This window comes from Leptidea sinapis, chromosome 6, assembly GCF_905404315.1.
Source record: "Leptidea sinapis chromosome 6, ilLepSina1.1, whole genome shotgun sequence".
In the NCBI taxonomy this organism is placed as follows: Eukaryota; Metazoa; Arthropoda; class Insecta; order Lepidoptera; family Pieridae; genus Leptidea; species Leptidea sinapis.
This window is the reverse complement of record NC_066270.1, coordinates 11,253,930-11,370,980: the sequence shown is the minus strand read 5'-3', so window position 1 is coordinate 11,370,980 and position 117,051 is coordinate 11,253,930. Positions and strand designations below refer to the sequence as shown.

Genomic DNA, 117,051 nt, shown 5'->3' with positions numbered 1-117,051 from the left:
AAATGTTTCACTAAAAGATGGCTCTGTCGTATATCCACAGCTGAATGTCTAAGTGATCCGACAGCCTAGAACTAGATTATGACTATTTTATAGCAATAGCAATGACAATTAAGATATTGTATGTTTGATTAAAAAGAGCGCAAAAAAATGAATGCTGGGACTGTTTCTTGCGCCGCTTCTACTCTCTCAGAGCGCTATTAGTTTCTGAAGCGGTAGTAGTATCTAGTATAATAGAAATGACATTAAAAAGAATTCTAAGAATTCTAAAAGACATCTGAATTATTAAAAAAAACACTCTCTGTGTGTGTGTGTGTTGTTATAATAACAACACACACACACACACATGATATTATGCGTACATTTTTTCCTTGCTCGCTTTGCTATATTTGTTTTATCTCGAGTAGATTATTTATTAATTCATGATTATTTTTAGTACTTGCCTATATAATATAAAATCACTGTTGGCCAATGATCTGTACTTTTTTACCTAGCTAATAAGAGATGTAATGTGCTGTAGATTTTATGAAATAAATAAATAAAAATAAAACAAATAAATATGTTTTGCTTTCTTTGTTTCTCCATTTTATAATATCGGTCGGACCAGTGATGCAGGTGACAGTAAAGCTCTCGCGTGCGTCACTGATCGTGAGTCCTTACTGGATAGCCTCTCTGTAGAGGCCGCTGCAAATACTTACGATTTCGATGCCTCCGGGAAGTCCCACCAAAATATACGGCAACTCTCTCCTAATTTTAAGAGGCTCCTTTGCACAGGATGCCGGCAAGAAGATGCCGCAACGGCGCCAATTTCTGCCGTGAAGCAGGTAATGTACGTTATACAGTAATGATTACATTACGGTCTGAACGGAGCCTTTGCTAGTGAAATTACTGGGCAAATGAGACTTAACATCTTACGTCTCGAGACCAGTGTTATTTTTAGTTAGTTTTTTTATTATTTACGAGTGGGAGGCTCCTTTTCAAAGGATGCCGCCTAGATTATGGGTACCACAACGGCGCCCTTTCTGCCAATTATTATGTTTCGGTCTAAAGGGCACCATAGCTAGTGAAATTACTGGGCAAATGAGACTTAACATCTTAGGTATGTCTCAAGGTGATGAGCGCAGTTGTAGTGCCGCTCAGAATGTTTATTTCGTCTCGTCCCTTATTGTCATACGAAAAAAAACATTGTTTGGTATAATCTGGCGTTGCGTTGGTTTTCAAACCCGCAATCATGCTGAGTTGGTACTATTTTTTTTAATCGTATTTATTTCTTTTAATTTTTAAGGCTTTTTGTTTTTTGCTTATTTATCAATCTTAAGTTTATTTTTATTTTATATCTTTTGAAATTGTACATACTACTTATACGTTTCAAAATATATTTTTTTTCTTTTCTTTCTTCTTTATTGTATTATCGTACTCCTGTGATTTAAGTAAAGGATCAAGTTCGACCTGGGCTCGCCCACGAAGGGTTCAGTCCTATTCCATACCATGGTACAAGATATAAAAAAAACACCGGAAAAGTACGACTCGGTCTTGCCCCCAGGGTTCAGTACATACTATTATATACTAACCTATACTTATAAAAGAAAAGGTTTTTATTCGTCGTCATAAATCGAAAACTGAAAATGATAAAAATAATGAAAAATCGGTTTCAACAATTTGTTATTTTAAAGAGATTCCTTCACTTCTGGGATTAATTATATTAAATTTGTAAACAAAACGATGATACATACGATACGATGAACATATGAACGATGCGGGAATCGAACGCTTGGCTCAGTGGGAGAGCGCTCAGACGGGACGAGAGGTCGCGGCTCGAGTGCCGCATCGTTCATAAATTTTGTTTTAATTTTTTTATTTAAATCTAAAAAAAAATTAAACCTAAAAAGTCTCCCTTTGTCGTATCCCCTCCATTCGAGATCACTCCTCTAACTGCCACAGCCTGTATACTTGGTGTCTATTTATCGAACGACGTTCAGTTCCGTGGTCACTTGAAGTAGAAGGGCAAACTGGCCTTAAAAACTTAGTGGACTCAGTAAGGCGAAATAGTACTTCACTATAAGCCACCGCCTGCAAATATATGAGGCGCAAATTCGGCTTCATAATATGGAGTACTGTTCTCACCTCTGGGCGGGCGCTCCCCAGTACCAGCTTCCTCCATTTGACCGCATACAACGACGAGCGGCTCGAATCCTAGACGATCAAGTTATCTCCGATCGGCTTGATTCTTTGGCGTTGCGTAGAGATGTGGGTTCTCTCTGCATCTTCTACCGAATTGATCACGGGGAGTGCTAAGAGGAGCTGTTCGGTTTGATTCCAGGCCGAATTCCATCAATACAAATAACAGCAGCGTTTCCCCACAATAAGAAACCGTGTGACATAAAGCTATGGAAGTACGCAACATTGACCAAACGAGCTGTATTCACATGATATTGAAAAAGAGAAAAAAGTTGTTTAATTACGTGATGTTTTAAATTAATGACAATTCTATTCGTATTTGTACGAACAAATAAACAAATTGATTAGTTCATAACAATGCTTTATTCGAATACAAGTGTGCTGTGTGAAATTAATTATCAGTTTCGTATGAAATATTAGATTATAATAAATAGATGGGGTGTACTTAGAATCCCGCATTACCTTGTACTAAGAGTAGTAGCACTATATTGGACCAAAGCTCTATGAACTACAATTTATAAAAAATCCTTACGTTAGGTTCTCTTAGAACAGTTAAAACCACGCACGAGCAGAGCGTAGCGTGCCGCGGCAACGGCCGGCGAGTGTTAGAAACGAATTGAAAGCGTTTCCTTTTTATTCCTCCCCATAAAATTGTCCCAACACTTAAAAAATGTCATAAATTGAGTTTAGGTTATAATGCTTTTTCTCTGGAACCGTGCAATACCTTGTAATAAGAGTGGTAGCATTATAATAGTGTACTAAAGTCCATTTACCTCATAATTTATGCTACGGGATACTAAGTTTAAACCAAATTGATTATTAGATTAGCATGAACCTCCGTACGGCTTGGCACAGTTGCCGACTGCGCAGGTTAGTTTATTGCTGGGAGACCCCTTTTCATAAGGAGTCTCTCCTATGTAGTTGCCCCTGAAAAATAAAAGGAATGATTGACGCACTTCACTTATAATAGCCGAGACATGTGCAATGTAATATAAAAATATTAGAATAAACAAGATCACTTTTTTGTTAATTATTAAGACAAAATGTTCTTGGCTTGTGTTCGCTTCTGTTCAGCGCGTGAAGTAGTATTACTACTTCTAATGAGCGTATACATTAAATAGACTTTGAACATTACTGCCACGAAATAAGGTGTTAATTTGAATGAATGTTTTAATGTTATTTGTATAAGTTAATGTATACGAATATACAACGCCGCTCGGATATTAATGACGACTTTTTAATAGGTGATTGGGAGCCTAGTTGTTAATTATACGTCGATGGTTTTGACAGAATATTATTAAAAATATCTGTGATTGCATTGAACTAAGCGCGTCTCTGAAACACTTACCTAAGGAAAATTACGAAACTTAACGAAATACTAAAACGAATCGACCAACAAAAGTGGAGATGGGCTGGGCACCTTATGCGAGATAAAGTGGGGGAAATGGAGCAAAACAGTTACAGAATGCTACCTAAGAGATGGCAAAAGAAACCGAGGAAAACAACATGCAAGGTGGGAAGATGAAAAAAAATTGACAACAGGAGAAGAGTTGCCCAAAACAAAAAAGAGTGGAAATCGATGGAGGTGGCGGCCTTTGCCAATCGACACGCCGAACTAAGAGATATTTTAAATATTATAGCTTGACATTCTTGATTTTTCAAATGTTAATTGTTTTTTGTATGGAATAAAAGGGCTTCATTTTTATTATTGTTATTAAGCGCGTCTCTAGAACATTCACTTGAACACCTGGCGCGGCAGGAGGTAAACCCAAACCGATTTGGACAAATAATCGATTTTAGAAGTGAGACTAATCCAGGGTTAAAGAATCTATTTGATTCTTTAGCGTGTGTGATTTTGACTGAATTTTATTATTTATTATTATAGGTTAAGATTTCAATACATTTATTTATTCACAGGGGCGTGCATATCACATAGAAAATTAGGCAGTGTCTACACGTTATGAACCTAAACAATATATCACTAAAGTTAATTTATTTTAATTTGATTCCGTTATTTTATAACCAAACTTCTAATGAAAATCCACTCATATTTTTTTCCTAACGCTAGGTACTAAACAGTAAGCAATCTTTGCATATTCCATAGATCAACTACGACTAATTAGATCCAGCCTACCTTGCTAGAAAACCATTGCACGCCCTTGTGTATTCAAGATTTTAAGCAAATTTCAAGTTTATTACAACTTTTCACACATGATTTTATTTAAATGTGTTTATTATATAAAATAAGGAGAAACAAGATCCAAGAAATATACTTACACCGGCCCATAATAGCATACAACATAATAACGTAGAAGTCCATCTTTCGTGACGCTAGAAATACCACATCCAAGGTATACTGAATCAGACCACACCATCTGAAAATTAAAAAATAATATCACCATCTCAAAATTAAAAATAAATTATACATTAAAAAAACTAAAAAACACGCTTTATATAAAATTCAACTAAAAAATAGAAAATAAATTTTAATAAATTTAAATTGGAAAATACAGATATCACAGGGTGCTAGGTCGAGGCTATGTGCAGCATGGGGGACGAGTTATACTTTTTCGGAAGCTAAAAATGACTAAGTTTTGTTGGCCGTGTGTGAAGAAGCGTTTTCATATTGTAGGAGAAAACGGATTTCTTGTTATCTCTCTCGAACTTATTTTAACATTCTGGGTAAGCAAATGGTAGAATACCACTCGGCATTAACACTCTTTTGATCTTCAAGTGGAATTGTGCAGATGGGACCCGTAGCTGAGAAAAAAAATACGATCATTTTTTTTACCAACATTTCTTGCCTGCCTCACTGTTTTTTATCCTGTTCTCATTTTCAAACACTCATTCACAAGATTGCTGTTTTTTTTTCGGGTTCAAAACAATAAATCCACGTTTCGTCTCCTGTGACAATGTCATAAACAGACTCGAGACTGGCTCGAGTACGCCCACTTGGGCGTAGTATTATTTGCCGCACTTTGAATACTATAAATAACATATACTTCAATTGGATAGATGACTTATGATGGCGTGATATATTATAACTAAAACAAATATAAAATACTACAAAAAAACATGTTATGCTATTTTAAAAAAATATAAAAATTAAAAATACGCATAAGAAGTTCCTAAATACTTAAAACATAAAAAATTAAATGAAAATCTGCAATTGGAATTTTGTATGTGCTAATACATACTTTCGATGCATTTTTCTGGACGGCATTCCGACTAAAATGAGCTATCGATCAAATTAGCTTTGTCAGGAATTAACATGTTTTTGGACCTGTTGACTAGTTTGTAGGAATACGAGATTTGGTCTTTTGCATACAATTTTAAGAATTGACATGTGTTTTATTTGTTTGTTGAACTTAAATAAATAATTATTCACTTATATTTAAGAAACAAGTATCACCTGTGTGTATTCTCCAATCATTTTAGATCGAAAGTCCTTTCGTCGCAGAGGTCCATATGTGTAGTTCTTGTTTTCATTGAACCAGTAATCCAATGCAGTTTTAGGGTCTAGTTTGTAGGTCTTGTCTTTTGTAGAAAATGTGTAAATATTCTCGCCGATAAAAAATCTATTTAATCCTAAAATTAATTATTCAAAATATTTATTATGTATATACAGTTTAATATTTTATAATTCATGACTATCTGAAACTATTTCGTATTGGCATTATTTTAGGTATCATGACTACATATTATAAAACAAAGTCCTCTGCCGCCTGTCTGTCTGTTCGCGATAAACTCAAAGACGGCGCCTATTTCTACGATGAAGCAGTAACGTGCATTACTATGCATTACTGTGTTTAGGTCTGTAGGGCGCCGTATCTAGTTAAATTACTGGGCAAATGACACTTCACATCTTATGTCGCAAAGTGACTTTTGGGTTTTTCAGTAATCCTGATCTGCACTGCATTGTAATGGGCAGCGCGTATCAATTACCAAAAGATGAACGTACTGTTCGTCTCGTCCCTGAATTTCATAAAAAAAAGACTACTGTACCGATTATCATGCAGTTTTCACAGTTTTAAGGAAGGTATATATGTAATTTGTTAAGTTTAAGTTTTTTGTATACATTAACGATATTTGTTGGAGGTGTCCGAAAAAAAGGCGTCTGGGAGATTTCAACGAAAATGCTGTCTAAACCCCTTGAGATGTAACAAAGTGCGTATAATGTATAGTGGAATTGTGTATCTTACATAGTTCTACGGAAAAGTTAGCGATGGCATGTGTCTGTCTCTTAAGAATAACTTTTTTGACTTTCGACTTGATTCAATTATTATAATTAAAAACAAACGTGATTTACATATTATTCTAAATTAGCACGCGCTATTTATATTTATTTAAATAAATTGATCAAATCTTGTTTTGTTATTGTACACGGACTTAGTTTACCTGGCCTCGCTCAAATATACGCCGCAGCGAAGCGGTATGACGAGCGACTGCGGCATCCTAGTATTCACAAAGTCTATTAATTGTAGAATTTTACGTTTATTAAAATGCTACAGGCACGGTACTTGAACGGTGAGCAAAATTAATGCACATATGAAATAACACCTAATATGGAAAGTCACAACTTACCGTCAGTTCTGTTTGGATTATGACCGGATTCATGCTCAGAAGCCCAATTCTGCGCTTTGGCAGCCAATGCCTCATCCCAAATCTAAAAGTAGATTGCTTTTCAACAAATGTATAATAGTGATACTATGTGTACCTAAAGTTACATCTCTTCTCAATCTTATGACAATTCTTAAAACACTTTTTAAGGATTAAAACGAGTGTGATTCTAACTGTTTTTACATCAGATTTTTGCGTAAGACAAATATTTTATTTTATTCTTATGTAGCGCCATTTATCGCCTCGGAGGTGGTATTTGCTCAAGACAGATGGTTTTTGGCCAGTCTTGGGAGAAATCTATTCTCTTTTACCAAAACTTTAGGTTGGTCGAACCGGATGGTACTTGAAGCTATTGAAATTAAAAAACACCCAAATTTTAATAGAGAAGACGGTCTAAAACTCTCACATACCAAAAAAGAAGAGGACACTGTTAGTACATTTTGCCAAAAACCAATATGCCTACAGCAAATACCACCTACGAGGCAATAAATTTCACTAATCTTCATAATGACAACTATGACAAATACTATCTTTGACTCACTTCATCTGCAGTCCCCCTGAAAACGAGATCTGGAAAGGTCTTGAAACGTCGGGCTTACTAAAATAAAAATGTAACTTTTACGCAAAAATCTAATGTAAGAACAGTTACAACTTACAGTCCTTTATAAGTGTTTTATTCAAATGTGTATATCAATTTATACATAATATATAACTAGGTACCCCTGCAAAAAATTTTAACACCAAATTGTTGTGTTTTTGGATAATTTCATCCTAAATTGAAATCCGTTTAAATATTGTTCCTCATTTAATGAGGAACAATATTTGGAAGGGATGCGAGTCCGCGATTCCCATGTTTGTGTTACACGTACAATAAAAATAATTTTGCATCAGGATTTATACATATATTTTAAATATAAGATAAAAGTTACAATTTTGGCGATTTTCAATGGGCTATTTGTATTCTTTGTTATTATATGTGAATTGTGTATTATTTATGTAGAACTACTTAGTATTGCATACTTCCTAAATTTTTTATCAAATCAAGGCAATAAGATTTTAACATAATTAAGCGTAACATATTTATATTTCTAATTATAAAGCCGACAGTTGTTTTATTTTCATTAATTTAAATTACTTTACATTTATTTTAAACTAGCTGACGCAGGAAACGTTGTATTGCCATCACAGTATTATCATCAACTGTAGTTAATCTATCAACTATAGATAGCTAAAATTAAGTTTGTTTTTTAACTCCTGAGAAAGTTAGACAGATACAAGGATTCTAATTAGTTATTAATTTTAAACTATTCTTTCAATTTGATTTCCGAACGACGAAATTGTTGTTTTTTTTTTTTTTAAATTCCGAACATGTTCATATTTATTCACCTTTTAAACCTTCTCTGGACTTCCGCAAATAATTCAAGACCATAAGTAGCCAAATCGGTCCAGCCGTTCTCGAGTTTTATCGAGACTAACGAACATCAATTCATTTTTATATATATAGATTTATTAGTAGCTAATAATTATCTGAAATACGACTGAATCAAAAGAAAAAACCAGATGGTACTACTATAAATTACTGTCACAATTAATTACATACTGTTTCAGCATTGAAGGTGAATATTTGTTAAACTTTGTGTTCCTATATCAATACAGATTACGATGAAAACAGAATTATATGAATTAAATTTTGTTTAGCCTACAGATTAGTTCCACTCACCACTGAGTTCATAAGTGCAGCCGCTGGTTGCTTTGGCACTTCGCCTTTAGCGAGCTGCAGTCTTCGATCGTTATGTCCATCAACAAAATCTTTTATTTCATCACAAGATTGCCCACCTACAACAGAAAACCAAATAATATTGATAGGTAAATTAATGCTGTTTATAAAACTTTATTCGAATTCGAGAGTTACTACATACCCTGGCATTTCACAAGGCTGCACAAAGTTAGAAGTATTAAAACACGGAAATTCATTGTTATAATGTATGCTACCAATACAAACCAGAGACTGAACTTGCTTTGAGCGTTTGACCTAAAATATACGTTACTTATATAGTCTTAATAAGACAAGAATTCTGTGACTATTCTGGTAAATTCGTCACGTCGTTTGTGTCATGACATCAGAAACTGCTGAAGAAATTTTAAATTATTCAGATGATTTACATGGTACATTTAAATTAACATTGGCCTTCATTATTTCGATACGATATCGACATCTTCGTCTATTCCATTTCCTGAAAAGGCCTCCATATGCTTCCATTATTTTCGGTCACTGGCAAATCTAGTCCAGGTTGTTCCCGATGTATCTCGTCCTCCCATCTTTTGAATTGCCTTCCTATTTTCTTTTTGTTTTGTATAGCAATATATAAATGCTTTGCTTTACTTGACTTTCCCTCTTATTGTATGTCAAGTCCACCTCTATTTGGTTTTGTTTAATCGCTTCCGTGGACTAATCATCATAATCACCATCAGCCGGAAGACGTCCACTGCTGGACAAAGGCCTCCCCCAAAGATTTCCACGACGATAGGTCCTGCGCTGCCCTCATCCAGCGTGTTCGGGCGATCTTGACCAGATCGTCGGCCATCTTGTGGGGCCTATCAACAATGCGTCTTCGGTCGTCGACGGTACGTGGTAGCCATTCGAGGATTTTACTGCCCCAACGGCCATCTGTCCGTCGAACTGTGAGCCCTACCCACTACCACTTCAGTTTCGCAATCATTTGGACTATGTCGGTAACTTTGGTTCTCCTACGGATCTCCTCATTTCTGATTCGATCTCGCAGGGAATCTCCGAGCTCTCCATTGCTCTCTGAGCGACCATGGGCTTTCTCATGAGGCCCTTAGTTAGCGACCACGTCTGCGTACCGTAAGTCATCACTGGCAACACACACTGGTTGTAAACCTTCGTCTTCAGACACTGTGATGTTTGGGACAAGAAGATTTTACGGAGTTTCCCGAACGTGGAATTCCTTATTTTATTATTTCGTATTTTCGTGGAATAAACTAAATATAATATAATAAAGAAACTTGAAGAATAAACCCGAGGAAGACCAAGCACTAAGGTAAATTATGATGAAGTGAATGAGATAGGGGAAGTCGATTTGCATGAAAACTTGGAAATGGTGGACAAAAGAGCATATTATATGTGGGTCACCAGCTGATGGTATGTGACTCTTGCAACAAATATTTGTTACATTTGTGCGTGGTGGGGAGGATCGAACCCGGGACTCCGTGGTGAGAGTCAACTGCTCTACCTAATGCACTACGAACGCTTAGAATTGTTTTGATGTTATAGTGGCAAATTTACATCAATCGGAAAAGAAAGTTTGGAAAATGGGTGCTCCATGATTGATCTGACCTACAGAGAGGCACGCGTTGAATCTTGCCCTACCATAAACCTGCTTGAACCAGCGCAAAAGTGAAGATTTTTTTTGGGATGAAGCGACGCGTGTTGAAAAATTTTGTCTAAGTGATAGGCTTCACTGGGCGCAGCATACAGGTCGTTTTCGACGGATATTGCTCGAACCCGAAGCCCGTGAATGCTGGAGTGCCCCAAGGCTGTGTGCTGTTTCTTCTGCATATCAATGATATGTTGGACACCTCCAACATACATTGCTATGCAAGTCTCTGTCGGAAAATCGTCGAACAGTGCCGGGAGAAACTTGTGTCTTCTATCGAGTCCTCTCTTGAGAAGGTCGCGAAATGGGGTAAATAGAACCTTGTCCAATTTAACCCCCAGAAAACTCAAATTTGCGCGACAACACTTCCCTTAAAGCCTCGCCTAGTATCGGAATACTGGGTCTTGAAATCTCGAGCGATTGCCAATTTCGTGGCCATTTACAGGGCAAAGCCAAATTGGCTTCGAAGAAACTGGGCGTCATTAATAGAGCACGGCAATACTTCAAGCCGGCTCACATTCTAGCGGTCTACAAAGCGCAGGTCCAGCCACACATGGAGTATTGCTGTCATCTCTGGTCTGGCGCACCCCAGTATCAGCTCGATCCATTTGACCGCGTGCAACGCAGAGCAGCTCGAATTGTCGGCTGGATCACTTGGCGTTGCGAAGAGATGTCGCTTCATTGTGTGTCTTCTGCCGCATTTATCACGGGGAGTGTTCCGAAGAGCTGTTTTACCTGATTCCTGCCGCCGAATTCCACCTACGCACGACACGCCAGAAGTTAGGATATCATCCCCACCATCTGGATGTGTGGCGGTCCTCCACTGTGCGGTTTTCAAGGAGATTTTTTCCACGTACTACAAAGCTGTAGAATGAACTTTCTTGTGCGGTGTTTCCGGGACGATACGACATGGATACCTTCAAAAAAAGCGCGTACACCTTCCTTAAAGGCCGGCAACGCTCATGTGATTCCTCTGGTATTGGAAGAGATTGTGGGCGGCGGTGATCACTTAACAACAGGTGACCCGTACGCCCGTTTGTCCTCCTATTCCATAAAAAAAAACAAAACCTGTACAATTTAGAAACCTTTTGAACTAGCCAGACCTGCTCCATGTACCTTATTATTACATTACATTATTTGTAAAATTATTATTGCTAAAAGAATTTAAACCGAAGAAGATTGCTTCTTAGGCATTTTATATTGATATAATGCCTTCACAAAGTTTTTGAATCCAGATGTCCAGAATTCTAACGCATAGCATGAATGACATTTCCGTGAGATGGCAGACATGTCGCAGGAAATATAATAGATAACTAGTTAGGTAGAAATGTATAGATAATTACTTCGATAAAATAAATATATTTGACCTTACAAAATAAACGTAATTGCATTTTGTATAAAAAATTCAATTTGCATGCATTATTTTATTTCAGTTCGAAGGCCGCCGGATCTAGTAAAATTATTAGGATAACTAGCTGATGCCCGTGACGTCCTCCGCGTGGAAACTATGAAGCAGCAAAAATACTATGCCCACATCGAGCCTATATGTTGTCTCGACCTTTTATAAATATTCATGGAAAATTTTAATTAACTATTCTTAATAATAGCATCTTCATTATGTATGTATCAATCTGTACGTACGTATGTACGCAAATTGAATCGCATGTGTTGGAGGCACGGGTATATCACACCTTGTGGTCGGTGCAAATGTTAATAGCACACGGATGTGAATAATAGTGCAGGTCCAGATATAATTCTTCTTAAAGGAGCTTAGTCTGCACTATGCAAAGCTCTCACTACCTATACTTTTCAGAAAAAGTTTCTCCGAAGGATACGTCCTGCTTGTATGTAAAACCGCGAAAATTATTCGAATCTTTAATATATATAGAGCAATTTATACATTGTAAGATTTTATGAGAAACTAATTCATAATAAACTATATCTTTTAAAATACTTTACGGCAATAGGTTGAATTTATAGACTTCCGAAAGGCGTTTGATAAGGTTAATCATTGAATTTTACTTAAAATTTTTTTATAATGGAGCTCAGAACTACTTTCTTCGATGGTGCTCCTCCAACTTAGAATGCAGGCAACAATCAGTTGTTCTCAGTAGCTACTCATCTACTACCTGCATTGCAATATCAGGCGTCCCTCAAGGTACCATCTTAGATCCTTTCCTTTTCATTATGTTTTATATTGTCCTCATTTATATCCAAAAAAGCTTTAAGCATAATGATATACTGCTCTATGTTGGCGACTAAATTTTCAAACGGATAAAGAACCAAAATGATTGCCTCCTGTTACAAGAAGACATTAACATCGTTAACTTATATTGTTCCAATAATAGCACGCTAACACTTGCAAAGTTATAACATTTTCTTAAAGAATAATATAATTTATTAAAGAATAGCATAATCTTGTCCTTGGCAGAGTTTCTAGTTAGTATAAGAGACACATTCAGAGTCACATTCGGCTCAAATTTTATTTTTGATCTTCACTAAGATTCAATAAATTTTCTTTGATCTTCATATTCAGACTATTACTAACAAAGGTTAGGTACCCACTTTTAGGGTTCGTTCAGGGCTACAAAAAAAAATAATTGCAGTCAAACATGAGACTGTACCAAGCAGTTGTTGGGTCGCAACGAGTATGCATCGGCCATTTGAATTTCATTCAATAATATAGGAGTAACTTAGAAGCTGTTCAACGTTAATTTACAAAAATGTCTATTTATCGATTAAAACACAGCAAAAATAATCGTCAAGGTCAAATAATAGTCACAATTCTATTTCACTCTTTTTACAAGAATAATAAATAAACCTGTGCGTGTGCGACGGAATAGCGCGATCGAAAGATAGCGGTGTCCCGTTTTCGCATAGAGATATGAATCGGCCTTGACTGGTTGAATGCGTTCCTTTTTTTATGAAAATAAGGGACAAGACGATCAGCTGATGGTAATCGATATGCCCTGCCCATTACTATGCAGTGCCGCTCAGGATTCTTGAAAAACCCCAAAAATTCTGAGCGGCACTACAACTGCGCTCGTCACCTTGAGACATAAGATGTTACGTCTCATTTGCCCAGAAATTTCACGAGCTACGGCGCCCTTCAGACCGTAACACAGTAATGCTTACACATTACTGCTTCACGGTAGAAATAGGCGCCGTTGTAGTACCTACCCATAATCTAGCCGGCATCCTGTGCAAAGGAGTCTCTCACTGATCCCGATCTAAGTATGCTTTGTGTATGTACCTACATAAGTTTTTCTATTATTAACTTTATTTATCATTACGAACTCAACTCGTGTTAGAAATCGGACTAATCTTTGCGATTTTCAGTTTGCTGTTATATTAATGTCAATTTGAATCGTTTTAAATAAATATATTTGAAAAAAAAAATAGAAGAAATTTTTTGGACATCATGACATAGGAGTTCATTATCCAACGCATTTCTGAGTTGGATAGTCCCGATCTTCTGTCGCCGATAAACTTACGGGTTTTGCGTTTAACGTCTAGATATAGTCTAAATTTAGATTCTGACAACTTATAGAACCAATGCATGTCAGAGAGCCTCGTATAGGTTGTGCAAAGATTTTATTGAGCTAGATTTCTTAAACATGAGCGAGGGAGTCGATTAAGCGCCAACTTTAACGTCATTTTCAACTCTGTTTAACCATGTCACGTTTCCTATACACACATACTCACGCCTTGTTTCCGTCGGGGTAGGCAGAGTCAATAAAATGCATCTTGCTTCTATCATTACAAACACACGCTTCCTCTACATTCATTACTCTTTTCATACACGCCCGCAAGTTCCGGATTCTTCGGACATTTCCTTTTCTCAAAATATCCTCAATTTGATCGACGAATGTTCTACGAGGACTCCCGCGACCGACTTGCCCACACACACATGCTACTAAAGTAGGTATGTATTTTAGGTTTTCGAATTCCTATCTACATTTTTCTATTTCTCTTAAAGGTCGGTAATGCTCCTGTGGTTCCTCTGGTGTTACAAGAGAGTATCGGCTGCGGTAATCATTTACCATCAGGTCATCCATATAGTAGACCATTTTTAGGTAACCTTCTTTTCCTTAAACAGCTAATATGGCCAGAACAGATATATCAAAAAAAAACAGACCTATCAGCAGACCGCATAATAAAGAATAGAGAACAAATAAACAGTATAATTTGAAGTTTTAAGACTTGACTTGACGTCACATATTTTAATGGGAGTTTAGCGCATGGGGTGTGAATATAACGTTACTGAAATAATTTGGGTACAGTACCTTAGAAAACTCACTGGTACGGACCCTAGTCTTCTCAATATTTTCGTACGGCGCTGAGACTTGGACACTGAAAGCTGCAGACCGCAAACGCATTGACGCCTTTGAGATGTGGTGCTGGAGAAAGATGCTCCGTATCCCCTGGACAGCATTTCGATCTAATCTCTCCATACTGCGTGAACTCAGGATCTCCTCGCGATTGTCTTCCGAATGTCTGCGCAGAGTTTTAGAATACTTCCGTCACATCGCAAGGAAGGACGATGGAAACCTTGAGAGGCTCATTGTGGTCGGCAAAATAGATGGGAAGAGGCCTCGTGGACGCAGTCCAACACGATGGTCCGATCAGATCCGCTCCGCCCTCGACTCTACGGTTCACAATGCCTTTCACACCGCCAGAGACAGGAATAGATGGAGAGCGATCATACGTGAGAAAGTGATACAGAGGGGTGGTCACGACCCTCAGTACGTAGTAGATTACGACGCAGGGAGGACCTTAGAAAAACACTAACGCTTTTTCACTATTTATAATACGCTATTTTAAGAAGGAGTACATAATACATAAAAAACTTACACAAACACTGATACTATATAATACATTAAATAATTGAATAAGATTATTAATTAAAAGAAATTACAATTATTCGATGCGTGAGCTTATACCTTCAATGGAATAAATTGAATGACATTCGAGTATTTAGTTCAGATCATGTGACCAGAAATATTTTTGTCTACCCGCATATTTAGTCGCGTCATAAATAACAAATATTATAATTATTTTGTATGAGTGTAATGAATATCTAAATTTTTTGTGTTTTAGTGTAATGCCTGATTGTCTTATGTTTTAATAGATATATAAATATGAAATAAAATATTTAAATACTTGTTTGTGTACTATATACATATTATGATAAAATACATATACTAAAATAATGTGTGGTAGCCACAGGACCGCAGGCTGTATTTTGATGTTAATAATTTCAACTTGTTTGTTTCACACTTTTCTGGGTAAATAAAATCTTGACAATTGGACATACATATTACCACAACCTTACGGGTTACTTTAACTTTTTTTTACAATGACGAGCGCCTAAAACTGTACTATAAATTAAGTACTTAGTAGCGTTTTTGTAGTAGGTAATTTTCAATAGCTATCTCTAAGTACCTTTCTAAAAGAAAAGATTCTTTATATTAGGCTTTGTTCTTATACAACGAACAACGGCTTACGAAAGGGATTCCTCTCTTTCACTCGCCGCTCCACACGTACTCTCACTCTTTCACTTCATATCTTATTTTTTACCGAATTTTACATTTGGACCCGGCCTAATCCGAAGTTGTACGAAAGTTGACCTTATATATAGAAGAATACTTTCATCATGGTCTCGTTGTGCCTGTCACTGATGAGTGTTGATACATAGATAAATAATGTACCTATTTACTTTTTTTTTCAGTGTACATAAAAAACAGGACAAAGTTCTCACGTTCTTTCTCTCATTCACGTCTCCACTCAAATTGATCATGAATCCTGAGCCAGGAGACTCTTTCTACTACAATAGGAAATATCTTTTCGCATATTATCATTTCCAAAAAACAGGCACCCAAAACTTTTCTATACAACTAAGGAAATCTTGAAATAGGTTTTATAATATGCATTCAATTATTTAGAAAACTTTTACTGTCTATTGTATTAAAATGTACTGGCAAGAAAAATGTTCAAACTTTAAAAATTACAAAGTAACTTAAAAATTTACTATTCGATTCGAGCGTTTCCTCGCAATTTGTTTTAAGATAATGTGCTATAAATAAAAAAGAGTTTTTTGTAATCTTTAATGAATTGCTGTTTATGTAAAATTGGTTTTTCGTGACAAATTCTTTACCATAGTATGGCAAATAAGACATTTATCGCTGGTAATATAGTGACTCTTCTTCAAGAACGTACTCAAAGTTATGTGTTGGAACGGTTTGGTGTCATTCGTTCCACTGTTCAATCCCGGTGTTTCCGGGACTGTACGACATGGGTACCTTCAAATAAAGCGCGTACACCTTCCTTAAAGGCCAGCAACGTACTTGTGATCCCTCTGGTGTTGACACTTGACACCAGGTGAACTATACGCTCGTTGGTTCTCCTTTTCCATAACAAAAAATGCTTATGTATCTTGGTAGCATAGATGACAGATTGAAGTTATCAAGAGCAGCTTTTGATGACGCCCAGTACATGCGTATTCCAGGCGTGTAACTTGAAAGCTGCTCGCCGAGTTTGACGGCGTGCTTCGATTTAGCAGGAGTGATTTGCCGCTCAAAGAATCTGGAGGCTTGGTGGTATTTCCTTTTTTGCCCAGCACGTTTTTGCAGTCAGCAGCTTCTTTAACTGACGCATTGAACCAGGGCTGTGATCTACCACCGATTGGTACTAGAGACGTTGCTATGAAAATGTCCATGGCCTGCAACGGCACAGGCACTGTGATCATCCAAAGAGAAAGAAACCTTGCCCCAAGGGTAGGATGCAAAAAATATATATGTCTATCTGCTGACTTCTAATACCAAACGCGGCGGGTCGCTGGTGATCTACACGCGGCTGTTGAATAGGCACTATACTTGTGACCAGGCAATGGTCGGACGTTCTGAGAGGGTCGTCGACAGAAACCTGGTAACTATCCGGATGAATAGTTAGCAGAAGATCTAATACGGACAGCATATGGCTATCCACATCTCGGAGCCGCGTTGGCGACTCAACCAATTGGAACAGACCATAATCCAATCCGAGGTTTCTGGTCCTCGACACTCACCTATGCGAAACATAGCGGCATTGGACCGCTACTCAATGTAACTTAATCTGCACGAGTCTGGTCCGTTCATGCTGAGGTTATAACACTGCAGCGAGTCTCGCCAACTTCTAAAAGCCCTGAATTTTAGGAATTTATAAGGAATTGAATAAAACCCGAGACTATTTTATATACATTTTAATAACTAAATATCACGACACAGTGGAATAGATCCAGGATTGATATCCTAAATTGTTTGTAAACTTGTTGATTTATTATAAAGAAATAAATTCGTATTAAATGAACGTAAATTACGTCAGTTTATTTCAGATTAGGACGCCACCATAGACAATACAAAAAGAACAATAATAAGAAATCGATTCTAACAATGATTGCGATAAAAGAAAAAGCATTACACAAAAATATAAATGGTCCAAAGTATTCGAACAACAGCAATTTAACATTCATTTTCATAATACACATTAACAATGGCAGTTTTAAGCGATTTTCAAAGATTTTGTGGTGATAAAATCTCGTGGCGCAGGCTGTAGATATTATGCATTCGTTCACCCATACATTTTAGGGACGCACTGTGACTTATATATTAAAAAAGATTAGTAAATAAAAATCAGTTGCTATTACACAGCTAATTTTAAGAAAGGGCCAATCCAATTATAGCACTAGAGATAAGGGATTGCTTGTAACTAATTCTAGTAGGCTTCATAAGATGGTAGCTTTAAGGGTAAATGGTAATGTACTTTTATAAAAAGTCCCAGCCACTGTTCAGGCATTATCTATAAATAAATTTAAATGTTTTACTAAAAAATTACTTTGTCGTAAATCCTACTACTCCACAGCTGAATATCTAAGTGATCGGACAGCTTGGGACTAGATTATGATTATTTTATAGCAATAGTAATGACAGTACAATATTGTATATTTTTATTAAAAAAAAAGCGCAAAAAAAGAATGCTGGGAGAGTTTCTTGCGCAGCTTCGTCTCTCTCAGAGCGCCATTTGTTTCCGAAGTGGTAGTAGTATCTAGTATATTAGAAATGACATCAAAAAGTATTCTAAAGAAATGATATTATTCTTATGCCTTCATCCGATCACATTGATATATCTCGGAACCAGGGGCGTGCAATGGTTTTCTAGCAAGGTAGTAAGGTGGTGGCACAGTGGATGTAAGTAGTCGTAGTAGAGCTTTGGAATAAGCAAAGACTGCTTACTACAGTGGGTATTTAGTATCTAGCGTAAGAAAAAACTTTATGAGTGGGTGTTCAATAGAAGTCTGGTAATATCTAATATCTTTAAATGAGCAATTCTTGTATATATATATATATAATCTCGGAAACGGCTCCCACGATGTTAATAAAATTTAGTATACAGGTAGTTTCGGGGGCGAGAATTCGACCAAGCTAGGTTTCAATATTAAAAAATGTAATTTATCCGTGTTTTATATATATATATATATATATTATATACACAAGACTGTAATAGCTCAGATGGGACATTGGGTGATCTGGAAAGCAGAAGACCCTGGTTCGAATCCAGATGTCCTATAGTATTTTTTTTTCAAGTTTTGTACATTCTTAAAAATCCGAGCAAGGCTCGGTCGTCCAGATATCTTATATCTTTAAACGAGCAATTCTTGTATATATATAATCTGAATCTCGGAAACGGCTCGAACGATTTTCATAAAATTAAGTATGCAGAGGATTTCGGGGATGATAAATCGATCTAGCTAGGTTTCAATTTAAAAAAAATGGTTTTATCCATGTTTGAATGAGAAACAGCTACAATAACATTAGAATACAAAGGTTAATTTCGCCACTATATACAAGACTATTATAGCTCAGATGGGACATTGGGTGATCCGGAAAGCAGAAGACCCCGGTTCGAATCCAGATGTCCTATTATTTTTTTTTTGTTCAAGTTTTGTACATTCTTAAAAATCCGAGCAAGGCTCGGTCGTCCGGATATTAATATTAAAGAAACCAATTTAAACGATATAACGAGGTAGGCACTGCTTAATTGCCTATATGATATGCAAGCCCCTGCTCGGAACACAGATCTCTAAAAATATTTTAGCTCGTAGTCGTTATGGCCATAATGAAGAAGATAAAAAGCTATCGATTTACCACGGACAAGTAAAATAAGAAGGACTCCGCGCGTTGATATTAGCAAGTTTATGCTAGTGTGTGTGCGGTTACGGGGGATACTAGTTACACAATTTTTTCTCCCTTAAATAATCATATATCCACGAATACTTTTATATTATTGTTTTTACACTTTTTCACAACGCATGACGACATTTTTAAAATATTTTATTGCAACGCAAACTGATCTGTCACAGTCGCTGGCAAATCTCATAATGTCTGCCGATCGGCTTGTACTAGTGTAAGTGTATGTGTGGAGCTATGTATTTACATGTTTATCGGCTTGATTTGGTGCCTCACTGTTATGTAAAGCGACACAGAGTCCTTATTTTTTTACTCGTCCGTGCGACTTACGTGTATTTTGAATAAATAACAATTCTATTCTTCTCACAACAAATAAACAAAGCAATTAATTCTTAACAATCCTTTATTTGAAACCAAGCGTGAATTTCATAAGTAATTATCAGATTATAAATTATTAGCATGAATCTCCGTACGGTCTGCTACAGTCGCTGGTTCCGCAGATTACTTTCTTGCTGGGATATCCTTCGACGTACGGTGGTTGTCCTAAATAGTTGCCCCTAAAATATAATAGGAATGATTAACGCACTTCATAATATATCCTAGACATGTGTAATGCTATATACAAACATATACATTTACATAATCAAACAAACAAGATCTTTCATTGAGTACTCTGCTCAATATTGTTAAAATTGTAGGTTATAAATATAAGTTTATGGCGTAAACACATGGTCGAATTTGGTCCGACCGGAAAATCGGACACAGTCCGGTACGGGACAATATTCGATGGTATGTCAGATTACTCATTGCAAAAAATCTGGTAATAATAATAATTTTTGCAATGGACAATACGACATACCATCGAATATGGTCCGCAACCGAACTGTGTCCGATGGTCCGGCCCGACCAAGTCCGATCACGTATCTATAATTTCATAAGCGTTTATGGGCTCATATAGGTTCGTATTTATAGCCTTTTTTTAATGAAAATAAGGGACGAAACGTTCAGCTGACGGTAATTGATACGCCCTGCTCATTACAATGCAGCGCCGATCAAGATTCTTGAAACACCCAAAAATTGTAAGCGGTACTACATTGCGCTTTGATTATTGAATATTATTATGATCACCTTGAGACATAATATTTTAAGTCTCATTTAGCCATTGTGTATTTCATGTACCAATGTTTACACATTACTGCTTCATGGCAGAAATGGGCACCGCGCCGTTGTGGTACCCATAATCTAGGCGGCATTCTGTGCAAAGGAGCCTCCCACTGGTAAACAACCCACGATGCGGCCTCGTAGCGGACTATATTCGATGGTATGTCACATTGTCTATCGCACAAAATTATTATTATTACCGTCCGGACCGTACCGAGGACGACGCCGGACCAATTGGTGCGAGGCGCCCACGGGACCTTCCGATGGTCCGGCCTTAACAAATCCGACCATGTGTTTAGGTTATTACAGTGTGAATGGATTGATGTGATTCACCTGATTTTAACTTAATAGCCTACACCCGTGTAAACTGTATTCATACATTATAGTTGTAGAAAATTGATTGAATTAGGCGTTACTTTGCGGAAATCCATAATTATACAAATGATTTAAGTTTTCTTTAATGTTAATTCCGCCAATATTTGTTTTTAAAAACAATTCGACACGTGTTATCTAAAGCAGGGTCCAAAGAGAAATTCAAACACAAAGGAAAAAAAGAGAAGTTGTGCTGTTTTGTGAGACAGACAATATAAAAAGATCCGCACAAAAATATCTGAAATTAGATTAGACTGCGAAAAATTATCAAATTTATAGATGCGGGACCAAAGAATCACGGCACAAGTAGTGGGACTAATCCAGATCCAGGAGGACTGAGTGGTAGTGCCATGGATCCTAACGGACACAACCGAAACGCCCGGAGAAATACCACTATCCCACTTGAAAGCGGCGTGAAATAGCGGCTTTGCCGCTGTGTTTCATCGGGTGAGTTGGGAATCCGGAGCACTGTGCCGATCACGCGCCTCACACGGCCCCGCCTCTTAGGCTGTCGCCGCGTGTGGCACTATAGGTCCGCTGACCTATAGTGCCACACTCTGCTGAGTGGGATAAGATGCGGTTTTTTTTTGCATCCTAGCCATGGACGCAGATCTGGTTTTCACTGGATGATCCAGATGCCGCTGCTGACGCTGTTGCTGATGTGGTACTGCAAGGCATGGAACTCTTCATTCTATCCTCTTGCCTTCGGTGCCTATCGGTTGCAGGTCACAACTATGGTTTGACCGCTCCTGCAAAATGGTCTCTTTCGAAAGCAGGAGTGCTATCAAGCTTGGGTCAATGCGGTAGTATATAAGGATGTGAATTCCAGCGAACTTAAAAAAACTACAATCATGCCTCCACGTCCCTCAAAAGAGTTATTGCTGACGCGAAGTCCAATCACATTGGCAGAATCGGCGAGGGAACTCGTGCGTACCGCCACTGCACAGGGACGATGACTCGTAGGCCAATGACGCCAAAGATAAGCTGATCTCCTGGGCTCCCTTTTTGCGTCCGACTTGGCCCTGGATGACCAAGGTGCACCACCACCGCATATTCCGCGGTGCAGAGATACATGCCGGAGGTAAAAATCCGGTATGGCTCCGTTCTTAAGGTACTTTTCACCTTGGACATTCATAAATCGAGCGGGCCCGATGGCATACCCCCGATAGTGCTGCGGACATGTGCTCCGGAACTGGCGCCAGTCCATTCCCTTTTCTTTTTCGGCTCTCCTACTCATCAGGAGTAGTCCCAAAATTATGGAAGGCAGCTTTAGTGCACTCGATCCTTAAGAAAGGTGTAGGTTAAGATCCGTCCAACTACCGCCCCATCGCCATTACCTCCATTTTCTCAAAAATTATGGAGTTGATCATCAACTGCCAGTTCTCGGGATACCTAGAGGAGCACCAGCTGATCAGCGACTGCCAGTACGGTTTCCATCAGGATCGCTCAGATGGTAATATTCTTGCATACCTCATCCATAAATGGGCGCAAGCGGTTGAGTCGAAGAGAGAGGCGTTGGCGGTGAGTTTGAACATAGCGAAGGCCTTCGATCGGGTGTGGCATAAAGCGCTTATAGCAAAATTGTCATCCTACGGGCTTCCCGAGAGGTTGTGCAAATGCGTCACTAGCTTTTGGCCGATCGAAGCATCAAGGTGCATGCTCCGACTTAAAATCCATAAACGCTGTTGTCACTCAAGGCTGTGTGTTACTGCCTACACTGTTTCTTCTGCATATCAATGATATGCTGCAAATCAGCAGTATTCATTCCAATGCACACGACAGCACAGGGTATACGCATACCCTACACCGGCCGTGCCAACATGTCCCGGGAAAGCGTCGATTAATCCAATTCAACCCCAAGAAGACACAAGTTTGTGCGTTGACCGCAAAAAAGTCTCCCTATGTCGTATCCCCTCGATTCGAAATCACTCCTCTAACTGCCACAGTCTGTATTGGCATACTTGGTGTCGATATATCGAGCAACGTTCAGTTCCGTTGTCACTTGGAAGAGAAGGCCAAACTGGGCTAATAAGCTTAGTGTACTCAGTAAGGCAAGATAGCACTATATAAGGCGCAAATTCGGCCTCACATGGAGTAGTACTTACTGTTCTCACTTCTGGGCATTTATTTTCCTGTGTAATATTTATTTTATTTGAATGTGTTTTAATAAAAAATAACATACAAGAAAATATACTCACGCCGGCCCATAATTGCATACAACATAATAATTTAGAAATCCATTTTTTTCGATCTTAGAGATACCACATCCAATGTATACTGAGTCAGACCACACCATCTGGAAATTAAAAAATCAATTAATAAAAAAAACACTTAAACATTTAATTTTAAATTGAACGGAACTGCACTTCCTAAAGCATGGAAATCAATATACAAACATCGCAAATGTTGTTTAATTCACTTCAAAAAGAAGGTTTCCATTCGTTTCAAAAATTTAAATTCTGTTTATGCGTATACGCGACGTCGTCCGCGTGGACACTTTAATGCAGTAAAAATATATATATGCCTGCATGGCATGACAATATGTAGCCTTTATGATGTCTTGATCTCGTGTTAAAATTGTAAATTTGAATTAAATTTCAGTAGTTCGCCCCCGCCGCCGGACCACACCATAGTATCGCGCACTCGGTTGCGCATAGTCATATTAACTTGTTTTTCAAATTTGTAAATTTTTAAAATATACAAATTTGAAAAACAACAAAATTTTATGAACGATGCGGGACTCGAACCCACGACCTCCCGTTCCGTGCCAGTGCTCTAACCAAGGTAACCGTTCGAGTGTCGTATCGGTACAAAATCCTGTATGCTTTGTTCAACTCTCAGGTTGTGGCTTCATCTACACTCTACAGGATCTACCTTACAGTTGATAACCTGCTCAACCCCAATATTTGCATATTAAGAAATTGACTTGAGATGTCGCTCTTGTAAATCTAAACAATTTGTTATGTTTTTAAAGTGATAACCCTCACTTCTAGGATTAATACACAAATAAAATTTGAAAAACAACAAAATTTTATGAACGATGCGGGACTCGAACCCACGACCTCCGGCGTTTCGTGCCGGTGCTCTAACCAACTGAGCTTACAGTTCGAGTGTCGTATCGCTATAAAATCCTGTATGCTTTGTTCAACTCTCAGGTTGTCAGGTGTCACGGAACGCCGGAGGTCGTGGGTTCGAGTCCCACATCGTTCATTAAAATTTTGTTGTTTTTCAAATTTTATTTGTGTATTCATCCTAGAAGTGAGGGTTATCACTTTAAATACATAACAAATTGCTTAAAAAATTTTTTATAATATGTTTTTGTCCAAATGATGTTGCGTGAAAGGCAATGTCTTCCCCAATTAATAATCGATTTTAATTATTATTTTTCTAGGGAGAACTGTATATTTTATGACAGCAATTCAATCATATTTTGAATATTTTTTTATGAATATGGACATCCTCGATTGTGAACAAACTAACTTTGTCTATATTTGTTGCTAAACTAAATTTTAAGGCGAATTCTTGTGAACTCCTCCGGTCCTCGACACTAACCTATGCGAAAAATAGCGCACAAGGCCGCTATCACAGTAGACATATGTAGTAAAATAATCATAATCTAGTCCCAGGCGGTCCGATCACTTAGATATTCAGTTGTGGAGTAGTAGGATTTACGACAGAGCCATTTTTTAATAAAATATAAAAAATATATTTATAGATAATGCCTGAACAGTGGCTCGGACTTTATTATAAAAGTGTATACATTTACCCTAAAAGCTATTATGTATCTTATGAAGCCTACTAGATTAGTTACAAGCAATCCCTTATGTCTAGTGTTATAATAATGAAAATCACTTAAGAGCAAAAAGGTGACGATTTTTGTGAACGTATACTAAGGAGGATGGCGAGAATGCATGTATTTTGGGACCCACTGAAAGAAGTGGCGTACATACATCATGGAAACTTATTAATAATTGTATAATGTAACAAAACTAAGAAAAAGCAAATTTAATATAACGTAAGTAAGTCTAAAACTGTGGGAGAAAAAAGATATACCTAAAAGTAAAATACAACCTAAAATTATTAATCAATATCTTTTGTTCAATCAATAATTTGTATCTTATCTATCTATGACTAATTACTGTCTGCTAAAAGATAATATAATATATTTGTGGAAGGTTGGCCAGCAGCTAATAATTGAGGATTCACAATTCATTCTTTATTCAAGAAGGTATCGAATCTTTTAAATACACTTACACCTACTTAAATCTTATTTTGAATTACTACTGAATTACTGATTTTGTAGGTATAGATAATTTGATGGTGTTGGAACATCTGTATAAAAAATGACTGTCATGTCAAAAAAATTTAGATGACAATTGCGCAAAACGTTCCGTTAGTGCAAGATGTCTTATTTTGACTCCCACATCTAAGCGCCTCAATAATTTTGATGTGAAACATCTAAAGCCGCACGTGAAACCGATTTCTGGCGTGGCGACGCATGCCGTGGCGACGCGTCGCCTTGTCACAGTAATACCGTCCTCAGAGGCAACATCGAATATAACTATTACCGAAGTCACTGATTAAACGAATTAAGTAGTCACGATTCGAAATAAATTCGTAAATTTTTGTATTTAATGAAAATAAATGTTTATTCAATAAATAGTCATCGTTATCTGGAAAAAAATCGTAATATTTTATTTTATCATTATGACATATTTAGTTCCTATCACAATATGTTCTTTTCTGCATATTACTTTTACAAAATAATGTCGATGTTTCACATCTGCCAGACGTCCTGTGACGGCCCACATTTTTTTTGTATAAAGATCGTATAAATTATATATATATATATTATGTAGGATTCTCGCCATCTTCCTTTTCATAAAATGAAGTATTGCATATATACCTGCGTGTAATGTCCAATCATCTTTTTGGATTGAAAGTCACTTATCTCCAGAGGTCTATATTTGTAGTCCTTGTATTCATTGAACCAGCTTTCCATTGCAGAGTTAGGATCTAGTATGAAGGTCTTGTCTGTTGAAGCAGACCAGTAAATATTCTCTCCAGTAAAAAATCTCTTCGATCCTTAAATTAAAATACCCAATACTTATCAGCTATATATTCAAAATACAATATATTAATATTTTCCCTAGGTCCTAAAGAATCATTGATAGCAAAATTTACAGAAATTAACATCTAGCTGTTGCTTCTCAGTATATTCTTGATAATGTAAAGTATGTACATAGGCATATAAGTGAATTTGCTAGAAACTGTCATAACCATAATGTTAACACCAGGAACAGACTGACATAAATTTATAATGCCTACTACTTGGCCTAGTCGAGTTAGTAAGTCTTTTGTTGTTTAAATGCTTTTACAACAAGATCACAGAAATTGTTCAAAACAAAAGTATTGCGAAATTCAAAAGAATTGTAAAAACGTTTGTGTGGTAAAGGTTACTATATCATTAATGACTTTCTTAATGATAACACAGTTTGGGAATGGACCGACCGCCCTGAGGCTATTAAATAATAAGTTCCATCGTGAGAAATTACATTGTAACCATATTTTTATGAAAAGAAAAGAAGCCCGCTGAGTTTGTTGCGCCCGTTCTTCTCAGGTCTGAGACGAGCAATGAATGGGTGGAAGTTTTTTACTTTCACTAAGTGATATTATACCCTACTTTGAATAAAAATATTTGAATTTGAATTTCCCAGTGGGAGGCCTCTTTGCAGAGGCTGGTGAGTAGGCTACTTTTTTGTCACAAATGGTCTCCGAGATAAATTAAATGAAAGTTTTATGAAATAAAGTGAAAATATCAATTCTAAAATTGAGTGCAGATAGCTATTTGATGCCTTTTGAACAAAATTTAAAAAATATAGATTGTATCCTGACAGTATCCTTATGGCGATAGTCGAAAAGTTGTGAATTGATTTTCTTGTTATGTTATTCAAAATTGGATATTAACACATGTTAAACTAATTTTTCACTTATTTTATTTCAGAAACTACCACAAATTTCAAATTGTACGCCTCAAACCTTAGAAAACTGGCGCAAGAAACTTAGCAAGCTTAAATAAGAGTGCCCATGAAAATGTGCTCTGTAAACAGGTCACGAAACATCGGGTTAACTAAAATAATAATAATAAAAAAACTACGTTTAAAAAAACCGACTTCAAAAACTGAAAAGTATCAAATAACTAAAAATTTAATTAATTATAATCAACCTGAACGAAAACTCCTAAAAAAGCCGTACACTAAAAACAATTATAATATCATCGAGGTAAACAAAATTTTTCATAAAATGAAAACTACTGGGCCAAACTATGTAAAATTTTTATGGGACCAAATGGCATCTATTCTGCATCGAACTAAAAAATTATGTAAATCGGATCATAAATCTCAGAGTAATCGGTGTACATACATAAAAAAAATACTGATCGAATTGATAACCTCCTCCTTTTTTAAGTCGGTTAAAAAAGTAACTTTACAAAACTTAAACTTTTAAAAACAAAGTTACAATTTTATAATTTTTATAGACGTGTTTTAATCCTATAGAAAGTGTTTTATTTAAAATTGTAAAACTCGCGTCAATCAAAGAAAATACTACTTAGCAAGCTACCTACTATGTTTTCATTTCGTTACAGTAAAAAATTAGTAAAATCAGTATTAAGTGAAGAAGATTTATTTTTTACGTTTTAATCCATCATCATCATCATCGACCGGAACACGTCCACTGCTGGACAAAAGCCTCCCCCAAAGTTCTCCATGACGATCGGTCCTGCGCTACCCTCATCCAAGGTATTCCGACGATCTTGACCAGATCGTCGGTCCATATTGTCTTGCCACTTGCCTACCAACACTGCGTCTTTGTGTACGTGGTCGCCATTTGAGGACTTTCGTGCCCCACTGGCCATCTGTCCATCGAACTATGTGCCCTGCCCACTGCCACTCCAGTTTCGCAATCATTTTATTTAGGTACCTATATTCATGTTTGAAGTCGTTTTGTTTGGAATAAGTCGAATTTATTTTCGATTAATTTAAAAAAAATACTAAAATATAGGTAATTGTTGTAATTGAAGCTTGGAGATTTTAAAATTCAAAATTATCAGATTCTTAATAACATACCAAACTTACGTATGCTATGCACATATGAAATAAAACCACAATATGAAAAGTCACAACTTACCAACGGTTCTGTTTGGATTATGAGAGAATTTATGATTAGAAGCCCATTTCTGTGCTTTGGCAGCCAATTCTGCATCCCAAACCTGAAAGTAGATAAATAAATAAATAAGTAAGCCTTTATTTCTGATTAAATTTACTATAGATTATTGTTATCACCACCAACTTATATTTGATATGCAATGCCACTTTATTGCTATTTGGACTTACACTGATCAGTCGCTCTATAAGGCTTTTTTTGCATTCTCATGCAAATTATCAACAAAATTACCGGTAGTAGTATACCAATAAAACCAAAGCTTACATTATACTACACCTTATCAGAAAGTGGCTACGTAACGCGATTCGCGCCATCTATATTTCATACAAATCTCTCACTGTTGTTCCCTCATGACTGAGGATCGTGGTCACCATCGTCTGAGGATGCTGGTCCTGTGATACAAGTTAAGATGTGCCTCCATTGGTGCCTTTCTATTGCCTCTCTGACAACCGAGCAGACCTTTTGAGGGTGGGCCTTTATTTATGAAAATAAAGGACAAGACGAGCAGGACGTTCAGTTGATGGTAATTCATACGCACTGCCCATTACAATGCAGTGCCGCTCAGGATTCTTGAAAAACCCAATAATTCTGAGCGGCACTACATTTGCGTTCATCACCTTGAGATATAAGATGTTGAGTCTCGCCCTTCAGACTGAAAGACAGTTATGTTTATGCATTACTGCTTCACGGCAGAAATAGGCACCGTTGTGGTACCCATAACCTAGACGGCATCCTGTGCCAAGGAGACTCCCACTGGTCCCCTGAGTCTTCCACTTGATCGCTCAATATGGTAGGCAATCGTCCGCGGGCTCTTTTGCCCTCAGCGTTCCCAACTACGATCAGTTTTTCAAGGCTCTCATTTACCCTTCTCGCTATGTGACTGTAATAGGTAAGAATTCTCTGCTAACAGATTGTAGAGAGGCGGATTCGGACACGAAGCTACGAAAGAAATGGTGCCTTGGCTATCCAGGGTATTACGGACATGCGCCTCCAGCATCACATCTCAATTGCATTTATATTTAGCCTTTCTCGAGCTCGTATCGTCCACGTTTCCACCCCATGTAGGAATATTAGGAATTTATGAGATTTATACAAATACTATGCGGGCCGAAAAAATATGTAAATTTATTTTTAAGGCTCTGTGCACACATAAACTATTTTATATTATTATGTAATATTAATAATATTACAGGAGAACACATCATTCGCTATGTAATATTAAAATAGTAATTTGAAATGCTTAGCAATACTACTAAAATACACAAGGTAGTATTTACACTAAAGTACATCAGATATTTATGTAGATAAACTACTTAGTACTGCCTACTTCCTAATTTTTTAAATCAAATCAAGGTAATAAGATTTTAAAATAATTAAGCGTAACAAAATTATGTTTTAATTACCAAGCCGACAATTGCGTTATTTTCAAGTAGAATATTAGTTTATTACTAGCTAGTGATAATCTGAAATACGACTAAATGAATTGAAAAAACTAGAAGGTACTCAAAAATACTGTTATAATTAATTGTATACTGTATCAGCGTTGAAGGTAAATATTTGCTTAATTTAAGATATCTTGTTATATCAATACTATCTGTAATGATATACTGAGATATATACAATGTAAACACAATAATATGAATTAAAATTTCATTAATTACATATTGTATAGTTGTAATAAATTCCCACTCACCACTGACTTCATAAGTGCAGCCGCTGGCTGGTTTGGCACTTCGCCCCTAGCGAGCTGCAGTCTTCGTTCATTATGTCCATCAACAAAAGCTTTTATTTGTTCACAAGATAATCCATCTACAACACAAAACCAAATAATATTGATATGTGAATAAATGCTTATTACAAAACTGTATTCGAATTTGAGTGTTACTACATACTGAGGCATTTCACAAGGCTGCACAAAGTTAGAAGAATTAAAACACGGAAATTCATTGTTATAATGTAATGCTACCAATGCAAACTAGAGACTGAGGTTTGCTTTGCGTATGGCGTAAAATATACGTTACTTATATAGTGTTAACAAACAAGCATTGTGAATAACCATTCTGTGACTGTTTTTGATTCGTAACGTGGTTTGTGGCTGCATCAATGGCTTGCTGATAAAATTGGTTAAACACTTTACTTACTATTAAGCCATTTATTAATATTGATTTTAATGAAAATTAGGAGGAGCTTTCTTCCAAGTACTACAACTGTGGGATGAGCTTCCTTGTGCGGTGTTTCCAGGACGATATTATAACCCCTTGTCATTAAAACAGTTTTTGCATATTATTATGTCTTGAACGTTTTGTCAGGCAATTTTATTATGGTCGTGGGGTTTATGATAGAATTTCCCAAAAATGACTTATTTGCCTTACTAGTTACTAAAACTGGGGACCTATGGCAATTATATGTTTATGTCTTAGATAATTTATACATCTAGAAAAAGTCTGTTGCTGTTAGACAACCGATAAAAACAGGCCAGTAATATTAGTTTAGTGTGCGTGACAAGCTACGTCTTACACTCGCGATTTATATGACACTTTGTTGGTGTTAGTGTGCGTAAATTGCTTAAATAGAACCCCAACAGGGGCAGAAGGCCTTACAAATAAACTTGGTATAAAGTTATAACTAAACATAAACAAAGAATATGCAAAATGTTTACAATATCGTTGTCAACACTGTCAATACAATGATAATTCTGAAGTTTTCGAATTACAAGCAGCCTTGCAAATAAACGCGGGAAATGTTATGACGTAATATATAACATTATACGTAAGTATAACATTTCCCGCGTAAGCAAAATGTCTATTTGGAAACATTTTGCATTTTCTTGGTTTCTGATTAGTTATAACTTTATGCCAATTTTATTTGTAAGGCCGCTATTATATAAGTTCTTTAGTCTATTTTTATAGTCAATCAAGACTTATAAATGATCTAAGCATTCAGCTTTAAACGTTAAGGTGGACACATTGAAAATTAGTATGACTTTTAAATACGAGTTCCGACATAGAACAAACGTAGAAGAATCAGCTGCAATATCAGGGTTGTCTTGGGAGAGGCTTGGATACAGCTTCAATGTCTGTCATTACACACCTTGTGTTTTTGGCTAGCACTTCCGTAGAAGAAACTTCGACTTGAATAAACCAAAAGAAGACCAATCAGTAAGGCAAATAATGAATTTAAAGCAATAGTAGAACACGATTGATATTAAGCTTATGGAAGAGGAATTATTTTTGTATGGTCACCTGGTGTTAAGTGATCACCGCCGCCCACATTCTCTTGCAACACCAGAGAAATCACAGGAGCGTTGAATATGGGACAGGAGAACAAAATATCATATATACAACCCACCTAGTAATTATTATGTGACCACCGCGGCCCATGTCGTAATACCAGAGGAATCAGCGTTGGAGACCTTATAAATCATTCATTATACGTACATAATATGAATTATTTGATTTGATTACTATACTTTATTTACGATACGATATATGTTGTAATAACTGTAAATGAAAATTATTATATACTTAGTCTGGCCATAAATACTGTTACAATAAAAAATAAACAAAAATATTACATTTGAATTTGGAATCTGTCATTTTTATATGATTGTTCATTGAGATTTCTCATTTTGGCGCCAATACATTATACAATATTTTACGATATTAAAATGGTGTGGGGTGATAAAGAGAACAGAATCGCTGTGATTGCATTACACAAAGTAGGTATGGAGCCAAATGTAATTTTAAAACTCTCCATACGCTTGGTATTAGTAAAATGGGATATTAATATGGACAATGAGACCTCCTCTGTTTGTGACAGAAAAAGATTTGGCCGTCCACGTAGTGTTCGTACGAAAATGGCGGTCAAAGCAGTAAGGGAAGGAATTCGAAGAAATCCTGTGCGAAAGCAAAATATTTTAGAAGATAGCACCTAGAACCATATCGCGTATTTTAAAAGATGACTTAGGACTTGCAGCCTATAGGAGACGTACTGGTCAATTCTTAACTGATAATTTAAAAAAGAATAGGGTGGTAAAATCGAAACAGCTACTGAAGATGTACGCAAAGCGAGGTCACAGAAAAAATTTGTTTACGGATGAGATTTTTTTTACAATTGAGCAACATTTTAAAAACAAAATGACCGTCTTTATGCTCAAAGCTCTAAGGAAGCTTCCCAATTAGTCGACAGAATGCAACGTGGGCACTATCCGATTTCAGTGATGGTTTGGTCGGGTATTAGCTATGAAGGAGTTACTCATCACTGAGCCATATTTTTGTGTAAAAGGTATCAAAACATCGGCACAAGTGTATCAGATACCATTCTTGAGAAGGTAATGAAGCCCCGTTAACAAAACCATGTTCAATAACCAAGAAAAATCCCTCCAGCAAGACTCGGCGCCGGTTCATAAAGCTCGGTCTACGCAGTCTTTGTTGGAAACGAACGTTTCGGACTTCATCAGAGCTGAAGACTGGCCCTCGTCTAGTTCCGATCTTAATCCGCTGGATTATAATCTATGGTGAGTTTTAGAGAGTCCCTCAAACAATCCATTCGATTGTCAGTGAAGAATTTTCCCATGGAAAGAGTGCTTGCTTCAATTGATAACTGGCCTCAACGTTTAAAGGACTGTATTGCAGCCAATGGAGACGATTTCGAATAAGCTTTTTGTATTTATGTATTAAACTATTTATATTATAGTTATGTGCATTAGAATGTTTTTTCTATGTTTCAGTAGTTATCTATGGCTAGACTATTTATAAAAAGACTGAATATTAATAAATATCTGGCCTAAGTACAGATCCCATTTCAATGGAGTTTCCAATTCCAACTTGCCTGCGGTTAGTAAGTATCGGTCGGTATTGTATCGTACGACTTACAAACGCATACTGATAATTATTTGAAATAACATTAGTCATGTTTACAGTTTAATGCACTGGGATTACACGCTTTGCTGTGCGTTGAATCATAAACAATGAATGTTCTTTCTTTTACCTTTGTAAAGTTCAAAAATATGTACCTACAGAATAGCTGATGTCCTCGACTTCATCCACTTGGATAAAGGGTTTTTAAAAATAATAAAACAGTTTGGAATTGAGGATTATCTCATGTCCTATTCAGTTCCGGTTCCCGTTTTCGCTCCCGTTCCCAACACATTATATGAATCTTATTTCGAGGATGATTGCTATGGCAAACAAAACCTACTATTTGTATAGTTACAGCTCATTGACGTAATATTCGGTTTTTAACAAATCCCGCGGGAACCATGGATTTTAACGGGATAAAATGTCCCTTCCCATGCTCTAATCTGTCGCTGTACCAAATTTCAACAAAATCTGTTCAGTAGCTCCGGCGTAAAAACGTAAAAATGAAACTTACATTCATTCACATTTATAATATTTATTATTATATTACAGTCATAATATTAATATGGTTATTTTTCATTGTCTACAAATTGGTTATTTGAAAACTTTACAACTTAATAAGAATTCTCGAACAGCTATTAAATTATTTCTATGTTAAAACAGAATATGAAACGTAATTATGCGTTTCTAATAATTTGCCCGAAATCTGCGTTTTTCAGGAAATTTCAGGTAAAGTGAAATGTGAGAGTGAGATTCATAAAAAATTAAATATGACGGCGGTCGCTCAAAAAGTGAAATGTTATAGTAACCTTTACCACACAAACGTTTTTTAACAATTCTTTTGAATTTCGTAATACTTAGGCACTCACTCGACTTAGCCGGGTAGTAGGCATTATAAGTTTATATTCCTGGTGTTAACATTATGGTTATGACAGTTTCTAGGAAATTCACTTGCTTGTATAGGTAACCGGTAATAATAATAATGTAAGGTTGAACCAAACATATCATTGTTATTGGAAAGCCGTCGTTTAATTGTTTTGGGAAAAGGTGACGATGTCAAAAGATATGACCAATGCCCTAATTCCATCGGATGAGTAAAACGGAAACACGAAATACTTACTCATTGCGGTTCCATTATAAACAATTTGTACCAGGCACCTAGCTGATAAATAATCAACTGTAATCTCGAAATTGTTGACGAGTACGTCTACCTTGGACAAACAAGGCAGGTTCAACTTCGCGAAAGAGGTCACTCGTCGATTCCAACTCGAATGGGAAGCGGTCCGTAAAATCTTCTCGTCCCAAATACATCGTCTAAAGACCGAAGGTTTTTAACCAGTGTGTGTTGCCAGTGATGACTTACGGTACACAGACGTGGTCCCTAACTATGGGCCTGATGAGAAAGCTTATGATCGCCAGAGAGCAATTAAATGCTCGGAGTTTCCCTGCGAGATCGAACTAGAAATGAGGAGATCCATAGGAGAACCAAAGCCACCTACATAGCCTAAATGACTGCGAAACTGATGTGGCAGAGGGGAAACAAAGTCCTCGATTGGCTACCCCGTAACGGAAGACGTGGTGTTGATAGGACTGAGAGCTGATTAGTCTGATTTTTGCGCCACAAATACACTGGCCTGCAAAAGTAAGTATCACACTTTTCAAATTAATTTTTTTTCTTAACTATAGAAGGTAGAGATTTAAGATTAAAAACGTTTTGTTGCAAATTTTATAGGCTTTAATTCTTAGAAACAAAAATTATACATTAGTAACATTTTTAACTTAAAAAAGATAAAACAATGAAAATAGACATTTTTAGTTTAGTGTAAAAAAATTCAACTTAAATGTATTACATGTTATTTAATTTTTAATAACTGGTATTGCCTACTCGAGCTCTGATTACAGCTTCGAGCTGGTTTGGCATACTGAACACTAGGTTTCGGAGCCGATGTTGGGGAATATTCTCCCATTCTTCTACCAGGGCCTGCTTTAGTGCCCTGAGGGTAGTAGGTGGTGGTCTGCGATTTCTGACTAGCCTCCCAAGCTCATCCCAGGCGTGTTCGATCGGGTTGAGATCAGGACTTCTTGATGGCCACGCCATCACGCTGATACCGACCTCCTGAATATACTCTTGTACGATATGAGCCGTGTGTGGCCGGGCATTATCATGCATCAGCATCGATCCATCACCCGTATTTGCTAAATACGGCCCTGCATTCTCATTGAGAATCTCTTGAGCATATCTTTGCCCAGTGAGGGTGCCATTTTCTATGGCTTCTAGCTCTGTGCGACCTTCTGAAGATATGCCAGCCCATACATGTACACTGCCTCCACCGTATTGGACTCTTTTTGAGATGTAGGCTTGAAGGTATCGCTCACCAGGTTGCCTGTTCGCCTTCCATCAGAAGTGTAAAGGGAGAAGCGAGACTCACCTGCAAACAAAATTCTTGACCAATCTTCTTCATCCCACTGCATGTGTTCACGGGCGTATCGCAGTCTCGCTACTCGATGCTGTCTCTCGAGTTTTGGGCCACTCGCTGGTCTTCGGGGTTTAAAATTTTCTTTAGCAAGTCTTCTTCTCACTGTACTGTCACTAATGTAGTCCCTCCGGGTCTGAAGTAGCTGGTGCTGGACTTCAACTGCATTCGGGTGGCGATTTCTTAACACAGTGGAAATAATATAACGATCTTCTCGTGCACTGGTACACCTGGGTCTGCCATTACAAGTTCTCCTCAGATGGTGTCCAGTCTCTTCGTATCTTCGCTTTACCTTCTGGACCGTTCGTACCGTCACACCCACCATTCTTGCAGTGCGACGCATACTGATGCATTGTTCCAGAAAAGCCATGATCCGAGCACATTCTTCAACTGAAAGAGGCATGATAAATAAATGTTTTGTGCTTTTTAGCACAAATTTTTAAAACAAGACCCATCGATCTTAAAAACAATTTAAAACAGAAAGAAAAATGTAAATGGTCAAATTGTAATTCGGAAACGTCCACTTTGAAAAAGGAATGGTTTTGTTTTTGAAGTTTTTTTTCAGCCAATTCTTAAAAGAAGGTTACCGGCTATAAAGTTTTTATGTACAAAATTAAATTCTCTTTGGAGTCCTTTTTATTTCGAAAGTATATCTTGTGAACTTAAAACGTTATCCCAATTTTAAAAGTGTGATACTTACTTTTGAAGGTCAGTGTATTAGTATACGCCTAGATTTATCATATAGTGCAGTTTAAAGGAAACCTCTTCCTCATACTCGTAATTATGCATACCTCTCATAAAATTTTATATATTATGTAGACCTACAAAAAACCTTTGGATGGTAAAAGTTAGGAACGGCAAGAACTGCAGGAGGAGAAAAGGGTCTACTGCATCACCAAAGGAATCACAAAAGCCCTACTGGCGTTTTACAATGGTTGTTTTAAAATGGATACCACCTAGGCCATTCCTGGGCACTTTGGTGGAAATAAAAATAATTTTTTCTTACGCAGGAGGCATTTTTCTTCCGCATGGATTGTAGGCAGATTCTGACTTAGTGATTTCAAAAATCGAACATTGAACTTTAATTTAAATTTGATAATAATTCACAATTTTGACACCAGATAACTAATTGCCAACCTGATAACTACTCTTGTTGATCTGATAATAATAGTGTCTCTTTCTATCTATAATAATAATCTCGGTAAAACCACATCGATAAATTATAATTTCAACAATATAGATATCGTATCCGAGGTTCTCGAGGGTGCAGAGAACGAATTTGGGATCTTTTTTTTATTACTGTATTGTGACATAAATAATAATAAATTATTCTGAAAATAAAAAGACTTATTTCTATGTATTTGGATTTTTTTTTCTTAAGAATCTACCGAATTTCTTTGAAGCTGTAATTAGTAGAAAAAATATATTTTAAAAGTTTCACTTCTCACCTGTGTACTCTGATACACAGAAATATTTTTTTATATATATATATATCAGAGGGGGCAAACTGGCAAGAGGGTGACGCAACGGGGCGGTTGCCTCACCCTCACATGGGCATGGACATCCGCAACATCAGGTGTCAAGAGATGCGTTGCCGGCCTTTAAGATGGGAGTATGCTCTTTTCTTGAATGTCTCTGAAGTTGTATGGGTTCGGGAAAACCGCAGCCGGTACTTGATTCCACAATGTGGTTTGCGAGGCAAGAAATTTCTTGCAAAACGCGCGGTTGTGGAATGCCAGACGTCAACGTGATGCGGGTGGTGTTTTGCATTTTGACGTAATTTCCGGTGGTGGAATTCGGCCGCTGGAATCAAACCAAACAGCTCCTCGGAGCACTCCTCGTGATAAATGCGGAAGAAGATGCAGAGAGAACCTACTTACACTAAGACCTTTCCATAGTCAATGAGTGTTAAGCACAACACTTCTTCCAACTAGTTTAAGTGTTCAAAAGCATGAGCCGTAGATGAAAGGTTGAGCGACATTTTAGTAGTCCAAAAATTTCATTGAAAATCACCAAATTGTGTTATAGTGATAATATTATGTGTTATCGTATCATATCAAACGACCTTAGAAATAATTATTTACACTAAAGTAGCTCAAATGCGTCAACATTTTGTAAGATCACTAATTGTTCGATGATGGACAAGCATAATTAATTCGTTATTCCAAGTAGCATACAAAACCAATGTTATGGTTGGAACGTGCGAAAACCGTGTTTTGTAACATGCTTTTATTTTAATTATTTGTCTGAACAGATAAAGGCAAGTAAATAGCGTGTTTACCTACCGACGTAATTCTATTACGCATTTACAAGAAATACTTAAATGTATTTATGACTTTAGGTACGTAATATAATAATTTATCTACACCTATGCTTTAAATCCTCTATTAAAGATTCTGAAACAGTTAGCTTATTGCCAACATTAAAACACCCAATGTTCTAATAACCATTACATCATCCAAAAGAGTGTTGTACTGAATTTCATAACAACACTCCTATTTATTTTTCATTCCCTTCATGCTCAAAGAGTTTTAACAGACAGCCACATTCTTATTGCTCGATGCGTGGCATCTGTATGAATTTCAAAAAAAGAACATTGTTTTTACGCGCGTTCCACACCACCAGAACGTCGCGCGCCGTAAAAAAAAGTAGGTTATTCGAATCCCCGCCATTTTACTTCGATATTGTTATTGTTTTGTTTACCAAAAAATGAGCGATTAATTTCCAAAAGAACATAATATTCAAGTGAATTTTAATTATTGCACTATACAAAATGTAAATTACTACTAAAATAAATATTTTTTTTTCATTAATACTTAGTTTATTTGTATATAATCAGTAATAGATGATATTAGGTTACTACTAGGACTGGCTGTTTTAATGTTAGCACTAAGCTAACTGTTTCAGAATCTTTTAGAGGATTCATATTTTGGGTGTAGATAAAGTCTTGTATGCAACTGTTGATAATTAGGTATTAAAACACTCGTGTGATACTATTATCACACTCGGCTTCGCCTCTTGAGATAAATCCACATTCGTGTTTTAATAACCCTTATTACACAACAGTTGCATAAATAACTATTAACACACGCCAACTATCCATACTATTATGAAATACAACTAGGTATTTTTTATTTACCCGTGGGAGGCTCCTTTGCACTGGATCCGGATAGATTATGGGTACCACAACGGCGCCTATTTCTCCCGTGAAGCAGTAATGTGTCAGCATTGCTGAGTTTCGGTGGGAAGGGCGCCGTAGCTAGGCTAATTACTGGGCAAATGACACTTAACATCTTATGTCTCAAGGTGACGAGCGTTATTGTAGTGCCGCTCAGAATCTTTGGGTTTTTCAAGAGAAAGAGCGTCACTGCATTGTTATGGGCAGGGCGTATCAATTACCATCAGCCGAACGTCCTGCTCGTCTCGTCCCTTACTGTTATAAAAAAATTCTAAGTATATTCATAAAGTATTAAAATTTAATATAATTGGTTTATAATTATTGATATATTAATTATATATATGTAATTATAGATATATAGTTGGATATAAATTTCTCTTGGAAATTATGCCGAGTTGACGGGGGATGGTGGGGTGAGACGGGAACTTTAAAGTATTGCATGAATAAAACCCGCCACTTCTAATTGCACAATTTAGGGACTTACATTAAGAAAATAGTCAGTTTTCCTTCTTTTAATTTTAATTCATCAAAGCATAAAAATATAATTCTTCTTATAGAAATATCAACTTTAAAAAATCACAAAATCTCCCCATCTTAACCCCCCATTGGTAAGAATATTAAAACGTCGCCTATACAAACCGGGAAAATATGGACAGCTTCGACATTGTTATCTTCCTCCTCCTGCATCTATACATTCAGCCCTTGAGTTCGGTGCAGCTTGATTCATACGGCATTTTCTGGGATATATATAAACATATAACGAAAGTTTGTCCCTGCAGCGTTGAAACAAATTTCAATCATTATAGTTGTACCTCGTTCGGCCGATGTCAAAGCTCTCACTTGGTTTTAACCCGTTTTTGCGATCACTTTTGACCGTGATTTTGGAACCACCGAAACATCTGTCACAGTCATAAGGGCCGAAACACATAACCGTCTTGCGGCACCGCCGATTTTAGCCGCAACCAGGCTCAAATTCCAACGTTATGATGTCATACTTGTTGACGATGATTCAGTTTGTTTCTCTCACTCTTGCAAACAGCACACGTAACCCGGAAGCATTTTTAGTCAAGCCCAGCATTTCCAAAGCAATAACAGGTTCCTTCCTGTCATATTATAGCGCTTATAGCTCTTCAAGTGATAGCCTTGATTCATAGCCTTATTAAATGGATGTACCTATCCAGTATCTTCTGTATCGTATATTTAAAACAGAGTAATGTCTTCTTAATAACAAATAAGTTTCTTACGACGATCTATGCCAGAGACACGTCCATTCACAATAAAAAATCACGAAGAATTGGTTACCCTACCATACGATAGTAAAATGCTCTTTTTCGAGACGGCACAACGCCGAAGGCAAACTGCCGATATCAGTGGCGCGTGTTTCGGCCCATTGTCTAGTCCCTAGAGTAAAAGGGTTATCAACAAGTGTTTTCAGACGATTTAGAAATCCACACAACCAGTCCTTACCAGCTATTTCCTTGAGATCATTAAATTTATTTTGTTTTTTGTTACTAACGGCTAACGTTTCGTTATAAGGAATTGAATAAAACATGTAATATTTTCATTATATTTTAATAACTAAATATCACGACACAGTGGAATAGATCCAGAATTGATATCGGAAAGTGTTTGTAAACTTGTTGATTTATTACAAAGAAATAAATTCGTATTAAATGAACGTAAAATACGTCAGTTAATTACAGATTAGGACGCCACCATAGACAATACAAAAAGAACAATAAAAATAAGAAATCGATTCTAACAATGATTGTGATTAAAAAACAATATAAAAAATAGAAATGGTCTAGTTTCCCGACAGCTGCAATAAATTCATTTTCATACTACACATTAACATTGGCAGTTTTAATCGATTTTTAAAGTTTTAACCATAGATTAAGGATTGGTCTCCGCTGCGCTCCAACTAGATACCGTACTACCTAAGAACAATAGCTTCTTTTTGCAGCAATTTTTATATTGTAGTGTGTATTGACTACTTGTAAAGATGCTTGTGTGCGCGGCTATTTGACACTCAATGGCATCTTTCAAATTGTATAACTTATATGCGCTTCGTGTTATTTTACATTGAAGTTAATAAAATACAAAATACTTACTGATGATATTATGTGATCCCAGTGTCTTTCTTATTTCTTGTAGTATTGTTTTTACAAAGTTTTACAACGCAACCAATACCTATACCTAATTGCCGCACTTTACGACTATGCCTGCGCTATCTAGTTTGAGCGCAGCGGAGACCAATCATTAATCTAAACTTTTAACCATAAACCATAACCTTAATATCGCGTGGCGCAGTTTGTAGATATTTTGCAGTGTGCACTCCCCTCAAACCTCCAGTAGACAAACTAAAATCCGCTATACAATATTATTGTTATACATTTTAAAGAATATTTCTAGATCGAATGTTTTATCAACATTGCTACATAAAACAAGACAAGTAAATTTATTGAACGTTACACGAAAGTTACAATAATCTCTAATTATAAAAGTCGTCAAAAAATATTCCTGTAAAACGACTTTTGAGAATACACGCAAGTCAGAGCGCGAGGTGCACAGTTACCGCACGGAATTTATATTTTATTCTTTTATAACTTGCTCCACGTTTGAAATAAAACATAATATTATGTGCATCCAGTACCTCAGCATGTAAATAAATTGATAACATAAGCGACTGAAATTACAGTGTAAACTCTTTCTTGTAAAAAACTATATTTTTAACACAATGATCATTTTCTATTCAATTGGATATCTTTTAACCGAGTTCAATAAAGGAAGAAGTTTTGGAATTACTATAGTAATCACTACTATCTAATATTATAAATGTGAATGTAAGTTTGTTTGTTACGCTTTTCGCCAGAGCTATTGAACCGATTTTGATCAAATTTACAGCGATAGACGAGAGCTTGGGAAGGACATAGGCTACATTTTATCCCGGAAAAATCCATGGCTCCCACGGGATATGTGAAAAACTAAAACTCACATCGATGAGCTATAACTATACCAATAGTAGGTTAGTTTGCAATCCCTCGGAATAAGATTAATATAATATGTTGGGAACGGGATCAAAAACGGGAACCGGAACTGGAATAGGACATGAGATAATCTTCAATTCCAAACTTGCTTATTATTTTTAAAAACCCTTTATCTACGCGGACAACGTCGCGGGTATCAGCTAGTATATTGGTAGGTTTTTTGTAGGCAATGTGTATGCTTTTATAACATGATCCTAGTAAAAGGAACAAAACAAATGTACTGTTATGATATACATGAGAATTGTTAAAAAATGTTTGTGTGTTAAAGGTTACTATAACATAAATGACTTTACCACAGATTGGGAATGGAGCGACCGCCCTCGGGATATTTAATTTATAAATTTTATTGTTACGAAAAATTTGCATAATAAAAATCTACTGACTTTCTTGTGCCTGTTCTGCTCAATCTAAATTGCAATACGTATGTTTGCCATCCAGTAAGTGATTTAATATCCTATTTTGAATAAAAAAAATATATAAATTTGAATTCGCGTATATTTTTTCCTGATGGACACATGGAACAGAAAAAAAGAGTGGAAACTCTTCTTACAAAAGCTTCAGTAAGAGATATCATGTCGCCACACTCACACATTAATTATCTATTATATCTATACATATAAATAAAATTGGAGAGTCTCTTTTTACTACATGTATATGAATATATATTTAGTCTGTCTGTTTGTTTCGGCTAATCTCTGAAACCTCGCTGGACCGATTTTAGTAGTTGATGTTATAAGGAGTAACTTAAGCTACGTTTATTTTAGAAAAATAAAGTAATGCTGCATGTCCAAGGAACGGACTAACTCTAAAAATAATTTATATGGCAAAACAATGTTTGCCGGGATAGCTAGTATTATATAAACACAAAAACTATTGTACCTGCGTTATGATAGGCCTAAATTCACAACCACGACAAGACGTCATTACTAGGAATCGTTTTCTAAACAAAAAGTTGGAATGGAAATTAGATAGTCTATTTAATTTTACTTATAATCAGTTTTTTTTATGGAATAGGAGGACAAACGAGCGTACGGGTCACCTGGTGTTAAGTGATCACCGCCGCCCACTTTCTCTTGCAACACCAGAGGAATCACAAGAGCGTTGCCGGCCTTTAAGGAAGGTGTACGCGCTTTTGAAGGTACCCATGTCGTATCGTCCCGGAAACACCGCACAAGGAAGCTCATTCTACAGCTTTGTAGTACGTGGAAGAAAGCTCCTTGAAAACCGCACTGTGGAGGAGCGGCACACATCCAGGTGGTGGGGATGATATCCTAACTTGTGGCGTGTCGTGCAAAGGTAGAATATGATCAGTTAGTTAGATATTATTATATCGTATAATTGGACGTAGTTCCTGTAAAACGTTCCAAGCAAAAAACATCACTTTTTAAAGAATTTGTGTTTAAAGTTTAAAAAATATTAATGTATTCCATACATGTGGGTTGGGCTACTAAGTCATGATGTCATTTAAAGAGTGTCACTCTTTAAGGCAGGGCTGCCATTTTTTGTCAGTCCGTTAATATGAATCACATGACTAGTTTTGTGTTAACTCAATTTCGACATGATTGTGGTTTGGAACGTTTTTCTGGAATTACGTCCAATTAATGTTGATTTGAGATTGGAAGTTTTTGAGCTACACATAAAAATTATTCCAACTTAGGATATAATTTTTAAGGTCCAATATAGCACAATATATTTTTACACATTGCTTGACTGTCTCTCGAACCTGTACGTTGGTACACATTAGTGGCCACAGGACCAGGCCTGTCTCACTCCCCGTGTAGGTATCAAAATAGTAAGTACGCGTGGCGGCCTCTACAGAGTAGACCAGCCAGTAGGGACTCACGAGCGCGTTTTGTTCACGTAATTCACCGGTCCGACCGATCTTTTGAAAATGGAGAAACATAAAAAAAGCAAAGTATGTTAAGGACCATTGCGAGCCATATTGATTGGATCAAAATTTAATACACCATCTTCGAAATTTCTGTACACACTGAAATTTGTTAATAATCTTTAAATTGTCTAATCAATAATCATGATTTCAATTAGACAACGCGGCTTTTCTACCGTAACCGTAAATTTAAAGAGTCGATAACATAGAGCGAAATACTGTAACACCCAATCTTAGCTTTTGTAATAATACCACGAATTAATTAGCAACCCTAACTATCCTAATCTTTGGTCGACACAATACCAACATAGTATTCTCATTCATTTTATAATATATAAAAACTATTCACGGTTCAGTCTGTTATAATTCAGCTAGTGTCACAATAATTATAGAGAAGTATAATATTTTTGTAACTCGATTGTATTTTAATTAATTTTAGTATCGGTGGGTTCAAAATAATTAATTATCGAGTCACACTCGTTTCATCCTAGATCCCCGTTTAGAAGTTTATAATATTTGTAACTTGATTGTATTTAAATATTTTTTTAGTATAGTTTGGATCAAAATGATTAATTTACGAGTCAGACTCGTTTCATTGTAGATCTCCGTTAAGAATCCATTAAGATCTCTGTTAGTATCACAATATTATATATTGTTAACTGAAATTTATTTACTGTCTGTGGGATCCAAATGATTAATTAACGAGTCCGACTCGTTTCACTCAAAATCTCCGTTTAACTTTTACTAGATTAATCTCTCCGCCAAAATATATTTGAAGTCGGTTTTAAACATTTTAGCTTTTTGTTCATATGTCATAGAGTTTACACTGTAATATTTTAGCACAATTACCCTCATTTTGTGATAATTTAAAATAAACATTTTGATCATTAGACATGACAATCAATAGATAAAAAACACAATTGATGACTTTTGTTCAGGCATAACAATTTCTTATGTATCTATATAAGTATTACATTTGAGTCCTAAATGTACACAGAACACATATCTGTCGAAGACATTCATAATATTAACCTATAATATGATTTCACACCTTGATATAACTGATTCATAACTTTCCTCTCAATCATTCGGAAGCAGCTAATTTGAAAACAACAAACCCTCTTTATAGCGATTTCGTTATATGACAACATTAAATAGGAGCTATTCTTGTTGGTTCAATACGTGGCCATCTTTTTGTTTGTCATCAACTCTTCTTTTTCGTAAGAAACAATGTAATTACGCTACGCGAAAAAATTAATTACGAACACTTGAAGAATTCCTATAGAACATTATTTAGGAAGTTATGAAAATGCCGCTGACAGGAATAAGTGAACATAGGCAACAAAACAGGGATTGATTAATGATTTATTGATTCATTCGGTGTATCAGCTACCGCCATAATGAAAGCAAACACGAGTACTGAACACATCACATACATTCGACTTAAAAAAACGATCAGATTGATACCTACTTATACTTATAAATACTACAAATGAAACCATCTGTAGAGTAAAAAAATAAGAGGAAAAATACTTTCCAGAGTTTAATACAAATATTACTAGTATCGCATTACTGCGACAAGTATGGAAATATAACTACAATGAAAATCTCTAAAATAGCTACTGTAATGCCCGATATTAAGATTAATTTTAAAATGTACTCATCACCGCGGTGGACTAATAACGCATTGGTAATTTACCTCACGCACACAATCTTCTACTCATATAACCAGCGGTAGGTTTAATCGTTAATATTACTTAAAAAACTTGTTGCATAAGCTGTTAATTATTATAACGCAGTTAAAAATTAAATGTAATTCATTATTGAATATTACTGCTTACTTATATTATGTCAAAATATGTTAATTTTACAGTAAATCAACTACTAGCCCCGTATGTTTCTTGCATAGGTGTAACGTGTGGAAAATTAAAGAATGAAATTTGAATTGGTGATACATGATATAGTGATCACTTACGGTACGCAGACGTGGTCGCTAACCGTGGGCCTTATGAGAAAGCTCATGGTCGCTCAGAGGGCAATGGAGAGGGCTATGCTCGGAGTTTCCCTACGAGATCGAATCAGAAATGAGGAGATCCGTAGGGGAACCAAAGTTACCGACGTAGTCCAAATAATTGCGAAATTGAAATGGCTGTGGGCAGGGCAGATAGTTCGACGGACAGATGGCCGTTGGGGCAGTAAAGTCCTCGAATGGCGACCACGTACCGAAAGACGCAGTGTTGGTAGGCCCCCCACAAGATCGACCGATGATCTGTTCAAGATCGCTGGAATACGTTGGTCCTTCGTGGAAATCCGTGGGGGAGGCCTTTGTCAAGTAGTGGACGTCTTCCGGTTGGTGATGATGAAACATATTATGATTGGTGTTAGCTGTACGTTCAAAATATGCGTGATTTAACCGCGTGGGTAATCTCTATCACATCATGCCTGGTAAAGAGAGAAAACAAGTGCGCGACTTACCCTGATGAAAGCTTCCTATATCAAATCATATTTGCCAGTTACAAAGGAAGGTAAACGATAGGAAATTAAACGCCGCTTACTTGTGGGAATATTTAAAAACTATTTCATCTTAAGACTGGACGCTAAGGTATAAAAACGCATTGATCCAAATACCTGTAACTATTGTAAGGTTTTTAAATAAACCCATGAAATCTATTGAATATTTTATGCCCTCTTGTTTTATTTTGTTATTTTAGGGGGGTTAAATTAAATACAATATTACCTGCGTTTCCCGGCCGTTGGGGCGAGATAAAATTGGATTACTTTTATAATGGCTCTTGTACAAACAACGGTGGAGCGAACGCTAGTTCAAATATAAAAGGATATATTAAGTAATAATATTTAGATTTTACATTTATGTAATATTTTAGGGTGGTAAAATTAAATAGAATACTACCTACGTGTCGCGGCCGTTCGAGCGAGAAAAATGGATTATTGGCCCTTGTACAAGAAACGATTAAAAAATAAAAACCCATGATAAGTCCATGCTGACAATGGAACGGGCCAGTAAGTCCAAATATAAAAAAGGGCATATTAAATTATATTTATATTTACGGTTTATGCTTTTGTAAAACCAGTATATTTCCATACACATCGCAGTCGCAATATAAAATAAAAAAAAAGAAAACTAAAAACAAATAGATTGTTCTAATTGGTACTCGGGCTGTCTGTACCACTACCACTATTCTCTGTATTCGCTAGAGCAGATTTGGTATTTTTATTATTTTTCCTAGCAGTTTTACTGAGCGTGGCGACTTCTTTCAGTAAATTTTGTATCTTTGTATTCATTAGATTAAATTTGTTCTCGTTGAGTCGTTCCTTGTTCTTCATTTCTGTACGGAGGTCTGTCGTATCGTTGTGGTGCTGGGCCTTCAGTTCTGTGATCTGGAATATAATAATAACAAATTATCACTCTACGTTTTATACAGGATGAAAAAATAGGCTGGTTACAAAGAGAGATCCTCTTACTAAATACTATGGAATAAGTGACGGGACTGCCTAAGTAAAAATTGTAATTTAGTTTACTATGAAACGTGCAGTCATAAGTATTAAATAGCAGTAATTACAGTATAATCCGGCAAAGTTTAAAAGCGAACAGTTGCTTGAAATTAAAATTTCAACTGTCTCCTTTTTGACAAGATCATAGCCGTCATCTGTCAATCTGTCACGGTTCATACAATCGAGTTAATCGTTTTTTTCTTAGAGAGTTTCGCCAGGCTGACTGATTAAACATTAACAATTAAAACTTATTCACGAATTAATTATCACTGTGGTAACCCTGTCCTAAAGTTCGCTCACCGCAGCAGGTTGTCTGAATTGTTATTTTTATGGAAGAGAGAACCCGGTGTTAAGTGATCACCGCCGCCCACATTTTCATGCAACACCAGAGGAATCACAGGACCGTTGCCGGCCCTTCATTTACAATCGTTCCAAAACTTTTTATGTAAAATAACCACCGAACAAGGAAGCTCATTCCAAAGCTTGCCCCCTCTTATATAAAGAAATGGTAATATTTTTTTATGATGCTCTTAAATACTTCCTGTACAATTCATATATTTTATTCGTTAACTTTCTGAGTAATATTTAAAAAAAAAGCCTATTCCTATTGAAATTCTTTAAAATCTTACATCACAATGATATTATATAGAACGAAGCAGTTATGTTAATATCGTCCTGATTGGGACGCAGCATTTTGACAGCAACAGTAATAGATAATAAGGAAGTAACATACCCTAATCACGTTATCCTTTTTTATATCATTTCATTTCATTTTATACAAATCAAATTTGTAACCAAAATTTATGAACGCTGCGGAACTCACACCCGCGAGACCTCTCGGGTTCCGTCGGGGCGCGCTTACCACTGAGCCAACCGTTCGAGTGACACATGGTTCGTAAATGTTAGTATGTCTTGTATAACTCTCAGGTTGTGGAACCCGAGAGATCGCGGGTTCGGGACCCGCATCGTTCATAAATTTTGTTACAAATTTAATTTGTACAATTAATCCCAGAAGTAAGAGATATCACTTAAAAAATAACAAATTAATTACATTTATATTTATTTTTTAATTAATAGAACTTATAACGTTGCATAAAATTTAGCTCACCAATTTGTCCTTGGAAAGTAGTTCCATATCTTTCTGTTGTACTTTTTTCTGTAGACTGGCAATGGTTTCCCTGAGCTGCGTCATGGCCACCACGTGGTCCGAACTGTTGGGGTCCAACTCCGCTGCTCAAGCCAATGTATATTACATTATATTCATTTATTCTACTGTATCAAAACAGCTACAAACAATGTACATACATTTTTTATTTTAAATTAACACGTTCTCTTACACTCTAGAGTGGTGATACTGTGAACCTTTTATGTACAATAGAAGAATAATCGAACCTGGTTTCTTGGACATTATGAGCGGATGGTTAAGAATTGCCGTCGAATGAAATCATGTACGAATTAAAGAACGAACGAAAGAATTGAGGGTCAAAAAACCGTGCCTTGGCAATATTTATATTTTTACCATTTCGCATTGAAAAAGGTATTTGTTTTTTTTTTACGACACCAAGGGTTAAGTCTCATTTTCAGTTATTTCCCAGTAATTTCACTAATTACGGCGCCCTTCACAGACCGAAACACAATAATGCTTACACATTATTGCTTCACGGCAGAAAAATGCGCCGTTGTGGTACCCATAATCTAGCCGGCATCCTGTGCAAAGGAGCTTGGTTGTTAAATATGTAAAACGAAAACAATATACAATAGGTGAGACACTAACGACATTCGAGGAGGCGAGTAGTACGTGAAATTTGGCGATCATAAAATATCGAGAAAAAATAACATTAAAAATAATTATTAATTCACAACTCAGTAAATTTAATCCTTAGTTAATGGTAATCGCAGGGACGCGCGGAAACGCTAATCGCGGAAGTAGGAAGCGGGAGGTGAACGCGGACCTGTCGGCGCTTGCGCACTACTAACGAACGAATGACGCATTTACAGGCGAAGAGCGGTGGTGTTAGTGTAATATGTATGTGGAAAATTTGTTTAATAATTAAGTACCTAATTTTATTTCACAATTAGAACAAGAATCGAGTCCAATGAAGTGTCTCACCATTCATACTTAATCAGTAAATAATGGTTACCTTACTAGACATCGCAAATAAATAATAATCAACAAACAGAAAATAACTTAAGATCATATTATTCACATAAAAAAAAACAATCAACCAAAAAATGAAAAGCAATATTACCTGGGTACAAACCTTGCAGCGGATTCAGTTTTGATTTCTTCTCGTGCGGCATATCATTAAGTGAATCATTTGCGTTCTTCTTCATAGCATCTGATTTGCGTTTGTCTTTATGACTGCCTTTAGACCTGTAATGCAGAGATTTAGATTGTATTAAGAAAAGTATTTGATAGACAATCTCAATAATTATCACAATAACTGGAATACTCATGTTCTTACATCATTTATTTATTTATTAAAACACATTTAAACATACCAGCTGCCCCGACAGACGTTGTGCTGTGTAGATAATAAAAAAAATGCTATTTCATAGGAATTTGCCAATAATATTTCAAAATATCAAGAATTATTTCGAAAAAAAGCTCCCTGTTGTTATAATGAAATGTCTCACAGCGGAACTGTCAAACTGTGCGTCATCAAATTCTCTCATAGAAAATATATCCATACAAACAAATATTGAAAATAAAAATAATAAGGGATTCAAAAATCGAAATAAAAACTATCCTATCTCTCAAGTTGGACCAAACTGCACTCCATGAAGTAATCCCCATTAAAATCCTTTCATTAGTTTAGGAGTCCATCGCGGACAAACAACGTGTCACGTAATTTATATATATTAAGATAAATAAAATTGGAGTGTCTGTTTGTAATATTGAAATAACCGTTTTTTACTACATGTAAATGACTATATATACGGTACATATACCAAAATAACATTTTTTGTAAACTGTCTGTTTGTTCTGGCTAATCTCTGAAATGGCTGGACCTATTTCGACAGGACTTTTATTGGCAGGTAGCTTATGTAATAAGGAGTAACTTAGGCTACGTTTATTTTAGAAAAAGTCTTTTATTTTAGAAAAATAAAGTAATGTTGCAATTTCCAAGAAACGGTTTAACTCTAAAGATAATTTATATGGCAAAACAATGACTGCCGGGTCAGCGAGTTGTTAATTAGAACGGCCTTTAACCAATTACACTTATTAACACAGAAAATAATATTGTTTACAACTAAAAATAATATAACCATTAAAGAAAATCCAATTAACAATAAAATTTAAACAATGTCAAAAGTAATAAAAATAGTAAATATATGTACAAAGATCATCTCAACCATTGTCAATTGTTGTCTTAAAATATTAACATATTGATTAGTTGTCATTTTTAATTTAATCATACCTTCACATTGTCTTATTGAAAGCATATTGTGTGTCAGTAAACTAATTTACTAATATTTGTCTTTTAAATGATTCTCTTTCCATGAATTATATCAATATCAGCTACATTGCCTTTGTATGTTATGGTAGCAACCCTATCATATTACATGGATAAGTTTCACACATGTTAATGATAGAAGATTTATTTGTAGTTAAGATTCACGATAGTTAAGCTAAGCACTTCGGAAGGCAGTCTCCGACCGCTGAGACATCACTACACAACAGGAGGTCTATTACCAAAATCAAAAGCCGAAGTTTCGGATCCAAACGAAAGAACGACGAACTTCGAATTAGATCCAAACCAAAATACTTCGGACGGATTTCGTATCGGAACCATAGAATTATCCATATAAAGCGAAGTTGTAGTTACGAGCATAATAATGTCAAGTGCATTTGGGGATAAGGTAAACGAAAGACAAAATGTCTAATCGCGAAATTCGTATCGATGTTCGGATCCGAAACACTTTCGTAATAGGAAAATGTACGATCCGTCAACCGAAACTTCGTATTTTGATTTTGGTAATAGGGCTCCAATCACAGCACACGATAGTATCACATCACAAAGGCATTTCGCGCCATATAGTTATTAAAATAATGCGGAAACGAAACTAAACTTGAATTGAAAACTTGCTTGATTTTATTGAAACAACAACTCGTGTAGTTCTAGGCATATAAGCTATATACTCAATATGTATAAAAATAAATTGCTGTTCGTTAGTCTCGCTAAAACTCGAGAACGGCTGGACCGATTTGGCTAATTTTGGTCTCGAATTATTTGTGGAAGTCCAGAGAAGGTTTAAAAGGTGAATAAATAGGAAAATGCTGCTTAATTAAATAAAAACAACAAATTTGTTTTTCCTTTGATGTGTCCATACATAATTTCTATGAGAGAATTTATTGACGCACGATTAGACAGTTCTGCTGTGAAACAATTTCATTGACAGCAGGGTGCATATTTTACGAAGTAATTTTTGATGTTATGATATATTATTGACAAATTCATAAAAAAAACATTATTTTATTTATTATATACAGAACAACGTCTGTCGGGTCAGCTAGTACTCAATAATTATTTCAAGGGATTTGATGGACTGAGTGATATTCCAAAAACCTCTGTGTGACTACTATAGACAAATAATTCCACCTTTGGTATGAGGTATTCCATTTGACCGCGTGCAACGCAGAGCAGCTCGAATTGTCGGGGACCCAGTGCTCTGTGAACGGCTGGATCACTTGGCGTTGCGTAGAGACGTCGCTTCATTGTGTGTCTTCTACCGCATTTATCACGGGGAGTGTTCCGAAGAGCTGTTTAACCTGATTCCTGCCGCCGAATTCCACCTTCACACGACACGCCACAAGTTAGGATATCATCCTCACCATCTGGATGTGTGGCGGTCCTCCACAGTGCGGTTTTCAAGGAGCTTTCTTCCACGTACTACAAAGCTGTGGAATGAGCTTCCTTGTGCGGTGTTTCAGGGACGGCCTCCTTAAAGGCCGGCAACGCTCCTGTGATTCCTCTGGTGTTGCAAGAGATTGTGGGCGGCGGTGATCACTTAACAACAGGTGACCCGTACGCTCGTTTGTCCTCCTATTCCATAAAAAAAAAAGGTAGCGAGCACCAGACTATTACATAAAATAAAAATTAATTAATGTCAAATATTGACTCAAGAAAATAGGCCCACTAAGTGTTGTTGGCAAGTTCCTCACAGATAAGCTAATGTTAACATAATAAACAAACTAACTTGTGTCCTCTGTGCTTGTGTTTATCAACAGATGAAATATGTTGATTAGTCCGTGCCAGTGCTCTCTTTAGCGACTGTGTACACAACCAGCATAGCAACTTTCCATCCACCTGAAAAAATGTAAAAAAATGAGAATGAATGTAAAAATTATTTACACTTGCTTCAATATAAGGGTTCTTTGGCCACAATCCCTTTTAAGACCCAATACAAATTAAATACGGGAGTAGAACCCGCGACCTTATTCAACAGAAAAAATGTATCAGAATTTTAGAAAATATTCAGCAGATGGATTCATGTAGACCATATTTTATTAAACACAATATTTTAACTCTTACTTCAATTTACATCCTAGAAGCATGTAAATTTGTTAAAAAATATTCGGACTTATACTCAGCACTACCAAATAAAAAGCGAAATAATAGAAATTTAAACAAATTAAAAATTCCCCAAACAAGTATGTCATTAGTGTCATCGAGCCCTTACCACATGGCAATAAAAATTTATAATCACATCCCAAACGAAATTAAAAATAAAGAGAAGCCTTCTCTATTCAAAAGACATCTTAAAATTTTTTTAGTTTCATAATGCTTCTACGATTTACCCGAATTTTTTTATTACAAGTGTGAGAATTAATTACAATATAGTATAAGAATGTATAAAATGTATAAGACTTATTTATTTTATGTATAACGTTGCTGTGCCCTTGCAGGGCGTCACATATTGTCTACCCATTAATGTACCAACCATCCTACTGTAAAATGTGACTTGCAATAAAATATTTTTATTTGATTTGATTTGATTTGACCTCATGGGTTCCGTTTGAGTATACTTTCCAACTGAGACAAATGTCGACTAACTCATCATTCATAAATTTAATTGCTTCAATTAATCCCAGAAGTTAATACTAAGACAGACACCGGCGGAAAGACATAGAAGAAGCCTTTGCCAAGCGGCACACTGAGTTAAGAGACATACTCCAACTCAGAATAAAATTGGACAATAGACAGACAGATAGATAGAATCTCAGAAGTGAGGGTTATCATATATTAAAATCCAAATTCAAAATATATTTATTTACTCTCACAATAAAAACTTACAGCTGATTTATAGGGTACCTAGGTAACACTGAAAATGTTTAGAAAAAATTCTCGCGTTAGTTTAATTTTCACGTGTAACAAGAGTTTTAGATTTGCCGCCAATTCACAAAAACAAACGACAAATGAATGCAATATACTACATTTGGTTACCAAAGAGTTCTAAAATTGAAATTCAACATCATATGTTTGACACCGGTAGCCCACCATTACACACTGTTTAATTTTTATGAATATATATTTTTTTTTACCTTTTTACTATCATCATGTCGGTCAAAGGCACACCTTTGTTTGCATTGTTCACATGTGACTGCTGGACCATACTTGCGCTCTGAGTTTGTGCATCGTTGGCATTTGTTTCCTGTAATGTATATGTGTATATAAAAGTCAGCTAAATAATAGAAGATGAAGAATAATTTATTGGAGTACCATATTAGTTACATAGTTGTTACAAAATATCTGTTACAAAGTATACATTGGTACAAAGTAAGTAACTTTAATTTTACAAGTATTCTGGCCTCACACTAGGATTCCCTGTGTCGTGAGGTCCAGTCTCTTCCCCTATAAATAAAAGAAATTTGTGTGTGTGTGTGTGTGTGTGTGTGTGTGTGTGTATGGAAGTATGTGTGTGTATGGATGTGTGGGTATATAAGTCGCGCATTGTTCATAATTCTTGTTTTCAAATGTAATTAATCCCAGAAGTGAGAGTTATCAGTTAACACAATTAAAAAATACAAATCTAGAAGTGAAAAGCTCTACCACAATTGAAGCAGGTAATTTTCGATAAAAACGAATACTGAAAGGGGCTTTCGTCCAAATTATTTTTACCTTAGCTTTTAACGTATTCAGCGTTCAATAATATTTTATATACTTATTTTATATACTATAGCCAAAGTCAAAAAAATCTTTATTCACTGTAAAACTTTATAAGTTATTCAATGCAAGTCAGGATGAAGTACAAAAGTTACAATAGCATTCCAATGAGCATAACAATATTCATTAACAAAATTTAGAACATTAATTCCAACTATCTTTATCATTCAAATAACCTTTCACATTATAATAGGCCTTAGATGTTAATTTATTTTTTACGATACATTTAAATGTTTTTTTTAAATTACTGAAAGTATATATTTATATGTATAGAAATTATATATTTTCTAGTTTATTCGTATGACCAACTTTTCCTTATTGATAAACAAATAAAATGTTTCTTTACACACAAGAGTAATGAACTTACATAAAATTATACACAAAAAAGATAGTTATTATAGGGACAGTTTTACCAATATAGAACTGTCTCACTCCCCGTGTAGGTCTCGAAATCGTAAGTACGTACGCCAGCCTCTACAGAGTAAGCCAGCCAGTAGGGACTCAAGACTATACTAGACTTCCATACTTTTGATTGAACCTAAGTTTGATTGTACTAATGTGTTGTTGTTTATGTTTTGTGAATGCTGTATACTATATATATACTAGTATATATACTAGTCAAAACAAAATAAGGGCCACCACAGTATTCTGATAAATTCTTGAGGTTTAAAGGTTGATTAATGATTCGATTGCATAAATTAATTGATTTTTATTGTAGACAGCATAAAATAATTATGCAAACAATTAAAGAAAGAAATTTTCTCAAAAAATAAGCATTTTTGCGGAAATAATTAGTGAGGAAAAAAAAACATAAAATGTGCGTTGATTTGTGACTTTCCTCAATGTCTAGTGAGCCCTCCTCGTTTTCTACTGCACTCTTGAAGCCTAGAAGGTACACTCTCCACCAGGTGTACCACTGTTTCTTTAGGAATTTGTTCCCAGCTTCATTTCAGAACGTTTATTAGCTGTCTTTCATTGTGCAAGGGTTGGTTTGTGCTTCGAACACTATTGAGATCCTGACTGTTTGCAGGCCAGGGCAACACCTGTAAACCAGCCTCCTCTAGGGCTTCTCTATTGGCCCTAGCTGCATGAGTGCGAGCATTAACAGCATCAGATGCACCGATTCTCTGTGCATATGAGACCAAATGGGGTCTAAAGACCTCCTCGATGTAACGTTGAGCTGTTATTGTGCCTTCGTTTAAAATTACCAGTTCGGTTCTGCCTGATATAGAGATTTCTCCACATACCATAACATTGGGGCCCCCAAATCTGTCACTTTCATGGATACAAGCATCCGAAATCTCTTACCTTCACGACTCCAGACTCTGATGTGATGGTCATCATTAAAATGTTTAACTTTGCACTCATCCGTTTTCGGATACTGTCCTCCAATCATTCATATCCCATGCTAGATGCTGCCTTGTGAACGATCATCGGTTTGCATGATGAGCACTGATTAATGGTATCCGCACTACGCGTCTCCTGGAGATCTGCTGGTCCTCATGCAAATGATTTCTAATGGTTTGATCACTAACACGTGTACCGATCGCCTGCCGAAAACGGTTTTGTAAGGAGCGGCTGTGCCAAATCCCCGTCTCCTGGTTAGACTCTTGTTAGTCTCTTGAAAACGACTCCAAGCATTCTGGATCGCTCGCCAGGGAAAATCCAGCTGCAAAGCCACAGAACGCTGCTCATGGCCTTCTTGAGGCAATGTGACAGCCCTACAGTTGGCAAGTCCATAAAAACTTACAGTGTTCTTGACAGCATCATCAATTCGTCTTAAATTTTTTTTAAATTATCAAAAACTACCAACTTTAAACAATTATGCAGGTGGAATACACAAAAACATTTCTGTAAACAAATAAGGTAACAACCACGATAAATAATCAGCTACTTGAGAATGCATAAAAAATAAATTATCGCTAACGAGGTCAAAAAAATCAAGTGGCCCTTATTTTATTTTGACTAGTATATAATAGTATAAACTATAATAGATGCTACACTACGAACAATGGTTATAAGCAATTTGTTTTTTTTTTTTTTTATAAGTGATAACCCTCACTTCTGGGATTAATAATAAAAGTTAATTTGAAAACAAAATTTTAGAATGAAGTGGGACTCGAACCCGCGACCTCTCGCGTTCCTTGCAAACACTCTTGCACTGAGCCAACGGTTGTAACGAGCGAAGTAAAGTTCATAAAGCTTGATGTTTTTGTTCAACTCTCAGGTGTAAAAGAGAGCATTGAACGCGTAGGTCGCGGGTTGGAGTACCACATCATTCTCAAATTTTGTTTTCAATTTAATTTGTGCAATAGTTATAAGTTATTAATAATTATTTAATGTTTAGTGTAAGATCAATAGTGTATCACAATAATAAATAAATGTTCAATGAATACTAAATAAATTGTTTCTGCAGTACAAAATCTTATCACAAACAAATATTTAGACCAATTATTCCTAATGGCTGTAGTTATAAAAATATAATTATTTAAACATAACCAAAGTGTATATAGATAAGTTGTTAAGACATACCAATGAATGCAGCAATTATGTTGCAATATTCACATGCCGTTGGCTTTCCGTATGCTTTGACATTCGCTTCACATTTCTTACAAATAGATGAGGTATTTGATTTGCTATAATGAGAAAAAAAGAGAATTTGAACCTATTTACAAAAAAAATTTTGTTTATAAAAGTGTGTACCCAGATGGCTTAGATTTACCCCCTTATACATAATGGTCCGCTAACTTAAAACAGACGCTAAGGAGTGTTTTTTCTCATTCTGACTTAGATCAATAGAAGAAGACAGAGTGAGAATTAGCAATGCTTTAAGTTAGTAGACTATTATGAATAAGTGGGTTTATATATAAATCTTGGGGTCAAAACACTTAAATAATACTCCCACCCACACACCACTCTCATATATGTATACCCGGAGGCTACTCACCTGAATAGTACAGGCTGGCTACTGAGCTGAACTGCATATTGGCAATGTCAAAGTCATCCCAAAATGATATTTGCCATTTTGGCTGTTTTTTTTTTTATTTATTTATACTATTAATCATTTACAGAAAGAATCTTAAAAGCTAACATAGTCCCGCAAATCTGTTTGGACAGTTTGTCTGCAGGATCAAGTCTCTTGTAATACATTAATGCTTATTAGAACATTGATTTTATACAAGTGTAATTAATAAATATTGATAAAAAAAATATAATAAAAAATCTAATTTTAATTTTAAGGCAGTGTTGACAATAAATATTTCTTAAGTTTAGTTTTAAATTTTCTTTTACTGGTTTCTAGTCGGATGTCCTCAGGCAAGCTGTTTAATAGATAAGGTAGGCGTTTTTTCAAAGTTCTATCTCCGTAGTAGTTATTGATTCTAGGAACCTCGAACTTACCAGCGGACATCAACCGAGTATTGTGGTTGTGCATAATTGGGTTATGTTCTTGATCGCCATGTTTGTTAATGGCTAATAAGTTCTTATGTTTTAAGCTTACTGGCAATACTTTACATATTTTAAATAATTTTCTATAATCATTTTAGTTAGTTGCCTAAGTGTCCATGGATCTAATTTACAACATATACATACACACAGTCATGATAAATATCACAAAATGGACAAAGTAAAGTGTTTTTCACAATTTACATGAATAATCAAAGACATATCCAAACAACATGGCGGCCATTTGAATCATATGACATTTTTAGTACCCAGGATACTAGATGCGGCAATTTTTTTTTATGGAATAGGAGGACAAACGAGCGTACGGGTCACCTGTTGTTAAGTGATCACCGCCGCCCACAATGTCTTGCAACACCAGAGGAATCACAGGAGCGTTGCCGGCCTTTAAGGAAGGTGTACCCGCTTTTTTTGAAGGTACCCATGTCGTATCGTCCCTGAAACACCGCACAAGGAAGTTCATTCCACAGCTTTGTAGTAAGTGGAAGAAAGCTCCTTGAAAACCGCACTGTGGAGGACCGCCACACATCCAGATGGTGAGGATGATATCCTAACTTGTGGCGTGTCGTGCGAAGGTGGAATTCGGCGGCAGGAATCAGGTTAAACAGCTCTTCGGAACACTCCCCGTGATAAATGCGGTAGAAGACACACAATGAAGCGACGTCTCTATGCAACACCAAGAGATCCAGCCGTTCACAGAGCACTGGGTCCCCGACAATTCGAGCTGCTCTGTGTTGCACGCGGTCAAATGGATCAAGCTGATACTGGGGTGCGCCAGACCAGAGATGACAGCAATACTCCATGTGTGGCCGGACCTGCTCTTTGTAGAGCGCTAGTATGTGGGCCGGCTTGAAGTATTGCCGTGCTCTATTAATGATTGAATTGGCACCAAAACATAGCAGTCATTTTGTGCTATTCAGGTCAGTGCCAGAGGCAGATTAATCACTGAGTACACCATAGGTGTGCATCTCATCTCATCTCAATAAGTACATAATATGAGCACAATGAGATCCCCAAAAATTTTAATACAAAATTTCATAACAATAGGATCAGTGTTTTTTGCTATACAACAATATGAAAATCAACCTCTGCTCATACCAAATTCATGATTCTGATTTCTTTATACAAATAATACTTATAATTTTTTTCTTTTTGCTTATTTGAGGGGGCAATCAGCAAAAATTAAGGGATTTTTAGTTTCTGTTTGTATGTAGGTATGACCTACATGGATAAAGTGATTTTGATTTGATATATAGGCTTACAACAGTGATGTTACAGTAGAAGGTAGTGTAGGGCTAAAGATCTTTCATTGACCACTTTGTATTACTGACAGATTAAAACTGTAAAATCCCAGGTTTCTATGAAAAACAAAATTAAGTTTCATTTTACCAACATTGTTTTAGTAAATAAATAAGTTTTGGCACTCACCTCGTTTGCTGAAATTCTGAGCGGCAATAAGTGCATTTCACGACTGGGAACGATCCACGACACTCCTGAAATGTAATTTTTAAACAAATCGCGTCAGCATTGACGTCAGTGTAACAGTACCTACTTACAAGATACGTTTTACAAAAAAAATTGTATTAAAGTTTAGAATTTGTTTAAATCACCTTGCAGAGTTGTTCACCAGGAGACAATTCTTCGAATGGGTGTCTTGAAAAACAACGGGAGCAAGCGAAAAGGGCAGTGGCTGTAGTAGAACTCATTTTATACGAAATAGAAAGTTTACAAGAATTTATTTTTCACTTAATATTCAATTTCCCTTAATATGTATAGTCTAATATATTACAAACTTAAGATCAGCTGATTAATACTTAAATTGATAAAATAATAAAATATTGCAAAAATAGATTGTTATAGGTATTAGGTATGAAAAATTGAATTACTTTGAAATTTCTGACGACTGACGCATAGCTTTGAAAGTTTGTTTTTTTTTTCATGGCCATGCATGCTAGACCTTCAGTATGTTTGATGGCTTTGATGTTTGAAATTTGGACTTATAGCACTTTAACCTTTCCGCATCAGCGCGCTCCGGATCTCGCTGTACACTGTAGATCGGCAAGCTTCCGGCATTTTCCCCGTGTGTATTATTTTACGTGTAGTTATAAAATGCTTATAACTAGGGTGATTTGAGTGACTGTCACTGAAAGCTATTGAAACAAGCTATAAGACCGTAGTAGCCGTAGCTGAAGAATATAAAAATCGGGGACCTAGAGTTAAGTATTGGTCTCCGCTGCGCTCCAACTAGATATTGCAGGCGTAGTCGCAAAGTGCGGCAACTAATACTACGCCCAAGTGTGCGTACTCGAGCCAGTCTTGAACAATGTGTGACGTTGGCGTGCAGTTCAGTTAAACTTTGCTAATAAAAACTAAAATGCCGGGTTGCATAGTAAGACTTTGTAATAATAATACTACAAGAAATAAGAAAGACACTGGGATCACATATCATCAGTAAGTATTTTGTATATTATCAATTTCAATGTAAAATGACACGAAGTGTATTCTACAAAATTTGAAAGATGCCATTGAGTGTCAAGATGCCACCCACACAAGTATCTAATAGTTGCCGTAATAAAAAAGCTATTGTTCTTAGGTAGTGCGGTACCTACTTGTAGCGCAGCGGAGACCAATCCTTAATCTAAGATCCAGGAGTTGCCTTTCACGTAAGTAATAAGTTATTCTTTTCAACTAATTTTACTAGGTGACTATTTTCAGTAAATTTATAGTAATCAAAAATCAAAATAATTCTTTATTTTGATTTTAGTAACATAAAGTAGTGACAACAATCATGTTTTTATTTATATAAAATTTATATATTTTGGATAATTCAAACTATATGTTTATAAATTTACAAAGATATAGTGTAAATCATCCAAAATATAATGATAAGTGTCAAGTAAGAAGGAGAAAAAAAAACAGTGTTTCCGAGGTGACAATTTCCGAGCGGCAATAAGTGCATTTCACGACTGGGAACGATCCACGACACTCCTGAAATATAATTTTAAAAAAATCGCGTCAGCATTGACGTCAGTGTATCAGTACCTACTTACAAGATACGTTTTACAAAAAATAATTGTATCAAAGTTTAGAATTTGTTTAAATCACCTTGCAGAGTTGTTCACCAGGAGACAATTCTTCGAATGGGTGTCTTGAAAAACAACGGGAGCAAGCGAAAAGAGCAGTGGCTGTGGTAGAACTCATTTTATACGAAATAGAAAGTTTACAAGAATTAATTTATAGTAATCAAAAATCAAAATAAAGATGCCACATTTTTTTGTGAGTGTCATATAAGTATTTGCTATATATTTACCCGTCAATGATGACTTTTTCATGGTAGTTGGATTTGTAAAGTAGTAGGTTGGAGAAAAACCAGACGAACAACTAAATACTATTTGTATAGCCAAAAAACGTTTGCCGGTAATCTATCAAATGTTAGAAGTTTTTAAAAGTTTGACCTGTTCAAGCCTTAAAAGTCTAAATAGGAAGGTATGATGGATGCAGCCCCACAGGTGACTCTTAAGTCTTAATCCTCCAGCCATTAAGCAAATACATTTGCCTCTGTCTGCAGCATATATTTGACAGCAATTTTTTGGGCCTATTTGAAGCGCGACTAGTGAGCGTCCAGAGAACTTTTTTTGACGTATAATTCAAATGCCTGCGATAGAACTCTGTGTATAGTACTCTGAAGTATTATTGCATTTTGAATTAATTTCGGTCGTTTTCCGTGTTAAGAATCAACGTAATAAAGTACACATGTTTTTTTTGTTATTAGTTTTCCTATAGATGTTTGTTTTTCTGTTATCATCACATCATCAAACAAGCACAAAAGCAATTTGACAGCCGCCAGTCCAGTGGTACCTTTAGAGTAGAGACTACAGAGTAGAGGTCAGTGTTTTAACAAGATTATAGCCGTCATGTGTCAATCTATCAGTGATGAGTGACTGCACGTTTCATACAATCGAGTGGTTCTGGTTCCCTTTTTTCAGCGTTTCGCTAGGCTGCTATGGCCTTGGACTGTCAATATTGTTTATAACTTTTACAAAATATATTATGAAAAATAAAATATTGTGTTATATTTGAAGTGTAATATCATTATTTATTACTTTTTAAATAAATATTGTGATTTATCTGAAACTTTTTGAATTAGATATTTCTTCTCCGTATGATAAATATCCAAGATGAGTAATCGTAAGTATCATAGAAGACGATTTACCGGCTTCCAATTTTCATACATCCTTTTAATAGATTATTTAAAATTTTTTAGAAGGCAGAGGTACTGCTAAACGTAAAGTTAAGCCGGTTGAACCGCAAGCGCAATCATTATTAGACTTCGATCTTGGAGAAGGCGAGAGCTCTGACGATTCCGATTTTCGTATTGAAGACCACCCCGAAGAAAGTGATGATTATTCTATAAACTCTGATGATGATGGCAAAAGTAAGTGTATTAAATAATTTACCTATTTTTTGGTAATATTTGTCTTTTTCACTTCCAGTTATAATTATAACTCCAATTCTCTGAATTGTAATCTCTCATAAATGTATTTCTTATTTGAGCATTCAACATTAAACAGCAGTTATTTTTTATGCAAGCTATTACAAGTTAAAAGTGAGGCCTACGGGTTAAAAAAAAAAATTTTTTTTAGAGGATGATTCAAAGAGTGAAAGCTCAGATGAGCAATCAGGTTCAGATATTGAAAGTGGTTACAAAAATACTACAAAAATGGGTGGAGAAATTTCTGTTGCTGATCTTCTTGAAAAGGCTAAAAATCAAGAGTTTAAGGTATGTTATACTAAATTATGTAGCCAATATTAGTTCTAGGTTGCATATAATTGATGCTAAAATACTTGTTGTTATACTGTGAGGTGAATATTGCTGGGAATGAAAGATTAAGGTGTCGCCATTTTGTTGGATTAAAGATTCAGTTGTGATCTTCCCTAGCCTCATAGCATTTTGGAATGAGAGAGCCATCTTAGAACTTCGAAATTTACTATTACCCCCATTGAGATGCTAGTGTGTGCAAGCGCCCACGGGGTATCTTGTCTGGCAACTTGAAACACCCTGGTTTCAAGCCCTTTTATTATTATTATGTGCTTAAATGTCACTGCTTGTGGCGGCGACATGGGACGGGTCGACCCCTTCCCTAAAATATGGCTGGCTCATGTGTCATGCTTGTGAACGGGCGCTGCTTGTGGTGGCAGGATGATCCTGATCCTGCCGGAGACTCGGTTTCATATTCTTAAAAGTTAATGTGTGTATATATATGTATGGATATATACATATTTATTTATTTATAATCGCTTATAAAATGCTCACAGAATACCTTTATTTATTTAGGGTAAGGTGTATGTGGATGATGCAGCTACTGTACTCAATAACTTTTGTATTAATTTACATTTACTCATGTAAGGCAATTTTACATATTATATTGTAATTTGAAATGATTTGTAAATTGATGTACTTAAATGTAATCTTGATGTAAAAGAGTGGCAATGAGTTTCTTTCTACTCCTTCTCATTAGCTCAACCCTTTACGAAGTAGCGGTAGATTTTTTTTTGACATTCATAAGTGTCATTTCCGTGACCTACGTGAATAAACTGACTTTGATTTGATTTGATTATGTTAATAACATACTGTGCTTATTGGAATCATTATAAGATACCATGTTTCCATTAAATCTCTTTGAATAAGAAAACTTATTGAATTAGGTGCTATTTTGCGGAAATCCATTATTACTCAAATGTTGTGCTCCTTCTTGTGTTAATATTCCTCTATGATTTGTCTTCAATCAATTTGACCCATGTTTCACCTCATGTAGAGGTTTGAATTACTCACAACATTTGGACTCTGAATAAGATTCTAGTTATAATATTATATATATATATATATTTTATATATTGTGTGGACTTTATTGTCCTTAATCAATAGCCATGCTAGGCTTACCCACATTTGTAACTTAAATGTGTATAGTAAAGATAAATATTTACTTAAAACACACCTATCTAAAAACAAGGCCACTAAAAATTTAATATTGTCTACAAGTTGAGACTCTCAATAGCATTTCATTCTACATAAGGATTTAATGAAGGAGTTAGGTTGGCAACATTAGCCGTACACCCCGCAACACATTATTGTGGCTTGGTTAGGAGTACTAGTACCTACTCCTATATATAAGTATCTAACTAATGTTTTTTTTTTTATTTTTTTTTTATTTATTTAAGGAACTAGTATTTACATTAGTATTTTACAGGTTTTTTTTATTGTTCTATTACATGTGACAATTATGGCATGGGTGCAAATGTTAAAGTGTTTTTGGTATACTTGGCACTTGATGGTTGATCTACCGAAATAGGCAAGTGCCCCAACACACTAGATTTTTCAGATAAATCAAAATTGAGAGTGGTGTACGGCACACAACGCCTTGACAAAGTTCTGAGCCTTATTTTGTTTATAAGATGGTTTATTTTGCATTGTCTTATAGCTTGTTTCAATAGCTTTCAGATAAATTCACTCAAATCATCCTAATTATAAGCAATATATTAATACACATAAAATAATACGGCTTGACAGACAGTTGCTCACGCGGAAATTTAACAGAGTGTTTCTCTTAACTTAGTGTGACGCTTCACAAAAAGGCCTCCTCTAGCTCTTTCTATTGGGGTCTGTCATGAGTCCCATTCTCCAGTTTAGGCCCGCCTTGAGTTTGAGTTCATCCATCAAGTTTAGAGCAGCTCGAATTGTCGGGGACCCAGTACTCTGTGAACGGCTGGATCACTTGGCGTTGCATATAGACGTCGCTTCATTGTGTGTCTTCTACCGCATTTATCACGGGGAGTGTTCCGAAGAGCTGTTTAACCTGATACCTGCCGCCGAATTCCACCTTCGCACGACACGCCACAAGTTAGGATATCATCCCCACCATCTGGATGTGTGGCAGTCCTCCACAGTGCGGTTTACAAGGAGCTTTCTTCCACGTACTACAAAGCTGTGGAATGAACTTCCTTGTGCGGTGTTTCCGGCACGATACGACATGGGTACCTTCAAAAAAAGCGCGTACACCTTCCTTAAAGGCCGGCAACGCTCCTGTGATTCCTCTGGTGTTGCAAGAGAGTGTGGGCGGCGGTGATCACTTAACAACAGGTGACCCGTACGCTCGTTTGTCCTTCTATTCCATAAAAAAAAATCCTCCCATCTTGTTTAAGGTCTCTTCTGGCTCCGTGTGCAACCTCTTGGTTACCAATTAGTAACGATTACCAGTGCGAGGCTCCTTTGCACAGGATCCGTCTAGATTATGGGTGACTCAGTAATGCATTAGCGTTATTGTGTTCCGGTCTGAAGGGCGCCGTAGTTTGTGAAATTACTGGGCAAATGAGACTTAACATCTTATGTCTCTAGGTGACGAGTGCAATTGTAGTGCAGCTCAGAATTTTTGGGTTTTTCAAGAAGCCTGAGTGGTACTACATTGTAATGGGCGGGTCGTATCAATTACCATCAGTTGAACGCCCTGCTCGTCTCATCCCTTATTTTCAAATTTTGCTCCATTTCTCCTGGCTGTCTCTCAACATAACTATTATCAGTTAAATAAAATATATATAATACAGTGTTTGAAGTATTTATTAAAAAAATCTTTAGTTGTAGTTGAGTGTGTAATTGGTTCCGATAGTTTCCAGATCTAGCCAATGTGTTGATATGTGCGGGCTGTCTTGGTTCAAGAAGTGATGATTTCAATGAAATTGTAGAATGTGATGGTTGTGGTGTCACAGTACATGAAGGTAATAATTTATATTTCCATTACAGTGAATTGGATTCCAGAATAACATTCCAAACCACATATCATTTAATATATTTTATACTAAGATCATTTATACATCTAGATAGACTATGTAAGCTGTGAAAATGTTGAAAAAATAGAATTTAGAACTAACCTCTATTTTGAGCACCTCACACACAATAACACAAAGTGTGTTATAAATCGCGAGTGTAGGACGTAGCTTGTTACGCACACAAAATTAATATTCCTGGCCTGTTTTTTTTGGTTGTCTAACAACAAGAGACTATATCTAGATGTATAAATTATCTAAGGTTTTATATTAATATATAATTATTACAGGAAATATATATTTTTATTTTATAGAAAGAAAAGACACATTTACAGTACAGTTTTCTTGAAGGACCTGGAAAAACTACATTAAATGTTTTCCTCGGTTTGGTGTAAATAATTGTTAAAATTAAATAATAAGTGCTTTAATCCAAGTAATTAGTGTTATCATTTATCAATAATTATTATAAATTAATTTAAGGTTGCTATGGAGTGTCAGATGTCACAAGCGAATCTAGTACCGTCAGCTCAGCATCCACCGAGCCGTGGTTCTGTGAAGCTTGCAAAGCTGGTGTCACAGATCCCAGTTGTGAACTATGCCCAAATAAAGGTAATTTTTACATACAATTTAGAAGATTCAGATTCCAGTCACGGGGCTTTTATGTTTTTTCTACTCCACTACTTTAACTGTCATTTATACAGCCACAATCAGTAATATAAGTACATAGTTTTGATTCTGCACCGGTCATTACTATAATCACTTGTAAATTCGTTAACACCGATCAAATGACACACTCTAAGCTTGGTGGTCTACTGAAACGTGACATTGGCTAGTTGTGGTGCCCCTTCCACAGAAGCCACTAGAACGAATAGAATGGAATATAAGTACATCCTTTATTGAGTCTTTGAAAATGTCAATACTCTATGGCCTAAAAAGCATTGTTTATTATACTATGGTAAAAAAAAAAACAAAAAAACACAGTTGTTCTGGTGCCACAGACAACTAAATCTAGATATGTTAGGTTCATAGAGATATTAGGTAATATGTAGCACATACTAATTTTATTATGTAAATAGGGTACGAGACGAACTGGACGTTCAGCTGATGGTAATTGATACACCATACCCATTACAACGCAGTGCCACTCAGGTTTCTTGAAAAACCCTAAAATTCTAAGTGGCACTACAATTGCGCTCGTCACCTTGAGGCATAAGATGTTGAGTCTCATTTGCACAGTAATTTCAGCTACGGCGCCCTTCCGACCGAAACACAGTAATGTTTACACATTACTGCTTCACGGCAGAAATAGGCGCTTTTTGGTACCCATAATCTAGCCGGCTTCCTGTGCAAAGGAGCCTCCCACTGGTCACACATCACATACTATATAACACATAATATTTTCATGTCTAATTCATTAGACAAAACATTTAAATGTCAACTTAAGAAAAATAACTGTTTATTACAATTTGCCAAGGTATTTGTATATTTCATTAATAAGAGCGGAAAAAAAGAATGCTGGGAGAGTTTCTTGCGCCGCTTCTTCGCTTTTAGAGCGCCATTTGTCTCCGAAGCGGTAGTAGTATCTAGTATATATTAGAAATGACATCAAAAAGATTTCTAAAGGAATCAATTTTGAGAAAATAAATGCCTTTTATGCCTTTAAACAATACATTTCCCGCCCATTTAAGCGGCATCTCGAATACTTGTGATACTTATTTATATATTTATTTATTTGTTTAAATTTTATTTTATTTAATTAATTACCTAGTAGTAGTAAAAATATTGATTGACGTTATATAGCTAGGTCAAAAATCGCTCGCGGCGTCATTCATTCAGGCAACCCACGCCACTCGTATTTTTTGACCGTCATTATACAACGGTTGCATAAAAGACTACCTATTATATTTTTACCAGCTGTTTGAGGCTTAGTAACACTAGACATTACAAATTTTTCAGGTGGCATTTTTAAAGAAACTGAAGTTGGTGCATGGGTGCACCTTGTGTGTGCCTTGTATGTGCCGGGAGTGGCATTTTCTGAGGTAATTCATTATACTTATATTAATCATTCCTTATCATTAGCAATCATTCTTATACTAGCGGCACGCTATGATGGCCGTTTTGACGTTTGTCCACTTACGAAATTTATTTATTACATTGATTTCTAAACTATATTAGGGTCCCGCGAACATTTATTTTTATAAGATTCTAATTATTGGTGTACTTATTTACCACAAAACACTGCATTTGTTTTTCGAAAATCAATTTTTTTAAAAATGAAATCTAATACGATCGTGTCACATAGGATCGCTGGCCAGCACAACTACAACCTTCGGCAAACTCGCGTCAATGCTCAATGCAAAGTCGTTGCTTCGAAAAGTACAAATTGTGAGTGCACTGCGATTGTGATATAATTTGACATGGCTTTGGATTTCTGATATTGATACTGTTTACGCCTTTTGTTGTGGATTTCGTTGATATTTCCGAACGTACGCAGAGAACTGTTCTAAACAGTCACACACGTGAGTTCGTTATACGCCTTTGTAAATATATCGGGGGGCCAATTTTACCTATAACGTCAGTGGTTGAACGCGTAGTTGATGCGCTTAGTATTGGACAACGAATTAAAGTAAACCTTTTTAATCAGGTACTACTTGCAACAAAAACTAATAGATTTGATTATATTTTTTTCGAGAATAAATTGACATTTCACATCACTATTATAATATGTCAAAACTATATAGATTATAATCTGATATCTTGTCAGTTCTCTAATGCAGAGGCTGCTTTGCAGCGAAGCCATCTACCTACTGGGTGTTCTTAGTAAATTATTCCATATCATATCATACACACTAGGCATTACTAATGTCTACAAGGGCTGTAATTTAACCATTGGGGTAGCGAGACAGTCTACTATTGTACCAATCTGAAGTTGGGTCTTCTAACATCTATGACTGTTGAGCTGAATTTACGGTGAGCGGTGCCGTCGGACAAGCGTAGCATGTTGTGTCGTACTATGATCGCGTACCACATTAGCAGCTCTTGTCTACCAGTCTCACAGGTAGGTTCGTAAAGCCAATATACGACCTGTATAGCCGAGTGGTTAGCGATCCTACCTACTAAGCTAGAGGTGCCGGGTTCGAATCCCGGTAGGTGAAAGCATTTATATGATGAATATGGATGTTTGTTTCCGAGTTATGGATGCTTAAATGTATTTATGTATGTTTATGTAAGTATATTGTATTAAATATATCATTGTCTTGTAACCTATAACATAGGCTATATATGCTTAACTTGGGGCAAGATAATTTGTGTAAAAAGTGTGTCAATATTATTATATAATAATATTATTAAGACAGTTGTCCCTAGAAAGCAGGGGCTTGCATAGGTTTTCTAGAAATATAAGCACTGTAGATCTAACTAGTCGTAGTTGCGTTTTAGTCCGACAGTACAAAGTTTTGAGGTTTAAATATTGAAGTTGTATATCGAATAACGCAATCTAGGGAGGCAGTCCCTAGATTAGGTATTTAGTGTCTAGAGTAAGATTAAATTTAATGATTAGCTCAATAAAACTTTGGTTATAAAAATTTAGCACTAAGAGAAGAAGAAAAAAAAAATAGAAAATACGACGTCATGAAAAGGATACTAGACAAAGAGATTATATTATTTATGTAGGTTCTTAACGAGGTAGGCACTGCCTATATAGTGTGTACGCCCCTGCTAGAAAATATACAAATTTAGAAAAAAATATCATAATATATTTAATTTTAAGGTGGAGCGATTGTCCGGGGTGACTTTGTTCGAGATGGCGTACTCCCGCTGGGGAGCGCGTAGCTGCGCCGTGTGTATCGATAGTACCCTGGCTCGTACGGGCGTCTGTGTCGGATGTGATGCTGGACTCTGCAAGACATTCTTCCATGTCACGTGGTATGGTAATCTAAATGTCCTTTTACTATGGGGAAACTCCATTAATATTTCAAATGTTTTTCTGGCACAAAAAAAATGTATAAGAGCTTTATGCAATGTCAGTCCTCTAGAATCGTGTAGACCATTATTCAAAAAAGCACCATCTGTTAACGCTTACCGGTCTATAATTAATGCATAAAAAATTTAAATTATGGCTAATAGATAAATGCTTTTATAGTTTAAAAGTAATTCTTTAGCCAAAAATAATAGTATTAAATGTAATTTTTTGAGAGGTACCTACAAACTAATGTTTATTTAATATTATAATATAATTAAAACTATGTAATGTTTATTAGTGACGAATAAATATAAAAATTCCAATATTGACAATCAAATATTTGTATGCCGATATATTGGCGAATTGTGCTGTACACCAATTAATTGTTTAAAACTATGTTACCACGATTCATACAAATAAATCTTTTCATTTCATTTCAAACTTTTGATGGAGGTAACCATTACATCATCAAAACTTACAGTTAGGTACCTACATGTTCATGAATTAATCTATTATAAAACAGGAAGTTATTTAGAAGTTTTCACAAACAAAAAAAAACGTTTAATCGTATATAGTCGCTAATAATTGTTAACACATACTCAGTTCATACTAGATGTCAATACACTACAGTATTCATTACTAACTTCATTATAAAGTTTGCATGCTCTAATAAGAAAACTTCTGTAATGTTTTTCATTATGTTTAAAGTTTTCTTGAGAATTACACTGTGATATATTTAATGGGATCACACCTTAAAGATTTATGCATAAAATCAATCGAAGTTGGCTTGGTCATGTACAGATGATGAATGACAGCAGATTGATTGCATAAACTAAGAGCTATTTTGGTTAAATACTTTAGTGTGTTTATACTCAATATTGGAATTTCTTTAGTGAAACTCAAGTATTTTTAACAAAGAAAAAAAAACATTGACTTATTTAGAAAAGCAGACAATTTGTTAACAGGAGTTGTTGTTGGAGTTATAAAAATAAATATTAAAGTACCCTCATTACAAACAATATTTGGAATATCTAGCTAATAATTATAGACACTATTATGGGTAAACAAAGTGTTAGAAAGGTTGGACCTGGGTGCACATCCATGAAAAGGGGTAGGTTAATATTACCTAGAGTAGGAGAATTTGAAAGGGGAAATTTGACGCAAGTGGGAAATAATATATGAAAAACGATATTCCAGTGGTCAACGCGAAGGGCTCTTAGCTGAAGCACATTCGGAGGAAGTAGAACAGGCTGATCCATTCTACGCCCATTGTCGGCTCCATTCCGACAAGACTTTGGTGAAGAAGAGGAAAAGGAATTGGTTAGCACTACAATTGAGAACGGAAAATAGGTAAGTGGTTAACAATTTGATGAGAAATTTATTTTCTAAATTTTTTCTACATTACATTATTCATCTGATGGAAAAGTAAAAACTCACCATCACCCTAGGACATCAGTTATATGTCTGCCAGCAATACCAAGAACCATGTGGTGTGTTGTTGGCCTTTGACATATATGTATAGTATAAACTTGATGGTACATGAGGCAAGAAACTTCATGTGCGGGATTTTGGAATTTGACGTAATTTCCGGCGGTGGAATTCGGCCGCTGGAATCAACCCGACTAACTTATCTGAGCACTCCTTGTGATAAATGCGGTAAAAGATGCAGAGATAACCTACATCTCTATGCAACGCCGAATAATCAAGCCGATCGGAGATGACTCGATTGTTGATGATTTGGCATAAAAAGGCATTTATTTTCTCAAAATTGATTCCTTTAGAATTCTTTTTGATGTCATTTCTAATAACTACTAGATACTACTACCGCTTCGGAAACAAATGGCGCTCTGAGAGAGAAGAAACGGCGCAAGAAACTCCCCCAGCATTCTTTTTTTGCGCTCTTTTCAATAAAAATATACAATGTACAGTGTACAGTCATTTCTATCGCTATAAAGAAATCATAATCTAGTCCAGGCTGTCCGATCATTTAGATATTCAGCAGTGGAGTAATAGGATTTAGGACAGAGCCATTTTTTTTATAAAACATTTAAATTTATTTATAGATAATGCCTTAACAGTGGCTGGGACTTTATTATAGAAGTGTATTAAATTTATTTATAGATAATGCCTTAACAGTGGCTGGGACTTTATTATAGAAGTGTATACATTATGTATCTTATGAAGCCTACGAGAATTAGTTACAAGCAATCCCTTATTTCTAGTGTTATAATAATGAAAATCACTATTAAGTGCAAAAAGGTGACGGTTTTTGTGAACGTATATTAAAATTTCATAAATGTATTGACAATGAACAGTCATAATATTTATTTCTTTAAAGTTTTCTTTGAGAGACTGTCTATAACCAAGCTGATATATAGCACGAACAGCTCTCTTTTGCAGAGCAAACACTATATCAATGTCAGCAGCATGACCCCATAGTAAAATACCGTACGTCATGATGCTGTGAAAATAACTGAAGTACACTAATCTAGCGGTCGCAACATTCGTGTACTCTCTAATCTTTCTAACTGCATATGCCGCAGAGCTGAGTCTATCTGCTAGATTATCTAATGTGATACCCAAGAAGACCGTATTGTCCACATGTTCCAATCTCTGGTCATTTATAAGTACGTTGGTTTGTGCCTCCGCTGTCTTTGGTGTAATGAATCGTAAACACTTTGTTTTTTACTGTTTAAGTGCAGATTATTCGTCTCAAACCAACGCACTATCTTTGAGAGTGCATTGTTTACCTCGTCATCAATATCTGGACGTCGCTTCACTTTAAAAATAAGTGAAGTATCATCAGCAAACAATACAATCTCATGGCTATCATCTACCACAAACGGTAGATCGTTAATATATATAAGAAACAAGAAAGGACCGAGAAAAGATCCCTGTGGAACACCTAATCCCACAGGTTTACCCGAAGACCGTTTGCCATTTACATCGATTATCTGAACTCTTTCGCTTAAATATGATTTTAACAGATTTAGGGCTCTATTTTTCACTCCATAATGCTTTAGTTTTAGGAGTAAAGTTTCATGGTGGACGCAGTCAAATGCTTTGGACAAATCACAAAAAATGCCCAATGCATCCTGTGACTCTTCCCAGGCGTCAAAGATGTGCTCAATGAGTCTAGTACCCGCATTAATTGTTGATAAGCCCCTAGTGAAACATGCATTTACAAAAATGCATTTGTAGTTGTTGAAGCAAAAGTTTTTAAATTTTTTTTACTAATAACAGGCAGCACTGAAATAGGTCTGAAATTAGCAGGGTCAAAAGAACTGCCCGATTTAAACAAAGGTATAACTTTGCTGTATTTCATGAGGTTAGGGAACACACCCTCATCTATGCATTCATTAAATATTATTGCTAATTCAGGTGCTATAATGTCAAGTATGTATTTTACAATATTAGTCGGATGGCCCCATAGGTCTTTTGTATTTTTTAGGTTCATTAATTTAAAGATTTTTATTACATCGCTTCCTGTAACATACTTAAATTTCAAATCAGTGGAAGATACTGGTACGTGTAATTTAAGCATATCATGTGCTGCTTTTGGTGAAGAGTTAAGGTCTTTGGTCGTGATAATCGGGATTTCGGAGAAGTATTTATCAAATTCACTTTCAATTTCTATTTCCAAATTTATAACGCGATTTAGCCTATACTAATCTTATTTGAATGTAATATAAAAAGTAAACTTTGGACCAAAGAATATATAAATACTAGGTACATAATAAGTGGCGGGACTGCCTAAGAAAAAATTGAAATTTAGTTTAGTATGAAACGTGCAGTGCAGTGATTTGACATAAGTTTGAAATAATTATTACAATAATATGGCGACGAAGTATAATCCGGCTAGGTTTGTTGCTAAAAACGTAGTGGATTTCGGCTATCTCCATTTTTTACAAGATTATACCCGTCATCAGTCAATCTATCAATGACTGCACATTTCATACAAGCGAGTGAATCGCTTTTTTCTTAGAGAGTTTCACTAGGCTTCTTAGTACTTTCATTGACGATAACTTACTAATTTGTTTTATTGCAGAAAAATAGAGCTACAGAATAAATTGAGCACAGACGCGCGTATCAGAATACAGAGAAAACTCGTAAAGTACAGGAGGAAATATGCCCAGCAGAAAGAAAACAGAAATCCTCCATGGGGTATTTATTTATAACCATTCTCTTTTACATTCATAATTTAAGTTTAATTATTATGCATAATTAAAGTGATAAACCTAAAGATAATCAATATTATTTGAGATTTATTTTATCTTGACGTCGTGTGCGGCGCCATCTTGGATGACGAAATTGCAAAGATTTGATTGCAAAGATTGCAAAGACAGCTGACAATTTTTTTTTTATTTAAGCCCTCTATTCACGAAGTGAAATCACCAAAGTCATCGACAAAATATCTTTTTTCTTACTAGGCGCCAGTTGAAATTGAATGTTGCCAAAGTTTTGGTCCCTTTAACCGTCGGCGTTAGTTGCAACTTGCAATTTCAAATGTCTCGGTCTTCATGACTGTGTTTATGTGTTCCTTTTAAAGGGACCGCAAGGTTTACGAGATTATTATTTGTTTTGTGTTACAAAAATTAAGTAATTAAAATAGCATTATATGTTCAGTACCGACACAGAAAATGGCCCGGATGCTGTACAGCAGTGCGTCCGCAATGAGGAAGTTCCAACGCAAAGCAGAGTGTATGGGTATCGATACTCATGCACTGGAGTTTCAAGATGCTCAGGTAACTATAGTACTTAATAACTTGATCACACGGTTCGATTTTAGTTGATTGGCTCGTTATTTGAACAGATCGAACAGACTGTCAACAAAATCGCAAAAGTAGGTCATAAAAGATTTGAAACTTTCTAGGTTATAACTTAGTATCCCTTAGCACGAGGGGGGGGGGGGAAGAGGAGGGAGGGGGTGCCTCCTCACCCCCAATACTACTCTCATTACAAGTTTATTATTATAATAGACCGTTCCCTATTAAAATAGTGTTGTGACCTATCCTTAAAATGTTGGGCGCTTTCAATTTAGACGTTTCGTGTCGGGCCGCTGTGGTATGTTTACCGTGCTGCTAGTAATATCCCGCTGCCGGCCCCCTGTAGTACGGTGGTTGACACCAAACGCTTAAATTGAAAGCGACATCAAAATTTAATGAAATTAGCTGTGAAGTCTATTCATCGCACTATTCAACACCAACATGAACACGTGGGTGCTTGCGACGTTGCCGTTTTGTTGTGGAACGCGCGCAGAATCGGCGCTGCGCTGTTGCCGCACAGCGCGATTTTTATGAAAAAAAAAAAACGATCGTCCGTGCGCAGTATGACTAACACACCGCTTTTGCACCGCAGCAGGCCGTCAAGAAACGCATAAATTGAAAACGCTCTTACAGTTTTAAGGGTTGGGAAGGTTCTATCTTATAAAAAATGCATAAAAGGCTTTTATTATCTCGAAATTGATTCCTTTAGAATTCTTTATTGATTTCATTTCTAATATACCAGATACTACTACCGCTTCGGAAACAAATGGCGCTCTGAGAGAGAAGAAGCGACGCAAGAAACTCCTTTCATTCTTTTCTTGCGCACTTTTTAATATAATTTACAATATTGTAAATGGAGAGGATAGAAAGGCAAAAACGCCTATAATTCTATTGTGGCACGCTCGCTCGGATGTGCACTTATTAATCGTTTGATATTTGGAGCTGATTTTTCCAGAAATTTCGATTATAATTTAAGTCTTCGAAATCTAGTCAAAAATCATTTTATTTTTTCCGAGAATAAATAAATATTATTATCTTATTTCTCATCGTTATATTTGTAGTAAAAATGATGGAATGTGAAGTATTACATAAAATCGATATCAGTCGAACCGTCTGAACATGTTCATCCATCCGAATTCGTTACAAACTGTGAGTGTGTTCCGTTACTTTGCTCGGTATTTCAGAAATAAACTCGGATCGTAAATTTTGGTATGTCGTGGCTCCATCTACAGGATCTACTTTACAGTTAGATAACCTGCTCAAACTTAATATTTGTATATTAGGAAATTGACGTGAGATGTCGCTCTTTCAAATATGTATAAACAATTTGATATTTTTAAAGTGATATTCCTAATTATTAAATTATTTGTTACCACAATTTTATTTATTTAATAACATTCCATACGTTACGGTTTATTAGTCTCATATATTCTTGAACAGTATTAACTTGTTGTTGATGATGTAGATGGCAGCACTGCGCGACGTGTCTCGTCGCTGGCACGTGCCGCCCGCGTTCTCGGTCGAGTTCGTCGGCTACTACCTGGAGAGGAACACCCGCGTGACGTCACTGCGGCGCTCGCTCGAGCGGCTCACGGCGGAGAATGACAAACTGTTGGCCGGAGATGACAAACTGAGGTCCGACTACGATGAGGTATAAAATAGAGATGAAATAATATTAACAGAACCTAGTTAACTGTCGCGCGATGAAGTTTGATTTTATACCAGGGATGGGAAAATATTGAAATCCAGTTTATATGTGAGACTAGCTGACCCGGCATTTATGTCATATAAATTATATTAAGTGTTCGACCGTTTATTCTCAGACTTACTATTTAAGCCGACAACCACGACCACGAAAAAGTCCTTTAAAGAATTGTTAAAAAAGTGTGTGTGGTAAAGGTTACTATAACATAAATGACTTTCTTGATGATACCACAGATTGGGAATGGAGCGACCGCCCTCAGGCTATTAAATAATAAGTTTAATTGTACAATGTTACTTTATAATGTTACTTTAATTGTAAAACATATTTTTGATGGAAAAAAAGCCCGCTTAGTTTGTTGCGCCCATTCTTCTCAGGCCTGAGGCATTCATTTTGGAATGGGTGGTAGATTTTTTGACTTTCAATAAGAGATTTCACATCCTATTTTGAATAAAAATATTTGAATTTGAATGTTTCGGGTTAATATAATATAGCAACAAAAAAAATTTATTAATTATAGCCTGTGTGTTATTCTGGTGTGTAAACTATATTATTGTAATATTTCATCAAAATCTATACAGTAGTTTTTGCGTTAAAGAAGTTCAAACATACATCCAGACATACAAACTTTCACATTTACAATATCAGTAGGATATATTTTCCGGTGTTCGCATTTAATTGTCCCTTGAACTTAAAAAGTTTCTATACATATAGACAAATCGCGTCGCATAAAAATAAAGCCGAATTAAGGAACATGCCTCAAATTACTCGATAGTAAGCTTTGACTGCTATATGTATACATTGCCGCATTTTTTCCAGTTGTTTAAAATAATCTTGTTCAACAAGCAGCAATGTAAAACATCTATTCAGTTCAGATTTGATTCGGACAGTGACACACGACTAAGGAGTAAAGAGTGCTTACATTGTCTTAAAGCACACTTTGTTTTTGAACGTCATTGCTTGAAACTAAGAAAGAGGATTAACAAAAACCAATGAAACGTCTTTTTTCAATTTCCGAATCATCTTCGTACTCGTTTCTTGGCTCGACGTTCTTATTACATCTTCTAATATATACAATTCTAGTGTCATGGTGTTAAACTTTGAACTCATCCGAAACGGCTTGACCGATTCTCATGAAATTTCGAGTGCATATTGGGTAAGTCTGAGAATCGGACAACATCTATTTTTCATCCCCCTAAATGTTAAGGGTGGTCCACACGATTTTTTTTTTTAATTATTTTGACATTTTTTTTTTAGTTTGATTATTAGTCAGCATTAAAATATACATACAACTTCAAATTTTCACCCATCTTCGATCAACAGTTACTTTTGTATCGCGATTTTAATATCGGCAATAGAACGTTTGCTGGGTCAGCTAGTAATATATATATTTCTTTTGTGCGTGTTGTAACTAAACTCCTAAACGGCTGGACCGATTTTGATGATTTTTGTGTGTTCCAGTGAATTTGAGATTTTATTTTCGGTTTAGACTCTCAATTCCGTTAATATAATATAATTCTTCTGCTCATGTGTATGTTAGTGAACTCCTCCTAAAGGCTGGACCGATTTTTAAAATTTATGATGTGTGTAGAGGATTATGTCAGTCGGGTCCGCTATTATTATAAAATTATTCTTCTCAATTTTATCTTTCAAGGCATCAAATGCTAACACGGCTGGGCTAGCTGACCTAGAATCAAACAAGCAATTTCTGAAGAAGTTGTACGACGCAATAATTGTATTGTGCCCGAAGAAAACAGCTCCTGCCATATTGATGAACACGCCTCTACTACCTCCTGTGATGCATCGATCCACGCCCAAAGTTACACCGCAGCAACTACAGAAACGGTGCGTATGTAATGTATTTTTTTTTCAAATCTATATATATTTGGACTAATCAGCTATGAAAATGGCGTCGTAGTAAACGATAGATCCGAGCTACATAAAATGTGCGAGTGGTATTGCCGATTTCGCGCGCTCGCTTACACTTCTAGGCATACAGGCCGTGAATTGAATCATTGTATTCGCAATCATCATCGCGTGTAAATTCTTTAGTAACTAGCCGAAATATACTCGACTACTAATGTGGCATACATTCTAGACAGATAAAAATGTTCATAGCGGGAATGGAACCCGCGGCCAGTTGTTTAAAAGGCTGACTTTGTAGGCAAACGAGTCCGTGGGCAAAGGTGGTTGGTAAGTGTGCACTTCTATCCCTGCTTTATTACGCGCATTTTGTTTGAAGGAATGTGATTCAATAGTTTGATTACAAGAAATTTCCTTAAGAAACGGAAATTTAGAGGATTTTGGATTACCATATATAAATTTTAAACTTAAAAAAAAAAACTAAATCCAGTCCTATGTCTAAATACCCGCATAATGACAAACTATAGATGCCTCCTTTGCGCACAGATCGTTCCAGCACCGTGGGCAGCTGGTGTTTGACATTACTGAAGTTTTAGCTGTTACTGAAAACGCAATTCTAAATACTAAAGTAACTCTTGCTATCTCGAATAGAATAGACATTTGAAATATAAAACCTTTTTTTAATAGATTTTTTTAATTTTTGTTAATCTTACATACCCGCTACCATAGTTAACTTAATACAAATGTTTCATAATAGATGTAGTATTTGTATATTAGAAAAGGAAAAGAAATTAAAACTGCATCTTCCAATAAGATACATATAAATCAAGTTTGAGACTGTTTATAAAGTAAAATCCAAATTCTTATTCAATTTCCGATCTGAAAGAAGTTTTTTTAAATTAAAAATAGTATATGTTTGAATGTGATACTATTGACGCCTAGTATTCCATCCGTATGACCAACTACTAGTCGCGCGAATGGAGAATGGGGTTATAAATGGCGTCTACTCTATTTCCTTCTCGCTCACACAATACTGCCGTCTATACTTGCACGTATTGCTGGTATATTTTGATAACATAATAGCTTATTATTAACTATACTGTCTAAGACTTAGATCTATAGAGCTTAGTTAGACTTTTCTCAGACTTTACGTAAAAGTTATCTCGTTGTGATAAAACGCGAACTTGACTTTTGTATTTGGCTGTGTTAGCTTAAGCTCAGTATAATTTTATCTGTCAAATGACTATTAAAACGAAAGCACAGATTATGCTAAGCTTACATACAATCAGCCAATCTTTATGTTAGTAAAGTCTGTGCAGTCTAAGTACGCTTTATAGATCTCAGGCTAATACACAATGAGCGGCCATTTGTAATCCCATTGTTTGTTCGCACCGCAAGTACAGTTCGTATATGTGAGGTTGGGTTGGTTAAGCAGGTCTATGTCTGTACCAACCGCGGCTGCACTTAAGATGGGCGTTGGTTTTCCTCTTAGCGACAATCCGGACGCTCGCCAAGGAAAAGTCTTGTCTACGTCGCTTGAAGGTATGTTGTTTTGTATGCAATAACAGTATATTAATGGTATTAACAGGATATTTATCTCTGTGCCAGTAATTTTTTTGAAAAAGAGGGTAGATCGATATAATAGCCAATAAATAACCTGTTGAATATTGTGAAAGTGACTTAAGTCCTGGATATTGAGCGTTGGAGAGAGGTATTATTAATTAATTAACGTAAACACAAAAATATTTGCATGATTGCCAATGTAGGGTTCTTGCTTGCTTTAATTTGCAAATAACTCACCTCTTACTTGTGAGTAAATACTGTAAAATCGCTGAGCTTGATAATACAAACTTGACTCGTCAATAGTCCGGCATTTGATAACTGCAGCGGTGAAATCTTCACACAGAAGCTTCACTTGACATTGTCCGCAACAAAAATAAAAATAGGTATTTAGTTGATTTAGATCGTCCTACTTAATGTTGTAAATTTCTTGGTATTTGTTACACTTGTAAGTGACTTCATTTTTTTTCACGGAAACTTTCAATGATAAATTAGTGATATTTTTGAGCATAAAATAGTGTTAAAATCTTGCTCCAGACACGATTTTAGTTCGCCTTCTGTAATTGGCAGTAAAGCGTCTTATAGATAGCTAGGTAACTTGAAACGGGTTTGATATGAATTTTACTTTCATACACCTGTGGTACGATAGTTATTTTATGTATTTCGTGTGTGTCTCGGTGGACTAGAGTTATTTTGGTTTCAAATAGGAGATAATTTGTAGACATTCTTGCTTTCATCTTTAGAAGATGATAGGTTTTTGGTAAATCAATGTTTTCAAAGGGTACAGACAAGTCTTTGGAAATTTTTCCAGTGATGATATTTAACTTTCTTTTAAGCTGCTCAGGCGTTAGAAGATTTAGACTTAACTGCCCGTTGTAAATATTTGTTAATGTATCTAACAAAGTATCTTGCATCTCTTTCAAGTGTAATAAAATATTATGTGCTATCATTGCCGACAAAGTGAAATCTCTAATCACTGAGTTTTCTATGGTTTCTGAATTTACATAATCGCTGATTGCTAAGTTTATGCTGCTTGGCCATGATAGTTTATGTACGTTTAAGTAGGTTAAACTCTGCTCCTACTACTGGTTTTTGCAAAGTACTGGTAAATATTCTTGATTTTTGTTGATTAACTGTATATCTTGCTCTAACTTTTCAGCAAAGTTGTTATTTAAAACTCCAAATAAACTGTTTTCTATAAAATCAACTCCGCTTATCATGCCTCGTGCGCGTTGATTGCTTGCTAATCAAATATACCTATTACCACTACAAATTCGTTGAACTCATCACCAGACTCTGCTCTTTCACTATTGAAAGACAACATTTTTGAATGTGATAAAATCTTTAAATTTGATCATGTTTCTGGCTCTGATGTTATAAAAGCTTTTAAATCTATTAAAAATAAGGCAACAAATGATCTTTGGGGTATATCAGTTAAACTTGTCCAGTCTTTGATTGATATTATTGCGCAAGATTTAGATATAATATATAACAATTGTATAGAATATGGTGAATTTCCTGACCTAATGAAACATAGTAAAGTAGTTCCACTGTTTAAATCAGGTTGTACCAGTTACCCTACTAATTATAGACCAATATCTGTACTACCCAATTTTAGTAAATTTTTTGAAAAGTTTATTTTAAATCAATTGCTTCGTCATTTTTTCCATAAAAATTTATTGCATTCCAAACAGTTTGGTTTCATCCAGGGTCGTTCAACTACCGATGCTGGTATTGACTTGATACATAATATATTTGAAGCCTGGGAGGAGTCTCGTGATGCACTTGGCGTCTCTTGTGACTTATCCAAGGCGTTCGATTGTGTTGAACACGAAACATTAGTTAGAAAACTTCACCATTACGGTATTAAAATAAAGCATTGGACTTAATGACATCCTATTTAAATTATAAAATACAAAAGGTGGATATCAATGGAAAGAGGTACTCTGGTTCAACAGTTTAAATGGGGGTTCCACAGGGCTCGATTTTAGGACTTTTTCTATTCCTTATTTATATAAATGATCTCCCTTATATTGCAATGGATAAATATCAAATTGTGTTGTTTGCTGATGATACATCACTCATGTTTAAAATACACCGTTGCATACCACATTTTGATGTTGTTAACAATGCTTTAACTAAAGTAATGCATTGGTTTGAAGCTAATAACTTGGTACTTAATGGTTATAAAACGAAATGCAATCAATTTACTTTACCTAATGTTAAGCAAGTGTCAATCGATATACAGCTTAAAAACGAGAAATTAGATATAGTTGATACCGATGTTTTTCTTGGAATAACGCTAGATGCCAAACTCCAATGGTTCATATAGAAAATTTACACCTTTATTGATTTATGGTGTATGTGGATGATGCAGCTACCGTACTTTACTTACCGTACCGCTACCTTTTGTATTAATTTACATTTCCTTTTTTGACTTACTCGTGTAAGACATTAACTATTTGACGTTTGAGTGTGTTTGTTGCATCATTATACATTTAGCATATTATATTGTAATTGAAATAATCTGTAAATCTTGATATAAAAGAGTGGCAATGAGTTTCTTGCTACTTCTTGTCATTAGCTCAACCCTTTACGAAGTAGCGGTAGATTCAATAAGAAAAATATTTTTTTGACATTCATAAGTGTCATTTCCGTGACCTACGTGAATAAACTGATTTGATTTGATTTGAAATATCATCCATAAGTAGCTAGTTCAAATCCGGCTCGAGGGACCAAATGTTGGGTCCTTGCTTCACACTATTTTCGTCATAATTGACTAGTTAACTAATAAATGGTTCTTGATTGACTTGCTATGGCATTAACACTCGAGTAATTAAAATTATTTATATTATTTGTTTATTTAGATAAATTATTTATGCTTAACTATTGCTTGAGCACGTGCGATCGCCTTGCTGCTTTCGTGCGAACTACTTAATAAAATCATGAGTACATTATGTAAATCGCTGACAAGTACAATAAAATTTGCGATTTACGTACACGATCGTACAGACAAGATGAAACATGTACCTTTTTCTAAATTCCTGAATGTAAAATGAATGAAATACCTACACTATTTTATTATTTGTTATAATGACAGCTATGAGGGTATTTGTTTATGAAGGTCTCGTTCATAGTCATAGCCGGAAGCGTTCTAACAAATAAGTTTCTAACAAATAAGAAATCCTTCCAAATGTGGTGTTTTAACTTTTTTTCTTAAAACGATTGATGATTGTAATTCTTTAATATCTTTTGGTACATTCGCATTTGTAAAAATACTAAAGACCTGAGAGTTGAACAAAGCATACAAGATGTTATGACGATACGTAACTCGAACGGTTAGCTCAGTTGTGAAAGCACTGGCCCGGAACGCCAGAGGTCGTGGGTTCGAGTCCCGCATCGTTCAATAAAATTTTGTTATCAAATTTTATTTGTGTAATAGTAAAAAAGGATACGATAGTTTGTACGTTTGTGATTGGTCAGCGACGAGCGGTACGGGCGCGGGGGGACTGAGCGCCCGTGAGTGTGCGGCGTGCGGACGGAGCAGCGAGCAGCACCTGATGGCGGCGTGCGACACGTGCCGCCACCACTACCACCTGCACTGCCTCAAGCCGCCGCTGCAGCGCCCGCCCAAGAAGAGCAAGCTCTACGGCTGGTAACGAACACTTTCACACGTTGACTAGCGCTACCGCGCACACTATAACAGATACTTTATAAGCGACAAAATTGAGTGGTCCCTCAGGTGTCAGATACCGAGGTAGACCCAAAATGAGGTGGAGTGATGACGTTTTCACAGTGGCAGGTAAAAACTGGCTGGAGTAAGCAAAAAATATAGAGTTGTGGAAGAACATGGAGGAGGCATTGGATTAAGATTATAATTTAAATAATAGCATTGGTTTAAGGTATACTTTTTTAAGTTACTTACACATTAAAATATTTAATCTATACTCTTGAATAAATATGCTCATTATTATTTATTATTATTAGCCGATACATCATACTTCTTCAAGCTTAGTACAAAATACTCTCACTTCAAATTCAGTTAATTTTCTTTATTTCAAATAGAATTTAAAAATGAATCTCCTCAATGCTTCAATATAAAAGGCACTATATGTCAAATTGCCCATGCTCTCTTTACACTAGAAAGACCACAAGAGTGGCCTGGTGCTCTTCTTCTGTGTGTGTGTACTCTAATATATGTATCGTTAAATAGGCAATGCTCCGAGTGCGACAAGACATCGGACTCCGAACCGGAAGTGCTTGAAAAGAAGGTTCCACGTCGATCTCGCATCCGGTACAGCAAAGATGGCGCTATTATATCCGAACCGGTGAGCCCCACGCCCCGACCGGCTTCACCCATACATAAAAATAAACCAGAAAAACACCACAAACCCGACAAGCAGAAGGCAATAGAAAATTTATCACCGATAAAAATGACAATCAAACCGTTCGAGTTCAGCAGCGACGGTAATGAAGCCGAGACGAAACCAAAGAAGGAAAAGAAAAGGAATTCTAAAAAGGAGCATTCTTCAACATCCGGCGGCGAGGGAGAAGGTTCCTCGAAGAAAGTTCACAAACGGTCTTTCACGTCGCCGATATTGACGAACACACCCCTAATGTCGATAACGCCTATTGTTGCCGACAGCCCATACGATTCACACAACGAGCAATCAAACGAATCGAACGTGGCGGTTGCTAAGAAAGATGAGTTCGTTCAAAACATATCGTTTTCTTCATTACTCAACGACTCAAAGGAAAGAGATTCGAAAACCATCGAGAGCTCGATAGAAAATACGTTGGCTAATCTATCGTCAGATATAGCGAACTATAAAGCGAACAGGAAACGCAGGAAGGAAAAGCATAGGAATCGATATTCCCCGGATTTGTTGCGCTCGCCGTCGAAGTCGCACAAGCACAAGAGGAAGAAGAAGAACCAGGACATGGAAAACCCGGAACAACCACATCCCAGGATTACTATCAAGGTACGTTTGTCTTGGCTTGATTTTTCTATTACCTCTGCCTTCTTCATCCCAAATATTTGAAAGAGTGATATATAATTAAATATATACCGCTCTTAGGAACTCATTACATTACACCCAGCATGGCTTTCTGCGTGGACGATCTACTGTGTCCAATTTACTGCTACTAAATGAATTCATCTCGGAATCTATGGACTCGGGGGGCCAAGTAGACGTAATTTATACTACACGAAAGCCTTTGATAAAATTGACCATACGATCCTATTAACAAAGTTGTACAGCATAAGGGGAGACTTGCACCGATGGTTTTCGTCGTACATTGAGCGAAGGTCACAGGCTGTAGTTATTAGTAATTACACATCCAGTTGGATTCTTGTTCCTAGTGGGGTTCCCCAAGGATCTCTTCTTGGTCCGTTGCTTTTTGCAATTTTTGTCAACGATATAGCGTCCTGTTTCCTTTACTCTCGCTTGATTTGCTTCGCTGATGACATGAAGATTTTTACATGCATTAGAAGTGCCAACGATGCGTTAAAACTTCAATCTGACTTAGCACGCCTAGACAGTTACTGTCTTATGAATAAACTTGACCTAAATCCAGATAAATGTTTTGTTGTTTCTTTTTCTAGGAAACCAAAACAAATATCTGTGGACTACTACCTGAAGAATCAGTGTTTAAATAAATGTTTAACTATAAGGGATCTAGGTGTAATACATGATTATAAGCTATCATTTAATGATCACATAGATAACATTGTGTCAAAGGCTTCGAAGTCATTAGGGTTCGTCCTAAGAAGCTCTGTTGAGTTTAAGCATGCCCAAACTTATAAGTTGCTTTACTGTTCTTTTGTCCGCAGTATATTGGAATACGCATCACAAGTCTGGAATCCGTGATATAATATCAATATTGATAGAATTGAAAAAATCCAGATGAAATTCATAAAATACTTATGTTTCCATTTGCGCATTCCCTATAGTTCTGAAGAGTACCGCAACATATGCAAGCGCATGCACATACTTCCAATCTCTGCTAGACGGGATATCGCGGCCATTACATATTTATTGCAAATAGCTTCCAATAGGGTGGACTATCCTGAATTATTAGAAAAACTAAAACTTAATGTACCCAAACCTATTAGGTTTAATCCTCTAATAAATATACCGCAAGTGAGAACAAACTATAGGCAAAATGCATTTTTAGTAAGGGCAGGCAATAAATTCAATGAAACCTCTAAGCACATAAATATTGATCTATTCAACACAAGTGTGGCAACGGCGAGACGGCTACTGAACAGGGATTTTTTTGATTAGGTAGTATTGGATAATGTTATACAAGTTAGTTGATAATTTATTGTAATATTATAGGAGTTGTAATTGATATGCATATTATGTTCACACATATTGTGCTAATTGTATTATAGTGTATCTAGTTTATATATAATATTGGCTGTAGGTATGTTGGATTATAGGCTGGTGTATCGCACACATATGTAACTATCCACGTATCCCACGTGTATATAAATACACGTGGGATTCTGTAAATGGCTAGCTATGACTATTAAGATTGTTTTGTAATGTTGTGAAAGCTGTTAAATCTCCTAATATATAATAATAAAAAAAAAACCCGGTTAACATTTCTATATGTGTCACCGATTTTAGTCTTGTGAATAACATCTTATTCATACTAAAGTGTATTTTATTATTTATATAAGAGTATTTTTTTTTTAATTAACGTGAATAAGTTTGACGACAAATTTTTCTGGAATAACGTGTTGTATTTAGGAAGTACGAATGGAATAGAATAAAAATGAACCATAGGGATTTCCAATAACATAATATTTTTTTGTGACAGTAAGGGACGAGACGAGCAGGACGTTCAGCTGATGGTAATTGATATGCCCTGCCCATTGCAATGCAGTGTCAGGATTCTTGAAAAACCCAAAATGTCTGAGCGGCACTACAATTGCGCTCGTCACCTTGAGACAAGATGTTAAGTCTCATTTGCCCAGTAATTTCACTAGCTACGGCGCCCTTCAGACCGAAACACAGTAATGTTTATAATTTTTTTTATATTATAAATAAATTGCAAATAGGCGCCGTTGTGGTACCCATAATCTAGCCGGCATCCTGTGTAAAGGTACCTCCAACTGGTAGCATTGTTGCAATATATCGGAACAACACTAGGGGCTTTGGCATTATTAATACAGGAGCCTTTCAGATAATCCACTAGCGATATATTTTTGTAGTGGATTTCGTTGTCTATTTGTTTCTTAGGCTGAGATCTATAGGGCATACTTAGACTTTTCTCATACTTTACTCAGGTAAAACGTCATTTGACAGCTGAGATTATAAGGGAATTTTAAAACCCCGAACAACATTTGTTGTGGTAACGCAAGGAATTGTTGATCTCCTTTTTATTCGGATTATAGTCTGTGTTTTTCCTAAGTCGTTGTTTAGTGGACTTAGGCCCGGTATCCACCAAAGTGGATAGGAGAGGAGACTATAAATAAATTTAAATGTTTTATAAAAAATGGCTCTGCCGTAAATCCTTTAACTCCACAGCTGAATATCTAAGTGATCGGACAGCCTGGGACTAGATTATGATTATTTCATAGCGATAGAAATGACTGTACAATATTGTATATTTTTATTGAAAAGAGCGCATAAAAAGAATGCTGGGAGAGTTTCTTGCGCCGCTTCTTCCCTCTCAGAGCACCATTTGTTACCGAAGCTGTAGTAGTATCTAGTATATCAGAAATGACATCAAAAAGAATTCTAAAGGAATCAATTTTGAGAAAAAAAATGCCTTCTTATGCCTTTAACCCTCTTGATCAGTCTGACCAAAGACTGAGTACGCTAATGTATAAATATGTGTTCTGTCAGATCAAGCCGCTGACGAAGCCCGACGGCTCCCTCGACACTCAGATGTTCTACGTGCCTACAGACAGTAACGATGGCCCGCCGCCCGCTGTTGTGAAGAAAATCTCCAAGGTATGCGCGCAGAAAGTATTTTATCAATATGTATATCTCTCTTATGCAGTCAAAAGTGACAGGACTGATTTTTATAAATAAGAATTTTAGAGGCAATATATATCTTAGTCCAACGAAAAAAGACAAAAAGACAAAACAGTGATGTGAATTTTTGCCAAGTTGTCTAAGTTATATCCGGCATGCCTTGCAATGCCATGTAAAGTATGAAACCATTTCTATAGATTTCTTGGACCAGGAACCCAGAACACTATCAAAGTTTCATCATTATCTTATCAATGGTTTCGGAACACATAGGGAACAAGCAATAAAACTTTTTTTTTATATGTAGAATATAGATTATATGCACATGAAACTATGTGTAGTGTAAATCGAAGTACTGTCACCTGTCTTTCCCAAATATAGCGGTGACTTGTCCATGTCGTTTATGCAAGCACTGTAGTTGTCAAAATTGACAAGCAAAAGGGGTAGGGTCAGTTTGTTTATGCAATAAAAGAGATGCTATTTTACTGTTCATAAAAGTCTAAAAACTATGTGTTCAATTGATGATTTGCCAGAAACTGTCATAACCATAATGTTAACACTAGGAACAGACATAAACTTATGATGCCTACTACTCGGCTAAGTCGAGTTAGTAAATCTTTTGTGGGGCGATGTATATGCTTTTACAACAAGATCCCAGAAAATGTTCAAAACAAAACTATAACGTTATTCAAAATAAATTGTTAAAAAACGTTTGTGTGGTAAAGGTTACTATAACATAAATGACTTTCTTAATGATACCACAGATTGGGAATGGAGTGACCGCCCTCAGGCTATTAAATAAAAAGTTTAATTGTACAATATTACTTTGTAAACATATTTATTCGACGAAAAAAAATGTCGACTTTTATGAGTATAAAGAATATATAACTACATTATTATTGTTCAATATCAATCGCCATCATAGGAATATCCCTCAAAGATTGACTTGAAAACAGTACATTAAATTGATGATTCAAATGCACCCCTACTCCGCGGTCGGCTGTAATGCGACATGAGAGAGATGGACGAAAAAATTTGAGAAAATGTAACAATAAAAGTTTCACTTTAAAAATATTAAATGAGGCAATATTAAATCAAATAAAACACCAATCACTCGAAGTAAGTTTTATTCTTTTTCCATATCTAATCGAATATCATCTAATCTATATAGGGTGTCCCAAAGTTATAGGACATGAAGGGAAAATACCTTAAATATCCAAGATAGGCTATTTTACTGAAAGAAGACTATGCTATTTTTAAAAGTTAGTAATTCTGCATTCAAAGATTTTCTAAAAATTCCTTGCCTCGTCTGGGAATCGAACCGACTTAAATGTAAAAAAAACACCCCTACTTTTATGATGCCAATCGAAAAAATGGCCAAAAACTAATAACTCTTCTTAAGTAACCACTTTCCACCTTCGCACGACACGCCACAAGTTAGGATATCATCCCCACCATCTGGATGTGTGGGGTCCTCCAGAGTGCGGTTTTCAAGGAGCTTTCTCCCTCGTACTACAAAGCTGTGGAATGAGCTTCCATGTGCGGTGTTTCCGGGACGATACGACATGGGTACCTTCAAAAACAGCGCGTACACCTTCCTTAAAGGCCGGCAACGCTCTTGTGATTCCTCTGGTGTTGCAAGAGAATGTGGGCGGCGGTGATCACTTAACACCAGGTGACCCGTACGCTCGTTTGTCCTCCTATTCCTTAAAAAAATAAAAGTAACATAGTATTTTAAAAGAAAGGAATATATATATATAATACTTGGATTGGTACGAATTAACCGATTAGATGGTCGGCCAGATCCCCGGACCTTACACCATAAGATTTCTTCTTTTGGGGATATGTGAAAGATATGCTATACAAAAAGCGATACAAGAATGTGGGCGAGTTACAAACAGAATTGTGCCATATCATATCGAGTATTCACCATAAAATAATAAGAAAATCAAATGGCAGCGGACTCATTAAAAGATTGGCGATTTGCGTAAGACAAGAGAGATCACATTTTGAGCATTTAATTAATTAATTTACAAAAAAATACCCACTTAATTGATTACTTTCTTTTAAAATACTATGTTACTTAAGAAGAGTTATTAGTTTTTGGCCATTCTTTCGATTGGAAGCATAAAAGTAGTGGTGTTGTTTTTTACATTTAAGTCGGTTCGATTCCCAGACGAGGCAGGTAATTTTTAGAAAATCTTTGAATGCAGAATTACTAACTTTTAAAAATAACATAAAGTCTTCTTTCAGTAAAATAGCATATCTTCGATATTTTGGGTACTTTCCTTTAATGTCCCATAACTTTGGGACACCCTAGTATATGTTATGTTATAATATATCTCCACACCTAGGTAATCAATGACGCTAAGATCGCTTTGTATAAGTTTTTCTATGGTTAGATTCACTTACTTAAGATACACTACTAGTAGAAAAATACACGATTTTTCTGTTCCTACAATAGAAAAAAACTCCGAAATCTTCAATTGATGTCATATATAAATGTTGTGTTCTGATGTAACTTATTTGTACTGATCAGCAACAGAGTGAGCCGGAATTGGAGATTGTTACAAGCCCAACGTCGATGCCCGTTGCCGAAACGTCAGATCCACTAGCTATCACCACACCTGTATGTATAAATTATGTATACCATCTACTTATAAAAAAAAATATAATAACCGTTTGTAATAATAACAACAGCTTTTACTAAATGCATAGTATGAATCAGGGGCGTGCATTTGGTTCTCTAGCAAGGTAAGCACTGTGGATCTAACTAGTCGTAGTAGAGCTTTGGAATAAGCAAAGATTTCTTACCGTAGATATTTAGTATCTAGCGTAAGGAAATATGTTACGGGTGGGTGTTCAGTAGAAGTTTGGTAATAAAATAACGGAACCAAATTAAACTTAATTAACTCTAACACTAGAGTTATATTTATCTATGTTTATAACGAGGTAGGCACTCCCTAATTGCCTATATGATATGCACGCCCCTGGTATGAATATAATATATACATTATTATTCTTCTTCGTCGTCCCCTCACTGCTGCGGATCATAACTCCGTAGACTGCCAACAGCACTCCTCCATCGGTTACGGTCGGTAGCCTGGTTCAGTGCAACCTTGACAGGGATCTCCAGATGTTCGGATATCTGATGCGACCATCTCTTTGGATTTCGACCTCTCGGTCTTTTCCCATCTAACTTCCCCGTCAGCATCAGTATTTCGCGCAATGTGCCCGAAATATTTCGGAATTCTTTGTAGGCAAACCTCAGACACACATATCCATTTTACTGTATACTAATACCAAAATACAAACTTTTGCTCACCCGTTAGACTGTTCCGATATTCTCTTTAACAGCTGGACCGATTTTGTCAGGATTTTCACAATATTATATTAGAAATTGAAGTATGGTTCCGCCAAAAAAATGTGAACAGAAACATCGACTAGAAGTCAAGATCACCCGATGTAAACGATTTATGCAGGTCTCACGGACTCTTGATAAGTATAATATTATAGCAATGTGGCATGAGGGGCATATTTGCCCCAGCTTTTCGGAGATGTATCAAACAGAGGACTGGTGAAAAAGACTAGGAGTTGACAAGCTATGTCGCAACACCAATAATATCACGCTAGCAATGCTAGCATTTAAGTGCGGCTCATCCCTAGCCCAAGCCGAACATTAATATGTTTTCCCGTCCCAAACAATTGTACTTATTTTCACGCTATTCTGTTTGAGGACCGTCTTCTTAGTAATAATTTGTGACGGTCGTTCTTTCTCCTTTTATTTGTTATGTGTTTGTGCCACGCTATTGGATAATATCTTAAAAACAAACATTTTTGCACAAGCTGCCGAAAGCCAAGGAAATAAAGGAACCACTACCTCTAAGCACAAAACCGAAGGTAAATAAATATTATGTGGCTTGCATACTTGTCTTACGAAATATGTGACTTGAATGCTTGTTAAGTTAAAATTTGGTATAATGTTACATGTATTATTATTTTTATAATAAAATGTGGGTTGAAATTATAAGATTGAGAAACACATTATACAGTTTCATATATAGGAACGATGATTGTATGTAGCGTTCCCGTGAGAGTCGAGTCCGCAAATCGAGTGGAGTGGGCGGCGCAGCGGCGAGCGGGAGCGCCGCACTCTCTCCACTCACACAGTGCGACGTGTGTGTTCAGGCGGGGGGCGCCGCCGACCTCGTGAGGTACACAGGATACGGATACAAATATATACAGATACAGATATAAAATTTTTAAAAATTTCCGGCTCGAAGGACCAATTGTTAGATTGTTATTTTTTTTTATGGAATAGGAGGACAAACGAGCGTACAAGTCACCTGTTGTTAAGTGATCACCGCCGCCCACAATCTCTTGCAACACCAGAGGAATCACAGGAGCGTTGCCGGCCTTTAAGGAAGGTGTACGCGCTTTTTTTGATATCGTCGTATCGTCCCGGAAACACCGCACAAGGAAGCTCATTCCACAGCTTTGTAGTACGTGGAAGAAAGCTCCTTGAAAACCGCACTGCGGAGGACCGCCACACATCCAGATGGTGAGGATGATATCCTAACTTGTGGCGTGTCGTGCGAAGGTGGAATGTTACTACTAAGATGGGTCTAAGATGTGTCTGCTTCAATTTAATTATACAATTAAATAAAGAAGAAACGCTGCGATTGCGTCAAAATGCATATACTGTAAAATATTTGATGTAGCTCGTGCATATAAAGGGGTATATCGACAGTTCTCTACTGCGATGTGTATCAGGTTATAGATATTACACTAATTGCACTCCACTTTTGATGAAAATTTGTTTGAGATACATATTTTATTTTATATTGGCCAGCTTTTTCCCAAGAATTTATACAATATTATTCTTGATTTAATTCTTGTGTGCACACTGATTTCAACTTGAGATCGACCTTATTGATACAGGCTAAGTGCCTCTTTAGGAGGTACAAAGGGTAAATAAACATGCACTCGGATAATAGAACACAGAGAAAAAATAAATGTATATAGGAGGGACTGATATGTCATAGAGTACATACATATATTATATAAAATGTTATTTTTGCATTATTAATGGAATGTATCGTATGACACGTGTTAATGAAATACAATACCACTAATATATTATGTGTGTTAAACAGATGCGACGAATGCTACAAGCGCTACCACTTCACCTGCTTGGAGCCACCGCTTCACAAGAACCCAAAGAAGCGAGGATATTCATGGCATTGCGCTGATTGTGACCCAACTGTGAGAATCACTTACCGCCTTATTTTCTACCCTAATCATAGACGAGCAAGTTCTCTACCACTGCCTTCTTTCTTTGAAAATGTATTTTCAATAAACTTTGGTATACTACCAAACTGGAATGAATGGATATTCCAGAACGATACGACTTGGGTACTTTCCGTAAAGCTTGCTCTGTGCTTCCCCAGGGCGTAAAAAGAATAGTCTCAGGCCCGGAGCCCATTCAGCCCAGGAGGGTACCGGCTCTACTAAAGTTGGATCAAAGAATCCCTCCCCAAGGGCACAGAACCGCGCATATCCGAAGACAAATAAGGCAGCAACACCACGGCACCCCGCTCCACGCTTAATGTGGACTTTTGCAACATTAGGGGAATCCATTCCAATTTAAACGCTGTTCACCACCACCTTGAGTCGGCGCAGCCGGCCTTTGTTTCCTTACGGAGACGCAGCTATCTCGAAATAGCGATACATCATATTTAAAGTACCTCAAACAAACTTGAGCATACATACTTGAGGTACAAAATTGAGCATAATTTTTGCCTCATATCGGGGTTTGCGTGTATGTTATTGTGAATATCTGCTGTCGCCGTTTCGCCAATTTTGAGGGTAGGGACCTGTCTACTCTCTGGCTGCGTGTAGATTTGGAACTGAGGTATCGGTATGAACGGTTAGCTTAGTCATACACAACTTGGATCGAGAGCATTGGAGTTTCTGCCCCCTGGTGGGACAGTTTCGAACCCGGCATCGTTCACAAATTTTTACTCTACCCTCTGGTGGGACAGTTTCGAACCTGACATCGTCAACCAATTTTTCTGTACCCTCAGGTGAGATTGTTTCGAACCCGGCATCGTCCACAAATTTTTTCTCTATTCTCTGGTTGGGCAGTGTCGAATCCGACATCGTCCACAAATTTTTACTTTACCCTCTACGGGGACAGTTTGGAATCCGGCATAGTCCACAAATCTTTACTCTAACCTCGGGTGGGACAGTTTCGAACACGGCATCGTCTACAAATTTTTACTCTACCCTCGAGTGGGACTGTGTTGAATCCGGCATCGTCCCCAAATTTTTACTCTACCCTCTGGTGGGACTGTTTCGAACTGGCATCTTCCACAAATTTTTACTCTACCCTCTGGTGGGACAGTTACGAACCCGGCATCGTCCGAAAATTTTTACTCTATCCTCTGGTTGGGCAGTTTCGAACCCGACATCGTCCGCAAATTTTTACTCTACCCTCTGGTGGGACAGTTACGAACCCGGCATCGTCCAAAAATTTTTACTCTACCCTCTGGTTGGGCAGTTTCGAACCCGACATCGTCCGAAAAGTTTTTACTCTACCCTCGAGTGGGACTGTGTTGAATCCGGCATCGTCCCCAAATTTTTACTCTACCCTCTGGTGGGACTGTTTCGAATTGGCATCTTCCACAATTTTTACTCTACCCTCTGGTGGGACTGTTTCGAATTGGCATCTTCCACAATTTTTACTCTACCCTCTGGTGGGACAGTTTCGAACCCGGCATCGTCCACAAAATTTTACTCTACCCTCTGGTGGGACAGTTACGAACCCGACATCATCCGCAAAATTTTACTGTACCCTCTGGTGGGACAGTTTCGAACACGGCATCGTCTACAAATTTTTACTCTACCCTCGAGTGGGACTGTGTTGAATCCGGCATCGTCCCCAAATTTTTACTCTACCCTCTGGTGGGACTGTTTCGAATTGGCATCTTCCACAATTTTTACTCTACCCTCTGGTGGGACAGTTTCGAACCCGGCATCGTCCACAAAATTTTACTCTACCCTCTGGTGGGACAGTTACGTACCCGACATCGTCCGCAAATTTTTACTCTACCCTCTGGTGGGACAGTTTAGAACCCGGCATCGTCCACAAATTTTTACTCTACCCTCTGGTGGGACAGTTTCGAACCCGGCATCGTCGACAAAATTTTAGTCTAGCCTCTGGTGGGACAGTTTCGAACCCGGCATCTTCCACAAATTTTATGCACAAAAGCATTGATATAACACATGCCAGACCTTAATGCGGATTATTAAATGTAATGTGAATATTTTATTTATTCTAATCATTTTGTGGTATATAGTAACGTTTTTAATGTACATTAGTATGGTAATTTATGTGTTTTTTGTTTCAGGATCAAGAAGATAACAAATAAATGGATAGAAGGTTGCTTCGGTTTTTAATTAAAATTAAGTCAAATAACATCCGATTTATGTTAATGGTGACATGCAGTTCAATGAAATTGGCAATCAATTATTTAAAACAGCACAATGTATATAGATATATTTTTACAAGTTAAATGTACTCATAAGAAGTGCTTACCTCGACGGATCATTGGCACGCCAATGTTTGTAATGTCTACAATAACGTCTTATATTAATCACACTGTATGAATTAAATTTGTAACAAAAATTTATGAAAGATGCGTTGAACAAGATTTGCGATCCATGCGTCACTCGAACGGTTGGTTCAGTTGGTAAGAGCACTAGGACGTCTAGAAAATCTTGTATGTTTTGTTCAACTCTCAGGTTGTGGCTCCATCTACAGGATCTACTTTACGGTTGATAACCTGCTCAACCCCAATATTTGCATATTAGGAAATTGACTTGAGATCTCGCTCTTGCACGCAACGTGAGAGGTCGTGGGTTCGAGTCCCGTGTCGTTCATAAAATTTTGTTTTCAAATTTTATTTGTAGATATTTTATATCAATAAAAATTTGTATCGAAAAACCAAGTGGAAGAAACCATGATACCTAATTTTTTATTACCGTTAGTGGTCATAAATGTAGTCTGCTATAGTATAACATAGTTTTTATTTAGTAGTTGCTAAGTAATTCAAGGTGACGAGCGCAATTGTAGTGCCACTCAGACTTTTTGGGTTTTTCAAGAATCTTTAGCGGCACTGCATTGTAATGGGTAAGGCGTATCAATTACCATCATCTGAACGTCCTACTCGTCTCGTCCCTTATTTTCATTAAATGTCTTTTTTCTTCGAATAGCGACGCTGGCGTTGTAGAATACAATTACCTCTCCTCCTCTTCTTAACCAATATAAATTAGTCATAGTAATATACACTGAACAGTCAACATCAAAAGTTGTTGGTCATTTTGTCGTCAATTGTGGTAAATTATGGTTTAGTGCAGTGGGGGTGTGCGCTAGATCATAAAGAGGCATAAAAGGCATTTATTTTCTCAAAATTGATTCCTTTAGAATTTGTTTGATATCATTTCTAATGTACTAGACATTACTACCGCTTCGGTAACAAATGGCGATCCGAGAGAGAACTTCAATTTAAATTCAAAATAGGATTCAAAATCACTTATTGAACAATAAAAACTACCGCCCATTCAAAATAGACTGCCTCAGACCTGAGAATAACAGGCTCAAGAAACTCAGCGGACTATTTTTAAAATAAAAATATGTATAACAATTTAAATTCGTACAGTAAAAAAAATATAATTAAAGAGCCTGAGGGTGTCCGCTTCATTCCCAGTCTGTGGTATCAATAATAAAATCATTTATGTTATAATAGCCTCTCCTACACAAATGTTTTTTTAACAATTCTATTAAATTTCAACTATTGCACACCTCTAACGGCCGTTCCCAATATACTATCTACAGATAGAGATAAATTACTACCTTCTACTATCAGTAATTAGCTGACAATAATCTGAAACTGTCCCTATCACCCGATAAGTCATTCTTATCGCCTTATATTGAAACGCGTGAATTATAATTTCCATACAAACTTCTATCGCTGGTAAGCTATACGTCGTCCCATGACAGAAAAGTCAACGATAGTTACGATTTTTATCTCAAATAAGAGATAGACTGAATATTATAGATAGAGGTAGACAGATAGACTGACGGAACGGCCGTAAGCCTATTCGCCAATCCTTCAATATGGAGCCCCATTACAATTTCACCAATATTATTTGAATCTCTGCATAAAATGTAAAAAATATGTTATGTTAATGTATTTTAATTAAAGTAAACATAAGTACACAAATGAATCGCTTTATTCATTATTTTTAATAAAGATTTCTATGTGTCTCACGTTTTACTATTCACTTTATGTGTAATTTTTTAAATAGATTTAATATTATGATAAATATAGTACATACATATGCCATAATTGCTTTTTATTTAAAATCACGTGACTTTTTTGGGTTACATCCTGCATTAGATATATTTAAATTTGGCTGTCTTATTAAACGCGAATTTAAGTTTAAAAATATATTTATCTTACCTTTGTAACTACAGAATTACATGACAGGGAGAAGTAATTTAAAACTTGGACTAACTTTACACTGCGGTTATTAATAAGACGGCGGGGGTTAAAGTAGGACTTTTAATGACGGAATATTCTAGATTAAAAAATAAAAACATTAGATTGTTTGACTTTCAAATATTTTGTCGGCCTTAAAAGTAAAGATGGTTTCATTGAAAATTAGAGTTACTTTAAATATGCGTCAGCGCTTCACTGTTAAATCAAACTTTTAGGGACAAAAAAAAAAGGTTGGTGTAACCTATTTTTAGTTAACAATAACGATTTTTTATCCCTATATTATAATTATTATTATTTAGTCAAAGAAAGATCGTATATTTTTTTTTATAAAATAACTTAAAAAATGAACACACCGACAGACAGTCATAAGTATTATGTCATGCTTAAAATAATTATTATATACTTTAAAGCATAACTTTAACCCGCATATCGAATGATAGCGCCCGTGCCGCGATACTTAAAGTTGTTTAATCGCCTCGTAGCAGCCCGCCCTGGTTGTGATCTATTTACTTTTTTTTATGAAAATAAGGCATGAAACAAGCAGGACGTTCAGCTGATGGTTATTGATACGCCCTGCCCATTACAATGAAGTGCTGCTCAGGATTACTTAAAATCCCAAAAATTCTGAGCGGCACTACAACTGCAGACTTGAGGTGTTGGTGCTTCTGAGTCCTCGCATAATTCTGTCTAGCAATAGCAATGTAATTGATTAATGTAGGTACACCACCACATTATCTCGCATATCACTCAGAAACAACATGAACTTTTTAAGGTCAAGCGCCAGTAACTTGATGGAGTATACTTTTAGAGCTTTCAACGGTCATGGTCAAATTGACCCTATCTATGCTGGATTCCAAAAGGTTATTGATAGAGTAAATCATAGAATATTGGCCTGTAAATTGGAGACTATGGGTCTGCATGGTTGCCTCTTACGTTGGATAAAATCTTATATATCCAATCGCAGTCAATTAGTACCTCTCAAGGGATTCTGCTCACGACGAGTCTCTATCATATCCGGCATCCCTCAAGGATCCCATCTCGGCCCATTGATATTTTATTTTTATTATTTTTATTATCATATATATTAATGACCTGATGCCTCGGTTAAGAAATGTTTCCCTACTTTATGCGGATGACCTTAAAATTTATAGTCGAATTAAAACTGTTAGTGACTGTATTGTTCTACAATTGGATCTTGATACTCTACTCGATTGGTGTAGTGCTAATAGTATGAGGTTAAGTATAGTAAGTATTATATATTATATCTTTCACTCGTATTAAAAATTCAATTTTGTTTGACTATAAGATTTATAATATACCACTTGAGCGGAAGTTTGTTTAACGGGATCTAGGTGTTGCTTTTGACTCGAAACTTACTTTTAAATATCATTATGAAGCAATAGCCAAGAAATGTAATAAGCTATCTGGCATCAGATGTAGAGCTATTAAGAATTCAAGTCAGCAATAGTTTACTGTTACTCTATAAGCTCTGCATGTTAAATTTTTAGGAGTACTTCCAGATAAAAAACTAAAATGGAAAGAGCATGTAGATATGGTATGCCATAAAATTGATAGATATGTTTATGTGTTATATAGATTGCGTAAAACGGCTTTACCAAATACAGTACTGGCAGATTATCATGGTTATGTCGCATCAGTACTTCGATATGGACTCATCTTGTGGGGAAACTCTACACAGCCCAAAAGAGATGCTTAAGAGCTATGACAGGAGCTTTTTACTTAGATTCGTGTGAACCACTGTTTAAAGAATTATATATATACGAAATATGTATCTTTGTCAAACAACATGACAATTTACTTACAAAAGCAAGAGATATTTATCCGAGAAATACAAGAAACGGTGACAGACTGGTGATTGCACACAAATTTCATAATGCATCCCACGGAAAATGTAGCTATGTCATGTGTATAAAAATATTTAATAAACTCCCTCCAAGCTTACACGTATTACCCGTCCAACGATTTAAAAAGGATAGATAAATGTTTTTATTCCATAAATGAAATGTTGACACATTAGGTTAAATTAAATTGACTTTAAAATATATATTATTGCTAGTCTTTAAATAATGACATTTAAAAATAATAATTATAATATAAATTGACCTAAGTGCTTAAAATAAAGAGTTTGTTAATGTTAAAACAATTATAATAATAACTAGAATTTTGTTAATAATAATTTTGCATGCCAGAAATGGCCGATAACATTGATACATTAAAACTATTTACACCCATTGTTACATGTTTTCTAGCCATATAAAGGATTTATTTATAAGTCGCTAATCCTGAGCCAACTCGAGTACGCCTCCATATAATACATATAAAATGCTTGAGTCTATTCAATGACGTCTTCTTTTTTTTATTTTTATGGAAAAGGAGGACAAACGAGCGTACGGGTCACGTGGTGTTAAGGGATCACCGCCGCCCGTAATGACGACAAATTCTATAGATAGGGATAACCCTATCTATTGCATTTGTCGTCAACACAATGCCCTACTACTCGAAAATAGTACTACTACCTGACATTGACAGTTCATCTGTTTGTAAATGGAAATCTAGTTTATATAACTTCCTTATTAAATTATTTAAAAAAACTTAATATTCCCATACTATAATTATTCACGTCTATTCGTCCAAATATATATTATCTATGTGTTTTTCTTTTATAATATTACATTAATTACCTAAAGCTAGTTTTAAAATCGCTATTATTATTGTGTTTCAATAGTTATTAATTTATGCTAAACATGCTTTGTACACTCCCTCGTAGAGTTGCAGCCTATCTTGTATTTAGCTGATAGATTTTTGTTAATTATGTAATTGTTGTATTTCTGTTGAGAGTGCCTATTAAATAAATAAATAAATAAAAGCATAGACTTACAATATTCTAACGTGTAGACCAACAAAGCGAACAGCAAGATAGAAAAGGAAAGCGAATCTATTGTTACTGTAACCGATTCTGATTGGCAAGTCGTAAACAGTTAGCCACGTTTAAAATTAGCTCCTTAGTGCTAGATAACGCACACACTGACAAATCAAAATTGGTCACGCACACAGAACAGAAAAAACTAGTAGAAGTGGCATCATGTCATTTTACTAAGGAAACCGATGTCGCCAAACTCACACATTAATCTATTAAATATGTAATACACACATTTAATTCCTGCTTTATGATAGGCCTAAACTGACAATCACGAAAAGACATAACTACAAATTTATTTAGACCATTACGCTAAACTCATATTCTTAAAGTGATAATGACAACCTCGGAACTTGTTCATAAATTGCGAAAAATAACATATAAAAACTTGAAGTAATAGGAACTCTGTAACCATAGATTTGACATCTGTCAAAATACCTAGTGTTGTACGAAAATTAATAAACATATCGATTAGTTAGCGAAAACTAGAAATGATGTTAGCAGGGTTGATAAAGTATATTACTAATTCATGGTTTTCGATCTATTTTTTTATAATTCTATGACGTATTTCCTCTACTCCATGATTTGACGAGGTTTTTTTTCTAATCCACCTCGACTCAACCTTATCGGTGAAACCTCAATGTATGCCTGTTATTAAAATTTAATTAGAAAAATTGTTTGTCTATATTGAAAAATTAAGGCTTAAATAGTTTAACTGGAATTTTACCCATATTTGTTAGATAATAATTAGCTGTACCTTAGAGACAATTAAAACTATTAATTTGAATTTATCGTAGTCTCTCTTGTACACAATTACCACTACCATATTATAACTTTTTGCTTACTTACACCCTTATCGCATGGTGCATGGAAAAGAGCTCGAATACAATTTATAGAGAAAAAAAAATCATTTCGATAAAATTATATCGATTTGTACATGCATGCACTTGTTGAGTAGCAAGCTATGTTTATTTTTTACATTAATTATTCTATCATAAGTTACATCGATTAAACGTAAAGGTAAATGATTCATACGTCGTAATATTATGGTTCATTTTAAATTGTATATTTTGCACTACACATAAAAAAATATTAATTGCATTTAAATCGGAAAATTATGATTACCGATGATAGGAAATCCCTTCATTGGACATATTTTTCTTGCGGCTATGATTTTTACAGTCCAATATGGCACATTAAGGCATATTTGTATTTTTTTAAAAGATTATAATGCTTCACTTCACATCAAATGATTGGTCACTTGAGCCTCGAGTAGGTACATTTGTACACAATAGTGGCGACAGGGTAACGCTCACATGCCACTTGCACTAGTTTTTTCTGTACCGTGGTCACGTATTATTCTAAATGTATTTGCCACTGCTGCCCTCTATCGCGAAATTACATCTTTAATATATAAACTAATGCATGAGTGTAAAGAAGCGATTGTGAATTGAGGAAGGCACTTTTTTTGGAGAGGAGGAAAAAAAATTTACGTATTGAAGACCCCGTTTCGGGGTCATATGTCAACCCTGAAGGAGTCCGCAAAGTCCAAGGAACAACAGTCGCGGGGCTTCTCTTAAGGCGACACTAAATGCCAGCGACCTTGAGCGATATGAGTTCACGGCAGCCGGCCCGCCATCTATGTAACAAAGCCAATACTTTCAAAATTCTTGCGTGGAAAACAGTTTATATGCTTACAATCCTCGTTATTCACTACTAATCTGAATAAATGAACTTTCACAAAAAAGTACAAGCTATAAGAGTAACTTTTCTGAGAGAAGTACCAAAAAAATGCGTCACGCCATGCCAAAAAGCTTGTTTAACTTCAAAGAAAAGTGGTAGTTCAAAAAGGCTCGGCAGTGTTAACTATAACCAACAGCAAGCATTAGCAACCTACAAATAAGACTTAAGGATATGTGTAACAGGATTAAGTAGTGTTTATAGCTCCAAATGCTATACTTTCACCACAAAACTTGTCTAAAAACACACCATGTTTGCGTGTTTTCTGCTTAGTCTTCGCCTTAAGGAGACTCGAAACTCTGAGTGCTTGTAGGAGTGACTCAGGATGGCGTCCCGCAACTTATCTATAAAGCCTTAGATTAAGGATTGGTCTCCGCTGCGCTCCAATTAGATACCCCAAAAAAAACCCATTTGTCGTACTACCGCTCTTCGACAACACTTCCCTTAAAGCCTCGCCTAGTATCGGAATACTGAGTTTCGAAATCTCGAGCGATTGCCATCTGGATTGCAAAGCCAAATTGGCATCATAGAAACTGTGCGTCATTAATAGAGCACGGCAATACTTCAAGCCGGCCCACATTCTAGCTCTCTACAAAGCGCAGGTCCGGCCACAAATGAAGTATTGCTGTCATCTCTGGTCTGGCGTACCCCAGTATCAGCTCGTTCCATTTGACCGCGTGTAACGCAGAGCGGTTCGAATTGTCGGGGACACTGTGATTTCTCTGGTGTTGTAAGAGAATGTGGGCGGCGGTGATCCGTACGCTCGTTTGTCCTCCTATTCCATAAAAAAAGACCGTACTACCTTCGAAAAAAAAAATTATCTGACATTCATAAGCGTCATTTCCGTGACCTACATGAATAAAGTGATTTTGATTTTGAACAATAGCTTTTTTATTACGGCTACTTTATACTGTAGTGCGTATTGGTTTTTTGTAAAGATGCTTGTGTGCGTGATATCTTGACACTCAATGGCATCTTTCAAATTTTGTAACTTATAGTTATATGATAATTTAATTGCCAATTATTAAAAATATGTGTATTGTTGGGATGATTTTACTTTCAATTAGTGATTTCAAATCATATTTTGATGTATTTTTTTTTTCTTTAGAAATAATTTGCATTTACTTGACATAATCTTGGATATTTAATTATAGCTGAAACATATAACATTAGTGGATTACAATAAAGTTGTTCCAAAGTTTCACAACGTGTCGAGCGGCGAACATGTTGATATGTTGAGACGAGGTACTAAATCTTTCTTGGAGAACTTTTCTTTCTTCAACTTTTGGAGTTGGCCGTATGGAATTTAATGGGATTATAATCATATTATGACTATAATTGTTGTAGTACCTACATTTTTTTTTCGAACCCAAGTTTCTTTTTATGGAATAGGAGGACAAATGAGCGTACGGTTCACCTGGTGTTTAGTGAACACCGCCGCCCACATTCTCTTGCAACACCAGAGGAATCACAAGAGCGTTGCCGGCCCAATACATAATATTAAGTAACTTTATCTAAAAAAATCTTGCGTCAGGCGTCATTTTGTGTGCACATTTTTTTAAAGCAATTAGTCAAAATTTGTTTTATAACCCACTGACACAATCATATCTACAATTGTTAAAATAATGTCTGTTGCCAAGAACGACTCGACCGGTCACAATGTTAAGTGGACTCTTGTATAGGACATTAAACATTTTTTTATACACTGTATTAAAAAAAAACTCTGTATGATAATTCACACGGGTATGACGTTAAATGTACCACTAAAAATAAAATAAAATAATTAGATTAGATAAAATGCTACAATAAAAAGAATATTTTATATTAAAGCAGTTTGTCCAACTTGAGAGATTTTTTTTTTCGATGTGGGACCCATAATTATTTTTATTTCCTATTTTTGTTTTATATGGACATATTTTTTGAGAGTTAGCTCCATTGGGCTCTCTCAAAAAATATGACGAGAGAACTTATTAAATATGAAATATAAATATGAAAATTAACAGGGAGCATATTTTACAAATTAGTTTTTGGTGTTATGAAATATTATTGTCGAATTTTATTTATTTATTTTGTACAGAGCAATGTCTGTCGGGTCAGCTAGTTAGTTACATAAATCTGTACTAAAAAGTTTATTTGCATAAGACATTGGCATTGGAATGCCAATTACGAATCTCTTTTTAAAATATAATAATATATTAAATATAATAATATAAGGGATTAGAACTATTAAAATTATCTGGCAAAATTGGAAACATCATCTAATTATTACCCAAGTAGGTACTTTATAATATAAACATTATCTTTTATACTATAACGTAAGCAGAATTATACTTTCATGAACATTAAGGGTGTCTGGAAAGGGGTTGGCACGATGTTAACTATCTGATACTGAATTAAGTGATTTTTAAAAATATTCTGAAGGTAATACTAAAAAAATTTCACTTTTTAATTTGATGAATTTAGATCGGCATTTTACACACCTTTAGAACACCCAAAAATCAAATTGTCCCATCGTTCTAACATAATAGTGTGTTGGGAATATGCGCTCTGAATTTTGAGCTTTTATAAAATATTATTCTTATTCTTTTCACTTATATTATTAATACGTATAAATAGAGCCTCTTGTTGTTAGACAACCGATAAAAACAGGCCAGGAATACTACCATAGTGTGCGTGACAACCTACGTCTTACACTCGCGATTTGTATGACACTTTGTGTTTGTGTGCGTGAGTTGCTCAAAATAGAAATTAGTTTTTTTCGACGTTTTCACAGCTGTCATAGTCTATCTAGACGTTTAAATGATCTAAGCAGTAAAATTGACATTTTTTGCATGACCACATTGTAACGCGATCTTGAATAGTTTCCCTATGAAAAATTGAGACCATTCCAGAAATATCCATATATTTAAGCATCCGAGGTAAGTAGGCGTGTATAATTGTACAAATAAAACCCTTTGTAAACAATGTAGCTTTTAATATAAAATTCATTCGCGAGCTTTGTGTACGAATTTTGTAGGTACAAGCTTCATCGAAACGTGAAGTGAATGTGTTTTTGTAATTCGTTCTCGTGAAGCTTTCAAACCTGCCTTCTGTTTGTAGCGTTGTAAAGTTCAACGTAAAACACATTCTTTCTTGTCATGTTTTGTTATTTCTCTGACCTTTTTGCTTTTTCCCTCATTTCGTTGTTTCAAAAGCTACTTTACGAACAGTCGTTGTTAGTTTTAAATACAGACTCATAAAAGTAAACAAATCTTATAACTATACTTACAATAGGTACTATGACTACATAAAATTAAAACTATCATTACGTGGAAGCGTACCGAGAATACTGGCAGCATTACCGCGTTGGATAGATAGGCTGATCCGTTGACCGGACTACTGCCAGCACTTGGGTTTCCAGTAGCCTTATTGACGCGCGAAGATAGTATTTTGTACATTCTCTGCGCCTCTAGGCCCCACGGGCCAAGTGTCTCGACACCAAACGGCACAGAAATGTATGACTCACTGAGACCGACATATTTGCGACGCTTGCTGTCGACTACAGACTATGGCAAAAAAGCTTTATCTCTTTTTTTTATGATAATAAGAGGCGAGACGAGCAGGACGTTCAGCTGATGGTAATTGATACGTCCCGTGCATCAATGCAGTGCCATTCAGGATTCTTGAAAAACCCAAAAATTCTGAGCGGCACTACAACTGCGCTCGTAACCAACTACTACATTTTAACAAAGTCCTTCGCCGCGTTTGTCTGTCTGTTTGTATGGTCGCGATAAACTCAAAAACCACTACACCGATTTTCATGCTGTTTTCCCCAATGGAAAGGCGTTTTTCTCGAGGAAGGTTTTAGTATATAATTTGTTGAGTTTTTCTATACATTTTACTACAACAACAACAATACAAATAAGGAAAGGTGGTTGAAGGGTCTCTGTTGGCACATGAACACTTGTATGGATACCAATCCATACAAGTGTTAGATGCACCAGCATATGTTAGATATATTTCAGATTACCTAAGTCACCGAAACAAAGAATATCAAAACCTAGTTGACTTCAAATAAGAACAAATATAGTGGCTACAAAACTGGAAGTGTTGGAAGGAATACTCACTGGTCAGGAGCACCCTCTGCTGTTCTTAATGTTTTGGTAATCACATATAACTACTGGTAGACTTAGCACTATAACTTGAACGTACACTGTTGTCCAGGCGATTGATCGATCTTAGACCTTAGATTTCTATACTTTTCGTGAGCGTCGATGCGGTTGCGCACGCGGCCATTAAGAGTTCTTTTATTTGACAGTTCGCCAGAAGGCGCACATCACGGATGTGCATGTAAGGAGGGAAAGTTTGAAATAGGATTGTAATTATGGCTTTCAGGACAAGTATAAGGGATTGTTCTGAAGCCGCAACAGTCTCATTCAGAAATACGTTTTTGTTTCATTATTAAGAGATTACACATTTCCAATTACACCTACATTATAACCGAATAATGTAGTCTTACATCATTTTTTCTGAAGTGAAACTTAAAATGCGACTTCCAACAAGGTTGCGTTAAACGTTTAACGCTATCATGGAGGGGGTATGAAAGCACTGTTAGTTTGGACCCAGTTCATCGGCTCCCAACAAACAATGGTTGTCATGGTGATTTCAGTTATTGTTAAAAATAATGACACACGTCACAGGCTATTGCTATCTTATTTACATAGGCTGACATCGGATTTAGTGTCCATAGAAATAGAGCAAGAGTCCGTGGACCCCAGACCTACGTCATTTTATAAAAGCTGACCAACACAGGTTAGAACGATGGTCTATTATGGAGTTTGGGTTGCAGTGGCTTTGGCGGGTAAACGGTACTAAAAGGGTGTAAACTACTGATCTAAATACATTAAATCATAAAGTGCGATTTTTCGGTATTACCTTCAGAATATTATTAAAAATCACGTTATTCATTTCAAGACACTTACCATCGTGGTAACACCTTTCCAGACACCCTAAATGTTCACAAAATTATAATTTTACTTACGTCATAATATAAAAGCTGATTTTTATATATAATACTTAGGTAATAAGTAGATGATGTTTTCCCATAAGCCAGAGACTTTTGATAGTTCCAATCCCAGACGTGTGTTTGGCAGGTAAGCGGTGCTAAAGGTGTTTAAAATACCGATGTTATTCATCAAAGAATAAAGTGCGATTTTGATATGATAATGTACAGCATAGTAATGATAATAATAATAATATTGACACACTTTCTACACAAATTATCTTGCCCCAAGTTAAACATGTATAGCCTGTGTTATGGGTTACAAGACAACGATATATTTAATACAATATACTTACTTAAACATACATAAATTCATACAAACATACAAATAAACATACATAAATACATTTAAACATCCATGACTCGGAAACAAACATCGATATTCATCATATAAATGCTTGCACCTACCGGGATTCGAACCCGGGACCTCTAGCTTAGTAGGTAGGATCGCTAACCACTCGGCTATACAGGTCGTCGGTCGTAATGTACTTAAGTAATCCCTACCCTGTGGTAATGTCTTTCATAGCGGTAGAAACCACGTGTCATCCTAGCAGCATGTACCAGGACTTCATATGCAGTTTAGAGGTTATGCACAATACACATCTTACAATTATTATACAAGTGCTGGCCCGTTGTTGTTGTTCGATGATGTTCTGAAATTATAGATGAAAGTTGTATTTTCTGAGAGAAAAACTTTTTAATGTAAAATAATTGTAATAGTTCTGAATCGTTAATCTTTTTATGTAATATAATTTGTCATTTTTTGTGTATGATAGCGCAATAAATGGATATTGTACATAACCATATAAATACTAGTACTTTTATTATGATAAATAAAGCAATTCGCGCGATATTATTGCCTAACCAATAAGCATACCAAAATATTCAAAAATGCACAACGTTCAAGTTTTAACTTCTGCCTGCACTCCCGGAGCGCAACTCCTATTTATTTCTATTGACAGAACTGGGTCTGTCGGGTGACTAGTTTTTAATGTAATTAATTATGGCCTTAAAAATTTATTCAGACATTAACTTTGCGATATATTTTAACTAATGAAATTATTTTTTATCCGTTACACACTTAAGAAAATGTAGCCTCTTACCCGGATCCTACACTACAAACATGAGGAAAAAATCTACAAACTAAACAATTCGCCGAAAGCCCTTTTTAGAACAAAAGGTGCGGGTTGTCACTATGTCTGAATAATTAAACAGGAAACATACGAATAATATGAAGCTGTGTCAAAAGTTTAGGGAACGGGATAAGTAAACATTGAACCCGAGGGTGGACACAAAAGCCATTCAACTGGGACTTAATATCAAGTTTTGCGGTCACAAATACAGTCACAGAATTAGCATTTCTGTATAGGTAAATGAGCTAACAAGCTGTAATCTCGTAGCTTTCAATATTAAAAATAAATCACAAATTTCCTATTTTTTTTTGGTTCTACTGAAAAATAACAGGAACATTGATATATTTTTATGGAAAAGGAGGACAAACGAGCATACGGGTCACCTGGTGTTAAGTGATCACCGCCGCATACATTATATTGCCTCGCCAGAGGAATCACAGGAGCGTTGCCGGCCTTAAAGGAAGGTGTACGCGCTTTTTTGAAGGTACCCATGTGGTATCGTTCCAGAAATACCGCACAAGGAAGCTCATTCCACAGCTTTGTAATATTGCATATATTGCATATGTATATATGGAATTCGGCGGCAAGAATCAGGTGAAACAGCTCTTCGGAACACTTCCCGTATGAATGCGGTGGAAGACATACATTGAAGCGATGTCTCGACGAACGCCAAGTACCTAAATAATATGCATATATTTAACGTTTCATTTATCCTGCTTACAATTATCAATTATTTATCAACAGAAAATTGCAAAAAAAATCTTATACAATGAATACATAAGATTCGAGTTATGGTATTACTAGTCACCATCGCCTATAAAAATGTATTGTCGGGCAAGTTTTTGTGTTAGCATCAAGTATTTAGCTTTACCAGTGGGAGGCTCCTTTGCACAGGAAGCCGGCTAGATTATGCATACCGCAACAGCGCCTATCTCTGCCGTGAAGCAATAATGTGTAAACATTACTGTGTTTCGGTCTGAAGGGCGCCGTAGCTAGTGAAATTACTGGGCAAATGAGACTTAACATCTTTTGTCTCCTGTTGACGAGCGCAATTGTAGTGCCGCTAAGAATTTTTTTTTGGTTTATCAAGAATCCTGAGCGGCACTGCATTGTAGTGCCCAGAATCAAAAGCAGTTTGGAAAGTCAAATAAATTACCATTTATAAACACTACGTAAAAGTTTAATCATAAAACGTTCCTGTCAAATTATCAACTACTTATGAATGGTTTGCTTTCTAAGTGAAACAACCAAATTGGCTAGGCAAGCCCGGAGTATTATCCTTTATACTCACGTCAAAATAGCTGCTTTGTCGCATCGTTCGGTCTAAAGGGCTACACGGAGGCCAAATCCCCCCAAAAGACTAATGACAGTACCGGTTAAAAAAGGACTACTCTAGGATTGTTCTAGACTAAACAGTTCTGGAGAATTGGCCCTAAACGTCCACAATTAGGATAACTAATGTTAGATGCCCGGGACACCTTGCCTATTCTGGAGTGGGCAAAACTGTGCTAACTTTTCCTGGAGACAGCGAAGCCTGCCCGGCTCTTTTTGAGCGAGATATATCTTGTTACACAGATATACCTCTCCTACCACTATGGCTGCTGTGGGCTTGTCAGGGGAGATGTTGTTAAGGCTTGAGCATCCTTGAAGGACAGGAAGGAAAGGACAGAAAATACATATCCATTATTCGCATTTACTATTTCTTTTACCTGTTACCTGACCCGGTATCAATCTATTATGAATGGTTACGTTGATGTAAATACTATTCACGATTCTCGGCAAAATTACAAACTAAAATAAATTTTTAAATGTAGATATAGATTAACTTTATACAAGCCTTGAAAAAGACAATTATGATAAGAGTTGCGCTCGATCGTTACGACTTCGATAAACGATTTCCTTCATTGAAGTTATATTGTATTTTAAGGATTAAAAAATCAACTGAAATTTTGACGTATCTAGCGATAATTCGAATTGGTAATCCCAATAAACACGTGACTATCCAATCACGCTACATGTTTATTCCAAGCGACTGACGCGTGTACTTAAGCCAACGAGACAAGATAAAAAATGTAAACAAATGGACCTAAAAGTGCGAAGGGAACGATGGCCGTTCCATGCATCAACTCGTGAACGGGTGCTGCTTGTGGTGCCAGGACGACCTGTTATAGTTAATAAATCATTGTATTTATTGGCTGCTGCTACTTTTTGTGATAGTAATTACGACCATCATGTTTGCAAAGCATCCTTACACAAACAATGAATGCAAGCATCCAATATACGATAATTTATATTTATACAGTTTTATACAATTATTATCGGATTAAACACGACTCATATATTGGTTACAGCACCTTACAAACTAATTTGTAATGTGCTGCATCCAATATTACAGACATTGTAAAATATTATATTTGATTGAAAAGAGTGGCCGTTGAGTTTTTTGCATGTTCTTCTCACACGCTTAACTATTTACGAACATATAGTAAATTCAGTAATTTAAATGAAATATTTGTAGTGACGATTCAAAAGCGCTTAGTTTAAGCCTTATTGAATAAAGATTATTTTACTTTCACCATTAGTGAGTTACATTATTCTGAGTTATATTGTCATAAATATGCACTCTTCCAAAATCCAAAATTTGTATATAATATATTTAAATAAAAATGTTTTGAAGACCTGATACTTTGTTTACATTCTTTTTTCGTCTCGTTGGGCTTACTATAGTACAAATGTGTGCAATAGATTTCCAAACTATAAGGATAGAATTGAATCGAAGGCCGCATTCTGCAGATAAGCCGGGACTCCATTAGGCAAGCCAGTGGCCAGCCATCTGAGCCGGCCTGTGAGCGGCACAAACGAACCGCACGCTTAATGGACGATAATCCAAGCGTGCTTTGTACGAATACGTTGAAGGAAATCATTTGAACTTTAAATAGCGGGGGTTTAAAATGGTTTTGAGGTTTCAGTTTGTATCATATTGTAGCAAGTATATTTGATTCTAATATAAGATTTTGTTGTCTTAATGTCATCGTGCTCCTCGTGAAATAATGTTTATTTCGACATGGGGTTTACTTATATAACTGTGCAATTCTTGATTATTGCAACTTACCTGATATTGTATTGACGTACGGTATTTTGTTGTGGGGTCATGCTGCTGACATTGATATAGTGTTTGCTCTGCAAAAGAGAGCTGTTCGTACTATATATCAGCATGGTTATAGACAGTCAATCAGAGATGATCAGCCTTTTACGTATTTTAGAAATAAGGGATTGCATTTAACTAATTCTGCATAAGATACATAACAGCGTTAAGGGTAAATAAAAGGGTATACACTTTTATAATAAAGTCCCAGCCACTGTACAGCCATCTATATATATAAAACAAGGCTCTGTCATAAAACCTACTAAATTGGAGAGCCTGGGACTAGATTTTGGTTATTTTATAGCAATAACAATGACAGTAAAATCTATGTATATATAATATATATATAAGATATTTCCACCGATAATATTGCATATTTTATTAAAAAAAGAGCGCAAAAAAGGAATGCTGGGGGAGTTTCTTGCGCTGCATTTTCTCTCTCAGAGCGCCATAATTGGTTTCCGAATAGTTGGTAGTGTTAGAAATGACATCAAAAGGAATTCTAAACGAATCAATTTTGAGAAAATAAATACCTTTTATGCCTTTACCTGTTAATACATGAAAAACCTAAATGTAATAACGAGGTTGAAATCGTCAAGCTAACAATTGAATATTCTGAATTCTGAAAACCAAAAAGGTTTTTAAATTTTGGTATGTATTTTTTGTATACATTCATTTAGGTGAAGCGAAGATATAGTCTTGAAAGATATACTTTAGATAACCCACTAGCAACAACATTATATATTTTTTAACGTACAATAAAAGTATATAAGTAGGAAAATAAAATCATCACAATATAATAAAACACTTTACTGACAATGATATCATTTTACAAACATTTAACCTACATATATATACTATTAACTATATTCATTGTACAAATTGTATTTTTTTTTATTGTGAAGTTTCTAGTTGGTCTGCATTTTTCTTTAAATATCTCTATCTTTCAAACGATTCCTATCCTGAGCTTCATTCCGCTCTTGACATCTTATAAACAGTTTTTATGTTATTTGATTTTTGACCAAATGGTTACTTCCTTGGTCCATCTCCAGTCCTGCAGTATAATGGTTTTTCTTTTAAGTTTAACCTTACCAACATCTTATAGTTACCATATCACTGTTAAAAATATTTTATGTGTTAATTAAAAGATTGACTTGACCATCGCACTAAACAATATTTAATATTAATGATTTGAGAGATACATTGTATTGGAGAGATTCATGCCAATACAGCTTTCTCATTAAAGACTCCAGAATGGCAATGGCATTGAGGACATTGGCTTGCCCTCTCTCACACCTCTCTCGATAGGAAAGCTTGGGCCAAATCTGTCTTGGGCCAATTTTGCTCCCCCGAGTTGTTCCACGCGAGACCGCTTCTGCTCAGCTGTCCGCCCTTCACGAAATTCGTCATTTAAAGAAACCCGACCTCTCTCAGATTCAGCAAACCATCGCCACACGGTGCTCAAGCAAGGTGCTTCCCTCCCAAAAGCATTTCGAAGACGAGCGGCACAGTCTTGCGGAGAGAGAGAGAACTTTTAGAATCATAAAAAAATCATCGCTCTAAAATCTTTTCGACTTAATTCCATTTTCGTTGCGTGCTTTGATGTGTGATAAAAACAATTGACAAATGATTGAACAATTGTTTTTTTTTATTACTAACAAGGTAGCAACGTTTCAAATAATATAACATTCGAAATTCAAACAGTTCCGATTAGCTAAGGTGCTAGAAGTGCAAAACTTTTAGTGTGTCCCATGTACAATTCTATAGAGCCAAAGGTTATATTATAAAGAAAAAAAAAATTAATTTGGAATAACTTAGCGTTTATTAATAACACTTTACTTGTTTAGATAAAAAAAGGTTATATACATGGATGTAGGCTAATTGGTCTTATTTTGTAATGTCGTATGGGAAGCGTGTTCACACATATATACACACACACAAAACACACTCACGCACAAATACCACGTATTATTATAAATCCGTTATGAGAAGAAAGTTCTACAAAATAGTATTATTTTAACCCAATTTAAGTGCTGTGGATTTTGCGATGTTTTAAATAAATAAATAACATTTTACAGATGTAAATGTAAACTTGTGTAATTTTTGTTCGATACACGGAACCCTTATATTATATTAATATTATTAGTAGCTGAAACGAATTACACGTCAAGATAATGACAATACAGTTTGGTTGAAATGTTTTTGTTATTTCGTGTATAGTGTCGAGATAAATTCATGCGAATGGATTATTTTTTATCAAGTGATTAAACTATCAACCGTTCGTACAAATGTGTAAATATAATTTGGAGGGTTTTGAAGAAACCTGATACAATATGATACTTAGTTTGTAGATTTTAAGCCTGTAATCATAATATTATTACTTTATACTTATACTAGCTTTTACCCGCGTCTTCGTGCGCATGCAATAGTTACTTTGGGCAGCAATTTTATTTTTTAATATACCCACTTTGCAAATAATATACAAAGATCATTCATCCGTCATCAGTCATCCGCAGGGCAATTGCCGCTCTTAATATACCAGCTGTTTTAGATCCAAATGGTATTACCCGCCGCGATGGCAAGCGTCCTGATGGAATGACGCTGGTGTGGGACGCTACTTGCGTCGACACTCTGGCTCCTTCTCATGTCCAAGTTACGTCAGTTGGTGCTGGGGCTGCTGCTTCGACTGCCGAAGACAGCAAGCGTCGCAAATATGTTTGTCTCAGTGAGTTTGTGCCGTTTGGTGTCGAGACACTTGGCCCGTGGGGCCCAGAGGCGCGGAGAGTGTTCAAAATACTATCTTCGCGCCTCAATAAGGCTACTGGAAACCCAAGCGCTGGCAGCTATTTCGGTCAACGGATCAGCCTTGCTATCCAACGCGGTAATGCTGCCAGTATTCTTGGTACGCTTCCACGTAATGATAGTTTTAATTTTATGTAGTTGTAGTATTGTAAATATAGTTATAAGATTTGTTTTGTTTGAATAATAAAAACACACAAAATGACAATAGAACTTAATCCCACTTTTTCACCCCAAACAGGTCTTAGTTTCAAAAACGCTAGAACAAACATTTTTTTTTATTATCAAGTGCCTAAATACCATTTTTCATGGTGTTATCTTCGATAACGACGAACTTTCACTCAAAATTCCACCCCCTATTTCAATCCCTCCTCCTTAGTCGTTCACTCTTGACAGAGTGGTCGTGGTTGCATGATGAGACTGTAGGTACACACAAGACGTATCTGTGGTGGATGATGCAGCCCTCGCAATGTTCCTCCACTTGCCACGATCTTCAACGTTACGGGAACATTGGACTATGGTGGTTTGTGTCGCAGCCTTTATCAGATCTGTCCAACGCGTAGGTGACCGATCTCGTGACCGCTTGTCTTCCACTCGTCCTTGGACCACGACTCGTTCCATGGAGTTATGGTTTCGTGTAACGTGCCCAAAATTTCAATCCCACCCAGCCTTTTATTCGCAATAAAAGCTAGCTTATGTCCTTTCCCAAGCTCAAGTCTATCTCTGTAATAAATTTCATCAAATTCAGTTCAGTGGCTTAGGCGTGAAAGTGTAACAAACAAACTTACATTCACATTTATAATATTAGTAGGGATTTCGCCGTTGAGTCAGTCCGGGTGCTTCAAAATCGGCTGATTAAAGTCAGTCATCAGTCATCTTACAAATTATACGAATGAAATAGAACTTAAATAATTTCTAATAATTATAAATTGTAAATTAATATGAAGGTTGTAAGCGCAAGGTTTTTTATGAAAATAAAGGACGAGACGAGCAGGACGTTCAGCTGATGGTAATTGATACGCCCTGCCCATTACAATGGAGCGCCGCTCAAGATTATTGAAACATCCAAAAATTCTGAGCGGCACAACAACTGCGCTCGTCACCTTGAGACCTAAGATGTCAAGTCTCATTTGCCCAGTAATTTCACTAGCTACGGCGCCCTTCAGACCGAAACACAGTATTATTTACACATCACTGCGTCGCGGCAGAAATAGGCGCTGTGTTGGTACCCATTATCTAGCCGGCATCCTGTGCAAAGGAGCCTCCCACTGGCTTCTATGAAGATTCCAACGATACCGCTCTGAAAATGAAAATTATAATAATAATCTTAGATCATTTATACGTTTAGATAGACTATGGCAGCTGTGAAAACGTCGAAAAAATTTGACTTTAGAACTAACCTTTATTTTGAGCAATTCACGCACACTAACACAAAGTGACAAATCGCTAGTATAAGAAAAAGAGCCGCTTCCTTTATGGACCGCATTAGAAAAAGCTGTAATTTAATAATTAATTCTGTGTATGACTGTTGTAATTATGCTATTTGTGACCTGTGACAACTTATATAATATATTACTAGCTGACCCAGCAAATGTTGTATTGCCGATATTAAAATCGCGATACAAAAGTAACTGTTGATCGTAGATGGGTGAAATATGGAGTTGTATGTATTTTTTAATGCTGATTCTTAATCAAACAAATTAAAAAAAAAATAAAAAAAAATCGTGTGGACCACCCTTAACATTTAGGGGGATGAAAAATAGATGTTGTCCGATTCTCAGACCTACCCAATATGCACTCAAAATTTCATGAGAATCGGTCAAGCTGTTTCGGAGGAGTTCAAAGTTTAACACCATTTTTTTTTTATGGAATAGGAGGACAAACGAACGTATGGGTCACCTGGTGTTAAGTGATCACCGCCGCCCACATTCTCTTGCAACACCAGAGGAATCACAAGGGCGTTGCCGGCCTTTAAGGAAGGTTTTCGCGCTTTTTTTGAAGGTACCCATGTCGTATCGTCCCGGAAACACGGCACAAGGAAGCTCATTCCACAGCTTTGTAGTACGAGGGAGAAAGCTTCTTGAAAACCGCACTGTGGAGGACCGCCACACATCCAGATGGTGGGGATGATATCCTAACTTGTGGCGTGTCGTGCGAAGGTGAAATTCGGCGGCAGGAATCAGGTTAAACAGCTCTTCGGAACACTCCCCGTGATAAATGCGGTAGAAGACACACAATGAAGCGACGTCTCTACGCAACGCCAAGTAATCCAGCCGTTCACAGAGCACTGAGTCCCCGATAATTCGAGCTGCTCTACGTTGCACGCGGTCAAATGGATCGAGCAGATACTGGGGAGCACCAGACCAGAGATGACAGCAATACTCCATGTGTGGCCGGATCTGCGCTTTGTAGAGCGCTAGAATGTGGGCCGGCTTGAAGTATTGCCGTGCTCTATTGATGACGCCCAGCTTCTTCAAGCCAATTTGGCTTTGCCCTCCAGATGGCCACGGAATTGGCAATCGCTCGATATTTCGAGACCCAGTATTCCGATACTAGGCGCGGCCTTAAGAGAAGTGTTCTTGAAGAGCGGTGATACGACAAATGGGGTTTTTTTAGTGGTAAACGCGCAAACTTGAGTCTTCTGGGGGTTAAATTGGACAAGGTTCAATTTACCCCATTCCGCGACCTTCTCGAGAGAGGACTCGATAGAAGACACAAGTTTCTCCCGGCACTGGTCGACGATTTCCCGAGAGAGACCTGCATGGCCCGTGTATACGGCATCACCAGTGCTGTCTTCTGCATAGCAATGCATGTTGGAGGTGTCCAACATATCATTGATATGCAGAAGAAACAGCGTAGGAGATAGCACACAGCCTTGGGGCACTCCAGCATTCACGGGCTTCGGGTTCGAGCAATATCCGTCGACAACGACCTGTATGCTACGCCCAGTGAGGAAGCTGGAGGTCCACTTGCACAAGCTCTCGGGAAGCCCAAATGATGGAAGTTTTGAGAGGAGCGCCTTGTGCCATACACGATCAAAGGCCTTCGCTATATCCAGGCTAACTGCCAGGCCTTCCCCCTTGCTTTCAATAGCCGCCGCCCATCTATGTGTTAGGTATACCAGAAGATCACCTGCCAACCGTCCATGGTGAAAGCCGTACTGTCGGTCGTTGATCAACTGGTGACCCTCTAGGTATACTAAAAGCTGGCGGCTAATTATGCTCTCCATGATTTTGGAGAGCAGGGAGGTGATAGCAATAGGCCTGT

At 36.2% G+C, this 117,051-nt stretch overlaps 3 protein-coding genes and 2 long non-coding RNA genes across 11 annotated transcripts; 1 reads left to right on the top strand and 4 right to left on the bottom strand.

Annotated features, from left to right (window-relative positions):
* Positions 1-2,519: 2,519 nt before the first annotated feature.
* On the bottom strand, positions 2,520-8,883 carry LOC126965147 (uncharacterized). The gene is made up of 6 exons (XR_007729463.1): positions 8,715-8,883; positions 8,516-8,631; positions 6,760-6,841; positions 5,588-5,763; positions 4,453-4,550; positions 2,520-3,102 (listed from the first exon to the last, which is right to left on the bottom strand). It is a non-coding gene; the product is annotated as an uncharacterized LOC126965147 (long non-coding RNA).
* Positions 8,884-19,802: 10,919 nt separating this feature from the next.
* LOC126965108 (venom allergen 5 2-like) lies at positions 19,803-30,208 on the bottom strand. Its single transcript, XM_050808573.1, has 6 exons — positions 30,067-30,208; positions 29,868-29,983; positions 28,139-28,220; positions 25,857-26,035; positions 23,149-23,246; positions 19,803-19,974 (listed from the first exon to the last, which is right to left on the bottom strand). Exons 1-6 carry the CDS (start codon positions 30,119-30,121, stop codon positions 19,872-19,874), a joined length of 633 nt encoding a protein of 210 aa, XP_050664530.1. The 5' UTR covers positions 30,122-30,208; the 3' UTR covers positions 19,803-19,871.
* Positions 30,209-42,391: 12,183 nt separating this feature from the next.
* On the bottom strand, positions 42,392-115,741 carry LOC126965172 (uncharacterized). Its single transcript, XR_007729494.1, has 2 exons — positions 115,684-115,741; positions 42,392-42,771 (listed from the first exon to the last, which is right to left on the bottom strand). It is a non-coding gene; the product is annotated as an uncharacterized LOC126965172 (long non-coding RNA).
* LOC126965070 (protein FAM76A) lies at positions 45,497-60,994 on the bottom strand. Of its 3 annotated transcripts, none has more exons than XM_050808521.1 (8): positions 60,870-60,994; positions 59,193-59,257; positions 56,835-56,938; positions 53,681-53,790; positions 52,336-52,445; positions 49,383-49,507; positions 48,242-48,363; positions 45,497-47,019 (listed from the first exon to the last, which is right to left on the bottom strand). In XM_050808521.1, the coding sequence occupies exons 1-8, from the start codon at positions 60,963-60,965 to the stop codon at positions 46,783-46,785; spliced, it is 969 nt and encodes a 322-aa protein (XP_050664478.1). In that variant the 5' UTR covers positions 60,966-60,994; the 3' UTR covers positions 45,497-46,782. The 3 variants fall into 3 exon arrangements, with proteins under 3 accessions (XP_050664478.1, XP_050664479.1, XP_050664477.1); XM_050808522.1 differs by lacking the exon at positions 60,870-60,994 and adding an exon at positions 59,375-59,589 and having other exon boundaries at positions 49,395-49,507; XM_050808520.1 differs by lacking the exon at positions 60,870-60,994 and adding an exon at positions 59,375-59,579.
* Positions 61,733-96,835, top strand: LOC126964968 (PHD finger protein 14). 5 transcript variants are annotated; one of them, XM_050808330.1, is made up of 21 exons: positions 61,733-61,952; positions 62,029-62,199; positions 62,408-62,544; positions 65,426-65,534; positions 66,063-66,191; positions 67,539-67,621; positions 69,352-69,506; positions 70,741-70,893; positions 73,592-73,707; positions 74,170-74,288; positions 75,775-75,960; positions 77,666-77,856; positions 79,367-79,416; positions 82,918-83,089; positions 83,648-84,416; positions 87,294-87,401; positions 89,962-90,051; positions 91,269-91,322; positions 91,506-91,636; positions 92,579-92,687; positions 94,835-96,835. In XM_050808330.1, the coding sequence occupies exons 1-21, from the start codon at positions 61,943-61,945 to the stop codon at positions 94,853-94,855; spliced, it is 3,063 nt and encodes a 1,020-aa protein (XP_050664287.1). In that variant the 5' UTR covers positions 61,733-61,942; the 3' UTR covers positions 94,856-96,835. The 5 variants fall into 5 exon arrangements, with proteins under 5 accessions (XP_050664287.1, XP_050664284.1, XP_050664283.1 ...); XM_050808327.1 differs by having other exon boundaries at positions 79,310-79,416; positions 89,968-90,051; XM_050808326.1 differs by having other exon boundaries at positions 61,735-61,952; positions 79,310-79,416.
* Positions 115,742-117,051: the final 1,310 nt, after the last annotated feature.

Bases quoted from the DNA above. Each gene is read 5' to 3' on its own strand.
- LOC126965108 (XM_050808573.1), bottom strand. From the start codon at position 30,121: ATGAATTTCCGTGTTTTAATTCTTCTAACTTTGTGCAGCCTTGTGAAA. The intron at 29,984-30,066 runs GTATGTAGTAAC...TTTGTGTTGTAG, and splicing joins CAGCCTTGTGAAATGCCTCA to ATGGATTATCTTGTGAACAA. The intron at 26,036-28,138 runs GTAAGTTGTGAC...TTTTAATTTAAG, and splicing joins TAATCCAAACAGAACCGTTG to GATCGAAGAGATTTTTTACT.
- LOC126965070 (XM_050808521.1), bottom strand. From the start codon at position 60,965: ATGAGTTCTACCACAGCCACTGCTCTTTTCGCTTGCTCCCGTTGTTTT. The intron at 56,939-59,192 runs GTGAGTGCCAAA...TTCTCATTATAG, and splicing joins TCAGAATTTCAGCAAACGAG to CAAATCAAATACCTCATCTA. The intron at 53,791-56,834 runs GTATGTCTTAAC...TATACATTACAG, and splicing joins CATAATTGCTGCATTCATTG to GAAACAAATGCCAACGATGC.
- LOC126964968 (XM_050808326.1), top strand. The intron at 66,192-67,538 runs GTAATTTTTACA...CAAATTTTTCAG, and splicing joins TGAACTATGCCCAAATAAAG to GTGGCATTTTTAAAGAAACT. The intron at 69,507-70,740 runs GTATGGTAATCT...ACGATATTCCAG, and splicing joins ACATTCTTCCATGTCACGTG to TGGTCAACGCGAAGGGCTCT.